General features: G+C 36.9%; 7 protein-coding genes and 1 non-coding gene across 15 annotated transcripts; 5 read left to right on the plus strand and 3 right to left on the minus strand.

Moving 5' to 3' along the window:
• Positions 1 to 32,066: 32,066 nt before the first annotated feature.
• On the plus strand, positions 32,067 to 64,865 carry LOC140810641 (uncharacterized). Of its 7 annotated transcripts, none has more exons than XM_073168496.1 (30): positions 32,067 to 32,251; positions 32,397 to 32,744; positions 33,013 to 33,282; positions 33,560 to 33,720; positions 35,406 to 35,471; positions 35,858 to 35,975; positions 36,073 to 36,182; positions 36,290 to 36,385; positions 37,001 to 37,124; positions 38,001 to 38,068; positions 42,520 to 42,606; positions 42,765 to 42,917; positions 42,987 to 43,082; positions 43,195 to 43,254; positions 43,359 to 43,477; positions 43,580 to 43,667; positions 44,264 to 44,368; positions 44,444 to 44,548; positions 44,629 to 44,681; positions 44,775 to 44,838; positions 44,962 to 45,096; positions 51,909 to 52,021; positions 52,110 to 52,203; positions 53,215 to 53,434; positions 54,103 to 54,233; positions 54,771 to 54,917; positions 56,284 to 56,412; positions 62,047 to 62,145; positions 62,616 to 62,654; positions 64,317 to 64,865. In XM_073168496.1, exons 3-30 carry the CDS (start codon positions 33,042 to 33,044, stop codon positions 64,452 to 64,454), a joined length of 3,159 nt encoding a protein of 1,052 aa, XP_073024597.1. In that variant the 5' UTR covers positions 32,067 to 32,251; positions 32,397 to 32,744; positions 33,013 to 33,041; the 3' UTR covers positions 64,455 to 64,865. The 7 variants fall into 7 exon arrangements, with proteins under 7 accessions (XP_073024597.1, XP_073024600.1, XP_073024599.1 ...); XM_073168499.1 differs by having other exon boundaries at positions 32,397 to 32,455; positions 32,962 to 33,282; XM_073168498.1 differs by having other exon boundaries at positions 32,397 to 32,455.
• A 3,195-nt stretch (positions 64,866 to 68,060) lies between these two features.
• On the plus strand, positions 68,061 to 72,088 carry LOC140810947 (uncharacterized). 2 transcript variants are annotated; one of them, XR_012113362.1, is made up of 5 exons: positions 68,061 to 69,090; positions 69,338 to 70,607; positions 70,828 to 70,906; positions 71,190 to 71,300; positions 71,627 to 72,088. XR_012113362.1 is itself a non-coding variant. In XM_073168874.1 (4 exons), exons 1-4 carry the CDS (start codon positions 69,057 to 69,059, stop codon positions 69,915 to 69,917), a joined length of 423 nt encoding a protein of 140 aa, XP_073024975.1. In that variant the 5' UTR covers positions 68,061 to 69,056; the 3' UTR covers positions 69,918 to 70,259. The 2 variants fall into 2 exon arrangements, 1 of the variants encoding a protein (XP_073024975.1); XM_073168874.1 differs by lacking the exons at positions 70,828 to 70,906; positions 71,190 to 71,300; positions 71,627 to 72,088 and having other exon boundaries at positions 69,338 to 69,400; positions 69,497 to 69,556; positions 69,652 to 70,259.
• Positions 72,089 to 72,708: 620 nt separating this feature from the next.
• On the minus strand, positions 72,709 to 74,372 carry LOC140809517 (uncharacterized). The gene is made up of 6 exons (XM_073167174.1): positions 74,219 to 74,372; positions 73,925 to 74,099; positions 73,727 to 73,831; positions 73,483 to 73,617; positions 73,117 to 73,308; positions 72,709 to 73,029 (listed from the first exon to the last, which is right to left on the minus strand). Exons 1-6 carry the CDS (start codon positions 74,290 to 74,292, stop codon positions 72,832 to 72,834), a joined length of 879 nt encoding a protein of 292 aa, XP_073023275.1. The 5' UTR covers positions 74,293 to 74,372; the 3' UTR covers positions 72,709 to 72,831.
• An 11-nt stretch (positions 74,373 to 74,383) lies between these two features.
• LOC140809518 (uncharacterized) lies at positions 74,384 to 76,044 on the plus strand. The gene is made up of 6 exons (XM_073167175.1): positions 74,384 to 74,536; positions 74,656 to 74,830; positions 74,924 to 75,028; positions 75,138 to 75,272; positions 75,445 to 75,636; positions 75,724 to 76,044. The coding sequence occupies exons 2-6, from the start codon at positions 74,660 to 74,662 to the stop codon at positions 75,919 to 75,921; spliced, it is 801 nt and encodes a 266-aa protein (XP_073023276.1). The 5' UTR covers positions 74,384 to 74,536; positions 74,656 to 74,659; the 3' UTR covers positions 75,922 to 76,044.
• A 4,924-nt stretch (positions 76,045 to 80,968) lies between these two features.
• LOC140810287 (protein FAR1-RELATED SEQUENCE 5-like) lies at positions 80,969 to 82,563 on the minus strand. The gene is made up of 2 exons (XM_073168159.1): positions 81,384 to 82,563; positions 80,969 to 81,163 (listed from the first exon to the last, which is right to left on the minus strand). Exons 1-2 carry the CDS (start codon positions 82,002 to 82,004, stop codon positions 80,969 to 80,971), a joined length of 816 nt encoding a protein of 271 aa, XP_073024260.1. The 5' UTR covers positions 82,005 to 82,563.
• On the minus strand, positions 81,732 to 83,929 carry LOC140809648 (uncharacterized). The gene is made up of 6 exons (XM_073167347.1): positions 83,757 to 83,929; positions 83,531 to 83,583; positions 82,901 to 82,984; positions 82,591 to 82,653; positions 82,435 to 82,494; positions 81,732 to 82,339 (listed from the first exon to the last, which is right to left on the minus strand). The coding sequence occupies exons 3-6, from the start codon at positions 82,932 to 82,934 to the stop codon at positions 82,074 to 82,076; spliced, it is 423 nt and encodes a 140-aa protein (XP_073023448.1). The 5' UTR covers positions 82,935 to 82,984; positions 83,531 to 83,583; positions 83,757 to 83,929; the 3' UTR covers positions 81,732 to 82,073.
• Positions 83,930 to 90,082: 6,153 nt separating this feature from the next.
• Positions 90,083 to 90,856, plus strand: LOC140810288 (secreted RxLR effector protein 161-like). The gene has a single exon (XM_073168160.1). The coding sequence runs from the start codon at positions 90,083 to 90,085 to the stop codon at positions 90,854 to 90,856; it is 774 nt and encodes a 257-aa protein (XP_073024261.1).
• A 36,389-nt stretch (positions 90,857 to 127,245) lies between these two features.
• On the plus strand, positions 127,246 to 127,351 carry LOC140810990 (small nucleolar RNA R71). The gene has a single exon (XR_012113385.1). It is a non-coding gene; the product is annotated as a small nucleolar RNA R71 (small nucleolar RNA).
• The last annotated feature ends 16,828 nt before the right edge of the window (positions 127,352 to 144,179 follow it).

The raw sequence follows: 144,179 nt of genomic DNA on the forward strand, positions 1-144,179 counted from the left end.
CCAGGCACTCAAGGCTGCATTTAGGCATGAATTATAGTGTGTTAGGGTGTTATTTTTCCATTGGTTTCAGTCCATACATTCCAAATAAAAGCATGACAACAAGATTTCCAAAACATTACAGAAGTGACTCACGATCTTGTTGTTGGTTGCCTAAGGGGTGGGTTCAAAACCTGGCTGTCCTAGGGGCTGTAGCCACGGTTATAACCCTTCCTTATCATGTTTAGGACGTGACCAAATCCTCTTTTCAAAGCTTGTTTCATAGATCCCTCAGATTTTTACATAAACATGACAAGTGCTCATCGGTTTTAAAATTCTGATTTTTGGTATGAGTATGGTTTTGGTTTTGGTTGTGTTGTATGGATTATGGTTGGCTTATAGCCCATAGCCATGGTTCCTACAACACTTCATCATGTCTAGATTGAGCCATGGTCGATTATAGGACCACTGGAAATGATACAAGACAGCAAGTTAGTGCAAAACATCACAGTACAGAATTTTGTGTTCTTGGGTTGGAGCTGTGATTTGTCCTAGGTATTTGCTTGGGTTGTGGTTGGCTTTTAGCCCTTAGCCATGGTCCAAGACATGCCTTAGGATGTTGGTAAGAGTCTCTGGTTGGTGGTGCAAGCCACCATGGTCATTAGTTTCATAAATTGATCAAAACAAACACCATAGTTGCTACTGTAATTTCTGGTTTTTTTGACAGCAACTTGAGCTTCGGTTTTGGAGGTGGTTTGAGTTCTTTGTTGGCTTTTAGCATATGGCCTTGACTGTACAGTACCTCAATGAGTTAGGAAGGTCATGTTTTTGGCCGTTCATGATTTGGTCGAGTTTAGAGGTCGTACGAGAATTTACGGTGAAAGGTGCCAAAATGACTCTCGAAAGAGCGTTTTATGTTTTTGTGTTCCATTCACCTATCTTCGTGTTTGACAGTCCTTGTGCATATTTTTCAGTATGTTTGGGGTATTTTTAATCATGGTTAAACGTCGGTTTAATGTTGGTTCGGGTTGGTACGATACCATGATTAAAAATCAAGTGGTTAGTCCTAATAGTCACATTTTTGGTTCTATTGTTGAGTTTTGGTTCTATTGTCAAGTTTAAGTCAAGATAATATTATTTGCATGTGTCACATATTAGAATTAAGTCGCAGCAAGCCTGGGAGCGATTAAACTCATCCAGTAAAAATAAGATTATAATTATAGTACGTGCATAAAAATATAAAATGTTTAGTTTTGAGATATATGTTATATGTCTTGTGGCCACCTTATGTTATGGGTTTGGAAGTCGGTAGGCGCAACCGAGGACCTCTCCACTGAGTGACTTACGACCGGTTTATGATTATGTATGGGTACAGACATCCAGTCCAAGGGCTGTGATTGATCTCTACCGCCCAGTATACTGTGGTTTAGTCTGATCAGGCGCTTACGCTATGTTATGGGCCACTTGCTTAGAAACATTATCTCTACCAGAAAATTATGATATGACATGACAGAGCTCTATTGAGCAAAGCTTTTACGTATGATTTTCAGAGATGCACGTAGTTATAATTATTCATGATACAATTTTCACCATGCGCTTTACGATACTATATTTTTACGTTACATGCGATTTTATGATATATTTACTTGTTATTCACGATATATACATGTTAAGTCTTTAGACTCACTAGACTTGATTGTTGTAGGTACTGATGAGGTCGAGACGGAGGGCGTAGACCAGTGAGCAATCTTGTGGCAGCAGTAGTAAACCCGAGGACCTCATGTTTTAATTTATGCACCTTTTATTATTCAAACTCAGTTTTAATACGTTGGATTATTTTTAAATTGTTGTTCACGTTGGATTATTTTTAAATTGTTGTTTGAAAACAATATTTGTTTCTGCTGTTATTTTAAAGTTAAAATTATTTACATGTTTATTTTATAAATTAGGCAAGTTATTTTTTATTTAGAAAAATTTTAATAATTCTGCAAAATTATGAATACGAAATACGGGCCTTTACAAAAGTTTTGTGGGTTTTGAGAGAAAATCAACAAGGGTCCATCTCTGCCAACGTCCTGTGCATCGCAAGCCATTTTTCATGCGTATTAAATGCAAAGGCACACCATTTTCTTTCCTTTACTCATCCATCATACCATAATATGTATTTGAATATGTTTTGTATGAAAAAAAAGTTACACTTCTTATTATATTCGTAATTATTCATATACATGTGATAAAATCATGATTTTTGTTCCAAAGCATGATTAATATGTTCATGAAAGGGTTGCCATGATTATAGAAGGATCAAGGGTTGTTTTTACACAGGTTAGGGAGTCCTAAAACACATGAAACACTCTGCACACTTGAATAACAAAAGCTGGAATCGAAAACCTGTGTTTGAGTCCTGGGTGATCGGGTTCAAGGGAAAGCTTAGAATGGCTTGGCACAGCTGGACCAGGGCTGGGCTAGGGTCGTGCTTGAGTCAGGGAAGGAGTCTTAGCCATGCTAGGACTCGGGAGTCATGGCTGGGGAGGAGTCCTAGCAAGCTAGAACTCCACCCGAGAAGCATCGCGCGTGCGCACAAGGGTGCAGTCGTGCAGAGAAGGAAGGGCTCAGCCAGGGGGCTTTAGACTGGGCTCGGTTAGTTCCTTAGGGTCCTAATAAGGTGCACAAGGGTCTGGTTCAGGGGCTGGTCCAGTGGTTAGGGTCCTAGCATCGCAAACAGAGAGTCCTAGTCTATGATAGGTTCTCGACCGATGGCATGTTCTGAGTTGTGGCTTCGGTTTTGGGGCTAGGGTCAAGTCATAAAGGTCCAGGAGGGTTCCTAAAGGGGCTGGGTAGGGATCAGCTCAGGGTGGTTTGGGCTTGGCTTGGTGAAAATCGAACATGGCTCGAACGGTCTTAGATTGGTTCGAGAATTATGGTTTCCTTTGGTTTAGAAGTTGAAACATGGCTCAAAGGGGGTTGAGTCGTGGTTCACGAGGGCTAAATAATTATTGAAATTCTAAGTTTTTAATTTGGGAATTTTATATTGAAGATTGATTTAATCCGGGATTAAAACGCATTAATATGTTATAATTAAAGAATAAATTAAAAACCATCAATTTAAGATAAATAAAATAAAAGAAAATTAATGTAAGCTTAAATAATTATTTGGGATGGTCTAGAATCAATGGAATTAAGAAAATGTCAAAACGTGAAATTTTACGTATAGGGGTAAAATGATAATTTTAATCTAAAAATTAGTAAATATCATGGCAGTGCTGTGAATGCTGTTTTATATGTTAATATGATTATTTTACATGTTTATGGAAATTTTATGATGAAACGATAATGTTAAAAGACATGTTGCATGCTTGGTTTAAAAGAAAAACGTTATATGCATGTTTAATTTTTCTAAGTGATGAAAATACGAAATGTTAAAGAAAGTGAAGTAATTGTGACTAATACGATAATATGATTGGAGATATCGTGAGGGAAAAGGCCACAGAGGGAGCACGTTTACTGGAGAAGGCCCAGAGGGAGCCCGACGATCGTATTTCCATTGACATGATATGTTAATATGTAAGGCCAAGACTCAGTTGACGAGTGAGAGTGTCGCTGATGTCCCCGCCGCCCAATAATGTGGTTATATATAGATGGATCCATCGCCCCAATACGAATACGAATACGAAAGTCACAATTAACGATTTGAATTCAACGAAAATGAATACATATATGAATATGATAAATACAAATATGTTTATGATGAATACGAATAAATTTATGATAATATGAAAATGTTTATGAAAAATATTTATGATTAAGTTTATGCATCATTATGAAAATGTTTATTTTACGTAAAATATTTTCACTATTGCATGTAATCTGTATATGTATTACTTGTTATCAAGATTATGGTTTGCTGAGTCTTTAGACTCACCAGGTGTGATTGATGCAGGTGATTATGATAATAATGATAATGGAGGTCTTGAGGGTTGATATGACTGGATTGAAGGTGCACATAACCTGAGGACCAGCGCTAGTTTTCCACACTAGTTTATGATTTATGATTATGTTAAAGATATTTTATGACTTTGATCATGATTTTGAGTGGTTTTTGAGAGGTTGATAGTTTTAGCAATTTTGCTAAGTTAGGATTTGAAAACGATTGACGATTTTATGATTTAAACTATTTCTTTTGATTTTCAAATATAGTTGGATGTTTAATTTTTAAAAAGGGTGTCAAAAATATTTTAAGTGTATGTGTTTCCATTCGGCCGAAATAGTTATGAGGGAAAAAAATCTAGTACTTTTAAAAAAAACGAGTAGTGGATGTTTCAATTATCTTAGAGATTGACATCGTTTGTTATCCGAAACCTTGTGGGTCTATCGAACTTCAAAACGAAGTGCTAATGGTTTAAGCCCTTTAACATTGACATATGGGCATGATGAAGTGCTGCCTATGGAAGTGGTGATCCCTTCTCTAATAGTGATAAAACAAAAAGAGGAGGAGCCAAAACTTTATACACATGAAATGATCATGGAACTGGAGGGTTTGGATGAGCTGAGAATGCAAACGTATAATACGTTGATACTTTATAAATAAAAATTAGTTATAAGTCACAATAAACATGTAAATAAGAAAGTCTTAGAAGAGGGGGATGTAGCTTGGAAGATGATTATTCCCTTGGGTCAAAAGACAGAGAATTTGGCAAATTTTCGCCCAACTGGAAGAACGCGTATTGGTTGGAGAGTCTTGATCGAGACTTACACCGAAGGTTCATAAATGGTAAATTCTTGAAAATTATTACCCAAGTAATTTTGTAAGGTTAAAAGAACAAGATAATTAATGAAGTTTGAATAGTTGAAAAAATAGTGTATAAAATAATATATGTAGCCACTTTTGTTAATTTTGTTATATTGTCTTGTGAACATTTGTTATGAATACTGTGGATATGTGGGGAATAGGCTTGTAATTCATTCATTTCCGAACTTATTTGTAAATAATGGGGGAGAGCTTGTAAATAAATAAAATAATTGCTCTTGAAATTTTCGGTAGCTACTATATTTTGGGGGAAATCTTTGTTATTCTTATTAGTCAAGTTGATGATAAAGTGAGGTTTATTTTTTGCACACCTTGAGGCATTGAGAAATATTGTTTGGAATATGTTGTATAATTGTTGGTTTGATAAAAAAAATCAGTTGGTCCGTAACAAGTTGTATTGGTTGGTATATTCGTATATAATTTTAAAAAGGATTTTTAGTTGTTTTTTTTAAGAAAATTTAGGCAGAGTTTCCTCAGTAAATGTAACATGTCAAAATTACAAACACCTGCAAATAAATCCTAAGCAACAAGAACATGATTTTATAGAAAAAAAAAAAGCTCTGGCTTTCAAGCCAATTTCCTAAATTTTCAAATCAAGAAGGTCGGCTAAACCATGGCCACCAACAAAAATAAAAAGCAATGGAAACCAAAAATATCAAGCTCTAGTCTAAAACATAGATCGACAAATGCCAAAATGAATAATTTTTTAAAGTGTAAGGAGGAAAAATACTCAAGAAAGGTCTACACTCTGCAAATATTTCCATCTAGAGTGACAATCAGCTCTAACTGCTTCAGTTGTCTTCAATATGTCCTCCCATTGTTGATATTCTTACTTTCGGTTCACAAGCTCATCACCAACACATTGGATATTTTTTTTGAGGCTATTCGAGGTAACTTTTCACCGTCTTGAAGAATTTTTATCATGTCTGCTTTATGTTGGCCCATCTCCGCTTCCAATTTCCTCAGAAGTATTTCCTTAGCATCGAAGTCCCTATTCTTCTATTGTAAAATGACCAAAAAGGTCTCCCAGTCAGAAAACAAATCATCTAATTTTTCCTTTTTGGACTTGAAGTTCCCAAGTTGAATCAAAGTTTCTCAGCATGTTGAGCTCGAATCTTGGAAAGTCATGAACATGGAAGGCAAAGTATCAAGGATTCCAAACACAAAAGTATGAGAGAACTCTATATCAGTCTTCAATTTGGACACAACAGACAAAATTGCGTTTTTTTCCATGGCCACTAGATTCATGTTCAAAAAAATGTTGTAGTGAAGTTTTAGCTGTGGCCAGCTCCAAGCCGGAGGGAAGATGAGAAGAGGAAATTGATCAAGATTGTCTTCAGCCTAAGAAGCTGAAATCAAAATATAGATCTTCCTCGACTAAAGAAACCATAGCTCTCTTGTTGTTAAGTCTTGGATAAATCAATAAACCCTAAAATATTTCTAAAGTAAGAAAACTTAGCCTTTGACAGTGGCGTGATGAAAATATTTACTTTTTGTTGATCAGTTGAGACATGTTCTAACTTGTGTCTTTCTTCAATGTATGATCTCTGATGAAGTGAAGTATGACATCAATGTTTTTGGCCATGGAGTGTATAATTGGATTCTAAGTGATTTCTATGGTGCTTGTATTGTCACAAAAGATTAGTGACTCACGTGCAATGATTCCATAATCTCTCAACTATTGTTTAATCGAGAGAAGTTTGGCATAACAACTCCTAGCAACTAAGTACTTTGCTTCAGTTGTGAATGTTGTAATGGAAAGCTGCTTCTTGATAAACAAAGAGATCAGTTCGTCTCCTAAAAATTGACATGATCCACTGGTACTCTTTCTATCAAGCTTTAACCATGCATAATCTGCATCTGAATAAAAAAACTAAATTGAAAGAAGAGTCTTTAGCTTAACATATACCCAGATTTGTGTGCATTTAAGATATTTAATAATTCATTACTTGGAAATTAAGTTGGCATATTTTTGAAGTAATACATGAGTAATATTATGAATTCAAATGTTTTCTATTGATTATTGTTATATTGAAAGGATCGGTTAGTAGGTGATAAGTGTTTAGAAGGGGGGTTGAAGAAACACTCATGAATTATATATTCTTTTCGAAGAATGGGTTCAGTTTAGTGACAAACTGACACTCGGTATATCCTCAGTCGATAACAATCAGTTTAACTGAAAAACAGTTGCGGAAGTAAACTGATAGTAACTTAAATAAAAAGCAGACGATTTGTTTCTGGATGTTCGGAGAATAGAATAACTCCTACGTCATCCCTTCTATCACGAAGATAAGATTTTCACTAAAATACTTTGATCGAATACACACGTTGTACTGACCCACTTCAGTTTGGACTTAACACTGCCAAACTGAAACTCTTAGTTCACAAAAACTTTTACAGTGCGTGACTGAATATAACACAACTGAATGAATCTAAACAAAGATTTCAAAGTGCTAACAAGCTCGTAAATATAGCCTTGATTGCTACTGATAAATCTGATAAGAGTGAGCTCTTGATATTCGAATACGAGTGGTGATTTTAGCAGAGTAACAGCAAGCTTGAATAGAATAGTAGTTCGTGTTCTGTTTCTCAGCTACCTTTTTCACCTATTTATAGGCTTCTCTCTCAACGGTAATATTAAATAACATTTGAATCTTTATAGCTGTTGATTGCCACGTCAATATTATCTGACATTCGTACACTGCAATATCTGAAATATGGCGTTCCACTACTAGTTTCAGTCTGTTGTACTATTTGTCGGTTGTCGTTCTCAACTGATGACGTGTACAGCTGAGAGATCAGCTGAAGGAAACTCTGCTAGAAAACTCATAACTGATGTTTCAACTGATCAGTTCCCAGCTGATCAGTCAGTTAGATTTCGCTTCAACTGATCAGTTCGACGTGGATAAGATTTTAGATGGTATGCATTAATCTTCAGCTAAATGACAACTAATAGTTGTAAGATTTTAGTCAGTTAAGCTCGTTTTCCTTTGATAAGTTATTCCAATAACTTCGAAGCTTAGTTTGTCAAATCACTGAAATTTAGTTTCCAACAATTTCCCCTTTTTTGGTGATTAACAAAACTCAGAATTTAATAAACTGATCAGCTGAAGTAAAAGAATGCTTTGAACCATTGTAGATAAATTAATTTTTCTAGTGTACAGATTTGTACAAAAACAAATAATCTTCATATAATAACTGACAAAAATGTCTCTTCAGTTGAATCCTCTCTTATTCTTTCATTAATCTAGCTGATTCCCCCTTTTTGTCAAGCACATCGACTTTGAGAGATAGAATCCTAACATCAGCTGTAATATCTTTGACAGCAGTCAATACAGTAGTTTGCAGCAAGTTGATTTTCTTTGAGACAGATGTCTCCATGGATTCAACTCTCTTGCTGATTGAGTCTTGAGTTAGGGAGAGACTCTCAGCTAATCCTCTGTTCTTTTTAAGCTCGTCGATTACAAAGGAGATGGAGGTCACAACTGTTTGAATTGATTTCAGTTTGCCTGAATTAGATTCACTGAAGGAGTTCAGCTTCAGAGAGTGATCAAGCTGAGTGCTTTGAATCTCCTTTATTTCTCTCATTATTTTGGACATGTTGAATTGAATGTCCTGAATTTCTTCAAGGACCAAATCCATGTCTGATGATGGATGAGAAGATACTGGTCCAGACGGCCCTGGTTCTTGTTCATTGGTAGATTGATCAAATATCACCAAAGTCCGGTCAGAAACCTCTATTTCAGCATGTGTCAGTTCTTGAACATCTTGCACTTTGACTTCTTCTTGAATAGGAGGAGAAGAAGATTGATTTGGAGCAGCAGATGGACTGTCCTGATGATTCAGTTGTTGATCCATGGTAGTTTCAGTTGGAGGGTCAGTGACTGATTGTTCTGATTGTTGGTCAACTGAAACTCGCTGTGGTTCGTCAACATGCAACTGAGCCTCCTCAGTGACAACATTTTCTACAATTGGCTCAACGGTTGAAGGAATTAGCACATCAGCTTGAACATCTGTAGCTTCTTTTTCAGTTGAGAGATCAACTGATTCAATTGACGACACATTTGATTGAAGGGCGACTGACTGAATGATCTCATCGATATTAGCAAGTGTCAAGTCAGCGTCCGAGTAAAGTTGAGGATCAGCAGAAGAAGATGGTGGCACATCCTGAATTGGCTCTACTGATGTAGCAGCAGCTTGTTTTGGGGATGACTCTTTGTGCTGAGATGACGATTCATTATCTTCTTCTTCTGAAGTGCCTTCATGATTGATTAGCTCCTGATCCATTTCCCAAAACTTTATCTGTGATTGCAAAGCAAGAAGATCTGTGTCCAATTGAGTGAGCACAGCTCGATCATTATAAGCAGTTGGACTTGTGGGAATGTAGTTGCTTTTGAGCTTTTCAATCAGTTGTCCCAACTTCTTGGCTCTTATTTGATCAAAGAAATAATTCTTTCTCCCCAATGCCTGAACAATTGTAGCAGCTTTGACCATTTTGAGAACAGTTGCTTCCAATTTGATGAATGTATTCAGTTTGAACTTCTTTTTCAACTGTTTGGAAAAGGCGTGGGTTCTGAACCTCGTCCAATAAACTTTCAATTTGGATTCAGCAAAAGCATTGACATGTTCCCAGATGAGGTCAATGTGAGTCTGAATAGCATTTGAAGGCCTGGGCTCTTCGATCAACTTGCCCTTTCCTTTCTCATCAGAAAGAATATGTGGAATATTCAGTCCAGAGTGAGTAGTGTCCACTCGTTCCTGAATTTTGATTCCCTTGGGTCGAGCAGGAGCAAGGATTGTAGGTCGATTGACATTGATCAAAGGAGCTGAACCTCTTGCTGATTCCTTCTTTTTACCAGCAGCAGTGACGACCTTCTTGGATGGATCAGTTGGTGGAGGTAACTGATCTTTAGCTGAAACCTCAGCTGGAATAGCTTTCAAAGGTATAGCCTGAATAGGCTGTTGAACATCTGGTTGCTTCAATCTATCAGCTTGGAAAGATGCAATCATGGCTACTTGCTTTGTTTTCTGCGTCCTTTGTTTCTTTGTAATCAACTGAAAAGATGTTTCCTCAGAATCTGATCCACTGACAATTAGTTTTCTCTTGATGGTTTTCAGTTGAGCCAAAGTTCTTCCCTTCTTAACTGACTTGGCAACATCCTGTTGCGTCCAAATCTCCTTTTTTATCTTCACAAACTGATCAGGAGAGATGTCTAGTTTAGTCTTTGGTGGCTGAACATTCTTGGCAGTGAAAACTTTGAATTTTGATGATCTCTCTGAATCATCAGCCACCAGTCCTTTGACTTTCATCAAGTAACTCAGCAGAACTACAAATCCTTTGGACTGCTTGGTGGACTGAAACATATTCGTCAAGATATTGAAGATAAGGTGCTTCCGGTTCAGTCTTCGTCCAGCCATGATAACAGTAATGGCTTGAAATTTCTCCAAGGTAAGTGCAACAAATGATCCTGCCTTTGCCAATAGCCCCTTGGCTACAATATCAGCTAGCAACTGAACTCTGTGCTTCAGTTCCTTCTTTGGTCGGTCACGTCACTAAATTTGGAGTAAAAAAATTGTTAATTTGTTAACGTATGTGAGAAGATTAGTGAAATAATCAGTTGAACGATCAGTTGTAAAATTGTGTCTTTTCAGTTGAAGATTTACTAACTGCTGTCTTCTCAGTTAACCTTTTAAACCAATATCCCCCCTTACTAAATGCATATAAAGATTACGAGAATTTAAGCAAGACAAATCAAATTAAATCTTATGCTTAGAAGGTTAATCGTCTTCTATAATGACATTGTTTCAATCATATCAGCAAATAACAATAAAAACTATAATGGCAGGTGCAGGTAGCTCGAAGACTCCAGATATGGCTGAAGCTTTCATGAACTCAGCTCTAGAGAAAAGAAAAACTGATATGGAAGATGAAGTCTACCACAAAATCCTTCGATACTGGGAGGAGCTTCAGGGACTCCAGTTCCTCCAGGAGTGTGGAATGGCTACCACTCCCAAACTGGTGGCAAAACTGGAGAAATATTGAGAACGCTTGCACGTTGATGATACGGTGGACATATGTGCTTGGTCCTCGAGTGAAGAACTGGATTGTAGGTAATAGCAATCGTGGTTGTATTGTCACAAAGTATGGGCGATTCTTTAGCGTCAACTCCATAATATCTCAGTTGTTGCTGAACCCAAAGCATTTGAGCACAACAGCTTCCAGCAGCAAGGTATTTTGCTTCAGTTGTGGAAGTTGCTATGGATTTTTGCTTCTTGCTGAACCAAGAGATCAGTTTGTCTCCCAGAAACTGACATGATCCACTTGTAATCTGAATATCCAACTAAATTGAAAGAGGAGTCTTTAGATTACCATAACCCAACATTTTGTGTGCCCTTAAGATATTTTAAAATACGTTTGGCAGCTGAAAAATGTTATTGCTTAGTGTTTGCCTGAAATCTAGCATACATACACACAACAAATACAATATCAAGACGACTGGCAGTTAGGTACAATAATAAACCTATTAAACCTTTGTAAAGTGTCGCATCAACTATTATTCCCCCTTGATCAGTGTCCAGTTTTACTGATGAGCTCATGAGAGTACTTGCAGCTGAACACGATTCCATGCCAAATTTCTTCAGCAACTCCTTCGTGTATTTAGTCTGACTTATAAAAGTGTCTGTCTCCAGTTGCTTCACTTGTAGTCCAAGAAAGAATGTCAGTTCACCCATCATGCTCATTTCAAATTTCTCTTGCATCAAATTAGCAAATTTTTCGCATAATTTGGGTTAGTTGACCCAATATGATGTCATCAACATAAATTTGAACGAGTAAAATGTGATCATTCTTTGAAAATTTGAACAATGTCTTATCAACTGATCCAACAAAAAAATCGTGATAAGTTAAAAATTTTGAAAGAGTTTCATACCAAGCTCTTGGATCTTGTTTAAGACCATATAAGGCTTTGTTCAAATGGTAGACATGATCAAGAAAATGATGATTGATAAAACCTAGAAGTTGTTCAACATAGACTTCCTCTTGCAACTGGCCATTCAGGAATGCACTCTTTACATCCATCTGGTAGACTTTGAAGTTCTTGAATGATGCATGGGTAAGGGATTTTCTGATAGCTTCCAGTCTTGCAACTGGTGTGTATGTTTCATCATAATCAATTCTTTCTTCTTTCCTATATACTTGTGCTACCAGTCTCGCCTTGTTGCGCACAACTGAACCAACTACGTTCAGTTTATTCCTGTACACCCATTTTGTACCTATGACAGTTTTGAAACTGGTCTTGGAACTAGGTTCCAGACATTGTTATGGGTAAACTGATTCAGCTTTTCTTGCATTGCATTTTTCCAGTTTGGATCAGCAAGAGCTTCATCAGTTTTTTTCGGTTCCAATTGCGATACCAAAGCTGAATGAATAAATAAATTGAGCATTTGATTTCTTGTTCTTACCGGGTCAGATGGATTACCTATCACCAATTCTGGAGGATGTGATTTCTTCCACCTGAGTTCAGCGTTTGTTTCTTTTGTATCAGTAATTACTTCTGTAGACAACTTAATGTTTTCAGTTTCAGTTGGAGCTGTTTCAGTTGGAAACTGAATATCATTTCTTTGCTCTCCCAACTAACTTTCAGGAACTACTTCCTGTTCAACTGATTGATCCACAATTTCAGGTTCAGGTGTTTGAATGTTTCGATTGATATGATTTTCTTCTTCATGATCATCCTCCAAACTGATATCTGTAAATCGATCAACTAGCTCAACTGGATCAGTTGGCTTATCAGTTAGTACAGTTTCATCAAAAACATGTATAGACTATTCAACATTTAATGCGCTCTTGTTAAAGACCATATAAGCTTTGCTAACTGAAGAATATCCCAAAAATATTCCCTCTACAGATTTAGCATCAAAGGATTTTAAATTATTTTTGCCATTGTCAAGAATAAAACATCTACAGCAGAATATTTTAAAGTAAGAAACCACACTTTTTCGTCCATGCCAGATCTCATAAGGTGTTTTCAAATGATTTTTATTAATCATCGATCTGTTCTGAGTATAACATGCAGTGTTTACTGCCTCTGCCCAAAACTTTTGAGAAATACCAGAATCGGCAAGCATTGTTCTAGCAGCTTCTTTAAGTGTTCGATTTCTCCTCTCATCTACACCATTTTGCTGAGGAGTTCCAGCTGCTGAGAGCTCATGCTTAATTCCAGCATTTTCTAAAAATTTTGACATGACGTCCATATATTTCGGACGATCCAATAATCCAAGCAATAGTTAAATTCATATAATGTATCACAACTTACTTATATAAACATAAACGCGTCTACATCAACATTATCACAAGACAAATATTTCGTCCACAATATTTTTCCATCCATTCTATATACGAACACACACATTCACAGTTATACATATACATAGATAACGTAAAACTTGATTCAAACCCTAATGTAAAATCATCTATAATACATATATGCGGAAGCGATGACAATAGCATGTCCAGGTTCTTGTCGAGGTAAGAAACTTCACAAGCATCCATTGGTGAACCGGCATCCTACTTATTTTCAATACCTGATCCTGTAATACATGAGCTACGTGGATTCATAAAACTCAATAATTTGGCACTTATACATATCTATGTGTAGAAGGAACATACATATCAAATTCGTGATCAACAATGCATTCTTATATCATTTCGTATCATATATTCATTCATAACATGTAAACATGTTCCTTTTGTAACGTCCCGAAAATTTAAAGGTCCACGCGAACCACATGCATACAAGTTATTAAATTCCTTGTGTATTTTAATTTATTGTTTTAATTGCATAAATTAATTATGTTGTGCATATTTACATGTTTAAAATATATGTGTCTACATGGTTGCATTAAAATATATTTTTAAAGGTTATTTAAGTTGCGATCGAGGAACGGAGACCGAAGGCTGAAAAATAGAAAATATTTGTTTTTAATTATTTAAAATATGGGTGATGCTTTTTATTATTTTGAAAATAAGGAGTTTTGAGGTGATTTTATACGCCGGGACGTAATTTTTATCAATGTGAGATTTTCAACAAAAATACAAACTTGTGGGCAACCCGAGTAATAAATTCACAAATTTATTTAAGCAAAATAGTTTTCAATATTCTAATTAAGCACTGATGGGCTTAATTACCCTCCTTAGTGGGCCTAAGCCTTGTTAGTGATTTAATTAATATATAATATATTAAATCCCACCCCAAACCCTTATTGTTACACGCTCCACTCCCATTCACAATTAAAATTCTCCCCCCCACCAGCAACACGGCACACACATTACAATTAGAAAGGAAAATCTTCGGTCTTTTGAAAAAAAAATCAGCCTGGGTGTCTATGTCGCCGTTCTTAGCATCGTCGCTTTGTTTTCATGCATAAAATACGCAAAGGCACGTCATATTCTTTCTTTCAAACATCTATCACACCATAGTATATATTTAATTGTGTTTTACATGAAAAATAAGGGAAACTTGGTTATATTTTCGTTTTTGCATCAAGAAGGGTTTTTAAATCATGTATGTTGATCCAAAATTTATGTTTAACATGATCCTAAGGGGCTACCATGATTAGGTAAGGTTTAAGGGTGGTTTTACAAGTTTTAAAGGGTCCTAAATCACACCAAAAACGCTGCACACGTTCTTGAAACAAGCTGGAATAACCTTACTGTTATGGCAATTGAGGGTCACGGTTTAAGGGAATTAAAGGTTTGGCTTGGCGTATGTTGGGACGAGGGCTTGGCTAGGGTCGTGAGGGGTCAAGGGAAGAGTCCTAGCCACACTAAGACTCGAGAACCCGAGAGCATGCCAAAGAGGGACGCAGATGTGCAACAACTTGTGCAAGGTCTGTGGCTCGGCCTGGGGCTTTGAGGCTGGGCTAGGTTAGGTCCTTAGGGTCCTAAGAAGGGGCACAAGAGGATGGTTCAAGGACTGGGTCGATGGCTAGAGTCCTAGCAGCAAAAACACAGAGTCCATGCTAAGGAGGTTTTCTCGGCCATAGTTATGTCTGATGTAGGTCTTTGGTTCTAAGCTTAGGGTCAAGTCCTATGGGTTCTAAGGGTCTAGGAGGGTGCCTGGAGGGGCTGGTCATGTGCATAAACGTGAGGGAAGCACTGGATGCAGCATGTGCACAGGTTTTAGCCTTCTTTAGGTGGCTTGTGCGCTGGTCCAGGGGCTTGGTCTGGTCTGGGCTGGGTCTGGGCATAGTCCAGGGAAGGTTAGGATCGTGTGGGCTCAGTGGTGGCTCGGATGGAAGGGGCCTAGACTAGATAGGAGTCCTATTGCACCAAAAGGAGACTCACGCGCACACACACACACATGCAACTGGGTCAACTTTCTGAAGGTTTTTGAGCAGGCCAGGGATGGTTCTTTGGGCTGGGCTTGGTCAGAAGGGTTCCTAGATGGGTTGGCTAGGGTTTGTCTCAAGGTTGCTCGGGCGCGGCTCGAGTATTTTGGGAGATGGCTCGGGGTGTCCTTAGATGTGTCGAAAATTAAAAGACTAAAATTGAATCCATGGGTCAACGGGTGTGGCTCATGACTTAGAATGGTAGAATAAATGATAAAATATTATGTTTAAATTTGGAGTCAAAATAACGAGTTTTAGATTTATCCGAGATTTTATCGCCGCACGAAACGATAATTAAAAAATTTATTGAAAAGCCTAGTTTTAAGCTTTATAAAATTATGTAAAATTATATTTAAGCTCAAATAATTATTAAAAGTCAAAGTTTTTAATTTGAGCATTTTATATTAAGGTTTGGTTTAATTCGGGATTAAAACGCATTAATACGTCACATTTAAAGATTAATTTAAAAGTCTTCATTTTAAGCGAAATAAAAATATGTTTATGGAATTTTACATGTTTAGGGATTTTTATGTCAAAATGTTTATTTTAAATATTTATGATTTAACATGTCAAGATGTTATTTTAAAGGTTTAAGATGTTAAAATATTATTTTAAATGTTATGGATTTTTAATATGTTCAAATGTTTATTTTAAACGATTATGGATTTTTATGATAAAACGATAACGTTAAAAGATATGCTGCATGCTTGTTTTTAAAATGAAAAAAGATATTAAATGCATGATTTTATAAAGTGATGAAAAAATAAAAGTTGAAAGAAGTGAAATAATTGTGACTATTGAGGATATGAGGATAAGAATGGGGATGTCGTGAGGGAAAAAGCCCCAGAGGAAGCCCGATGATCGTATTTCCATTCGATGATGATATGTCAAGGCTCAGTTGACGAGAGATCTTCGCTGATGTCCCCACCGCCCAATACTGTGGTTTTTTTTTCCGCCCAGTACTGTGGTTACATGTAGATGGTTCCATCGACTTTTGAGGATGGGAAAAGTCACAATTAACGATTTGAATTCAATAAAAAGGAAATGTTTATGATTATGATGAAAGGATACATGTTATGAACGAGGAAAAGAAAAATATTGAGGTTTAAAGTATGCATGTTCATATGAATATGTTGATGGTGATATTAAAATGTTTACGAAAATATTTACGAAAATGTTTATGAAAAGGTTTACGAAAATGTTTATGAAAAGCTTATGAAAATATTTATGTTTAAAGTCGATGCATCATTATGAAAATGTTTTTATTTAAAGTTTATGCATTTTGAATTTTTTTAAGAAAATGTTATGGTTTAAAGTTTATGCATCTTCATGAAAACGATATTTTAAGTACAAGTATTTTCACTGTTACATGTGATCTGTATATGTATTACTTGTTATCAAGATTATGGTGTGTTGAGTCTTTAGACTCACTATGTATGTGTAATAGCCGAGCCTGGTGAACGGTACGGTTTAAGTTTTCGTATGTTATGGATTTATTGATTAAGTTTAAGTTTAGTTGATGTTAAGAGTTTTGATTATGGGCCATAGTATTGTTGGTTATTATTGTCTTAAGGTGTTGTTGATATTGTTAGTTGATGGTAGTTGCATCGTTTCAGTGTTTTGGTTTGATTTTGGTTGTGTAAGGATTTGTCTTGGCCGTGACAAGACCGCACCCGCGCTCTTGGTAAGGACCGCACCCGCGGTCTTAATTGTTGGATTTTGGTGGTTTGGCCGAAACCACACCGCACCCGCGGTGATTGTAGGACCGCACCCGCGGTCGTCGAGTTCAGGATTTTGTTGTGATGCCGAGAGCAGAGCGCACCCGCGGTAGAGTTAGGACCGCACCCGCGGTCGCGCATTTCAGTTACTGTTCGAGATTTTTAAGTGATGTTTTGACTCACTTTACTCATTTCTTTCCTCTCTCATTTTCGTTTCTTCTCTCAAGGAGACCTTGGGTTTCTCATTTCTTCACTTCATATCTTTGATTCAAGCTTTTAGTTGGTGATTGGAGTTGAGATTGAAGTTCTTCTTGGTTCTAAGAAGCTAAGGTAAGATTTTGGTATCGTTATTTCATGGTTTTGGAGGTGAGAGATGATGTGGGTGTTTTGAATGTGTTGGATTTATGGATTAATTGGCATGGGTTCTTGGTTATTGAGATGTTGATGGTTCTTTTTATGGATTATTGTTGTAGGATTTCAACCAAGAGATTAGTGAAGGTGTTCTAGTGGTTTGTAAGTGGAATTTCATCCCTTGTGCTCACATGATTATATATGTATTGTGTTTAAAAGGTTTTATTGTGTTACTCCCTTCATTTGATTCACTATTATGTATTGATACCTTTGTTGTATATTGTGGAGGCAATTGATGTCTCAACTATGAGAAGGGAATACAAAAGAGAAAGAATATCATAGTGTTTGATGAAATGTTCCAAAGAAAGAGTTTAAATGTTTTATGGATTGATAGATACATAGTCAGAGATTGCATGCAATTAGTTGATCAACGACCATAGGCTTATATCCCTCAGAGTTGTCGATATATATCGATGGGATACGAGCACCACAGACAGAGTTACTATTGATATCAATCCACCATAGTAAAGAGAAATACCATCTCATTGTTATGCTATTGCTATGATATTCATGTTTCAGAGTTGATGGTATTTAATGTTTTCAAAGCCATGTTTTACATAGTATACTATGTATCATTGTTATGTAAGAGTTCCACTTGCTGAGTTTTATACTCATTTCAGTTATTTCATGTGATGCAGATAAGAGCGACGGACCAGGACGTTGATTGTGGCCCGGAGTCATCTGCATACGAAGTTGGAAGGAAGATGTTATTTTGCAAGCATTTTTGGAACATGATCATAGGAATGATATTTTGTATTTTTGTTATATCATTTGAATGATCATGTATTTACCTTTAAACATTTTATGGTAATGTATTTTGAAACTCCTTCCATTTGAAAGAAAATTTTAAATTCCGCTTTTATTGTAAACGGGTCGAGGTGTCACAGTATGATTGATGCAGGTGATATTGATTATGTATATGATAATGGATGTCTTAATGGTTGACTTTGCTAGACTGAAGGTGCACATAACCCAAGGACCTACGCTAATTTTCCACACTAGTTATGATTTATGATTTTAAGTGATGTTAAAGAGATTTTATGACTTTGGTTAGGTTATGAGTGGTTTTGGAGAGGTTATAGTATGGGCTATACTTTTCACATATTATTTTAGGTTTGGTAATGTTGGAGGATTGTATGCATTTAAACTATTTTTCTTTTATTTTTAAATGGTAGTTGGTTGATTTATTTTTAAATGCTACAAGTTATTTTTAAAGAGTGTGTGTGTGTGTGTGTGTGTATATTCGGCCGATTTAGTAAGAGGGAGAAAAAAAATTCTAATACTTTTTAAGAAAATGATTAGCAGACGTTTCACCTTTCGTACTTGAGCCCCATTTGTTAACATTTACTAATGTGCTTGATTTATTATATAGCTACTAGTGTGATGACCGTCAGAGTGCTCTATGACAGCCCCACGATCCATAAACATATATTGACCAATAGGTTGGTGGGCTTAAAACCACCCATGATATCAACGAGCTCGTACATCATATAATAACTTGTTACATTCATTTAGTACCATTTTCATGTTCATGACTTAGCACATCTCTTGAACATTCATGATCTTTCATATCTAATACATAACAATGGTATATGTGTTATGTTTTCATCAATAAACATACTAACAAAATACATATATGTTGGAAACTAAATTTCAGTGATTTGACAAACTAAACTTCGAACTTATTTGAATAACTGATCAAAGGCAAACGAGCTTAACTGACTAAAATCTTACAACTGTTAGTTGTCATTTAGCTGAAGATTAATGCGTACCAGCTAAAATCTTATCCACGTCGAACTGATCAGTTGAAGTGAAATCTAACTGACTGATCAGTTGGGAACTGATCAGTTGAAACAATCAGTTATGAGTTTTCTAGCAGAGTTTCCTTCAGCTGATCTCTCAGTTGTACACATCATCAGTTGAGAACGACAACCGACAAATAGTACAACAGACTCCAACTAGTAGTGGAACGCCGCATTTCAGAGATTGCAGCGTACGAATGTCAGAGAATATTGACGTGGCAATCAACGGATATAAAGATTCAAATGCTATTTAATATTACCGTTGAGAGAGAAGCCTATAAATAGGTGAAAAGGGCAGCTGAGAAACAGAACACGAACTACTATTCTATTGAAGCTTGCTGTTACTCTGCTAAAATCACCACTCGTATTTGAATATCAAGAGCTCACTCTTATCAGATTTATCAGTAGCAATCAAGGCTATATTTACGAGCTTGTTAGAACTTTGAAATCTTTGTTTAGATTCATACAGTTGCGTTATATTCAGTCACACACTGTAAAAGTTTTTGTGAACTAAGAGTTTCAGTTTGGCAGTGTTAAGTCCAAACTGAAGTGGGTCAGTACAACGTGTGTATTCAATCAAAATCTTTTAGTGAAAATCTTATCTTCGTGATAGAAGGGATGACGTAGGAGTTATTCTATTCTCAGAACATCCAAAAACAAATCATGTGCTTTTTATTTCAGTTACTATCAGTTATTTTATCTTTCAGTCAGTTTAGTTCCGCAACTGTTTTTCAGTTAAACTGATTGTTATCGATTGACGAGATACCGAGTGTCATTTGTCTCTAAACTGAACCCATTCTTCGAAAAGAATATATAATTCGTGAGTGTTTATTCAACCCTCCTTCTAAACACTTATCACCTACTAACCGATCCTTTCAAGTGTTATTACAGCTGTTGTATCTCGTCTCAGAATATTTCTACTCAAACTATTCATTATGTCTTCCTTCAAAAAGAACCCAATGTTTTCCAGAGAAGTCTTCGATGATTGGAAAATCAGGATGCAGGCTCACTTAGCTGCACAAAACGATGAATGTGGTACGTCATCACTGATGGACCAATGAAGATTCTGAAAGCCAACACAGCAGTTGCAATCACCGATGAGGCACCTCATAGAATTGAAAAGCCCAGAGATGAATGGACAGCTGAAGTGTGGGGACCCGGACGCTAATCATCGTTGGGATTTAATTATCATTTCTGATAAACAGGGTCTAAAAATTTTTCTTTTTAAATATAAATGCGGAAGGTAATGGAATTTAAATAATATACATATCTGTATAAACCTACATTCCAGTATAAATGTACAACACTGTACAACCTGAATCTAAGGTTCAAATACTTATTCCAAGTATTAAAATCAAATCTACAATAAGTCCGGAATCACCACGCTAACTCGTCTTCTCTCGTCGTCTTCTCGACCCTGATCCTGCCCCACCTGTTGTCATGCACACATACAAAACAAGACAACAGCCGGATAACTCCGGTGAGAATAAATCCCAGTATAAAACATGGTAAACATGCATATACACATAATGATTCATGGAACATGCTGTCATGAATAAAAGCAAAGGAAATAGTAATAGATTTCATCATCTATGAACTCTAATCTAACTAAACATGCAATTCAAATCAGATAAACATGCATGTAAATAGTCTAAATCATGAAACATGCTGTCATGACTGAAAGTAATAACAATAGGTTCCATAGTCTATGAAACCAATTCATCTACGCATGCTGTTCTAATCAAATCATGTCTAGACTTGACTCAACTATAACTCTAAGGATCCCGGGGTGAATAAGACGTCACTGGCTGTCACCTACCCAACCACTCAGGGTGACTGTACGTCTTATTCCTAGACTTCGGTCCGAGCTGTATCGACGGCTGGCAATAGGAGTAATGGCTACTCCTAAGTTGAGATACACCGAACGTCTAGAAGTCTGACAATGGCTGTCAAGACTTTCCTATCTTAAATGCAATGAATAACAATCTGTAAACAAAGCATAATCATATTCATAACTGGATATCACAATTATCTTACATGCTTGAATACAATTTTATAATCAAAGCATAATCAGGTAACAATATAAACAATAATCTAGTATGTTTTATTGGGAAACTCAAATTAATCTAATTTGAGTTATGCTTCCCGAATATCACATGAATTATACCTTTATCGTCCCGATCTGACGATGACGAAGACCTGTATTCAAATCTGTCCATCTCGAATCTGAAATGACAATATCGAATACACTGTGTCAATGAATAACTCAATACACAATCTGTTCTGATCAATACTCAACTCAGTACATATTCTGATCAATATCTGAACAAGATACAATCTGATTCATATCAACGAATATCACGATTAAATCTAAATCATAACTGAATCTGATTAATTTAAATCAACTGATGTTTCGACGGCATAACAATACTGTCTCGACAATCCCGTCAGTCTAAACATCACAGATATAATATCAGACTTCGTAATCAATAACAATACCAGTCATAATCTCAATAAAAATACAATTCTGCTATGAAATATCAGTCAAATCGACTCCAAAAATCATAACAAATACATAACCAGTCTATTCTGAAATCTGACTTCAATTCTATAATGTCTACGGTAGCAGAAACGCCATATCTGAATCATATTCAATTCTGAAAATATCATAAATTCAAATCTTGTCTAAATGTAACAAAACTTACGTCCAGTTGTAGCCTGCGTTGATAGGAACACAGTACCGAAGTCGGATTCAAAATCTGACGGACGGATCGTTCGCAAATTTCCAAATTCCCACGTCAAAACCTTTTCTTCAATTTCCTTTCTTCCTTTCTGAAGAATTTTGCATGATTTGTATATATATGTATATATATATATATATATACACGTTGCACAATAAGACCAAATGGCATGATTTCCTTTTGCATGCCTCGCGATCGAGCGGTTAAAAATTACCGCTCAGGCGCGACAGTTTCTACTGAGATGTTCAGCCGACCATCTCCTGGCGCTCGGGCGGTAATATTCTACCGCTCGGGCGCCAAACATTCTGTCCAAAAAAATAACATTGGCGCTCGGGCGGTTCTTTTCTACCGCTCGGGCGCGAGATGTTCGGTCCAACATCTTGGTGTAAAATGCACCAACGCCCGGCTTCGTCCTTGAGCTCCTATAACCTCAATTCTGTCAATTAATCACTGTCTGATTGTATCAATTAAATCTCGGGCATTACATTTCTCCCCCTCTTAAATCTGAGTTCGTCCTCGAACTCATAAGTAATCAATTCAAATATAAGAGAAGAAATGTATAATAGAGTTTAACATCCAAACTCCTCTCTTAATGAATCCATTCTGAAATCTCTTTCTTGTATCAATCTATGATTTCAATTCTAGAATAAAACTTCATAAAGTATACTATTCTAATACTTCTTAAACTAATTCTGACATAATCAATCTTGCCATGTTGGTTATACAACATCCGTATAAACCAATCACAGTTCATAACAAAACAATACTAGCAGTTGTTATCAAACCTGTTAATCCAATCAAGGACATATGAAATCTTCAGTTTCAAATACCAAGCATCATCATCCGATGTTGGTTTCTTTAATCTGTCCATTCTGAAGTCTTGATAACTATTGTCATGCAATAAGTCATATAGTGACAATAAATCATAACAACTAGTGCTAACATCCAGCACTAAAGCTGTACCAAAATCTTCCAATATCTGGATAACACATTCTGACTATCTGTCAATTTGTAAAACAATCTAAGAGAAAACTCATGATATACTCTGTCACAAGTACACAATCAATCAAAATCACAATATGACATAATATACTGTGGCATTCTGATTTTTCTGACCACTTCTCTGACATCAATCTGTGTCATTTGGTTATGTTTGTACGTTATCTGGTACAAACTATTAGATATAGATTGAACAATCTGTCAATCTTAATCATATCATATCACAATCTGTAGAAAATGGCAGTAATGTCATTACGAAAGTCATATAAATGTACTCCCATTTCTATTTAGAAATGTACAATTATGTAATAATCTTCTGATTTCTATCTTTCTGCTTATTCTGTTAGCGATTCAGACCTATCAGTATGATTTCTGCCAACATTTCAGTATAAATTCTGCCATAACTGATCTAATCTGTCTATACCAAAACTGTCTGTTCGAATATCATACATTCACAATCATCAGAATGAAAACTGAACCCACTACTGTGCATTTCTGACACTATCTGTGCTTCCAGATTCGAAATATTCTGTATAAACAATCAGTTAATAATATGAAATAAAGAAGAAATACCTACCTGGTATTCGGCTCTGACTACAGATATCAAATTCTGTTATATAATTCTGAAATATTCTGATATCACATTTCTGAACTGTTGCAACTCTCAACTGTTTACAATATTCTGTATCAAACATACATGCAAACCACAGTACTATCCATCAGATTCGAAATAAAAACAACCTATACAGATCTAGTGAGTTTAAGAAAACTCATAAAACAGCGATTTCTGGCAATACTGATAATTCTGACTACTGATCAATCTTCACAGTGCCCAAATCATCTGCCATATCTCATCTGCAAATAGAATATGCTCCCAAAAAATATAAGATGTCTCAAATACTGATTTAGAACAATAACAATACGCAAGTAGATATAACATAATAAGAGAATAAGAAAATCTGCAAAACTCAGCAATTCTGACTTTCTGACATTTCTGTTAATCCTGATATATCTGACTTTTCTGAAATTTCTGATCATTCTGACATCGATATCATGCTCTGTCACTGATCCTAATCTCAACTGTAACAAAATCAATCTGTATACAACTTCAGATAACACATATTCTGAATACAATCTGTTTCAAGCAAGATTCTTATTTGAACAATTTCTGTATACAATCATCACAGTTCTCAGAATATTCAATACAATCTTCAGATATTCTATTCAATTAATCAGATACTGCAACTATATCAGAATCTCATAGATATAACAAGTATAGAATAATCATAACATCTCTGAATATACTGACACATATCAAAGAGTATCACTAAATCAGATGTACTCCTGGTCGATACTCTTCTACTAATCTTTCAATTCATTCTGTATCATTCTGTACATTCAATGTTATTCTGTGCTTAATTCTAAAACAGCACTCAATATCTGATCTGAAATCAATTCTGAAATCTATCTTTCTGATATTAAGTAAATCTGAAATCTTGTCTAGGCAAACATCAGCCAATTCATACATCATTAGCACATCTGCCAATGCTATGCTCGATTTCAGTAGGTCTACTGAATACATAGGGATGCAATCTGCTCCCTTCTGTATTAATCGAGTCATATACAATACAGATATCCAAGGAATTCCAAATCTAGAATCCTTATCGTGGTATCTCCACTGATTAGTCATCTCTGGTCTGACTCTTACCATTTCTGGACAAATTCTACAATCTGTCTGTACTTGTTCAGCATATACATACCAATAATGCGTTCAAATCAGAAACACAAGTACATCATAATCTATCTCAATATTATTCTCATCTTACTGTAATATACAATATATACAGAAATCTCTTATATCAACATTTCCTTCACAAGCAAGGACATCATTACTACAGTACATACAAACCCCACAGATACATCATATGTCAATGCAATTAATTCAAGGATAATCTTAAGGAATGCATTAGTATATAACAATACATATGCAATCTAATCATAAAAAATAGTACCTGTTGTGGATTCTGGGTCTGTTTCTCAATTAAATGTTGTTCCCTAAGATCTTCGGGACCATCTCTGGGGACAAACTTTAGCAAAATGCCCCAGCTGTTTACATCTATTGCATCTACCAAGCACTCCTTTGCATTGCTCTGAGGAATGTCTCCCTCCGCAAGTCCTACAATAGACATCAGTATGAATAGGACTGGAACAACTTGAGCTAGAGGAACCACTTCCCATCTTCTTGAATGGCTTCTTTTGAGCTTTCAGCAAATCTTGCTTTCCACTCGTGCTGCCACGCTCAATTCGAAGAGGGGATTGCTGTGTCTGAGGTGGCTTCACACACAACCTTGTCAATTGTCTAATCAGACTCGCCTCCGCTCTTTTTGCTCTACTCAGGATGTCAGAAAAATGGTAAGGTCGTTGCAAATTCATGAATGCAACTACCTCCGAATTCAACCCTCTGATGAACTGATTCACTACAGCTTCATCATTTCCAGCTATCTGAGGAGCAAAATGCAATAGAGTAGAGAATTTAGCAATATATTCATCAATATTCAACTGACCTTGGCTCAAATTCTCAAACTCTGATTTCTTGTCCTCTCGGTACGAAGCTGAGAAAAATCTTCGATAGAATTCAGTTCTAAATATTTCCCACGACACTACTGTACCTCTCTGTGCCCACATTCTTCTACTGGTAATCCACCAACTCCTGGCGGTTTCTCGTAACTGATAAGGCACCATTTTAACTCTCTGTTCATCTGTACAATCGAGTAAATCGAACAAAATTTCTATGTCATCAAACCAATTCTGACAATATTTAGATGTCTCGGTACCACTCAGAATCGGCGGCTGTAATAATTCAAATTCTTTCATCCTTTCTTCTAGCTGAACTTCTGATGCATCTAGCTGTTCAGACGAAGTATTACCCCTTTCTGGAAATCTCCGAGACGGTATATCTGAATGTCAAACAAATCAATATACAGTCTGTATAATCTGTCTCAGCCCTCCTCTGATCATATACCTCTGATTCAGACTCGGTTCTGATTCAGTCTTGGTACTTACATGCTGTAATCAACTCAGATAACAAACAACATGTAGTAGGGAAAGCAATAAATCATGCTAGCACACACAATGTAAGTCAACATTGAAATAAATCTCATGCTAGCAATCACATGCAAGGAAATAAAATTCAATCTACCCCGCTCATTCTCTTCTATCTCAATCTAAAGGATCTATCGCTCTGATACCACCTGTTGTGGATTCTGGACGCTAATCATCTTCTTAATCATCGTTGGGATTTAATTATCATTTCTGATAAACAGGGTCTAAAAATTTTTCTTTTTAAATATAAATGCGGAAGGTAATGGAATCTAAATAATATACATATCTGTATAAACCTACATTCCAGTATAAATGTACAACACTGTACAACCTGAATCTAAGGTTCAAATACTTATTCCAAGTATTAAAATCAAATCTACAATAAGTCCGGAATCACCACGCTAACTCGTCTTCTCTCGTCGTCTTCTCGACCCTGATCCTGCCCCACCTGTTGTCATGCACACATACAAAACAAGACAACAGCCGGATAACTCCGGTGAGAATAAATCCCAGTATAAAACATGGTAAACATGCATATACACATAATGATTCATGGAACATGCTGTCATGAATAAAAGCAAAGGAAATAGTAATAGATTTCATCATCTATGAACTCTAATCTAACTAAACATGCAATTCAAATCAGATAAACATGCATGTAAATAGTCTAAATCATGAAACATGTTGTCATGACTGAAAGTAATAACAATAGGTTCCATAGTCTATGAAACCAATTCATCTACGCATGATGTTCTAATCAAATCATGTCTAGACTTGACTCAACTATAACTCTAGGGATCCTGGGGTGAATAAGACGTCACTGGCTGTCACCTACCCAACAACTCGGGGTGATTGTACGTCTTATTCCTAGACTTCGGTCCGAGCTGTATCGACGGCTGGCAATAGGAGTAATGGCTACTCCTAAGTTGAGATACACCGAACGTCTAGAAGTCTGACAATGGCTGTCAAGACTTTCCTATCTTAAATGCAATGAATAACAATCTGTAAACAAAGCATAATCATATTTATAACTGGATATCACAATTATCTTACATGCTCGAATACAATTTTATAATCAAAGCATAATCAGGTAACAATATAAACAATAAGCTAGTATGTTTTATTGGGAAACTCAAATTAATCTAATTTGAGTTATGCTTCCCGAATATCACATGAATTATACCTTTATCGTCCCGATCTGACGATGACGAAGACCTGTATTCAAATCTGTCCATCTCGAATCTGAAATGACAATATCGAATACACTGTGTCAATGAATAACTCAATACACAATCTGTTCTGATCAATACTCAACTCAGTACATAATCTGATCAATATCTGAACAAGATACAATCTGATTCATATCAACGAATATCACGATTAAATCTAAATCATAACTGAATCTGATTAATTTAAATCAACTGATGTTTCGACGGCATAAAAATACTGTCTCGACAACCCCGTCAGTCTAAACATCACATATATAATATCAGACTTCGTAATCAATAACAATACCAGTCATAATCTCAATAAAAATACAATTCTGCTATGAAATATCAGTCAAATCGACTCCAAAAATCATAACAAATACATAATCAGTCTATTCTGAAATTTGACTTCAATTCTATAATGTCTACGGTAGCAGAAACATCATATCTGAATCATATTCAATTCTGACAATATCATAAATTCAAATCTTGTCTAAACGTAACAAAACTTACGTCCAGTTGTAGCCTGCGTTGATAGGAACACAGTACCGAAGTCGGATTCAAAATCTGACGGACGGATCGTTCGCAAATTTCCAAATTCCCACGTCAAAACCTTTTCTTCAATTTCCTTTCTTCCTTTCTGAAGAATTTTGCATGATTTGTATATATATGTATATATATATATATACACGTTGCACAATAAGACCAAATGGCACGATTTACTTTTGCATGCCTCGCGCTCGAGCGGTTAAAAATTACCGCTCGGGCGCGACAGTTTCTACTGAGATGTTCAGCCGACCATCTCCTGGCGCTCGGGCGGTAATATTCTACCGCTCGGGCGCCAAACATTCTGTCCAAAAAAATAACATAGGCGCTCGGGCGGTTCTTTTCTACCGCTCGGGCGCGAGATGTTCGGTCCAACATCTTGGTGTAAAATGCACCAACGCCCGGCTTCGTCCTTGAGCTCCTATAACCTCAATTCTGTCAATTAATCACTGTCTGATTGTATCAATTAAATCTCGGGCATTACATGAAGACAAAATAAAAGCAAATTTGGATAATGTGGCAAAGGATATACTGTGCAAAACGCTGGATAAAATAACTTTCAGCAAGATCAAAATGTGTAAGACATCCAAAGAAATTTGGGAAAAGCTGATCCAGCTTTGTGAAGGAAATGAACAAACCAAAGAGAATAAAGTTTTTGTTTCTGTTCAGAAGTTTGACAATATCAAGATGAGAACTGGAGAATCGATGCATGAGTATGATGAAAGAGTCAGCTGTATCATCAATGAACTAAATGCACTTAGAAAAGTGTATACCAACAAAGAAGTTGCATTAAAATAGATCAGAGGTATTCCCAAGGAGTGGGATGTTAAGACCATGGCAATGAGGGAGTCCAAGGATCTAAATAAGGTTGAGCTTCATGACCTATTTACTGATCTAAAAGCCTATGAGTTTGAGCTGCAAACTCGAGAAGAGAACCCTCTACTCCAGCAGTCACAACTGCCTTAGCTGCTGTAAGAACAGAACCAACTGGTTCATCGAGAAGGTTGCTGATCAACTGAACAATGACGCTATGTCATTGTTCATCAAAAAATTTGGAAGATTTATGGGGAAAAATCAAGGGAACTTCCAAAAGCATTATCAGAGAAACAATTCTAAAGAGGAATCAAACGCGTGCTACAACTGTGGAAAACCCGGTCACTTCATTGCTGACTGTCCCAAACCTAAGAAGGACAGTCAAGGCTCGACTAAAAAAAATAAGAAGTCATATGAGCACAAGAGGAGACCCAAGGATAATAAGAAGTCTTTCAGGAAGAAGCATGAGGTGCTCTTAGCTGAAGAGAGTAAATCAAAATGAGCAGAAACAGACAGAGAAGAGTCAGAGCCAGAAACCTCATGCAGTTCCAGTGATGGTGAAGAGGAAGTGAATTGTCTAATGGCTGGTGATACAGAAATGGAGTCAAGCAGTCAACAGGTATTTGACTTTAGCTCAACTGATTTCACTAGAGAAGAACTCATTTCAACTCTTCATGACATGGTTAGTGAGTACCACAAGCTTGTCTTATCTTTTGAAAAGGCCAGAGCAAAGAAAAATTATCCCATAGACAATAAAACTAAAACTGATGAATCAGTTGATGTGTTGAGTCTAAAAAGGGAGATTGCTGAGCTCAATGCTGAAAGAAGCAGGAATCAAATCAATGATTCAGAAGTTGATGCTTGAAAATTCAAAGCAAACTGAGCTTATTCAGGCTTGGAACAAATCATCTGCTGCATTAACTGATATACAGAACTCACAGAAATCAATTACTGATAAAACTGGTTTAGGGTTCAGTAACCAAGATGAAATTTCTTCCGATGATACTCGACCAAAACTGAATATGGATAAAGGGAAATACATTCACCTTGTCAAATCAGTTGTGGTACAAGAACAAAATGAGCCAAGTAAACTGATTGAACAGCCTACTGAAAGTACGAACAAGGCTAGAAGATATGGTATTGGTTATAGCCCAAAATTTTTAACTGACTCACGTAGTCAGTCGAAAAAAAGATTCAGCAGGAATTATTCAAATGGCTACTCCAATTAATATAACAACAAGCCAGTTCAGAAAAAAATATCGGCTGAACAATCAGTTGAACAAAGCAAAATCACATGTTGTCTCATCTGCACACCATACACCAAGCACACACAAATCGAGAAAGACCATCTGGAATACAGCAACTGGACAGTCAGTTAGACTGATCCAACTCTGGATTCCTAAAAGACTAATCAATTTTGGACCCAAATAGAAAAGGGTACCAAAATTATATCTTGTGTGTGATTGCAAGTAACATGTACAAGCAAAAAATCAATATGGTAATTGGATAGTGGATAGTGGATGCTCACGACACATGACGGGAGATGCAAACTTGTTATCTCAACTGATCAAGTACACTGGACCAAACATCAGTTTCAGAGATAATTTCAAAGGTAAAACTGTGGGTAAGGGTAAGTTTATCCATGATAACTTTATCATTAATGATGTTTTACTAGTTGAGAATCTCAAGTATAATCTGATTAGCATCAGTCAGTTATGCAATAATGGATTCTCAGTTCAGTTTGACAAACATCCTTGTTCAGTCAGAGACGCAACTAATGAGGTCATACTAACTGCAAACGGTGTGGAAGCACTTACAAAGTCAGTTGAAATGATCAACCTTATGCACCAGTATGTTTTATTGCTTCAAAATCTTTTAAAAACTGGTTGTGGCATAAGAGATTAAACCACCTGAACTTTAAATCTATTGCATATCTGAGTAATCACGATCTTGTCACTGGTTTGCCCAAAATAGATTTTACCAAAGATAAAATTTGCTCAGCATGTCAGTTTGGTAAACAAGTTAAATCTTCTTTTAAAAACAAGGGTCGTAAATCTTCTTCTCGATGCTTAGAGATGTTACATATGGATCTATTTGGTCTAATACCAGTCATGAGCTTAGGGGGAATGAAATACACCTTGGTGATTGTAAATGATTTTTCAAGATTTACTTGGGTTATTTTTCTCAAATCCAAAGACCAAACTGCTGCACAACTGATCAAGCTTTTCAAAAGATTATTAAACGATAAGTCAGTTGGAATTGATAGAATCAGATCCGATCGAGGAACTGAATTCATCAATCAAATTCTTTCAATTTTTTTATAAACTATCACACTAGTGTCCATAGGTTGGATTATTCCATGATATAGTATACCTATCAAACTCTATTTTAATTATGAGCATAATTATCATTAGTCACGTTAAGCATAAAAGAAAGGTGCTACAGTTGTCCAGTTGAACAACTTGGTTTTTCCCACTTCAACCATGTCCACCTGTTGGACTCTTTCCTGTATCAATAGATGACAGATTTGAACTGCAAGTCCTTGAGATATATTCTCTTTTTATGGCTTGTATATAACCGGAGGGAAGCGTCACTTTCTCGAAATGTTTGGTGAAAAATCGGATGTCGGGCGAGGCACTGCTCGAGTTTTATTTTTAGATATCATCAGATCGCTCACACTTTCTTGAATTTGATAATGACATATTTGTCGAGCCTCTTGTTCACGTTCTTGATGTTGCTCATCGGAAAAATTAAGATCGTAGCCTTCGACATTGATTGAAAGAAAATTGTAATGCTTAAACTCGGGGTGGCATGATGATCTCACACTTTTCTTTGCCACATGTACGACTTGATCCGACTCTAATTATTTGCATAAATATGGAATTGAAGTAATTATGAAAATAAATCAACAATTATCTTTGGCCTTCGCTCATTTCTGGGATGCATCGAACAATACTCTGAAACCATTTTGAGGGAATTCTTCGACTATGCTTTAATAGAAAATGGGGAAATCCTCTGCACTGTTCAGGGAAAGAACCTTCGTGTTACCCAGAAGATATTCGCTGATTTGTTTAAGCTATCAGTCGCTGGAATCACCGACTTTACTAATCTGCCAAATGGCAACGCTGAGCTTTGAAGAAGTAACTTCATACTCTTTGACTCTCCTATTTCTTCTCCAACTTGTCAGAAACGATATCTGAAGATTGATTTCAAACTGATGGCTGATACAGTGACAAAGAGAATTCTAGCCAATACTGACGCGTTTAACAAAAGTATAAGAATCTAACTAGAAGAGAGGACAAAAAAATCGAGACATGAGTCCAAATAAAGTAAAATAATATCAGAAATTTTAGTTGAATTGAAAAAAAAAAAAAATTCTTCATCTAAGTTGGAACTGAGTTGAGTTGTGACTTGTGAGTCAAAATTTAGTTATTAATGACAAAAACCATTTACAATTAAAAATGTCGATAAAAATCGGATTAAATGTAAAAAAATTAATTTTATCAAATTATTTCGGGTTAAATTGTATAACCTACGCTGTGCGTGTAATCTGCACAACGTGTCTCTTTCTCACCCTCTCTCTCTTACAGCAATTCCATTTTCTTTACTGTCGTTTGCTTTCTGAAAAACTAAAATAAAATAGAAATTTAATTGAACCATCCCACAGTTCGAAGAATCCCACCGCATCGATCGCAAATCGATTTCCTACTTTGCTGTCGGTTCTGGGGACAATTTTGAGGTTATAATCGATTTCTTCACAAATTGATTCGATTTATTGGCTTTTGACTCTGTGTGCGCCTGCGAATCTGAGTAAAAAAATTATAATTTTATTTAATAAAACGCGGATTAATTTTATTGTTTTTTTTCCTTGGTTTTGTTGTCAGGATTTGATGCTGAACAGGGTTCATTTATCTGGAGCTCTTTTGCATTACATGAAATAGTTGTATTTTTTTTCTATTTTTATTTTTTCAATTTTTGTTGAGATGTTTTTGGGGAGGAGAACAATACCACTGCTTTTGTATCTTTTTACAGATAATGAATGTAATATTTGCAGCTTGTATTATTTATGTGGGCGTGATTTTTATTTTTCCTCGAACTTAGCATGCAAAGGGGCAATCATTCAGAAGTGGTACACAAATTGATGCAAAGTGTACACAATTCCACTGTTGCTGTCCTTCCTTCGGGCTGTATGAGAGCATTGTTGCTCTATCGTTTTATCTGACTTAATGTTTGTGCGTGCATGGTTTTTTTTTGGTTCCTTGTATCTACTAGTATTTTGAGCATTTGAAACGTTTTATTGATATGCTGCCACTCGTTAGTTGCACTCACCCACTTTACTAATGATGGATGTGTATTCAGTTCGACTCATTTCTTTTTATATTTATTTATGGCATGTATGTTTGACTTTCTATCTGAATTTGTAACTGCAAAATGTGGGAAATTTTGTAGACTAAGGTTGGATTGGGTGAGTTCGGGTCCTTGATCATCTGGCATTTGCAGGAGGGCGTTTTGGTGTGGCTTAAGTATTTATGGAGAGCTTAGCACAGTTGGAGGTGTTGTGTGAAAGGCTCTACAATTCACAAGACTCAACAGAGCGAATTCATGCTGAGAATACACTGAAATGCTTTTCTACGAATGTTGATTACATTTCACAATGTCAGTATATTCTGGACAATGCTTTGACGCCTTATGCATTGATGTTGGCTAGTTCAAGCTTGTTGAAACAAGTGACTGAGCACAGTCTCTCCTTGCAGCTACGCCTTGATATCCGTAATACACTATTTATCTTACAGTTTGTCTTATCGAGCCAAGAAACTTGTTGCACTTTTGCGCTACCCACGATTCTTAATTGAGTCTAATTGAAGTTCATTAGCATGTTTTCATGAACGAAATTGCGTATCTGTGAGTTTCGTTAGTTTCATTATACTTGACACCCAATTAGTTCAAAGCATAACCTTGTTATCATTGAAGTTTTAAGTTGTGTTTGTTGTTTGGTTTTTATAATCTTTGTTGCATCTGAATTCACTGGATTTTTACTTCTCTGAAGGAAATTACCTAATAAGCTACCTAGCAAACAGAGGTCCTGAGCTGCAGTCCTTTGTGGTCGGATCTTTAGTGCAGCTTTTATGTCGTCTCACCAAATTTGGATGGTTTGATGAAGATAGATTTAGAGATGTAGCAAAAGAATCAATCAACTTTTTAAGCCAGGTAGTTTGTTTCCTCATATTATGTAGCTATCTTATATTCAACTAAGATTTCTTTTTGCATGTCATTACTTTTTTAAGCATCTTGATATCTATAACTTAGTGTTGATATGTACCGTCCTAATAGTTGAAGTAAACTCATAAATCATGTTGTTGACGAGATTCCTTAATCTATCAATTTACTCTTTCGAGCTATATTAATCTAATTAAAAAAATGCAATAATCAAATGTTCTTGCAGTATTTAACAATTGCAATCACACTAACGAACAGTGAAATTTTCTAGCTTTCGATTTTCGGTCTATGACTATCAACATGTATGAAACCTTATATGTCTATGCAAGTTGTAGATCCATGAATTATGTTATTCTATCATGTTATAATACAAGAAAAGAAAGAATGAGTTTAGGGGTTAGGACCCCCCCCCCCCCAAAAAAAAAAAAAAAAATCCTGTGACGAAATAAAATTCAATCATGACATAGATGTCTAAGAGGTAGGTTCCCCTCAATTCTAACTAAACCCCCCCCCCCCCCCCCAAAAAAAAAAAAAAAATCCTGTGACGAAATAAAATTCAATCATGACATAGATGTCTAAGAGGTAGGTTCCCCTCAATTCTAACTAAAAGAAAGAAAATAATCATAAAAGATAAAAACGAGTGTGCGGTTTTTGTTCCCTCTTCACTTCACGACTCGTCCCTTCTTTCACATTCCCAAATTTCGTTCCTTTGCGGCTGATGATTGTGGCGGATCCTTCTTACTCCTACTGCTGGTTGTACCTTCTTCTTCTAGGTTTTCCCCCTCTTTTTATACGCACATTAGAGTCCACAACTTTCGTCCTTCCACCCAAAAAGATCCGTGGAGATTTTGTCCATCTTCGCCTCGCGCTGGGCGGTTAAAAAATTGAACTCCCTAGCGCTACTTGTTTTAGTCTATCCCTGTCCTTTCTTTTGTTTTGCAGGCGGTATTTTTTGACCGCCTTAGCGTGACATGTTCTATCCCAGGCTTAGGACTTACGTCAATTCGTGCTGGGGCCGTATTTTTCTGTGGTTCTAGCACAACCTCTGCTGCCCAGTTTTCACTCCACCTTGAGTTTGTCTTTTTGCCACTTTTACCTATAAAACAATCAATTCAAGTAAGTAGTGTCCCATATACACAATGAAATGAATGAACAAAATATGGACTTGACACGACAAAACCATGCAACGGACTCAAAACGACGTACTCAGACACGTAAAATCGACATCTATCGGGAATACCCATTCCTTTCCCATCTCGTCATCACACACCAGTATATGGCTTACTTCCAATTTCCAAACTAACTCTTTCTCCCCATTTTTCGCAGATTTTGGTGTACCCATTTCAATAAGAGTTTCCAAATATATATATTATTGCAACATGTACACCAAAAGCTGCCAAAAATGGAGGGAAAAAGTTAGTTTTGAAATTGGAACTAAGCCCTAGATTTGTATGTGATGACAAATATATATATATATATATATATATATATATATATATATATATATATGCTTGTAACATAAACAGTTGCTATCCTGTTTGCGTTTCTTAGATCAGATCTAGTTGTTTTGGTTAAGAATGTACATCTTAACTTGATAATGCTTTCATTTGTTTATTTCTTAACTATTTTTTCTAGTTGTTTGAGCATGACTTCTTATGAAATTTTCTATTTGTCAGGCAACGCCAGACCACTATGCTATTGGTTTAAAGATATTAAATCAGCTTGTTTGTGAGATGAATCAGGTCGGCTTTTACACTTACGTTTTGTTCAAGTTCATTCTTATTGTAAGAGAGTAGAGATTTAAAACAGAACCATGAAATAAAATTGGCAAAACAATTTTTTCTGTTTGCTTCCGTTAGACATCATGATGTCATTGTTTTTTTGCTTTTGCGTGCATATCATTCAGTAACTTGATATTGCTTCCCTTCTCTTTGTTTTGGTTTGTGAAAACTTCATTATCTCTCTCTGTTTCTGTGAAACTTGCATATCATTCAGTAACTTGATACTGCTTCCCTTCTCTTTGTTTTGGTTTGTGGAAACTTCATTATCTCTCTCTCTCTCTCTCTGTTTCTGTGAAACTTGTAGTTGCCTGAATCTTGTTTTGTGCTTCATGACATTTTTGTTTCAGCCCAACCCAGGAATGCCGTCATCACATCATCGGAGGGTTGCCTGTTCCTTCAGAGATCAGAGTCTTTTTCAAATTTTCCAGATATCTCTAACTTCATTACATCAGCTTAAAAATGATGGTATTGTGCTCTATGCTTATGCATCTCGGAATAATGTGATACATTTTTTGTTGATATCATGTGTAATATGAACAACTGTTATTATCGACACATGCAGTCGTCAGCCGCTTGCAAGAATTGGCACTATCATTGTCACTTAAATGTTTATCTTTTGATTTTGTTGGGACATCAATTGACGAAAGCTCTGAGGAATTTGGGACTGTCCAGGTATATTTTAGGTTTCAGTAAGGGTTCAAATTATATTTGATTTGTTTTCTGGTAGATAAATGTTATGTTTGGTCGAGGATGCTACTCAGCCGACGTTAATTATGCAGATTCCATCTTCTTGGAAGTCTTTGCTAGAAGATTTTTCCACCATACAAATATTTTTTGACTATTATGCACTTACAAAGCCGCCAATTGCAAAAGAGGTTGGTTCATATCCTCTTATTGTTTTGTGATGTAATAATCTGATAATTATTGATTTATTCATTTGCTTGTATAATATTCCTCGGCCTCTTCGAATTGTATAATGATTGTGAATAGCTTTCTCAAGTAAAGTTAAAATATATCAGCTACTTGAATTTCAATTTGGTGTGGGTCAATCACGAGTTGATAAAAGAAACTCAAGCTGTTACCTTTTGTCCCTTTAAAATCTAGTTTACTTTGTGAAAACCACATTTTTGTAAAAGTTACTATAAAAATGTGATTTGATTTTCTGATGATTTAGTTGGTGTAACTTTCTGCATCAATTGATATTTGAAGATTCTTACTATGGCAATGGTTGTTTTCATATTAATTGAGAAATAAAGATGTGTACCCTTCGGTGGCATTTGTCCATGCACGTAGTCAAAGCCGAATCACTTGGTTTCTTTATGTTCCTTTCCCCCTTCGCTATTTTACGTGCCATTTCAAATTCTACGCTGATTCTCTGTTTTTGCTGTTAATTACCTGATTATTAAATTGATCACCTTAAAAAAAATCATGTGCCTTTTAAAGTTCTAATCTAATATACTTGAGACTTTAACTTTTTCTTTTATTTTTAGTCACTGGAGTGCTTGGTGCGATTGGCTTCTGTTAGGCGCTCTCTTTTCACCAATGATGCTGCACGTTCCAAGTTCTTGGACCATCTGATGTCGGGAACCAAAGAAATTTTACGAACAGGGCAAGGTATGTGATCTGCTTGCCTTCAATGTTACTATTTTGATCTATTTCCTAATCTTCTGTAATAGTATTCTTTTTTTTATGCATTCAGTTGAATATAATGGCTGTAATTATAATTTCCGACAGCTGTACTGGCTCTGTAGTTTTTTTTGCATCGCTTCTGCTCCTTTCGAAGTGGTAGTCTTTGTTCTGCATTTTTAGTGACGTGCCTAAAGGAATGCAGATTGATAGTTCCTTGGAGATGTCCATCCAACTCTTTTTTCCTTTCTTGTTCTCCATGGGCTTTTGTGAGTTCTTTGTACGGCATGGAATTATTTTTTCCCCCTAAGTGGTTTATAGGACTTTGAAATCTTATTGGACATAAATTGAAAAATTTATCTACTGATTGATTGTATCTCATTTAATCTTTTTACTGGCCTGATTTTTGGTGACTGCTTTATTGTGGAGCTTGTGTTTATGTTCCACCCTCATGTCCTATTCGCATAGGAGAATCTTCAAAGTGGACACTCTTTACGCAATGTATTGACTGGATGGTTTCTAATAGAATAGATACCAGCTATTTTCTCATCCTGGTGCATGCAGTGAGTACCGATTTTTAAATAAACCAGTTCTTACCTTGTCTTTGTTTAAGACAGGTGGTAGGAAAGTAGAGCAGTCTTAAAAATTTTAAACACCGGATTCTCCATGTAATTAAAGTCTTCGCAAGATGATCTAAGTTTGTGTTTGTTTGGGTCTAATTTAGTGATTTGGCAGGAAATTATGAGAATACCTTTTGAGATTAGTTGCTTGTGCTGACTCTAAGCTCCATGCTGGGATGGTCTTTGTTCATTATTCTTTGTGTGTTACTGTTTCATGGATGGATATTTTGCTTATCGGAGCCAGGTCTTGCTGATCATGATAACTACCATGAGTTTTGCCGTCTTCTTGGACGATTCAGAATTAATTATCAGGTAACTATTTTTATGCTTTACATGCTGTAAACAATTACAATATTTTTTCCACTTATGGTTCTCTTCATAATTTGTTTGTTTTGATGTAAATTGGAGGTTTGTTTCTAAATTTTAAAACTTATAGTTTAGTAAGTGAAGACACCAGCTGAAGTTAGTTTCAGAAGTATAAAGATACTCACTTCTGCTCTTTGATTTACTGATGGTGCACCATGTTATGTGCTCGCGCTTAGGATCTAGTCACGGGTCAATTTATGCCACCGTTCTCTATGATTGTTCAATTGTTTTTCTGAGATTCTCTTCCGTTTCGGCCTATGTTTGATTAGGATTGTCGAGGCTCGTTTAAATCTGAGAATCTCTTTTTTTTTTTTGATAGGAAACAAAATTTTATAAATGAGGATTTAAAAATGATTACATCAGTGGACTAGATATTCACTGTCATCAATTACAGAAGATGACAATCCTACTTTAGCATCCTACATCATTATAATTTACTGATACACATAATCCCACTGTCTAGTCAAATAAAAAACTGAGACATTTTTGAAATCTTTATGGATTCCAATCCACATTGCAACGGTAATCTTGATTTTCTCCCAGCATTTGTCGATATCCGTCTGTCTTTCTTCGAAGATTCTTTGATTTCTTTCCAACCATACCGTCCAGCAAATGCAATGAACCACGACTTGCCAAAATTTTCTTCCTCTCTTACCCGTGATCTGTCCCAAATCCATGCTGAATAAATCTTTGGTTGATTTAGGTGTAATCCAAACCAACCGCAACTCCTGCAAAGCTTTAACCCATAATGAAAATGAGAACGGACAATGGATTAGAATGTGGTCCTGAGTCTCCGAATCATTTCTGCATAGAACACACCAATTGGGGCACAATGCAAGCCCAGGGCATCTTTTTTGAATCGTCTCTGATGTTGGTAGCTTACCCAAAGATGATGTCCAAGAAAAAAGTTGAATCTTACTAGGAACAGGGACCTTCCATATAGCATCGAAAAGTAGAAATTTTGGATGAAAGTTATCTGAGAAAAAAGACTCGTAGAAAGAACCAACAGAAAACAAACCCGACGAATCCCCGCTCCACTGAATAAAATCGTCCACCCCCTCAATTAATCTAACCGGCTCTAAAACTTCTAATGACCCCATCAACTCACCAATCTCCACATCTCTCACCCCCCTTCTGAAATGAAAATCCCATAAATGATCGCCAGTTGCACTATCATAATGAGCACAATTTGAAATAGTCAAATTGTGAAAAGTTGAAACTGAAATAAAGCTGGAAAACAAACCTTAAAAGAACAGTCCCCCAACCAATTATCCTCCCAAAATCTAATCTTATTCCCTCCTCTCATCTTGAACTTCCCATGTGTGTGGCTCTTGCACTATTGTCCTTGGTTGGTGTAGCGACGTCTCACCTAGGCTCGGAGAAGGTTGGGCTGAGTCCATGATTCATCATATCCTATAGAACATAAGCATTTTGTGTCCTGCCATTAACTTTTCTGCATCACATCCAACCACCTCTTTTCCGCATTTTTATCTCGTCTTCCCAATTCACGTTAACTTTCTGCTGAAACATCATCAGATGTTATGAGTTATGATATTGATTTTTAGACGCTACCGTTTATCTGAGACCCTAAGGAAACACTTGGCTTCCTTTTTCTTAACCTTTTTTTATTTGTAAAAAGTTGTTTTGAAGGTAATCTGTAATCTACTCTTTCCCGCAATTCTCGCCCCTTCCCAATAATTATGAATGCTTTAAATTGCCTACACGATGTCTCTCCCATTAATTCTGTTTGTCCAAATTAATTGATAAGAAAAGTGTTCATAATTGTAAATGAAGTTCAAGATGAGTTGATATTGTAGGTCTTATGTGGGAAAAAGTTAATTCACGGCAGCCACCAGTTTGATTAACACTCAAAGATAAAATTTAGAAATGAATTGATGGATGAATGATCTGATATGGCACCATGTGGAAAATCTGAGGGAGGGCAGTAATATTTTTTGCCATACATACTTACTATTAGGCTGCCACGATCTCTCTTCTTCGACATTTCTTTTCAGAAGATTGTCGAAAAATTAATTTAATCACGAATTTCAGTGGTTAAATATTGATTTTAAGACTAAAATCTTATCCTTGTAGCCTAGATATTATTAGTGATATATGCAGATAGTTTCTTTGGTGTCTCCTAGTTTTGTGGAAGATATATGCCTGTAAATTATGCCATTCTTCATTAATGAATAATTAATGAAAAGGATTGTGTTTCACATTTTTTCGCCGGTATCATAGTCATAATGTTCTGAGAGAAAAAAATGAAAGCCAAATCTAATCCGCTGTTGCAGCTACTCAATACTATGGCAGTTGCAGATAAAAGTATCCAGCTAAACTTTTATTCTTTCAACCACCAAGCCGATAATCTACTGTTCAACGAAATCTTTCTTTTTCATTAAAAAAAATTAATACGAAATAAACAGCCATTGAAATATACTACTTCAGCCACACACTGTTGTGGCATTGTCTTTCGGTCATCACCACTGCACTACCAGTTTGCTACTTGTGAAATAATTATCCCAATAAAAGTAGAAAAAATACATTCGTTCTTTCCTTTTTTTCTCTCTATCCAAAGAAAGGAAATTTTATTTTAAAGAAACAAATATTTGTTTAATATGTTGGAGCATGTAGGCCTCTTGCACCATCATATTCCAATAACATGCATCTCACTTGCTTGTGTTTTATCACCATTTTGTCACCTGCAATTCACTTTACTGTTTAACATGAAAATGCCGATTTATAATGTGAAAGAGCAATTACCCAATGAAACAAGTAGCATGAACATAGTTGTCACTGCCACGTCCAAGGCACGAAGCACACCAGGTATTGGTCCGTGTGCTTGAGGATATCTTTGGCGCATTAGCCTTGCATAGGTGTGCGCATAAAGGAATAGGTGTGCAGACCTCAGAGCAAGCCTTGGTAGATGCCCAATCACGCCTGGGTCTAGGCACACCAGGTATTGGTCCGTGTGCTTGAGGATATCTTTGGCGCATTAGCCTTACATAGGTGTGCGCATAAAGGAATAGGTGTGCAGACCTCAGAGCAAGCCTTGGTAGATGCCCAATCACGCCTGGGTCTAGACTTTTTTTCCCTACCTAAAGGGTGTTATTTTACATATAATGAACTCAGCAGCCCAGCCTAAAGGCTTCAACCAAGACCAAATTTGGTGTCGACAGACGGTTCTGATTATTTTATTTTGTAGCACTTTGGGGTCATTCACACTTCGATTTTATCTTTTTTATACGTTTTACATATAATAATATTATTATTAATAATAATAATAATAAATGCAGCAGCCCAATCTACAGGTTGAACCAAAACCCACTTTGGCGTCCGTGGCAGTAACTCGGTCGATTTGTATATTTTATTTTTGTAGCAGTTTCGGATGATTTTTGTACTTATATTTAATATTTTTTTTACTTTTAAGTAAATCATTAAATTTAAGTCTCTAATAGTTTTAGTCGCTGGTCAGACTTTTGAAGCTTTCTACAGTTAAAGATGTTCGGTGTTGAATTTGTTTTAGGGCGAAGGTTAAGATTTTTGTGGTGCAATTAGAAGTTGTGCAGTAACCACATGAAGGTGGTGCTTGGGAGAATCTGAATGAAGTATGCTTATTTGACGGAGTGATTGTATGGAAGAAAAAATAGTCGTTTGAGTTTCGATCTTTGTCCAAGATGAGGCATATGATGTTTTAACTTGAGGGGGAGTGTTGAAAATGAAGTTGATCCAAATTTCAGTCAACTGAGTCTTCGATTTAAGGAATCAAATCCAGTTGTAGCCTAAATATTATTGGTGATAAAATCTGGAGATTTGTTTCCTTCTTCGTGGTATATTCTCCTAATTTATTGGATGATATATGGCTGGATATATAGCAATTCTCTATTGGAAATAATCTGTGAAAAAGGTTGTCTCTCACATTTTTTCACAAAAATAAGTCGTTAATGCTATTCCCTGACAAAGAATGGGATAGCAGTTATTTTTAAGTATCAAGCTAATGAGTTTTCAGTTATTTGTAAGTATTACACTAATGAGTTTGAAAATAACTAATTAATTTTTCACATCCTGTCTGCAACAGGAAGGGTAAAATGCATATTATTTAAGATTTTGGTGTCCTTTTTTTCTCCCATTAATATTGACATGTAAAATGGTTTTTTTTTGAAATAGTGCTTTTTACTTATTTATTTTTTTGACAAATTTTCTGGTGCTTGTTGCCTCTCCTGTTCATTCAAATATATGTTTTTTCCATTTGTTTGGGTTTTGTCTACTACTGGAACAATGAATTTCTTTTCATTTACTTGTAAATTGAGATTTCTTGATTTTCATTATGTGCATTTACTTTCCATCAAATGTTTTCTTACGAATCATGAGTTTTTGTGATTGTCATACTATTTCAGTTGTCTGAACTTGTGACCATGGAAGGATATGGTGATTGGATACGATTAGTTGCCGAGTTCACATCGAAATCTCTGCAGTCCTGGCAGGTGATTTGTTTCAAAATTGATTTATCATAAATTTTATCAAAATTGGCATGATTCTGTTCTTAGTAAATAATTTCTGCCCTGACGTAATGGACACAGCGTTGTGCTTCTATCGCTAAAATTATGCCAATAAAATTAATGGAGTCTCCACCTTCTTGCAGTGGGCCAGTAGCAGTGTGTATTATCTTTTAGGGCTCTGGTCTAGGTTGGTGAGTTCTGTACCCTACCTGAAGGGTGATGCACCTAGCTTGCTTGATGAATTTGTGCCTAAAATCACTGAAGGATTTATCACTTCAAGATTGGATTCTGCACAGGTAACAATTTTTTTCTTTTGCATCACAGTTTCTGGTACCAATATATTTGTCGTTTCTCTTTGTTTGTAGGGTGGCCTGCCAGATGATGTATCAGAGCATCCACTGGACAATGTTGACCTTCTTCAAGATCAGCTGGATTGCTTTCCTAACCTCTGCAGATTTCAGGTTGTACATAAACTTGATTTGTTGATTTCGATTCCACCTCACCCCCCCCCCCCCAACAACACTTGACTTGATTGATTTTCTAATCTGTGTTATTTCTCTCTACTTGTTTCAGTATGGAAGCAGTAGCTTGTTTATTATCAACATCCTTGAGCCTATTTTACAATTGTACATGGTATACATATTTTTGTTCAAGATAAAATTTCTTTACACTGGATTTTAGCGTGGGATTCTGATTAGACATTCTTTATATTTCAAAATATTTTGTTCCTTTGATAGGAAAGAGCGCAGCTTCAGACTGGAGATAATAGTGAACTTTCTGTAGTTGAAGCCAAGCTTGCTTGGATTGTACATATAATTGCTGCTATTTTAAAAATAAAGCAGAGTGTTGGGTGCAGGTGACATTCATCTTTTCTAATCTTGATATCCTATCATCTTGTCAGCTTATTGCTTCTTTTGAGTGTAATTTTAATATTTTTTGTTTGATTTTCCAAATACAGTGCTGAATCACAGGAGGTACTGGACGCCGAACTTTCAGCTCGTGTTTTGCGGCTTGTAAATGTTGCTGATAGTGGATTACACAGCCAGGTTACCCATGAAACATAATAATCTTGTTGACTGTTGTATTTCCTTAGAGTTTACACTGAGTATGAGTTACAAGAAAGTTTCTTGAGTTTAAGCCTAAATACACTTGCTCTTTGGTTTGGATAGTAACAAGCACACCCTAAGTCAGATAAAAGTTACATTTACAACCCTAGTGGAACGTTACTAATGGTTCATGATTGACATCATCCAATATCTGTTTCCAACTAATTATTTTAAGGGGTAGTTCTTTGAAACATCAAGATGTAACTGTGTTGTTATTCTGATACCCTATGTATTGCTCCTGTGATGACCTTCTGAGGTTAATCTTAGTGACATAACTTTCTTGTGGTTTTAGTTTGAATAAGAACAAGAATATCCCATATGTTTAAGTGAGGTTTTCAGTTTCATATTGCTTTACAATTCACATATTTTGGAAAACCAGTGGTGCGATGTGTTATTTAAATCTCAATAACTTGCGATTTAAATTATTATTTTTACTGAATTTTTAAAACTTCTTTGGGACATTACCTGGGTATTATGAAACCAATACCATCTTTCCCTCTAAGCTGAAGCATTCTTGTCATTTTCGCATTTGACAGAGATATGGTGAATTAAGCAAGCAAAGACTTGATCGAGCAATACTTACCTTTTTCCAGAGTTTCAGGAAATCTTATGTGGGCGACCATGCTATGCATTCATCAAAGGTTAACCTTTTCACTTAATGAATATCAGTTATTTACCATGGCTGCATGTAAAGAATGCTTTTGTGTTTGATGCAGCAGTTGTATGCCCAATTATCTGACCTTATTGGACTTAATGATCATCTATTGCTGTTGGATTTTTTTATTCGCAAAGTTGCAACGAACCTCAAGTGTTATACAGAGGTGAATATGTTCTATATTTGTCTTTCTTTTGATCTTGTTCCATGAATTTTGCTTTGTATCTCAAATTTGTTTTACTGCAGTGTGAGGAGGTTATTGATCACACATTGAGTTTGTTTTTGGAGCTGGCATCCGGGTTTGATTTTTTTTTTTCAATCTTTATAAAAATATTAAATTTTGTCTTCTTCAGTGTACTTTTTTTAATACTCAGCCATTAAATTTCTTGCAGTTATATGACTGGAAAACTACTTCTCAAGTTGGATACAGTAAAGTTCATAATTGCACATCACACTGTAAGAGACCCCTTATTGATTTTTTCCTGTTTAATTATTGATCTGATAATTTAAAGTTTTCGGACGTGGCCACCTATCCTTTTTATATTTACTTACCATATCTCTCTGGATTCCTATATTCAGAGGGAACATTTTCCATTTCTGGAGGAAAATAGATGTTCTCGTAGCAGAACAACATTCTATTACACTATTGGCTGGTTAATATTCCTGGAGGATAGCGCTCTGGTCTTTAAGTCTTCAATGGATCCTCTGCTGCAGGTACTGCTAGTCCATTCCCTTCCTCCTTTTTCCTTCTTTTATCCTTCTTTATGGGCATCTATTTTAATGTTAACATCTGAATGCATTTAGTTCTGTAAACGCGTGTCTGCATGTCCTTAACTTATCTCCGGTTTAATCTGAAGTTCTTCTCTCTCATTGGATCACGACAATGCGTAATTATATCTTAAATGGGATTAGATGGTTAATTAGGCAGGAGATGATAGTGTACACTTGCAGTTCAATTGAACCAAATCTGCCATGCTATTGCGGAACTTTGTTTGAGATTTTTTTTTATAAGAAACAATATTATATTTATTAATAAAATTAGTGACACAAAGCGAACCAGAGGTCCACATAAGACGAAATGATATCCATAGTCAAAATAGATTAACATAATACTAGATTCCAATTCCTGTACAAATCTGAGATCGAGAACGATTTGAGCTCTACAATCCTCGAGCTCCATTATGAAACACTGAATTTAATCTTGTCTCAGCACTCCCCAATCGTATCTTCTTGATCTTCAAAGATATTCACATTCCTCTCCATCCACATTCCACACGGACCAGATCAAACAGTGAACAACCAAATTCCAAAAAAATTGTTCCACCCTAAATTCCGTCCGACGTTTGCCTTGCATAAATCCCAAGTTGATCTCGAAGATACCCAAATCAAACCGAACTTTGCCAAAGCTTTAAACAAAAGACAACGTGCAAAAAGACAATGGATGATCAAATGGTCCCGAGTTTCCACTTCTTGTCAACATAAATACACACCAATTTGGACAAAGAACAAAAAGTTACCTTTTTTGCAACATCTCAGTCTGGTCATTTTTCAAGCATTGCAATCCACGAGAATATTGCACCTTGGGATGAAATAGGCGCTTTCCAAATTGATTGATAAAGAGAAAGAAGAATAACTAGAATCTCAAAAGACAGATACTGAAAACTGCCCTGAAGAATCCTTAACTCATTCCCTTGTATCTTCTGCACCCTCGATCAATATGACCGTCTCTAGTGTCTTGATCAAAGAACGAATTCAATTGCCTCCTTATCCTTGGGATCCAAAAATTCCAAGAAAGAGTAAAAGGGTTGGATGAAGAATTGAATATGCAGAGTAAGAAATAGTATGATTATGTATTGTCAAAATCTGGAATAAAGACGGGTAAAGATCCTGAAAATAGGAATTCCCACACCATCTCTCTTCCCAAAACCTAATCTTATCTCCCCCATTCATAGTTATTTGGGGCGCAAGGCGCACTAAGGCGCTAGGGTGCCTTGGAGCCTGAGGCGCGAGGCGCGAGGCGAAGCGCACGCTTTATCGAAGTAAAGCGCATTTGATACAAATTTTAAAATTCAACATATATAAAGTATTTTATACTATTTAAATTCAATACTTTTCACAAAATAACAAATAATATAAATAAAAATCAATTAATTCTAGTTCATTCATAATTCTGATAATAATGTATTAAAAAATAAAATACAAACCAACTCCAAAAGAATAGAAAGTAACCCTGATATTTATAATTCACTACAAAATTTTTTTCTGCAACATGCTTTCTAAAATTTTATCGTTGTTACTTGTTAGTATGTAAATAAGTATTGTAAACTCACAGTTTTTGATGAAGCACACTAGCAGTCTAAGTGTCTAACACAGGTTTATGAAGCACATTAGCACATGCAGAGAGAGACGCACAGATGACAGAATTTCCAAAAGTTTGAGAGAGGCCGCTGCACGTCGCACACACAGAGAGAAACTGAGAGGTCGCTGGAGAAAAACGGCACATGCATGGCTTTGTAAAAAATAAAATAGGGATCCTATTTGTTATTGGGCTTAAAACTTATTGGGCTTTAATTAATTAATATGTATCGTTGGCTTTATTGGCACAGGCGCACAAGCGCGCGCCTTTCAGCAGAGGCGCGCCTGGGCTGAGGCGCGCCTAAGGCGCGCGCTTGATTGATGTATTGACCACCCAGGCGCAAAAGGTGCGCCTGGCTGCGCCTGTCGCCTAGGCGCAGCCAAGCGCTCGCCTTTTATAACTATGCCCCCATTGACCACCACTCCTACTGATTGAATAAAAGTCGGATAGATCTGAATATAAATTTTCTTGGACTTCTGAAGGTAACACTTCTTGCATTAACCGCGTCCTACCTGTTATTTGTGTCTCATACTTTCTAACTACAATCTTCCTCCTTAAAGGCTCCTCTTCAGTAGAAAATATCCACCAACATTTCCCTGGTAAAGCCTTGTTTCTCATACAAATATTACTAATACCCAAACCCCTTTGTTCTTTTGTTCTACAAACTTGATCCCTAGCCACCCAATGGTCCCCATCTGCTCCATAGGAACCCCTAAGTATATTATTGACCTATATTCCTTCCCACAACCAATTTCAAATGTCAACCTGTCCACATCATGTGCTTCGCAATTGATACCCAATAAATAATTGATCTTTAACCCGACATCTCTCAAAAAGAGTGTAAAATCTAAGTTAGAAATCGCACATGACTCGTTTTTCACAAAAAAATAGCGTATCATTCCATCCTCTCTATGTCTGCTTCCCAACCCCTAAAAGGTCTCCTTTGCCTTGTCAACCAATCTGCCAAACACATCTACCACCAAATTAAAGAAGAAAGATGATAGTGGGTCGTCTTGCCTAAGTCTTTTTTCACCCTTGAATTTGCCCTCAAGCCCGCCATTAATAATAATCGAAAAAGATACACTTGATAGGCATCCCTTAATCCATTTCCATCATCTCTATCCCAGAGCCTTTCTTGAGCAAAATGAAATCCAACTCAAAATCGACCTTAAAGACCCATCCAGTCGTGTCCTTCAACATATGTTTCTCCAACAACTCATTTGCAATTAGACAACAATCTAGAATTTGTCTACCTTCAATAAAGACATTATGAGAATCTGCGACTGCAAGAGGTATTGCCTTATTTAATCTTAGTGATAAAACTTTAGCAATGATCTAATAAAGACTAGACCAAACTGATGAGCTGAAAGTCCTTAATTTGAACCAATTCTTGTTTTTATGGCATCAAACATATGTCGGTTTATTGGTTATTCCATTGATAATCCCCCTTCAAAAAATTAATTAATCACCTTCATCAGGTCCCCTTTAATTGTATCCCAGCATTGTTGGTAAACTGCCATCGTGAATCCACTATCATGTCAAGTCCAGAATCACTTAATATGCTTCAAATTTCTTCCTAATGTTTTTAAATCACTATTTAAGGCTTTAGGATTATACATGCGTCCGTGGTCAGCCAGCTGATGTCTCCCGATTCGCCATTGACACTATTTCCGAAGCTTCCCGACACTAAACTGTCCTAGAAACTAGCTAAAACCCTAAGGCATATGGCTAAAACTAGAGAGAGAAGCCGAGGGAAAGATGTGAAAGAAACAAATGAAATCAACTTCTATTTATAGGTTGCATCTATACTAGTTCAAAAGATCCGAAATCAATCTTGTATGTCACGTGTCATATTCTCATTCGTGTAGTTGAATTTCTCGTGATAATGTAATCTGAATTAGATTGAGTGGTCCATTTTAAATTCGGTGGATCTCAACGTATTGATACTCAATTAATCAATTGCTTAATAATACTTAATTAAAATCTCTTTAATCATGTCTTAATTGGTAATTCTTTCAAATAAGGATTCAGGTCATTATAGAATCAAAGCAAAGCATTCTGCCAGTCAAGGAGTTACTAATCAATTTGTCACTAAGAGATCAAACCACGGTGAAATCCTCCCTACGCCAACACACAAATCACTCTCGATCCAGCCAATTCATTCCAAAAAGATTGTATGTCCCTCGGTTTGCACCACCCATAAACAGCTGAAAACCATAACTTGGTGGCATCATCCTTTTCAACTTATGTAGACACAGAAAACTCGCCTAGCAAACTATCAAGTATCCTTGACTGACACCAATATAGCATCTCAGACAACCAAAATACCATCCGATCTCCCAACAACTGGTAATACTAACCATTCCACAAATCTCGACTTCCAAATGTCTGCTCTAAAGCTCCTATCTACCTCTTCTTTTTTAATCTCTTGTACAACTAAGATATCTGGCCTTTGCTTGTGCACAACCATTTTATCAATCCCCTATGTCTACTCGAACCCCTTCCCTTTATATTCCAAGATAATATCTTCATTTAACCACTTCGGAGCCCCTTTGAATCATCCATTTCTCATAATTTATCTCAAAAACCAGTCGATTTAACTCTCTATTTTTAAAGGTAGTCGATCTGTTCCCTCCTTAATTTACTAGCAGCACTTTCTCCACCTCCAACTGAGATGGACATTGATCATAGACAATTGATCGCTGCCTCCGAACATGTTGATCCACTTCCACCTCTAAATTCAAACCCACACTAGCTTCTTCTAGAAATTTATTACCCGAATCTTCCGGCCTTTCAAACTTCAGTGATTTTGCTAAAGTACTCTCCTCACCCTTTGATGAACCAAAGAAAGATAAAGGCGAAGGAAGACTGGAATTGACAGAAAAAGAACTTATCTTATCCACCTTGGTGTCAAGAAAATTGGGCTCATTCAAAGTAAAATCAAGGGAAGGGGCTCTTTCTTTGTGACTGATGGATTCTAAACCTGAGGCAACAGTTTTTGCTATAGGTGTGATCTTCAGCAGTAGCGGCTTTGATGAACCAAAGAAAGATAAAGACGAAGGAAGAATTAAATTGAGAGAAAAAGATTGTTTAAGAGGTCAAGGTTAAGGCAAGAACTTACCTTATCCACCCTGGTGTCAAGAAAATCCTCGTGGATGAGCCTATCATTTTGCTGAAGACTAGGAAATAATGCAAAAAGTCCCTTATGTTCTCCAATCCTCGTGGAGTGGATGTTGTATTATCTAAGCTTAAGAATTGGATACCGTCCAGAGTCCTCGAGAGAACTAACTTCGGCCGGAGCATTATAAAGCTAGTCCTCGTCGATCCCTAAATCCTCATTGGTTAATACCTGAACCTCCTCACTCGAAGGACTACCCCTAGCATGAGCCTCTTGGAAAGGTGAAAGTGATTTGCGTCTAACGTAGACTTTCTCATAATTATGTATCAAATGCTTTCTTGTATTTTCTGAATTGATCTTTATTCTATCAGAATATTTCTTGAATGGATACATCGATAATATTGTCGATTATATGAATCAGTGATGTTTCTTCTCGATTGGTTAGCAAGACATTTCATGTGAAATAGCAGGCCTATGTTTATGTTTTTGAGGTTACAAAGAGTATTTTTTGGAGGACGCAAGATTAGTTTTGTTCGATATTGATCTTAATATCTCATCTCTGTAATGGCTTAAACTTTGTAACGAGTTGATTTAGTGAAAATGTCGTCTACCTATCTCTCATATCTCCTTAGTAGCTTTGCAAAATAATAAGTCCGCTCAATGCTTCTCTAAATTGAATGAACGTGGTGGCATGGTAGCCAAAAATACAATTGCTGAACATGATGGAGGGTCAATATGCTTGATAAACCCACTTTTACCTTTTATTTTCAGTATCTAAAAGGCTGATGATGTATATGTTCTACCAACTTCAGTTGATACAATATATGATATGCCTATAACACCGTGTCTTCTCACCTTTCGGGCCCTTTGTGGACATATTGGTGATGCTTCTTGACGGCATTGAAAATTTAAGATGCACAATAAGATGCTTCATCCTATAAACTCCTCCTTTAAGAGTTGAGAGTGAAACCAAAAAATAAAAAAAGAAAGTGAGGTGTGTTAGGGTTTTAATATTTAAAATTAGTTGACTTTGACTAGGTTTTTAAAATTGTTGACTAGGTTTTTAAATTGTTGACTAGGTTTTAAAATTGTTGACTACAATTTAAAAATCTTGACTATCTGCCTCGTCCGCCTGCTTGCCGCCTTGCCCCGCCTCGACCCGCCTGCTCGCTGCCTCGACCCGCCTCCCCAACGCCGTATAGCTTGGGCCGCCTAAAACACCTGCCTCATGCATAGGTGGTGCGGTCGAGGGCCGCCTAGGCGGCCGCCTCGACCGCCATTTAGAACACTGATTCTGAATGGTGATTCGCATTTTGTCCTGATTGCTAATTTATGTAGTTAAATTTTTTTTTATAGGAAACAATATTATATCCATTAATTAAAAGCAATTAATTGTAGTGGCAGACAAGTGATAGTGTGATACACATAACTTTATGTAGTTAAAACTTAATTGTGAACATGGTGATATTTGTTTGACTGTGTTTTTAAGATTAAAAGGTGACTGATATACTGAATTGAATTATGTTTAATGGTGTTCATGACATGTCATTGAATTTCATGCTATTGTGTTATAAATGCGTACAGTTTATCAATAAATTTCATATGTAATGCTTTGAGAATGAATTGCATTATAACACTTGAAGATATGTCAGAGACATTTTTCTCCTATTTACAACTTGATTTTAAGAGATGATTTTTTTTTCAATGGAAGAGTTTTTCATATTGCATCTGCTGAGTTAGGTAAATTAATTTTCGTAAGGTGGTATTAGGGATATCAAATCAGAGAGAAATCTTTAACAAACAAATGCAACTATTGGGATTTACTTGGTCAACTCTCACCTGGTTTGTGGTTTCTTAATGAAAATAAATAAGAAAAGAAAATCGATGTCGTCTCTGCACTCCAAACAAGAGAAAATTTGTGAGAAGGAGAGAAGGTTTTGTATTTTTATGTATTCTTGCTCACTTGTCATTACTCATTGTCATCATCAATTTGATGTGATTCATTTTTCCTTTGATGTTGGAATCAACAAAAGTTCATTGTGTATAATACAGCTTTTCATCAATTTGGAATCAACTCCCGACTCTTTGTTTCGAACTGACTCTGTGAAATATGTACTAATTGGGTTGATGAGAGATCTAAGGGGGATTGCAATGGCCACCAATAGGTTAGTGCTTACTGTTATGTACTACATGTTCTGATAGCACGTTCAGTAGCTTTAATGCATCACCTACTATTGTCTTCTTTATTTTCAGTCGCAGAACTTATGGGCTTCTCTTTGATTGGATTTATCCTGCTCACATGCCTATTCTGCTAAGGGGAATTTCACATTGGTCTGATACACCAGAAGTTAGCTCTCTTTCTCAATCCCTTCTTAACTAGTACATTTCTTACATATTTATTTTTTATTTTCTTCCTTCTATTAATTTGAAATAAAAAATCAAAGTGGTTGTATAAGACTTAATTATTTGTTGTTAAGGACCAGCATATCTTGGCATAGAATGCAGGACCTCGGAAGTATTATTGAATGGACCGAAAATACTGTAACTACTTGTATTCATTCTGCCATAGGATTGATCACTGAAAGGCCTTGCATTAATAGATATTAATTACTAAAGGGTAAGCATCTGTAATCATGGGAAGAATGATCAGAAAGTCCATCTGCCACCATAGTGCACTGTTGAAGGGGCGGGTCTATCATGACAGAGAGATTGGGATTTTGTCTTTATTCAATACCCTAGATTGGAGCCGCTATTTCAGTATAATTCTTAGGTGGCAGCAGTTTGCTCCGGAAACCAGCTAGATCAGAGATGAAAATTGAGGATGGAGTCTGAGCAGTAGAGTATGTTTTCATGGCTTGGAGGTTGTCAAATGTTGGGTGAAGATGGGTTTTTCATTTGGTTGTTGCGGAAACCTTCACTATTGGTTGTTGGAAATAATGATTAATGACCCTAAAAATGGACAAGTATACGAAAAATGAAGAAATCGTGAAAGGTCTATAAATTAGATGTTTGGGAATAGTTTATTTTGAACTTTCTGGTTTCAAACCCAATTCAGTTAAGCCTATTGGGCCAAAGTGTTCTTTCAATCGGGTAGACCTGGTGAGGTAAAAATTGTGTAATGGCTGTGTATATTCTCTCTTCTTTTAGCTGTAGTTGAACTACTAAATCATTTTGCTCTAGCTACTGGCTTTTTTACGGCCATTGCCTAGGGAGGCATATGTCACTTTTAGTCTTATGAGGAGAGTTCCTGTATGTGGGATTAACCTCATTTTTTTTATATATGTGTTAGCAACTATTGCATTATTTTAATCCTTTACTCTATAATACGAGATTATAACATCACTTCTGTTCCGCATAGGTGACAACTCCATTGCTGAAATTCATGGCCGAGTTTGTTTTAAACAAAGCACAACGTTTGACTTTTGATATTTCATCTCCGAATGGCATACTTCTTTTCAGAGAAGTTAGCAAGTTGCTAGTCGCGTATGGCTCAAGGATTTTAACAATTCCAAATGTTACTGACGTATATGCATTCAAATACAAAGGAATATGGATTTGTTTAACTATTCTTTCAAGAGGTAAAGGTCCATGGCCTCGAGATTTGAAATAAATCGAGGTTGTTTTCTTGGTGACTTATGGTCTTTGTTGATGAAATATTGTTTCATTTCATATCCGTCTAAGTTCATTAGTTTGTCTTCCATTTTTAAGATTTCTTGGACGTATGCATATACGATCAGATAGGACATGAGAGTTGTGCTTTAGTAATCTTTATTGAAGTTTCATTAGTCATGCAGGTGATCAGTTCTCTTTCTTATTTCTAGATTTCTAAGAACATCACCTCATATAGCAGTTTCAATTTGTTTTACAATCCAGTTTGTGCATTGAGGTTATGACACATTCATGTGCACATGACTCTTATCTAGCTCTTAGGTAGATCTCTGTGCACCAATTCTATTGATTAGATCTTTCATTTTTCCTCACGGTGCAGTCAAATGTTAGCCATATCTTGGAATGGAAGATAGTTCCTAATTAACACAACTAGATAAAAACTAAAAAGAAAGGATAGTTCCTAATCAATGTTCCTCTCCAAATGTTTTGTTATTCCAAATTTTCTAAAAGCATAGAATCAGGACAAGTGATTGCATACTTAGCTGGATAGCCAGCTGGGAGATCTAGCGTTTTTTTGGATATCCTGTGTTATTTATTCTTGACTTCTAAAATATATGTTCTTTCCATGGAATGACAGCACTTGCAGGAAATTATGTGAATTTTGGTGTGTTTGAACTCTACGGAGATAGAGCACTCGCTGATGTACTTGAAATTGCCCTTAAAATGACTCTATCAATTCCACTGTCTGACATTTTGGCTTACAGAAAGGTTTGTCTGTGTTTCTGATATTTTTGTTGAAGATTTCATGGTTGTTGATTGAAGCACATTAGCCTCTGCTACTCTGTCCACGCTAGACTGTGCATTTGTGACCAACTTAGTCAGACTTGTGTTCTGATCTGCTCATGCAATGGCCCAGTAGCTAGATTAGTGTGTTTTCCTTTCAGTTTTGAATCTGGTGTGCTTCAGGGAAAACTATTGAAAATTAAGGAAAATTGCTTCCAACAATATTATTGTATTTTTCATTTGATAGCAGCCATATTTCCACTGATTCTTGAAAGGATAGCTAGAAATGCAAATGAATCTAGGAGAGTCGGAGTTCTTGGAAAGCACATTTGAGACCAAATAAGAAGCATATTTTGAACGAAGTAGTTATTGTAAAATCTATCCTTCTGGTTCTGCAGAGTGACAAAAATATCAAAACGTTAATAATTTTGACATCCATTTTTCTTCTTCTTTTATGAACTGTAATTGCTTAGTCCGATTCCTGTCCATGAAGTTTTCTCATAATGTTCTTATTCTCTGCAGTTAACGAAGGCTTACTTTGCCTTTGTGGAGGTTCTGTTTAACAGCCATCTTGTTTTTGTGTTGAGCCTTGATATACACACCTTCATGCATATTGTCGGTTCACTTGAGTCTGGTCTCAAAGGTCTCGATGCTGGTATCTCCTCTCAGGTTTGTTAGATGAATCTATTCCTAGCACACTGTATTATTAATATCGTTACACATCTAACCCCTATTTTAGCTTTTTTCATGAGTCTTCAATATGTATTCTTCCTCTGTTTTGCGTCTTTTTGTTTTGTTCATGTTGTTCATTTATGCACGCATGTTAAGTGGACTCGGATACATGCATGGTTGTATAGAAATTCATAAATAGATGCTGGCTGTTCGTAGTATCATTTTTATTTTTCTCATTGTGGTCACCATGCCTGCTGTGTATGTTATATTACAACAAGGCTTGTAGAAGGTCCTTTGTTATTAGTTAATGATTATAATTCGTGATCAAAAAGCCCAATAAATGGGTTTAAATGAGTGGGTGTAACTAGTTCACCCAAGATGTATTTTAATGAAATTCCAAACAAATCCTTTCAATCATTTCACAATTCAAATCAATCATTTAAAACTATTATTACAAGATGATTTTTTCTCTCTACGTTTTCCTGTCAACCCTTTTCTCATTTTAGCTTTTTCATACCCATTATATATTTCTTCTACATACCACTTCCATTTTGAAATGCATATTCGAACACTATCTTAAAATCATTTTAAATGTTGCTGTTGTAATTTCTGAGTCGAGTAGACCAAATGTTGGGATAATGGGTTTATCAAAACCATTTGTAATGGGTAAATTAGGGAGAAGACATATTCCTTTAACTCTTAAAAAATTTGGTGATAAAGAAAACCACCTTTATTTTTGTCATTTCACTGTGAAAATTAATTTTTTGGCAGAATCACTTATATTCAGTGCATCTGACATGTAAACTTAAAAGGGGGCCACAATTTGTTGTGATTACAGTTACTGCAATCTGATATAGAGCCTACAGATATTTTCCCATGAGAACTGGACCTCATTTACATTATTTATATATGCTAGGCTGCTTGGTTCAGTTTGCTAGTCATCTTGAGAATTCTTCTATTTCCCGTGATTGACACGTTGGGAAGAAGGGTGAAGGCTTGTGCAAATATTTGCTTTATTGTTGCCACCACCACCACCAATATATCTGGCTTTAAAATGACCTGGCTGCACGTGTTCGTGATGATTCGTTATGATTCTTAGCTTTCTGCATGATAATCTGCAAATGTTATGATGTGAATGAATTATAATAATTTACCGGGATGGTATCAGTTTAGACAACATTGTTGTTCGAATTCTATCTGCTATAGTTTCATGCGTTCTTTCTAACTTTTCAAATTCTTGAGTTATTGTTGTTGATGTGTATGTCACAATTTTTTGTCATCGCATCTTTCTGAAATTTTAGAAAACAAATGTTTATGTCTAGAATTATTCACTTAATGTTTATATTTCTATTTTATGGGGCAGTGTGCATCCGCTATTGATAATTTGGCCGCTTTCTATTTCAACAACATTACCATGGGGGAGGCTCCATCATCACCAGCTGCTATTAATCTTGTGAGGCACATAACAGAATGCTCAGCACTACTACCTGAAGTAAGTTGTGTTTTCTACTTTTATCTAAACTTTTTGGATATTCTCTCCATTAATTTGAGCCATTTTGAATGTGTACTTGACAAAATCTTTGCTCGTAGTTTTCTCAACTTGGATTGTTTTATTCTAATATTTGACCTTACCTAAACTGGTAATTTTTACTGAGTTTTCTTCCTGAAAGGCTTGGGATTGCTTGCATTGTTTTGTTACTTTTTTGGGGTGAGACCAAGTAGAAATTGAGTTCCCTTAAAATCTCAATAAAAAATGATGTATCATAACTACGAGAGAAAATATGATCTCTAGTTTGTTGTCATTTATATATAGCATATAACGGATATATATTTATGATAACTCAAATATAGTTCTTTTTTCTTTATATTACATCGTGGGTATCTGATTAATTTAGCAATGAAACCTAATAAATACTTGGCATGACCTAAGATAATTGTTAGCTGGTTCAATGAAATTGTAGTGATAATTGAAATAATATAAGTGAAATAAATGAACAGAATGAAGAAAATAAGAATGAGCACTGGAAATGTGATGTATTGATTAATGTTTTCCCTGGAAAGACCCTATCAGAGCTAGTAACAAACTCAAAAATGATTTTCTGAATAACTAACTTACTAACGCCTCTCTCTCTTAATTTTCCTCCCCATGCATAGCTCGAACATTTCTTTTTGGGCCTTCTATAACACACAATCATAATATTGGGCCTTTCCTTTTCACCTATTTTCCTAGAAATAACTATCTATCAAAGAGTGAGAAACCGGTCTATTTAAGAAATACGACCTGAAAGAAAACTTTCCCTACCCACTCCTCCCTTTCATCCCCTAAAATCTTCTTCTATGCCAACATTCCTCTTTCCCTTTGACACCCGTGAATGTATCTTATAAAGCATTGTTGTCTTGTCAAGACTCGAGAAAGCAATTCTTTGAAAACTTCTAGATGACCAGCCCTCCAAAAGAATGCCGACATTCCAGCCTTGCTAATCTTGAAGAGGTTCATGTCTTGTCATATCAGACATGCACCTCAAGAGAATGTCCACCTCAGGCATGCATTGAACAATAATTACTTCCTTTAGCAGCTCACAATTGATCACCACTCTCCAATCCAAACCATCTTCCGACAACTCTATGGGTCGATCATACAAGACGAAGAACAAATTGAGTTTCACCTATTAGATTTTAGATTTCTTCCAAAATCTGCAAGGGAAATCAGACAGAGGAGGTTGGGGTATAGAAGGTGTGGAATGGAGCACTATTGATAGTGAATCTAGGAGAGAATTTGAGAGTCCTTTTTCCGAGACATGTCTGGTTTGAAAATCAATTGGGAAAAGAGTGCTTTCTTGGGAATCATTCGTGAACAAGTAGAAGTTGAGAGGTTAGCACGACAATTGGGATGTGGTAAAGAGACTTGGCCTATTACTTACTTGGGTGTACCGTTGGGAGTCAATCCACTGAAAGCATCATTCTGGCAGCCAGTGGGGAAGAAAGCATTCTTGTCTAGAGGGGGAAGATTAACATTTATCGGTCTTGAATTCCATCCCGATATATTATATGTCTTTATTCAGAGTACCCAAAAGTGTAGAGGATTCGATGGATAAGATCTCAAGGAATTTTTTATGGGACGGGGCGGATGGTGATGGCCACATGCATTTGGTCGCATGGAATCAAGTTTGTAAACCGAAGGATAGAGGGGGGTTGGGAATTGCGAAAATTAAATTCAGAAATACGGCCTTGTTTGGGAAGTGGTGGTGGAGATTTTCCAAGAAGATGGGACATTATGGAAAAGGATAATTGTTAGTAAATATGGGTTACAAGAAAATGGGTGGGATGCGGGGTTGACAAGAAATGTCACGTTTAGATGCTCTTGGAAGTTTATTTCCCGAATATACCCTACTTTCAAACATAAGATCTCTGTTAAGGTGAGAGGAGGGAATAAGGTTAGATTTTGGGAGGATAATTGGTTGGGGGACTCTTCGTTCAAAGGTTGCTTCCCAGCTTTATTTCAGCTATCATCATTTCACAATTTGCCTATATCATATTTTGTTCAATTTGATAATGTCACGTTCAACCACTATTGGGAATTTCATTTCAGAAGGGGGGTGAGAGATGAGGAGTTTGACGAGTTGTCAGAGCTATTAGAAGTCTTATAATCGGTTAGATTAGTTGAGGGGGTAGATGATTTTATTCAGTGGAGTGGGGATTCTTCGGGTATTTTTTCAGTTAGCTCATTCTACGACTCTTTCTTCCCAAATCATCTTTTCCCACAGTTCCTATTTTTCAATGCTATTTGGAAAATCCCGGTCCCAAACAAGATACAGCTTTTTTCTTGGACAGCCACTCTGGGTAAGCTACCTACCTCGGAGATGATCCAAAAAAGATGCCTCGGAATTGCTTTGTACCCCAATTGGTGTGTCCTATGCAGAAATGAACTAGAGACTCAGGACCATATGCTCATCCATTGTCCATTCTCGTTAGCATTGTGGGCTAGAGCGTTGCAAGAGCTGCGGTTGGTTTGGGTGATACCTAAGTCAACAAAAGAGCTATTTAATATGGATTTGGGACAAAGCACAGGTAATAGAGGAAGAATATTTTGGCAAGTCGTGGTTCATTGCATATGTTGGACGGTTTGGTTGGAGAGAAACATAAGAATATTCGAACGAAAAGAGGCAAAAACAGACAACTGCTTGGAGAAGATCAAGATTGACATTGCTATGTGGATTGGAACTCACAAAGAATTCAAGAATGTTTCAATTTTCGATTTGATAAAACATTGGGAATATGTGTATCACTAAGTTGGTACTAATATTGTGTGATAAATCATGACAGTGAACTTCTAGTCCACTGATGTAATCCATTTTACTATATTATCAATAAAATATTGTTTCCTATAAAAAAAATGGCATCACCAATGAAACATACATATGTCTAATACCAAGAAAACAAGAATATGTTCAAATTAAGGATTTTCGCGCTGTCAGTCTGTTTACAAGTCTTTACAAGATTATTTCCATAGTGTCGTCCCTAAGATTAAAAAAGGTAATTCTTATCACAATAGCTGACTCTCTGGGTGCTTTCATCGAAGGTAGACAGATCCTAGACTGTTGCCTAATAACAAATGAGGGCGTGGAGAAAGTTGGAATAAAGAGTAATGGTTGGGTCTTCAAGGTTGATTTTGAGAAAGCCTATGACAATGTCGATTGGAGTTTTTTGGATTTTGTGTTACTTAAGAAAGGTTTTGGAGAGCATTGGAGATGATGGATCAAAGGATGTCTGACGAGTGTCTCTTTCTCGATACTTATTAATTGTAGGCACTAGGGTAATTGTAGGAGGGAATTCACTAAAAGCCTCTATTTGAGAGTCGGTCTTTTTCAAGATGTCTAAGAAGTTAGCGAGTTGGAAGAAAGCTTTCTTCAAGATGGGGTAGATTAACTTTGATTTCAACGATATTGAACGCTTTACCAATGTTTTTTCCAATGTTTTTTTTTTCTATTCAGGTGCCTCGGGGAAACAATGGAGAAGATTATGAGAGATTTCTTGTGTGATGGCCCCGTGTGACCCAACGGGGACCACCATTGTCATTTGCTTGGGACCAAGTTTGTAGACCAAAGGAGCGAGGAGGCTTGGGTACCGGTAAGTCTAAGGAGGAGTAGGGCCCTATTAGGGAAATGGTGGTGGAGATTTTCCTGTGAGGGGGATTCGTTTGGGAAGAAAATTGTTGTCAGTAAATACGAGTTACAGGATAATGGGTGGGATGCGGGCATTGCAAGTAGTTTTACATTTAGGAGTCCCTAGAAATTTGTTTCCGAGATTAACTGGCTTTTCTTCTGTTAGCAAGGGTTCTGGTTAGGGGGGAATAAGATTAGATTTTGGGAGGACAGATGGTTGGTGATATTTTCCCGTCTCTATTTCAGACATTGATGCTTTGTGCATTTCGATTCATCATTCAACCATTCCAATCTATCTTGGGACTTTCACTTTCGGCGGGTTCTCAGGGCTGAGGAGGTTAACGATTTTAAATTTATTGTTAGGATCATCGGAGAGGGTAAGTTTGATCGAAATTAACGATTTTAAGCTTATTGTTAGGATCATCGGAGAGGTTAAGTTTGATCGATGGTACCGAAGGCACTAGGAAGTGGGTTTGAGATTCATCAGTGCATTTTTCGGTGAAGTTATTGCAGTGTCTGGTAAATTACCAATGTGTGAGAAGATTCAAAAACGGTGGACTAGTTGTTTTCTTTGCCTAAGTTGGTGGTTGTTGAGGTGGAGACTCTGGATCACTTGCTAATTCATTGTCTTTTTATGAGCCATCTTTGGTTCAAAGCATTGGTGGAGTTGGGCTCAGCTGGGTATCCCTAAGATCATCTGGATTTGTTCGCAGCAGATCTAGGACATGATCTAGGTAGGAGGGGTTGAATCTTTTGGGTTGTGGTGGTTCACTGTCATGTTGGTCCGTTTGGTTGGGAGATGAATAGAAGGATTTTTGACAATTTTGAAGACTCGTTTGAAGAATGCTTGGACAAAATTAAATTTGAGGTCTCATGTTGGAGTTCGAAGAGCGCGGAGTTTAAATTGTTCTCGGTTTCAGATTTGTGTAGGTTTGGAGTCTAATATTATGTTAATATGACAGTTGTAATCTTTACCAATATTATAATAAAAATAGTATTCTATCAAAAAAAAAAAATGACAGTGTGTCTCATTAACTATGCATGGACCGCAGGTTTGCTTTTTGTAATTATTATTTTTCAATTCAAATGATATCGTTTCCTTTGTATAAAAAAAGGCTGCTGGGTATAAAATGACTAGTTTTGCCTTTATATTTCTTAGATATTAGGAAAGTGTAAAAAAGGCTGCTGGGTATAAAATGACTAGTTTTGCCTTTATATTTCTTAGATATTAGGAAAGTGTAAAACTATCAGCCGTATTTGATAAACCATTAAATTGAAATTCGTTAATTTCCTCTAGAACGTCCTGTTTCATCACATCCGAGTGTTCTTGGAAGACATTGTCAAGAAGCCATGTGGGCCTGGGGCCTTATTCCTTTCTCAACCAAGATTCAACAGTTTTTAAAATTCTCGTGCTTGTGCTTTATTCATTCGCTGCTTTTTCTAGATGTACAGTAAGTAGTATTGAACATTACACTTTATGAAACACTCCATATTTGATAATAATCAATTGACTTAACTCCATATCATGCCCATTTTGTATCATTTGCTACCTCTACTGTTTATCGTGTGATGCCCAGCCGCCTAAGAAGATATTTGAGATCAATCTAAGAGGCATTTCCTTTGTCCAAAAAATTCCTTTGGAAATGTAAATTAGGACTGCTGCTGATCACAGAAAATAGCATGCTTTGGATATGGAAGGTGCAAAGTAACTTCTCATGGCTACTTTGTGACCCATGGTTGCTTTACATAAAAGTGGATAAAAATGAGCTAGCAAGCTTGTTGTATATCCTTAGATTTTGCCATTAGAAACAGTTACTCCAGCAAGCGTCAAGCTTTTTCAAATGTCTGTTGATGAACTTATTTTTCTTCATCTCAGATCACGTACTGAATGTCGTCGTCACTATTTGTTTATTGATTTTTTGCTTTCTTATTTTAATCTAACTTCCATGTTTTCTTTTGTTCAGATACTTAAAACCCTCTTTGAGATTGTTTTATTCGAGGACTGCAGCAACCAATGGAGTCTTAGTAGACCAATGTTGAGCTTGATGCTGATAAATGAACAGGTTTTTCTTATCGGCCTTCACTCTCTGCTTTTAATTCAAATTATTTGTCGAATTTGTCCAGATGTTTATGTTCGAGATGGCAAATTATATTTGATTATCGAGCCAACATCATATCATATAGTTGTGATGTTTCCTTGCGTTTACTAATTCGTCAATCATTCCTCCCCAACTTTTTCAGTTTCTTTCATTTTTTGACATATTCCATCAGTTAAGTTATTCTCTGAAATCTGAATCTGTGGACACGCTAAAGAATCAGAAATTTGTGTAGCATTACTGGCATGGTTGGTCTGATCAAATGTTGACATCAGTTAATTATATGAGTATTGCATGAAAAAGCTTTCATGTTCGTTGTCAGAGTCTTGGAGAATATTTTTATTGTGGATTCCACCCGTGGTTTTAAAATTTCATGTCACTTGCTTCAAGTATTGGCAATATGTGGATACTTAATTGAATCTAACTATTTCATGCAGATGTTTACAGACTTGAAAACTCAAATTTTGGCCTCGCAGGTGACCTTTATGCTGTTTTACTTAAAGTTCCTATGTTGGTGGAATGTTTTGTTATTCGTTCTACTCTCTTATATCTCAAATTGCAAAAACTATGAGGATTTTGCTCAAGATTGATGAATCTTTTCAGTTAAGGAACTAATAAACCACTTTTAGAATTTCTGTTTGTCGTTTTAGTAGCTCTGAATTGTCATGGAGAATGAACCAAGAGGATAAAACAAGGAGACTTAATGTGAGGGTGAAATGGGATAGATGCTAATACTTAAAAGTTATTATTCAAATGACAATTCAAGGAAATTGACCTTTCTCCTCCCCTCTCTATTCAAATAAATTGGGAGAGGCAGTGTGGATATGGGGGAGAGCAGAATGAGGGGATTTCTTTCTCTATATTAGGAATTTAGGATCGTTTCTTGTCTCTATCGGTATACATACCTATGAGCACTTTATATTTTCTACGTCTTGAACATACTCTTTATGACAAGGAAGTGCTGAAAAATTCGGGGCTTCCTAAAATGCCCTGTTCATACTTGACGCCATTTCTTTCTATTCTCTTCATGTTCTCGTTTATGACACTTTATGAACAATGTAAAGGTTAAAAAAATCTAGATTAGGGTTTCCTTGTCAAATTCCATGTTTAAATCCTGAAAAGCAATGATAGGAAGACAAATGTGACATAACATAGAACTCATAAAATCTTCACAGAATGTCACTACCCACAAGATGAATGTCGTAATGGATAAATCTCTTGGTTCTTTTGTTAGTTATTAAGTGCGTTCATTTTAAATAATTATCGTAGTGTAACTACATGTTTCATAATCTTGAGAGTAACAAATTTGTTAGAATATCATCTTTGATTGTTAGCAGTTAGCATAAAGATATGGAACCATTGTTGGATAAGATGCTGGAAATTTTTTATGCTTGATCTTTTTCAAGGCCAGATCAGCCCAAGCTAAAGTTAGGATTCACCATATACTCTGCAAACTCACTAACAAGAGTATTCATGCGATGTATTAGACACTTTCTCCTCTCTTTATTTGTTTGATTGCTGGTGGTTGCATATCGATGTCTGTGCTTCTTGACGTTGGTGTGTAATTTAAGATATATATATATATATATATTTTTTTTTTTCTGGGGGGGGGGGGGGCGGGGGTGTATGGGGGCTACTGTGGTGGCTTGGTAGGTTCCTAAGAGAGTGTGACATCGTCCTTTGAGTATTATGGGATGGAGTTATTGCGGGTGTGGAGATGGAGACCGAGAGTATTGGAACTATTTAGTTTTCTTCTGCAGTTTGACAAACACTCTAGTTGTTTCGTGTCTGGACGTTGTATGTACATTTGAGAGGAAAAGAATTACTTGTTCTTTCTGTTGACTCATGAATATCCTCAAGTTGGCAGGATATTATTTTTTAATTCCTGAATATAATTAGACAATTCCTAATTTTCGTGTTTTACCCAATGCTGAACTGTTACACTTGGGAGAGAGATTTCCCAGATTTTCTACAACCCAACATGTACTATGTTCTCTGTTGTAACCGATAGGCCTTTGAAGTTCATGGCATGATATGTATATACTTGAGTATCACGCACGGATTTTCTCTTTAACTTGAGAAACTTCATGTTGAAATGTCTTTCCAGTATGATCATTGTATTTTATGCCATATTGCAGGCTGTTGACCAGCATCAACGTCTTGCCTCTTGCTTTGACAAATTGATGGTTGATATCACCCGAAGCTTGGATTCAAAGAACAGAGACAAGTTTACCCAAAATCTTAACGTATTTAGGCATGATTTTCGTGTCAAGTAGCTCCCACCCTTCTCTAATAATTGTTGAGATGATTCTCCTGCAGCATTATGACGGTTTTGGTTTTCTTGGTAAACAAATCGCCTGAAGTTATACTAGACTCATATACGGGATTGTGTGGGGAATAGTGGCGACATTTATTTCTTGACATATGGCTTCAAAGGTTACTTGTGACATAGACTATTGGTTTATCTTGACAGAACTTGTGGCCATGAGTAAATTGCTGGCTGTTGTTATTTGGCATTGTATAGTAGGTGTACATTATATCCCAAAGATTTTGGTTCCGTAGGAGAATTAGTTTCAAGGGTATTTTGCACTTGTGCATTTCATTCTTTCATTAGTCAATTACAGAAATTATGAACAATATTGGATCGGTTATACAAAATGTTGAATTTGGTGCAATAGCTTTACAGATCCCATTGTGCGGAATAACTTTATTTTTGGAAATCTACCATTCGGATATGCATTGGTGGTCCAAGCCAAATCTCTCTTTTTTTTCTTTGTATTTTATAACCACCCTTTGGATAGAGATCCCGTGCTCGAAGGTGTCCCAGCAAAATTTATCTTACTCTGAAATCAAAACTATGGATATGGATGTTTGTGTAAATATTGATGTACCATTTATGAGTTTTACCTTATTTATAATTATTGTCTCAACTGTCCCGAGTTACTGATTTATTTTTACCCTAAAAAATATGGGGCCAGGTTATTGATTTGTTAAAATTAAGGGTATGTTCTTTTGATAATGATTCTGTCCTGATTAAGAAAATAATATTGGAATGTTCTTTTGATTTGTTAAAATTAAGGGTATATAAACTAATTATTTAATTTAATCGAGTTTTAATAAGAAAAATTATTTTTGTGAATAATTAGACTGAATAAAATCAGTGTTATAAAAAACGGTAGCCGGGCGGTAGAGCCTATGTGACTAGAGGGGTTTAGGTGGTTGTCTAAGCGGTTTTTTTAAAGTTTAAATTAATTAAGTGGTTCATGAGTATTATGTTTGTATATAAAATATATATTATTATAAAATTTAAAATTGTAATAATAAATGAATCATCCACATCATTTTACTACTTTACTACAATCGTTGTACAATGAAAATTAAATTTATTCCATATTTTTTTCAACATAATATATTGATATTAAACATAACATCTAACTCACTAAGTTCATCTCCATATTTTTTCAATACTTCTTCTGTATCGGATTCAAACTCAAAATCAATGGCTTCTTTCTCCTCTTCATCCGATACAAATTCTTCTTCGTGAAGTTCCCTTACATCTTCAACATTTGTCTCAACATCTTCATCTCCACCATCAACAATTCATCCTTGTGCCATAGTTGCTTCACTATAATTAAGAATATCATAATTTGTTTTTTTATGTGTAAACCGCCTAGGCGGATTTTTAATTGTAAAATCGCCTAGGCGACTTTCGCGGCCGATTAATATGGTGGCGCCTAGAAGTTTTGACTAGCCTAAAATCGGGGGGGTTTTGGGCGGCCCGTCGCCTAGGTGGGGATTTTTAGAACACTGAATAAAATAAATTAAATTATTTTAAAACAAATAGCACTATTTAATTAAACAACAAATTAAGCTTTAGGAGAAATTTAAATTGAACCAGAGACCAATGGTATGAAACATCAATTATTTTCATGTATTGGATTTGATAAAACAAGAATTATTCTAAAGTCGAGATGTGTAGGATCGATGTTTACCACTTTACCAAAAACTATACAATTGGTATCAAAATCAATGTCATGTGTTTGATTTTCATTGATTGCAAGGAGTGCAATTATTGAGATGTAGATTGTTGGGTGCAATAATTATTCCTGCTTGGTAGAGCGATCGAACCGTTGTGCTTGTGTTGCTGTGCGGTTTAAAAGATTTGAGTTGCACCATTCCACCAGCTACAACTTTTGGTAAAGCTGTGAGCACTCGATCCTACAAGATGCATTTCTATAATAATTATTGATTTATTTCTAGATTTAATAATCTTGTTTTTATTTAACAGTTCAATTATTTATAATTGAATTGAATTAAATAAAAATACATTCAACAACAATGGAATTTCTGAGCTTTGTTTAAAATCGTACACTGAAACCGAATACTATTTTTAGTCGGCTTAACTATGTGATGATCAATATTTTTGAAGTTATATTCAATCTATTATCTTTCGAGTCAATATCAAAAAACATGCAATTAATTGTTCAGATTAACGGTTAGAGATCTACGCATATATCAATCAATAACATAAAATAAATCACAATATTAATCAATCCAATATGCAAACAATTATCACAAGTTAGGTCCTATTGAGGTCCTAGTCATAAGATGGATACTCCATGAATCAAAACTAGACAAAAATCTAATATTTGAATTCATGAAGATAAATAAATAAGAATAAAGAGAAGAAATCTAGCTGAATATTGCTTGTCAAGTGCCTCTGCTCCACCCCTGGTCGTCGTCTTCAAAGACAAATCTAATTTTGTACGTTATTAAGAAAAAATCATCTACCTACCTCTTGTTCTTCACATTATCATGATATTGTAGTCTTTCACGAGTAAATAGGAGAGAGAAGACAGAGAAAATATAAATTACAAAAATAAAACATAATCCTCCTATGATAGGATGAAGTCTATCAATGAGGAAAATTGAGTTTTTATTCCATAAAAAAACTATCAAATCTATATTTATCTCAATGTTTTCCTTTCTTCAAAATATACAATGAATCAAATATCACCATGGTATTTTTATCATCAATTTTGAGCTTCTTTACGCGATCACAAGGCAGTCACAAAGCATTTACAAAGCATGGTCTTGCTTTGTTTCAGGACTTCTCTTGTTTTATTCTTTTTTTTTCCAATTCTTCATCTTAACAACTTTAAATATGATAAAAATCATTTTTCTAGCTCAAATTTATTTTAATACCCAGAAAAATTCTTCGATCTTATCATAAATCTTATTGAAAGATAGGAAAAACTCTTTTTATTAATTATTTCTTTCATTATCGGCAATCATTCATACTAGACGTTAAATTCTTTGATGTATTGTGAAGGAAATTTTGGATTGGACAAAAATATTGAGAGTAAGAATGTTCATAATTTTTTTTATTTATTTATCAAAATATCACAATTATTTTTGAAAACTCAGAATCATCGTAGGACCAGCTTTCTAATTTGAATTAAATTAAACAAAATAAAAAATTAGGGTTAATAAATACAAAAAACTGATTTTTTTTAGTAGAAAATAGAGTAGGGTTCATTTCATCCTACCTTGTGTGGCACTGTCCCCATGAGGTGATCAAAGGCCCAGATTTACACACACATACACCCCATGAAGTGATCAAAGGCCCAGATTTAATCATCATATAAAATCAATGGCTGAGATCATGTGAGGGCACTACCCCCACAGGTAGCATCTACTCTACCATAGAGTAGGTCTCTTGTGAGACCGTCTCACGGATCTTAATCCGTGAGATGGGTCAATCCATCTCTCACAATTGACCCGGTTTGTTTAAATTAGGATCTTTCTCAATTTTGCCCTCAATTTATATAGCAGTGCCCGGTTTGCTTAAATTTCTCAATTAAATATTAATCAAACCAGGATCTTTCTCTCCACTCTCCACTATTGTGACTGACGTCTCTCCTTCTCGCTTCCGATTGAAAAATCCCACAAGATTTAGCAATTGGTTTCCAACGGTTCTCGATATATTCTGGGCAATTGTACATGGAATCAACGTTTCTATCCCCTCAAAGTGTCGTTGAAATCTTCGCATTGCCGGTTATTTTTTTCCTTTAATTTGATTCTGGATTTTTTCTTCAAATTTGTTTGTGTGTTTTGGGAATTTTTTTCATTTATTGTTTTCTGGGTTTCATGGACTACTCAACAACTGGGATGAGGATTCTTGTATCTATTCTATTAAATTCTGTAATTGAGAATGAATTTTGTACAGGGGAGCTCCTAGCCAGGGTTCTTTATCAAGGGAGTAGCAAACCTAAAAAAAGTGTAAGCAAATTGTTGAAAAATATTCATAATAAAGCTGCTGCAAAAGAGATTTTTGAATATATTTCTTACAATTCCCATGCCACATTCATATTTCGCTTGCATAAGTTGAGCCAGCGCACTTGGCCAAGGTAAGTAATCTTTGAATACATTGCTTCTTTTTTATGTTTATTTTTTAAATTACAGTTAAAAAATATTGTTATTGAAGTATCCATCAATAAGTTGGTATAACTGTAATGGAGAATAACAGCATAGAGCTAGTTTCTTGCAAGGTAAATTACTGGGAAAAAAAGATTAAAAAATAACATTGCATAATTCTATCTAATGTATTTTTGCATTGTGGTTAAACTTGTAATTGTGTATAGTATCAATTAATCCCAATATATTTCAGCAGCTTTAATGAAATTTTTCTGTAAATTCTGATATCTGTTCTCCTTGATAGTGTACTGCTTCCAGAATGCAGTTGGTATAATTATATTTAGCATTTGTTTCAACATGTTCATCATATGAGGTTGAGAATTTGTTGAATTTGTCGTGCAACAATCTTAGGGTTGTCCTATATTTCCTTGTTTCGACCAATTTGACGACTACAATCTACAATGGAGATTGAAGCTCAAACTGGTATTCAGGAAGGTAATTATTTTTTTTAAGTTAACGATACTACGACTTATCTATGTAAACATATTACTTTATATTGAGAAGGTGGTAATTTACTTGTTAATTTCTAAATGACATAACCAAAATGTTTGAAATTATTACTTTTCATTAAAAAGTGTAATTTCTCCATACCAACTTCTATAAATTTCTATACCTACTGTATAGATTATATGACATTTTATTTTCTATTTTGATGTAATTTAATTTTAATCTGTTTTTGTAGGTCAAAATTTAAATTCAATTGTCATTGTTTGTATCGATGAAGATGATATAAAAATTAATCAAGGTAAGATTAATATGATTTGTTTACCTACATTTTAATAATTTTGAAATTTTTGTGATCTTTATTTGTTTGCATATGAACTTTTTTAATTTCTTATAGATAAAACACCGGATGCAGTAGCTATCATTGAACAAAATGTACCTGTACCAGCCAATGAGGGTAAAGTTTCTAAATATCGTGAAAAGTATTAGTTTTTGCTCCAAAGGGTTAGGTTTTTACCCAAAAAGTATTACTTGTTTCTGAAATATTTGCAGAAGGCACTATTGATTGTGTTGATGTATCTGGTTTTCTTGTTGGTATGACAAGAGAAACAATTGATGATATGCATCAGTTGTACTGTAAACATGCTCGTGCACTAGGTTTTAGTGTCCGTAAATCAACCACTAGATGCTATAGCAATGAAGTTGTGGTAGAGAAATATTTTGTATGTTCTTGTGCTGGAGTAAAGAACTCAGGAAATGCAGATATCTTCAGTGATGCATCATCAACTAGAAAAAGATCAAATTCTTGTCTTACATGAACAGGATGTAAGGCTTCTTTGAGGGTGAAACTGAATGACGACGGTGTTTATGAAGTCCTAAGTCACGTGATGGAACACAATCATCCATTCACTAGGACAGAGTGGGGCCACCTTCACCGTTCAGAAAGAACAATTACAAAGGAGAAGGGTAAAGCTATTGAGGATATGATCACTTCTGGTATGAGATCAAGTGATTCTTTCCGTTATATGGTACAAGATGCAAGGGGGGAAGAAAATGTTGGTCATACCATGAAAGACCACATGAATTTTGTGAACCGTATGAAGATGAATGCGATAGAAGGTGGTGATGCACAGACGGTAATTGAAATGTTGCAAGAAGAAGATACTGAAGAGGAGGACTTTTATTTCAAAGTCAAATTAGATGATGAAGGAAGATTGTGTAATGTGTATTGGAGGGATTCGATGATGAAAGAAGATTATAGGATATATGGTGATGTCATGGTCTTTGACACGACATATCGCACTAATAAGTATAATCTGATATGTGCTCCATTCATTGGTATCAATAATCATTGGAATAATGCGATGTTTGGTTGTGCATTCTTAGCTAATGAGAAAGTTGAATCGTTTCAATGGTTGTTTGAAGTTTTTAAGAAAACAATGGGAGGAAAATGTCCAATCACTTTGTTCACTGACCAAGATCAAGCAATTGCAACTGCAATAGAGAAGGTATATAAATATTGAAATGTAGTTTACTGTTTTTTTTAGAAAATTGTCATAGTTTCTTTCTTATTTTGCATGTGAAACTTTTAAGAGATAATTTAAAACCTTGAAAGAGTTTATTTGTTGCTTCTGTGTTGGTGCAGATTATTGGCTGCCCTTTGTTGTTATACATAATCCAATATTTAGTAAGTACTGAAATTATGTACATTATCAATGTTTGATGCAGGTATTCCCACAAACAAGGCATAGGCTGTGCTTATGGCACCTTCAACAAAATGCTGTCAGTAGATTTGCACAACTGAAAAGTGAGAATTCCTTTAAAGTGGCCTTTAAGAAATGCTTGTCAGGTTGTGCTAATGAAAATGAATTTGAAAGCTGCTGGAAATCCATGATTTCAGAATATAATTTAGAAGATCATTCTTGGTTTTGTCTCTTGTATGAATTGAGGGAAAAATGGTGTACTGCTCTAAGCAAGGATTTTTTTCTGCTGGTATTCTTTCTTCACAAAGAAGTGAAAGCACAAATCATGCCATTGGATTTAATGCAAAGAAAAGCACCAGTTTAGCTGAATTTTATGGTATTTTGAAGGCAACAATAAAGCATTGGAGGATCAAAGAACAAAATAATGAATTCCAATGCTCAAAGTCGGTTCCCGAATCCGTCCTACCAATTACTGGGATGTTGAAGCATGCTTCTGAGGTATATACACTAACACTTTTCAGAGAAATTGAGTCTGAATTTCTGAAATCAATTTCTACTTGTTCTACTATTGTTTTGGTTGAAGATAGTATGATGGTTTATGACGTTTCATCTCATGATGCCAATGCATGTACCCATCGTGTTGTGTTTGATTGTTTTAGAAATATGATCACGTGCTCTTGCAAGAAATTTGAGGAGTGTGGTTTCCTATGCTATCATTGTTTAAGGGTCCTGCACATAAATTCTGTTGTTAGTATACCAGAATTTTATATTCAAAAAAGATGGACCAAGTTTGCCAAATCTGAAATATGGGATAGGTTAAACAGTAGAATTGAGAGATCAGAGAAGGCTGAGGACTGCATTCCTTGGCGTCATGAAATGGCAGGCAAGTATTATAATTTGGTGTTGAAATCCCAAGGAAATGAGGAAGCAAGAAGAATTGTTGAGGAAGGATACAACAGAGATACATTATATGTCGATCCTTTGATGACTTCATTGTCTTCCACCGAGCAATCAGAGACTTCTGTTCATTCATATTCATCTAATGTTGTTCGAGATCCTGCTCGTTCTATTACAAAAGGAAGAAGTCAAAGGATAAAAGGACATTTCCATAAAAGAAGAAGAAGAGAACTGTTGAATCAAATTTAATTCCAGCAAAGGAATTTGGTTCCAAAACTCCAAATGTTCATTTATTTTAGTGTATTTTTATTATTTGAATTCTGAAATTTGGATATTGTTTAATTTTGGGATATAAACTACTTCATTTTTAGATTGTAATTCTTGATATTTTATTAGTTCTTAAAGATATGCTTGTTCCAGTAATGGTACAACGAAAATAACTTATTGATTATGGTCCCTCATGCAAAGTCTGACTTTTCCAGACATTTAGTCAATTATTGGAATGAATTGAGTTTAATTACTGCTCTTTTGTTAATGTAATAGTGCATTTGTTTTTATTTTAAGCTATGTCTTCTTTCGAGTTTTCAATAGCAGGGTCGTGTCTCATCCAATATGGACCTCTTTGAACTTCAGATATAGCCCAAATAACGAATCTGGTATGTTTTTGTGGAACCAAATGAGAAGGTATGTACGTATTTATTTGTCTACAAATCAAACAAGATCAATCCCGATTCAGAAACACAAGTAAATTAACGATTCTCCCCTCTCAAACTACCATCAAATGACAAAACTACAAATTCTACATCACGTTTGAAAAACGGTCATTCTAAAATTTCAATTCTAGAGATATGTTAATTTATATATACATCTGACATAGTGTTTTACATAGAAGACGAGAAATGTAGAAGCAAAGAGGGTAAGCAACTCGGCATAACTTCTATTTTTATGTTTGCACATTAGGAAGGAGTTGTAAACTGGGGATAATAGGATCTACAGAAAACACAAACTGCAGCAAAATAAAATGTATTTGCAGCACATTCACAAATCAGTTTTCCTTAGAAGGTTGATTTTGTTCACCAAACAACTCAAAATTCAGAATGTCACCTCTTAAATGGCTAAAAAGTTAAAAATATCACAACCCAATATGTTGCAAAATGTTTTGTTTCTTTTTCTTCTTGATCTCTGCTTCATCTCTCTTTAAGGCCATTTTTTCAGCGTTCTTCTTGTAGAAATCAAACACTTTACTCAAAACATCGAATCTCAATTCATTTACCTCACTAAGCACAATGGTTGTACATATTTCAGCTCTAATACCACGTCTTATATCAGCCTACAATAAGTCAAACAAAAAATCAATTATAACTTTAAGATTAAAAGAAGAAAGTTAGTAAATACACTATAAGTCAAATTACCATACCTTGAACAAATTTGGAGATGAGTATACTAAACTTTCAAAATACTTCATGTGATGCATCAGGTATACACCACTATCAACGTCCCTCTTTTTTGTTTGACAATTGAAGGCCACATTTTCAATCTCATATTTCAAAATTCCATCAGCTCCTTTAACATGATTGTTTGCTTTCAAGAACATAACCATTTCATTATACTACAAATTGAAAAACAGAAAATAAGACTGCATCATTTTAAAAAAAATAATAATAATACTGCATCACACCCAATTGACTGTATCCATCCACCAAATTAAGAAACAATTGTTATAGTGTTGTACTTTTCAAACACATGTCAAAATAATGAAATTCAAGTATGTTAGGCAGTATACCACTATGTGTGCAGCCTGAAAGAAGGAATTTTCAGATTCATCATACTTCCAATTGTCTAGATACTGAATTTTTTGTTCACGAAAGTTGATAACAACTGCAGCGACATGGTTATTGAAACGAAATGGCAGGAAAATCTACATTTTCAAAATAAAGATAATTGTTAGTGAAATATTATTATTTAATAGTAATAAATTTCGAATAAAATCTAAAACAAGATTAATAAATATTTCCACGGTTTCTTACCATCTCAACCAAGCTCAAATAATAACTATTTTGGCTCAACCAATCATTCCAACAACTCCTCATACCAATTTTAGCAATGTCGACATCATGATCCACATAAACAAGCTTTTCCAAAGAATCAAAAACAATTCAGATTTCAACAACACTAATAAAAAATCTAAAAAAAAAAGAAACACATGATAAAATTTTGAATCTTACACTTTGGGTGAGGTTGAAGCAAAAACGTTTGTGTTTCTTTTCAATTGCTTCTTCATCATTGATTGATAGAGACCATGCATCAATGACAGAAAAAAATATTTCGTTCAATGGACTCAATGATAAGATGTTCTCTTTTGAAACAGTACAAATACTTCCACAACGAAACAGCATCTCCCTGAAAATTGAAAATATAAAAGAAAATCAGAATACTTTTTGCACAAAAAATGATACGTTTTTCACAAAAAGTAATACTTTGCATAAAATACTCGAATTATAGATTCATTAATAACTTACTCTTTACTCAATGTCTCGTCAACAAATAGACAATAATCAACCAATTCTTTCTGTTGTCGATCAAAACCAGACATGACATTTTTGTTGCTATTTATGAATTTTGAAAGATATCCAATCTCTTCATTATTAAGCCAAAAATCATCTGATCCAACATCAGATATCCAATTTTGGATCAGATGATTTTTGGCTTAATAATGAAGAGATTGGATATCTTTCAAAATTCATAAATAGCAACAAAAATGTCCTGTCTGGTTTTGATCGACAACAGAAAGAATTGGTTGATTATTGTCTATTTGTTGACGAGACATTGAGTAAAGAGTAAGTTATTAATGAATCTATAATTCGAGTATTTTATGCAAAGTATTACTTTTTGTGAAAAACGTATCATTTTTTGTGCAAAAAGTATTCTGATTTTCTTTTATATTTTCAATTTTCAGGGAGATGCTGTTTCGTTGTGGAAGTATTTGTACTGTTTCAAAAGAGAACATCTTATCATTGAGTCCATTGAACGAAATATTTTTTTCTGTCATTGATGCATGGTCTCTATCAATCAATGATGAAGAAGCAATTGAAAAGAAACACAAACGTTTTTGCTTCAACCTCACCCAAAGTGTAAGATTTAAAATTTTATCATGTGTTTCTTTTTTTTTTAGATTTTTTATTAGTGTTGTTGAAATCTGAATTGTTTTTGATTCTTTGGAAAAGCTTGTTTATGTGGATCATGATGTCGACATTGCTAAAATTGGTATGAGGAGTTGTTGGAATGATTGGTTGAGCCAAAATAGTTATTATTTGAGCTTGGTTGAGATGGTAAGAAACCGTGGAAATATTTATTAATCTTGTTTTAGATTTTATTCGAAATTTATTACTATTAAATAATAATATTTCACTAACAATTATCTTTATTTTGAAAATGTAGATTTTCCTGCCATTTCGTTTCAATAACCATGTCGCTGCAGTTGTTATCAACTTTCGTGAACAAAAAATTCAGTATCTAGACAATTGGAAGTATGATGAATCTGAAAATTCCTTCTTTCAGGCTGCACACATAGTGGTATACTGCCTAACATACTTGAATTTCATTATTTTGACATGTGTTTGAAAAGTACAACACTATAACAATTGTTTCTTAATTTGGTGGATGGATACAGTCAATTGGGTGTGATGCAGTATTATTATTATTTTTTTAAATGATGCAGTCTTATTTCCTGTTTTTCAATTTGTAGTATAAAGAAATGGTTATGTTCTTGAAAGCAAACAATCATGTTAAAGGAGCTGATGGAATTTTGAAATATGAGATTGAAAATGTGGCCTTCAATTGGCAAACAAAAAAGAGGGACGTTGATAGTGGTGTATACCTGATGCATCACATGAAGTATTTTGAACGTGTAGTATACTCATCTCCAAATTTGTTCAAGGTATGGTAATTTGACTTATAGTGTATTAACTAACTTTCTTCTTTTAATCTTAAAGTTATAATTGATTTTTTGTTTGACTTATTGTAGGCTGATATAAGACGTGGTATTAGAGCTGAAATATGTACAACCATTGTGCTTAGTGAGGTAAATGAATTGAGATTCGATGTTTTGAGTAAAGTGTTTGATTTCTACAAGAAGAAAGCTGAAAAAATGACCTTAAAGAGAGATGAAGCAGAGATCAAGAAGAAAAAGAAACAAAACATTTTGCAACATATTGAGTTGTGATATTTTTAACTTTTTAGCCATTTAAGAGGTGACATTCTGAATTTTGAGTTGTTTGGTGAACAAAATCAACCTTCTAAGGAAAACTGATTTGTGAATGTGCTGCAAATACATTTTATTTTGCTGCAGTTTGTGTTTTCTGTAGATCCTATTATCCCCAGTTTACAACTCCTTCCTAATGTGCAAACATAAAAATAGAAGTTATGCCGAGTTGCTTACCCTCTTTGCTTCTACATTTCTCGTCTTCTATGTAAAACACTATGTCAGATGTATATATAAATTAACATATCTCTAGAATTGAAATTTTAGAATGACCGTTTTTCAAACGTGATGTAGAATTTGTAGTTTTGTCATTTGATGGTAGTTTGAGAGGGGAGAATCGTTAATTTACTTGTGTTTCTGAATCGGGATTGATCTTGTTTGATTTGTAGACAAATAAATACGTACATACCTTCTCATTTGGTTCCACAAAAACATACCAGATTCGTTATTTGGGCTATATCTGAAGTTCAAAGAGGTCCATATTGGATGAGACACGACCCTGCTATTGAAAACTCGAAAGAAGACATAGCTTAAAATAAAAACAAATGCACTATTACATTAACAAAAGAGCAGTAATTAAACTCAATTCATTCCAATAATTGACTAAATGTCTGGAAAAGTCAGACTTTGCATGAGGGACCATAATCAATAAGTTATTTTCGTTGTACCATTACTGGAACAAGCATATCTTTAAGAACTAATAAAATATCAAGAATTACAATCTAAAAATGAAGTAGTTTATATCCCAAAATTAAACAATATCCAAATTTCAGAATTCAAATAATAAAAATACACTAAAATAAATGAACATTTGGAGTTTTGGAACCAAATTCCTTTGCTGGAATTAAATTTGATTCAACAGTTCTCTTCTTCTTCTTTTATGGAAATGTCCTTTTATCCTTTGACTTCTTCCTTTTGTAATAGAACGAGCAGGATCTCGAACAACATTAGATGAATATGAATGAACAGAAGTCTCTGATTGCTCGGTGGAAGACAATGAAGTCATCAAAGGATCGACATATAATGTATCTCTGTTGTATCCTTCCTCAACAATTCTTCTTGCTTCCTCATTTCCTTGGGATTTCAACACCAAATTATAATACTTGCCTGCCATTTCATGACGCCAAGGAATGCAGTCCTCAGCCTTCTCTGATCTCTCAATTCTACTGTTTAACCTATCCCATATTTCAGATTTGGCAAACTTGGTCCATCTTTTTTGAATATAAAATTCTGGTATACTAACAACAGAATTTATGTGCAGGACCCTTAAACAATGATAGCATAGGAAACCACACTCCTCAAATTTCTTGCAAGAGCACGTGATCATATTTCTAAGACAATCAAACACAACACGATGGGTACATGCATTGGCATCATGAGATGAAACGTCATAAACCATCATACTATCTTCAACCAAAACAATAGTAGAACAAGTAGAAATTGATTTCAGAAATTCAGACTCAATTTCTCTGAAAAGTGTTAGTGTATATACCTCAGAAGCATGCTTCAACATCCCAGTAATTGGTAGGACGGATTCGGGAACCGACTTTGAGCATTGGAATTCATTATTTTGTTCTTTGATCCTCCAATGCTTTATTGTTGCCTTCAAAATACCATAAAATTCAGCTAAACTGGTGCTTTTCTTTGCATTAAATCCAATGGCATGATTTGTGCTTTCACTTCTTTGTGAAGAAAGAATACCAGCAGAAAAAAAATCCTTGCTTAGAGCAGTACACCATTTTTCCCTCAATCCATACAAGAGACAAAACCAAGAATGATCTTGTGGGGACCCGGACGCTAATCAAGTTCTTAATCATAATTGGGACTAATTAATCAATTAAAAACAGGGTCTAAAAATTTTTTATTAAAATGCGGAACGTAGTGAAATCAAACTATATATACATATCAGTATATAAAATACAAGTCCTGTATTACAACACATTTATTCAAACTAGGGTTTGACAACTACTATCAAGTGTTCAACCCTATCTCTAGTCCAAGTCCGGTGCCACCACGCTAATCACAATCTCTCTCTTCATCTCCTGGACCCTGATCCTGTCCCACCTGTTGTCAAGTACACATACAGACAAGACAACAGCCGGATATACCGGTGAGAATATAATCCCCAGTATAAATCAATGAAACATGCAATCATATAAACAATATAAAGCATGTAATCAGGTAACATGGATATGTAACAAAGTCTGAAACATAAGCAATACAAATCAAACTGTCGACATCAATCATAATTCAGACTAGACTCAATCCTAGTCTAGGGATCCCGGTTTCCAGAAGTTGGCATGTGTATATCGACTAACAGTGATAGAAAAGACTCCAGTTCTATCCACGCCGATATGGTATCGATCAACAGTAATAGAAAAGACTCCAGTTCTATTCACATCGATACGGTATCGATTACCAGTAATAGAGGAAGCTATGATTCTATCCAAATCAATATAGTACCGATCAACAGTAATAGAAGCAACTCTAATTCTATCCACATCGATATGACATCGATTAACAGTAATAGAAGAGCTACTAATCTATCCACATCGATACACTATTGATTAACAGTAATAGAAAAAGCCACCATCCTATCCACATCGATAGCCAAACATCCAGTGACAAACTTTGGCACATCCGCCAATACACCATCTTATGACATCGTGCAATGTGCCCGTGGTGATCCCACCACTAACGGCACTTCTGTCATAAGATGACTCCTCTAATACCTGCTGTCTAAACTCCAGAGAACAAGTATATAATCAATCAATGCAAATATCAATGCAATAAAGTAGAGTATGTGATTTAGGGAAACCCAAGTCTAAACCGACTCAAGTCCATTTCCCAATACCACATTGACTTATACCTTTCGTTTGCAGTCTCGGTTTCCCGCTCAGTCAAAGTCCTGAACTCACAATCTGTCTGGTACTGACAATATCAATATACCAGTCAATTCCATAACAATCTGATCAATCTGGATTTAATTCAAAATCAACGGTATAACGGTACAATTTCAATATCCCCGTCTATACCAATTCATCAGATAACCGTTACAATCCATAACTCATATCCAGTACAATCTATAATCAATCCATAATCCAACTCTGTCCAATATCAACTGATATAATCACAAATTTATAACAATTCCATAATCAGTCTATTTCTTAATCTGACTTCGATTCTATGATGTCTACTATGTCAAGAACAACATATATGAGTTCCATTCAATTCTGAGCATAGCATAATTTCAAAGCATGTCAAAACGTAGCAAAACTTACGTCAAAGTGTAGCCTACGTTGCTAGGAACTCGGTACCGAAGTCAGAATCAAAATCAGACGGACGGATTGATCGCACGTTGGATTCTAAAATCAAATATCAAAGATTTCCTCTGAATTCTCCTTTTTCTGAAGCTTATAACGTTTTGTATATATATATATATATATATACACACGAACATGCGCAAAGCCAAGTGTCAATTTGCCCTTCTGCATGTCTCGCGCATATGCGCGACACTACCGGCGCATATGCGCGAGACCTACTGGTCATCGCACATCACTCCTCGGCAGGCTCGCGCATGTGCGCGAATTACTCGGCGCATATGCGCCGAGTCCTCTGGACCCTGCGCGCATGTGCGTGGGTTCTATGCGCGCATGTGCGCTGCCCCTTCTGAAAATCTCGCGCATGTGCGCGTCCACCTATCGCGCATGTGCGCGGGGCTCCTCACATTCACACACACTTTTCACACGTACTTGTATTTCGTGTCCCGATTAATCCCTTCGTAATCATTAAATCAATAATTACGGATTAACATAATTAAATTTCCGGGCATTACATTTCTCCCCCTCTAAGATACGATTTCGTCCTCGAAATCATCGATAATCAAATCATATCATTAAGAAGGACTGTAATTACAGAACTGTATCAAAATTTACATCAGTGAAACAATGCTGGGAATTCCTGTCTCATACACCATCTTATGACATCGTGCAATGTGCCCGTGGTGATCCCACCACTAACGGCACTTCTGTCATAAGATGACTCCTCTAATACCTGCTGTCTAAACTTCAGAGAACAAGTATATAATCAATCAATGCAAATATCAATGCAATAAAGTAGAGTATGTGATTTAGGGAAACCCAAGTCTAAACCGACTCAAGTCCATTTCCCAATACCACATTGACTTATACCTTTCGTTTGCAGTCTCGGTTTCCCGCTCAGTCAAAGTCCTGAACTCACAATCTGTCTGGTACTGACAATCTATAATCAATCCATAATCCAACTCTGTCCAATATCAACTGATATAATCACAAATTTATAACAATTCCATAATCAGTCTATTTCTTAATCTGACTTCGATTCTATGATGTCTACTATGTCAAGAACAACATATATGAGTTCCATTCAATTCTGAGCATAGCATAATTTCAAAGCATGTCAAAACGTAGCAAAACTTACGTCAAAGTGTAGCCTACGTTGCTAGGAACTCGGTACCGAAGTCAGAATCAAAATCAGATGGACGGATTGATCGCACGTTGGATTCTAAAATCAAATATCAAAGATTTCCTCTGAATTCTCCTTTTTCTGAAGCTTATAACGTTTTGTATATATATATATATATATATACACACGAACATGCGCAAAGCCAAGTGTCAATTTGCCCTTCCGCATGTCTCGCGCATATGCGCGACACTACCGGCGCATATGCGCGAGACCTACTGGTCATCGCACATCACTCCTCGGCAGGCTCGCGCATGTGCGCGAATTACTCGGCGCATATGCGCCGAGTCCTCTGGACCCTGCGCGCATGTGCGCGGGTTCTATGCGCGCATGTGCGCTGCCCCTTCTGAAAATCTCGCGCATGTGCGCGTCCACCTATCGCGCATGTGCGCGGGGCTCCTCACATTCACACACACTTTTCACACGTACTTGTATTTCGTGTCCCGATTAATCCCTTCGTAATCATTAAATCAATAATTACGGATTAACATAATTAAATTTCCGGGCATTACAGATCTTCTAAATTATATTCTGAAATCATGGATTTCCAGCAGCTTTCAAATTCATTTTCATTAGCACAACCTGACAAGCATTTCTTAAAGGCCACTTTAAAGGAATTCTCACTTTTCAGTTGTGCAAATCTACTGACAGCATTTTGTTGAAGGTGCCATAAGCACAGCCTATGCCTTGTTTGTGGGAATACCTGCATCAAACATTGATAATGTACATAATTTCAGTACTTACTAAATATTGGATTATGTATAACAACAAAGGGCAGCCAATAATCTGCACCAACACAGAAGCAACAAATAAACTCTTTCAAGGTTTTATATTATCTCTTAAAAGTTTCACATGCAAAATAAGAAAGAAACTATGACAATTTTCTAAAAAAAACAGTAAACTACATTTCAATATTTATATACCTTCTCTATTGCAGTTGCAATTGCTTGATCTTGGTCAGTGAACAAAGTGATTGGACATTTTCCTCCCATTGTTTTCTTAAAAACTTCAAACAACCATTGAAACGATTCAACTTTCTCATTAGCTAAGAATGCACAACCAAACATCGCATTATTCCAATGATTATTGATACCAATGAATGGAGCACATATCAGATTATACTTATTAGTGCGATATGTCGTGTCAAAGACCATGACATCACCATATATCCTATAATCTTCTTTCATCATCGAATCCCTCCAATACACATTACACAATCTTCCTTCATCATCTAATTTGACTTTGAAATAAAAGTCCTCCTCTTCAGTATCTTCTTCTTGCAACATTTCAATTACCGTCTGTGCATCACCACCTTCTATCGCATTCATCTTCATACGGTTCACAAAATTCATGTGGTCTTTCATGGTATGACCAACATTTTCTTCCCCCCTTGCATCTTGTACCATATAACGGAAAGAATCACTTGATCTCATACCAGAAGTGATCATATCCTCAATAGCTTTACCCTTCTCCTTTGTAATTGTTCTTTCTGAACGGTGAAGGTGGCCCCACTCTGTCCTAGTGAATGGATGATTGTGTTCCATCACGTGACTTAGGACTTCATAAACACCGTCGTCATTCAGTTTCACCCTCAAAGAAGCCTTACATCCTGTTCATGTAAGACAAGAATTTGATCTTTTTCTAGTTGATGATGCATCACTGAAGATATCTGCATTTCCTGAGTTCTTTACTCCAGCACAAGAACATACAAAATATTTCTCTACCACAACTTCATTGCTATAGCATCTAGTGGTTGATTTACGGACACTAAAACCTAGTGCACGAGCATGTTTACAGTACAACTGATGCATATCATCAATTGTTTCTCTTGTCATACCAACAAGAAAACCAGATACATCAACACAATCAATAGTGCCTTCTGCAAATATTTCAGAAACAAGTAATACTTTTTGGGTAAAAACCTAACCCTTTGGAGCAAAAACTAATACTTTTCACGATATTTAGAAACTTTACCCTCATTGGCTGGTACAGGTACATTTTGTTCAATGATAGCTACTGCATCCGGTGTTTTATCTATAAGAAATTAAAAAAGTTCATATGCAAACAAATAAAGATCACAAAAATTTCAAAATTATTAAAATGTAGGTAAAAAAATCATATTAATCTTACCTTGATTAATTTCTATATCATCTTCATCGATACAAACAATGACAATTGAATTTAAATTTTGACCTACAAAAACAGATTAAAATTAAATTACATCAAAATAGAAAATAAAATGTCATATAATCTATACAGTAGGTATAGAAATTTATAGAAGTTGGTATGGAGAAATTACACTTTTTAATGAAAAGTAATAATTTCAAACATTTTGGTTATGTCATTTAGAAATTAAAAAGTAAATTACCACCTTCTCAATATAAAGTAATATGTTTACATAGATAAGTCGTAGTATCGTTAACTTAAAAAAAATAATTACCTTCCTGAATACCAGTTTGAGCTTCAATCTCCATTGTAGATTGTAGTCGTCAAATTGGTCGAAACAAGGAAATATAGGACAACCCTAAGATTGTTGCACGACAAATTCAACAAATTCTCAACCTCATATGATGAACATGTTGAAACAAATGCTAAATATAATGATACCAACTGCATTCTGGAAGCAGTACACTATCAAGGAGAACAGATATCAGAATTTACAGAAAAATTTCATTAAAGCTGCTGAAATATATTGGGATTAATTGATACTATACACAATTACAAGTTTAACCACAATGCAAAAATACATTAGATGGAATTATGCAATGTTATTTTTTAATCTTTTTTTCCCAGTAATTTACCTTGCAAGAAACTAGCTCTATGCTGTTATTCTCCATTACAGTTTTACCAACTTATTGATGGATACTTCAATAACAATATTTTTTAACTGTAATTTAAAAAATAAACATAAAAAAGAAGCAATGTATTCAAAGATTACTTACCTTGGCCAAGTGCGCTGGCTCAACTTATGCAAGCGAAATATGAATGTGGCATGGGAATTGTAAGAAATATATTCAAAAATCTCTTTTGCAGCAGCTTTATTATGAATATTTTTCAACAATTTGCTTACACTTTTTTTAGGTTTGCTACTCCCTTGATAAAGAACCCTGGCTAGGAGCTCCCCTGTACAAAATTCATTCTCAATTACAGAATTTAATAGAATAGATACAAGAATCCTGATCCCAGTTGTTGAGTAGTCCATGAAACCCAGAAAACAATAAATGAAAAAAAATTCCCGAAACACACAAACAAATTTGAAGAAAAAATCCAGAATCAAATTAAAGGAAAAAAATAACCGGCAATGCGAAGATTTCAACGACACTTTGAGGGGATAGAAATGTTGATTCCATGTACAATCGCCCAGAATATATCGAGAACCGTTGGAAACCAACTGCTAAATCTTGTGGGATTTTTCAATCGGGGGCGAGAAGGAGAGACGTCAGTCACAATAGTGGAGAGTGGAGAGAAAGATCCCGGTTTGATTAATATTTAATTGAGAAATTTAAGCAAACCGGGCACTGCTATATAAATTGAGGGCAAAATTGAGAAAGATCCTAATTTAAAAAAACCGGGTCAATTGTGAGAGATGGATTGACCCGTCTCACGGATTAAGATCCGTGAGACGGTCTCACAAGAGACCTACTCATTTTATAAAGAGTAGATATCTTGTAAGAGAGTCTCACGAATATTTATCTGTGAGATGAGTCAACCCTATCGATATTCACAATAAAAAGTAATACTCTTAGCATAAAAGATAATATTTTTCATGAATAACTCAAATAAGAGATTTATCTCATAAAATATGACCGTGAGACCGTCTCATACAAATTTTTGTTTTTTATAATTAGTGATTTTATGGGATCCACTATTTGAATCATTTGGGCCCACCATTAATAGTTGATAAAAGATTTGTTTGTCAAATATTTTGTTTATTAAGTAGTTAGATATACTATTTAATGCATAATTTAAACTTTGTTCTAACAAGTCATATTTATTTGAATGATTAAAGACTAGATGCACCAAACACTATTTATAAACAAAATATATATGAAAAACATTCGATACGTATATTTTTAAATAAAAAAATCAACAATTAACTTTTTTAACCGTTTGTCGTTGCTTAATATGTTCTTTTTCAAAATGAAAGACAAATCGTTTTTGTATGTGATTTATTGTATTTTGTCTATACATGAAATTTGCTGCATTTAATTTCTAATGATTCTTGCAAACATGGCTTGTTCGAGCAAAATATAAAATTAAATAAAGTAAAAACAAACAAAAAGCCCTTTCTAAAGTAAAAATAAATTCTCTCAATTAACGAAAAGATTTCAATCTCTCTAATTCTTCTATATCCCTAGCTGAATGATAGAACAACTGATTAAGACAAGAGTCAAAAACGTGTCTCACTACTGGTGATAGGTTTGTAAATAAATTGAACAAGTTTGAAAAGCTGATTCAATAAATATATTATTTTTATTCGAAGTTATCGAACTCGAATCGAGCATTTCGAACTTTTTTCGAATCAAACTCGAGTCAAAATTATTTTGTTCGATAGTTTGAAGCCGCTATCGAACCTTATTATTTTATTAAAATAATATGATTATATAAAAATAAATACATTCCGAGTTTTTGGACCTTTTTTTACCTTAATGTTCGAGTAATAGTTCTAATAACTGGAAAATATGTTTGAACATTTCGGGCCGAACTCGAAATATATTCAATTCGAGCCAAAAAAATTTAAAATTTTCGAGTTTCAAGTCGATCTCGAACCCGAATATATTCAATTCGAGTCTTAAATTTTTTCTAATATTCAACTTAATTCGACTAGTTTATAGCCTAAATAAATTTGTATCTTACATTTTAGAACCCTCATGTTCCCGAATTATTTCAGATTCCTGACATTTTTATTTGATTTCCTATTTCAATTGACTGCTGGTTTGCTTCATTATTTACGTACATCCATGTCGTATATACGATTATTAATATGGAAATTAAAGTAATTTGAAAAATATCTACACTATGTATATAATTATTATTTGAAACATATCTATACTATTTATATAATTAATTTTATATATATTATTAAAAATGAAATTAAATTATTATATAATTTTATATATTATTAATAATGAAATTAAATTAATTTGAAAATAATATAATGTATGTTATGTAAATTTCATTCCACATATGTTTCAGTACTTTCAACAGTTTAACAAGTTGATGTCCATTTATTTCAACTAAACCCAACGACATTTTAAATTATTTATACATACATACATATATATATATATAACTTTTAGTGCAAAAATTCATAACTAAATAAAATATTTGAACATATTTTTTTGTAAAGATTCATTAATAAAATAATTAGAAGAAAAATATATTATAAAAATACCACACATAATATATATAGATTATAAATGAAAATATGTAAAAGTATGGAGGGCATATTATATAAACATGGCGAGCTGCTATTTTTCTTAAATCTCGAAACTACCTATGTCAGCAATTGCTTCAATCTAGTCTTTACTAAATTTGGAAAAGAGTGATTCAATAATAAAATAAAAAATTGTTCTCTTGGTGAAAAAGAAAATAGAAAACAAATTAAAATACAATTGTTGCGCACGTAAGATACAACTCTTATCCACCAATATATATTGACAAAAAAATATCAAGTTGGAGTATTGTATATATATATATATATATATATATATATATATATATATATATATATATATATATATATATATATATATATACTTGTTTCGAGTTTAATTCAGAACCACCGAACTTAATATTCGTTCATCAAATGTTGAACGAACTTAAAACGAGTAGTCGGAACATGTAAGGGACGAAAATCGGGAAAAAAAAACTCGGCATGAACAGTAGCCCGCGCGCGGAGCTGCGCGCTGGTGTGGCAGGCGTGCCCCTGCGCAAGGGCAGGCGCGCATGCGCGCGCACATGCCGAGAGCGCTCGACAGCGTGCGAGCGGGTGTGTCCAGCTTCGTGTCTCTTCGATTTTTTCTGATGTTTTTTCATTTCCTTGACATTGTTTGATGATTGTGATCAGTTACAATGGCCAAGGGACACTCCCTATGAATGAAATATCATGTCTTTTGCATGAAAAATATGAAATGCTTGATATTTTGAAAATCAAACATAACATACACATCATATCATCTTTTTGTATCTCTTCTTCTTCCTTCTTCTTCAAGAGAGAGTTCCATTCATTTTTTTGTGATAAAACTTGAATATTTGAGTGCTCATTATTCAAGAGTTGTAGTTGTATCTTGGGAGAAGATTGCCACCAACATCTAGCACATTGTGAGGGGCAAATTCTGGTTAAGGACAAAGTGTTCAACACTTGCCTCTACAAGACATATTCTTTGTTTTCTTCTTGCTTTCCTATCATATTTAAATACCACAAACAACAATCTTAAGAAAGAATTTTGTATTTTGATCATTTACAAGAAGAATATCAATGGCATCATCTTCTATAACACCACATGCAACCATTGCACAAGGAGAGAAACCAGAAAATTTTTCTGGTGCAGATTTCAAGAGATGACAACAAAAGATGCTCTTCTATCTCACAACCTTGAGTTTGTCAAGGTTCTTAAAAGAGGATCCTCCCACCGTTGCTGAAAACGAGACATATACCAACATGATGGCCGCTTTGGATGCTTGGAACCAAAGTGATTTCTTGTGCAAGAACTACATCCTCAATGGACTTGACAATGCATTGTACAATGTGTATTGTCAAGTCAAGACCGCCAAGGAACTTTGGGATATGCTTGATAAGAAATACAAGGCGGAGGATGCGGGCTTGAAGAAGTTTATTGTTGGAAAATTTCTGGACTTCAAGATGATAGACTCAAAATCTGTGATGACTCAAGTGCAAGAACTATAACTTCTCTTGCACGAGATTCATGCGGAAGGAATGAGTCTAAGCGAATCTTTCCAAGTTGCTGCGTTGATAGAGAAACTCCCTCCATTGTGGAAGGATTTCAAGAATTACTTGAAGCACAAAAGAAAGGAGATGGGATTGGAGGATCTCATTGTGAGATTGAAGATAGAAGAGGACAACAAGAGCACCGAGGCCAAGGCAAGTGGAATGGCAGCAAGGGTGAACGTTGTTGAAACAAGTTTCAAAGGGAAGAAAAGAAAGTTTGAAAAGCAACCACAACAAGGCCAACAACCACCAAACAAGAAGAAGTTCAAAGGCACTTGTTATAAATGCGGAAAACCGAATCACATGGCTAAGGAATGTAGGAATCCAAAGAAGGGAAATCCTCAAGCCAATGTAGTTCAAGAAAGGTCGGTACCATTTGATTTTTGTGAACTTAATTTGTCTGCAGTTATTTTGGAAGCCAATTTGGTGGAAAACTCCAATGAGTGGTGGGTTGATACGGGAGCAACTCGACACATATGTTCCAACAAGGGGATGTTCTCCACATACACTCCATCGACCGGGAGAAAACTATATATGGGAAACTCCGCTACATTTGAGGTGGTGGGCACCGGAAATGTGGTACTGAAGATGACATCGGGTTTATAAGTAACCCTTGTTGATGCACTTCATGTACCGGACATAAGGAAGAACCTCGTGTCGGGGTCTCTGTTGGTCAAACACGGGTTTAGACTGAATCTAACAAGGTTGTATTGACAAAGAATGGTCATTTTATTGGAAACGGGTATCTCGATGAGAACCTTTTCAAGTTGAATGTAATGGTTATAAGCCAAAATGTTGTTGAAAGTAATAAAGACAAGAGTTCTATTTACTTGCTTGAGTGTTCTCGTTTATGGCATGTTCTTTTAGGACACATATATTTTAATACCTTGCAACGTTTAACGAAACTTGAATTATTGCCTAAACACAACGTCGATCCAACACACAAATGCGATATATGTGTTAAAGCAAAAATGACCAAAGCGCCTTACCACTTGATTGAAAGATGTACAACTCCTCTAGAACTAATACACACCGATCTTGGTGATTTAAAGTTTGTACGAACTAGAGGAGGGAAAAGACAACTACGTGACATTCATTGATGATAATACAAGATACTGTTACGTATATCTTTTGAGGTCAAAATATGAAGCTCTTGAAGCATTCAAATGTTATAAGACCGAAGTTGAGAATCAACTAGGAAAAAAAATAAAGAGAGTTCGAAGCGATAGAGGGGGCGAATACGGAACACCGTTTGATGAATTCTGCACATCTGTGGGTATAATTCATGAAACGACTGCTCCTTATTCACCACAATCGAATGGAATTGCCGAAAGAAAGAATCGAGCTCTGAAAGATATGATGAATGCTATGTTAATAAGTTCAGGACTACCCCAAAACTTGTGGGGGGAAGCAATACTATCGGCTAATCACATCCCACAAGAAAAATGACAAGTCACCTTATGAATTGTGGAAAGGTCACAAACCTTCCTACAAGTACCTCAAAGTGTGGGGGTGTCTAGCTAAGGTTGAAATACCAAAGCCTAAACAAGATCGAATTGGACCAAAGACGATCGACTGCATATTCATCGGATATGGACATAATAGTAGTGCCTATAAGTTTATAGTGCACAAATATGAAAATGCAGAAATGAATACGGGCATGACAATTGAGTCAAGAAATGCAGTATTTTTTGAAAATATATTTCCTTGTAAAGAGAGGAAAGAAAATGGTTCTAGCAAGAGAAAACTTGAGACGGAACATGAAGGTCAAGTACCTACACATGTTCCAACTCTAAATAAAAATGCTATACCATTGGAAAGCTCTTCAAAGGAGCAAGTGCCAAGAAGAAGCAAAAGGGCTAGAATCTCAAAGTCCTTTGGTCCAAACTTCCATACTTTTATGTTGGAGAATGAACCAAAGAACATACAAGATGCTCTGGATAGCCCTGAAGCTCCTTATTGGAAAGAAGCCATCAACTCAGAAATGAAATCTATTTTGCAAAACCATACTTGGGAACTAGTGGATCTTCCACCAGATACCAAGCCATTGGGATGCAAATGGATATTGAAAAAGAAAATGAGAGTTGATGGAAATATTGAAAAATACAAAGCTAGGATTGTGGCCAACGGCTATAGACAAAGAGAAGGTCATGATTTCTTCGACACGTATTCATCAGTTTCAAGAATAAAATCCATTCGTGTGCTCATTGCTATTGCAGCTTTGCATAACCTTGAGATACATCAAATGGATGTCAAAACGGCATTCTTAAATGGTGAACTTGAAGAAAAAATATAGGAGCAACCTGAAGGCTTCATAGTTAAAGGACAAGAAAGAAAGGTCTGTCGTTTAATTAAGTCACTATACGGACTTAAACAAGCGCCCAAGCAGTGGCACGAAAAATTTGATAAGGTAGTATTGTCAAATGGATTTAAGATTAGTGCGTGTGACAAATGTGTTTACATTAAAGGCACTCGAGAATCTTATGTGATGGTATGTCTATATGTGGATGACATGCTAATAATGGGGAATAACCAAGAGTTAGTTAAGGGTACAAAGAATATGTTGACAAAACATTTTGATATGAAAGATATGGGTATGTAATTCTAGGGATTAAAATCTTTAGAACTCCAGAAGCAATAGTCTTATCTCAGTCTCATTATGTAGAAACAATGTTAAAGAAGTTTAACGCTTATGACTCTAACCCAGTAAAAACGCCTTTAGACGTAAATGTCCATTTGGCGAAGAATCGTGGAGAACCAGTTTCCCAACTGGAATACTCCAGAATAATTGGAAACCTTATGTACATCACTAATTGTACTAGACTTGACATCGCTTGTGCGGTTAACAAGTTAAGTCGATTTACTAGTAATCCTAGTGATGCACACTGGAAGGCGTTGACAAGGATGCTTAGATATTTAAAGCACACCTCAGAATATAGACTAAATTACACAAGGTATCCTGCAGTACTTGAAGGATACTGTGATGCAAATTGGATTTCTGACACCAATGACTCCAAATCCACCAGCGGCTATGTATTTAGCATTGGTGGAGGAGCAGTATCTTGGATGTCATCGAAACAAACTTGCATTGCGAGATCTACTATGGAATCGGAGTTCATAGCGCTAGATAAAGCTGCAGAAGAAGCTGAATGGCTTCGCAACATTCTAGAGGACATTCCATGTTGGACAAGTCCAGTGCCAGCAATCTTGATACATTGCGATAGTCAGTCGGCAATTGCAAGGGCACAAAACAGTATGTACAATGGCAAGTCTCGACACATTCGTCGAAGAAATAATACTGTGCGACAGTTGATCTCTAATGGAGTTATATCTGTTGATTATATTAAATCAAAGGATAACTTAGCAGACCCGCTTACAAAAGCACTAAATAGAGATCAAATGTACTGTCTGTCAAGAGGAATGAGATTAAAACAAACCAAATAAAGTTTTCATAGTGGCAACCCAACCTTGTAGATTGGAGATCCCAAGATCTTGGTTCAATGGGACAACTAAATTATGAAAACTTGAGGAATCACTCCTGATTCCTAAGATGATGAGTGAAGTTGCCTACAAAGGTAGTGAGTTTAAGTATTGTACTTTTAATGATTCCGTAGCTTGCATTAGCGGGGTAAGTAGGATACCTTTTTACAAGGAGATCACCTATGTACGTGTGAGCACGGGCCGCCTCGATGAAACACGTATGAAGCCAATATGTGTTCCATGGCCAAAATGGACACAACCGATAACACAAAATAGAAATGGAAGAAAGGTTATCATGTGGGTACAGTTGTCTGGGTTTACATGAACCGCCAAGAAGTTCAAGACATCACGTTCACTTCGTGGCCTAGTAAATCCGATTGTATTCTACTAGGGCAGATTCAAAGCCAAAAGCTACCTCTCCTGATATGATAATTTTTCGTATATACACTCTCTTATGCATCACGAGCATTCATGCATTAATTTCATTCATGTGGGGGATTGTTGGAAAATTTGATGCTTAATGAATGAAAATTAAGCAAGTAAATCAATACGTTTGATTGGAAAAATTCGAAACGCAAAACGAAACTTAATGAACGAATATTAAGTTCGGTGGTTCTGAATTAAACTGGAAACAAGTTCATCAAATGTTAAACGAACTTAAAACGAGTAGTCGGAACATATAAGGGACGAAATTGGTAAAAAAAAACTCGGCATGAACAATAGCCGAGCGCGCGGGTCTGCGCGCAGGTGCGCGCGCCTGTCATTGGCAGGCACGCACTTGCGCGAGGGCCGGTGCAAGGGAGCAGGCGCGCACATGCGCGCAGCGCGCGCATGCCGAGTGCTCTCGGCAGGCGCTGCCGAGCGCTGTCGAGAGCGCTCGGCAGCGTGCGAGCGGGTGCTTCCAACTTCGTGTCCCTTCGACTATTTCTGATGTTTTTTCATTTCCTTGGCATTGTTTGATGATTGTGATCAGTTACAATGGCCAAGGGACATTTCCTATGAATGAAAGATCATGTCTTTTGCATGAAAAATAGTAAATGCTTGATATTTTGAAAATCAAACATAACATACACATCAAATCATCTTTTTGCATCTCTTCTTCTTCCTTCTTCTTCAAGAGAGAGTTCCAATCATTTTCTTTTGATAGAACTTGAATATTTGAGTGCTCATTATTCAAGAGTTGTAGTTGTATCTTGGGAGAAGATTGCCACCAACCTCTAGTACATTGTGAGTGACAATTTCTTCTTAAGGACAAAGTGTTCAACACTTGCCTCTACAAGCCATATTCTTTGTTTTCTTCTTTCTTTCCTATCATATTTGAATACCACAAACAACATATGTATGTATATATGTATATATATGTGTGTGTGTTTATCACAAAAAATTGTGAACATGTCAAACATGGAATCGTGCAAATGTTTTGACTAATCCGATTTCTACGCTTAAACGATGTTGATTCTGATTCGATCATTAGTTCAACTTCCTTGGTAAGCTACAAAACTAAAAAATTGAATGAAGAATTTAAGAAATTATAGAAATAAATTCATGAACAACAGCAAAATTAATTGCGCTATTATGAATTTCATTCATCATCTTGTACAAGTAAAAATGAAAATAAAACCTAAAAGTATGCTAAAAACTAAGGGAATTATGTTACTAATAACATAAAAAAGGAGCTAAGATGAACTTTGATTGATGAAATTTTGCGGAGAACATTTTGCTGCAATCTGTAGAAGTTGATTTGTTGTGTAGCAATCTGATGATTTCTTTAACGCCTCGAAAATTTAAAAGTCCACGCGAACCATATGCACGCAAGTTCTTAAATTCATTGTTTATTTCAATTAATTGTTTTAATTGTATTAATTAATTATTATGTGCATATTTACATGTTTAAAATATATTTTTCTACATGGTTGCATTAAAATGTATTTTTAAGGGTTATTCAAGTTGCGATCGAGGAACGGAGACCGATGGTTGAAAAATACAAAATATTGTTATTAAATAATTGTTTTTAATTATTTAAAATATGATTGATGTTTTTTTATTATTTTTGAATATAAAGAGTTTTGAGGTGATTTTATACGCAGTGACGTAAATTTTATCGACGTTGATTTTTCAACAAAAATACGAACGTGTTGACAACCCGACTAATAAAGTCGCAAACTTATTCAAGCAAAATTATTTTAAATATTTTAATTAAGCAATAATGGGCTTAATTAACCTCCTAATGAGCCTAAGCTTGTCAGTGTTTTTAATTAAATATATAATATTCTAAAACCCCACCCAAACCCTTCAAACCACACGACCATCTTCCCCAATTCTCCCCAAATTCTCCCTCAAAAATACACGGCACACACATCATCAAATTAAGAGAAAATTTTGAAGGTTCTTCAAGGAAAAATCAAGCCATCGTCTTTGTGCTGTAACTAGGTAGGAGTTCAAGGTAGGAGTTCTCGACTGTTTCTGCAGCTTGTTTTGTAACTTAGGTTTTTGGAGCTTGGGCTTGGTCTAGGCGTGGTCTAGGGTGGTTAGGGTCATGAGGGGTCGAGTGGTTAACAGCTGGTTGAGTCCTAGTCCAATTAGGAGTCCTAGATAAGCTAGGATACACACCTACACATATGCATGCGATCGAGGGTTGAGGGGTAGAAGGTTTTTGAGCAGGCCAGTGATGGTTATTCGGGCCAGAGCTGGCCCGTAGGGTCCATAAACATGTTGGCTAGGTTTTGGCTTGAGGTGGATCGACTATGGCTCGAGTATTTTGGGAGATGGCTCGGTGGATTCGTATATGTGTCAAAAACGAAAATTAAAGAACTAAAATTGGAACCATGGGTCCACGGGTACGGTTCTCACAAGGATAGAATAAATAATAAAAATGTTATGTTAAAATTTTGGGATCTAAATATGGAGTTTTGGATTTACTCGGGATTTAATCACCTCACGAAACGTTAAATAAAGAATTAAAGAAAAGCCTAGTTTTAAGCTTTATAAAATTATGGAAATTATATTTAAGCTCAAATAATTTTTAAAAGTCTAAGTTTGTAATTTGGGAATTTTATACTAAGGCTTGGTTTAATTCGGGATTAAAACACATTAATACATTATAGTTAAAGATTAATTTAAAAGTCATCGATTTAAGCTAAATAAAAATATGAGAAAATTTGTGTAAGCTTAAATAATTATTTGGGACATGTTAGAGTCAATAAAATTAGAAAAAACGTGAAATTTTATGAAATAATCGGGTAGGGGGATCATCGTTGAGCTAAAATAGCTCGATTCTTGAAATATTGAACACCGATGAATTAAATCGAGTTTGGTGTTCAAACCAAACGGAAAATACTCGAAATAATCCTTCGTAGAAATCGACAATTTATTTTGTAAAACATTTAAAATATATGCAAGTTGAATGAGTAAAAAATATTTTAGTTGAAGCATTTTATCAAACACTTGGTATCCAATATTTTGGTATTTGAAGAACACATAAAATACTTCAACAATGCATCTTTTAGACTATGAAAATGATAAGTAAATGCAATAAACAAATAGACACGAATTTGTTTATGGATGTTCAGAGATTTAAATATTCCTACGTCACCCCTTCTTCCCCTTGGGAAGGATTCACTAGAAGACTTTGATTTATACAACTACTTGTACAAACCCATTCAGCTAGGACTTACCCACTGCCTAAACTGAACTCCTAGCACTCAAAATTGTAGGCAGCACCTCATAATCAACATATTGTTTAATGTCTCATATGCAAAGACCACATATACAAGTTTTACGTCTTTGTGCAAGACTCACTCAACTAATCTTTGAAATTCAACTCTCTTGTATAAGTGTGAGTGATTGTGAGTGTGAGAATTTATCCTTTACAATGTACATCTCAAATGTATCCTCACACAAAGACTTGTGCTCTCAATTAGTTGATTTCTTCATACTAACTGCCCATGTTTTGAATCCTCTTCAAAAGCTCTTGTTTGATCTACAATATGTTGTATTTATAAGCCCCAACAATGATATATACGTTAGAAACAAGAATATGACCGTTTGGAAAGTTTTTGTACTGTTTCTGAAATTGCAACACTCAAATTCGTCTTGTTGGGCATTTTCTCGACTGGTCAACTCTGGTCAACTCAACTGCTCGTTCAGTTCAACTGGTCAGCAGCTGGTTCAGTTCAGTTGTTCAGCTGCTGGTTCGGTTCAGTTCAGCTGGTTCAGTTGGTCTGGTTCAGTTCAACTGGTTCGGTTCAGTTCAACTGATCTGGTTCAACTGGTCTAGTTCAGTTCTGTTGGTTCAGTTCAACTGATCTGGTTCAACTGGTTTTCAGCTGGTATGGTTCAGTTCAACTATTCATTTCAGTTCAATTTCAGCTCGTGTGCTGAAATCACCCTAACTGATTTCAGTTTGTGCAGAACCAGTAGCTTCATCGTCATTTATCATCATCTTAAGCTTCGATTTAGACTTTGACTTCTGAAGATGATTTGTATATCTTCGTCTTATTTTTCCAATGCATACTGAATCGCTTCATTTCAATAACCGATCTGAGAGATATGAACAAAATACCGCAGCTGCTCAAACCCAACTGATTGATATTTTCGTGTGATCAGTTCGGTAATTGAGCGATCAGTTAGACCATGATAACATCCGATTTTTCCCAACCGACGTGAAATACAACTTGATCCAAATTGAGTTCTCTGATCAGTCCAAATGGATGATTGTCATTTGGATTGTCCAACTGAGAGATATCTTCCAAACACCAAAGCTCGCCAGAAATTCAGTTTGTGCAGAATTCAGTTTCAGCTTACTTCTTGTGTTAAGTGTTAACAACTTCACAATTGAGTAAATATGTTAGAAACACAATACCAAGTTTTATTAACATCAAAATCAAGATTGCGAACTTGAAATGTTCCAACAATCTCCCCCTTTTTTATGATCACAAAACTTGGATAAACAATCAACTCAACTAACATATTTCTCCCCCTTTTTTTGTGAATCAAAAAGTCATATTTTCAAAACATTTTAAACAAAATTTTCTCCCCCACAATATTTAAAAATAACAACTCCATTAAAATTTTAATGAGTACTCCCCCTATATTTTTGAAATTTTGAAAAATGTAAAAGAAGAGGGATAACTAACCAATTTTTTTCATTGTTCATTTTCTGCTGCAGCACATATGCTCTTCCTTCAACGAACAAACTATATTTTCTCGTGCATAATTAGGCTGAAAATTTTATACCGCTGTAAACCTCTACGAGTCTAGTTTGCAAGGCAAAAAGTGGTTTGTCATTTGGACACTCGAGTAAGGAGATATGCCATTTTTCCCATGGTCGCTGCAAGCTACGCGAAAATTCAGTTTATGCAGAATTCAGTTTCAGCTTATTTCTTGTGTTAACAACTTCACACTTGAGTAAATATGTTGGAAACACAATAACAAGTTTTGTTAACATCAAAATCAAGATTTCAAATTTGAAAAGTTCCAACATTTTACATTTAGGGGCAAAACATAATTTTACACCCGAAAATTAGTAAACGTCATGGAAGTGCTCTGATTGATGTTTTATGTGTTAATATGATTATTTTAAATGTTAATGGTTATGTATATGTTAAAATGTTATTTTTAAAATGTTTATGGTTTTTATGATTTAACGTGTATATTTAAAAGACATGTTGCATGCTTGGTTTAGAAGAAAAACGTTAAATGCATGTTTAAATTTTTATAAAGTGATGATAATATGAAACGTTGAAGGAAATGAAGTAACTGTGACTAATACGATGATATGTTTGAAATATCGTGAGGGTTATGGTCCCAGTAGGAGCTCGACGATCGTGTTTCCTTGGATATGGATATGTATACGATGATATGTTAATACATAAGGCCAATGCTCAGTTGACCGGTGAGAGTGTTGTTGATGTCCCCAATGTCCAATACTGTGGTTACATGTAGATGAATCAATCGCCCAACACGTAGATGTAGATGAACATGAAGGTCACAATTAACGATCTGAATTCAACGAAAAGAAAAAAAGAATATGTATATGAATATGTTGAAGATGATATGAAAATATTTATGTTTAAAGTTTATGCATGTCATGAAAATGATATTTTACGTAAATTATTTTTCACTGTTGCTTGTGGTTTTATACGTATTATTTGGTATCAAGAATATGATGTGTTGAGTCTTTAGACTCACTAAGTGTGATTGATGCAGGTGAGTATGATAATAATGTTGAGGGAGGCTTGGATGCCTGATATGACTGAACTGGAGGTGCACATAACCCGAGGACCAGCGCTTCTATTTTCCGCACTTATGATTTATGTTTATGATTTATGTTAAAGATTTTTAAGACTTTTATTTATGCTTTGAGAGGTTTAGTATGGGCTATGATTTTCAAATTTATTGCTTTTTAGGTTTGGTAAAATGTTTGACGATTTGACTATTTCCTTTGATTTCAAATACTAGTTGGTGGTTTTATTTTTAAAATGGCGTCAATTTATTTTATATAATTTGTTTAAGGGTTCGGCCGAATTATGAGAGTTAATAATAATTAAAATTCTAGTACTTTTCAAGCAAAACGAATAGCAGATGTTTCAGTTGGTATCAGAGCAAAGGTCCTGTAAAGGGTTGTGCCACCATCAGTGTCGGGAAGCTCAGTCGTCATGTCTCAATCTGTAAATTTACATGATTTATGTGTTGTTACCTGCATGACTACATGAATTATATGTTTACGTCACATGTTTAATAGCTTTATGATAATATATGATTTATATGCTTTAGAATATTTATATGTGATTCGATATGAAACAAGAAATTATTTGATTTCAACACATGTTGGCTTTGTGGTGGAATTGGACTATGTTGATTTTTGGGTTTTATTATTGACGTTCTACTGTTTAGGTAATAAGATAATCGTGAATATTATGAATGCTTTTAGAACACGTAGATTTTTTAAGAAAATATTTATGATTTGTGGTTACTAGTTGAATTAGTTTTTGGGAATTACTCATAAATGATAATGATTCGAAGACTGCGATTATCTTTGGAAGTAAGAAAAATTATAAATTGGGATTTTAAGTTTGATGTAAGGTAAGATTGGTTATAGCACTTGATTTTGGGTAAATAAGTTTACAATTCTTGAATTTATGTTATGGGAAACCTGTAGAAAGAAATTAAGAATACCAAAAATTTCTAGGTTAATTGTAGGATTTTCGAAAATTAAGGAGCAATTGGATAATTTTGAGGAAATTAAGAATTTATCTTACAATTTTTAAGGAATTTGGGGACTAGTTTAACAATAAGTGAGAATGGAATGTGTTAAATGATACAGAATTTTTGCTGATTTAGACTTTTAAGAATATTTGGAACTTTGGAATATCTTGGTTATAATGTTATAAAGGTTATAATGTTATAATGAATGTTAATCAAGGGTTGTTAAGGATGAAACAATATTAGGCTTGAAAAATCTAAGCGTTAGCGGATGCGTTTGTGATTTTAATATTGAAATATAATAAGTTGATGAACATTTTGGGTATAAAATAAAGAAAATAATATACGATAAGTAAGGACATCCATCTTTTAATGTCGGTAATTGTAAAAAAAATTGAAATTCACGGTTATAATAGTAACATGACTAAGTCATTATGAGTCTTTTTAAGTTGCAATTCGCAAACAGGGATTTAGAAGGAAAATTTAATTGGGCAAAGAGACGTAAGGACATTCTAGAACTTAAGTTTTCTTAGAAGCGTAGATTTTTGGGATACTAGAACTGAGTCTAAACTTTTGATTATCAAGTATAAGCGAATTTCGAAGACGAAATTCAATTTAAGGGGAGAAGATTGTAACTCTCCGAAAATTTAAAAGTCCACGCGAACTACATGCACACATGTTATTAAATTCCTTGTGTATTTCAATTAATTGTTTTAATTGCATTAATAAATTATGATGTGCATATTTACATGTTTAAAATATATTTTTCTACATGGTTGCATTAAAATATATTTTTAAGGGTTATTCAAGGTGCGATCAAGGAACGGAGACCGAGGGCTGAAAAATAGAAAATGTTTTTATTAAATAATTATTTTTAATTATTTAAAATACGATAGAAAATAAGGAGTTTTGAGGTGATTTTATACGCCGGAACATAAATTTTATCGTTGTTGGTTTTTCAACAAAAATACGAACGTGTTGACAACTCGGCTGATAAATTCACAAACTTATTCAAGCAAAATTATTTTAAATATTTTAATTAAGCTATAATGGGCCTAATTAACCTCTAATGGTCCTAAGCTTGATTAGTGTTTTTAATTAACTATATAATATTCTAAAACCCCACCCCAAACCCTTCAAACCACACGGCCACCTTCCCCAATTCTCCCCAAACTCTGCCTAAAAAATACACGGCACACGCATCATCAAATTAAGAGAAAAGTTTGAAGGTTCTTCAAGGAAAAATCAAGCCATCATCTTCGTGCCATCGTTCTTCGATTCGTCAACGATAATCCGTGCGTTAAATACGCAAAGGCACACCATATTCTTCTTTTACTCATCATCACACCATATTATGTAATTTTTTTATGAATTTGCATGAAAACAAGTCATACAATGTTCTAAATTCTTGCTTTTTGGTTCAAAAATATGTTTTTATGTGTTAGAAGGGGCTGTCATGATTAGGAAAATTATGGTTTTACATGAAATATAGAGTCTTAGAACACAACCAAAACGTTGCAAATCAGGAAAAAACGAAGCTGGAACCATTAATATGTCAAGGAGTATCTAAGTCACGGATTTGGGGACTTGGTTGCTTGGATTCTGTTCGGTTGGACCAGGGATGGGCTAGAGTCACGTGAAGGGTCGAGGGAAGTGTAATGCCCCGAAAATTTAAAGGTCCACGCGAACCACATGCATTTGAATTATTAAATTCTCCTGTATTTTAATTAAATGTTTTAATGATATGAATTAATTATGTTGTGCATATTTACATGTTTAAAATATATTTTTATACATGATTGCATTAAAATATATTTTAAAAGTTATTCGAGTTGCGATCGAGAAACGGAGACCGAGGGCTGAAAAACGTAAAATGTTTTTATTAAATAATTATTTTTATTTATTTAAAATATGGTTGATGGTTTTTCATATTTTTAAAATAAGGGGTTTTGAGGTGATTTTATACGTCGGGACTTAAATTTTATTGGTGTTGGTTTTCCAACTAAAATACGAGCTTTTTGGCAACTCCGCTAATAAATTCACAAATTTAGTTTAACAAAAACCTTGTTGATAGTTTATTAAACTAAGGGGCTTAATTTAGAGGCTTAATAGGCCTAAAAGCCTTGATGTTAATTAATTAGTATTTAAAGTGTTAAATAAACAAAACCCTTCACTTTTTGTATCAAAGAAATCGGCCACTCTCTTTTAAATTCTGAAAACTCTCTCCCAACCACTCTAATCCCACGGCACACACACACACACTCACAATTTCAAGAGGAAAACTCGAAGGGTTCAAGGAGATTCAAGCCTAGGTTGCGTCCCGTTCTTCGTCGTCAACGTTATTTCGTGCGTTTATAACGCAAAGGCACGCCATACATCTCCTTTTCTCATCCATCATGTCATAATATAGTTTTAAAAGTTGCTTGTATGAAAACATGAAGTCCAGAATTACTGTTTTTGCTTTTCTCATGTGCATGATCCTTATACCATCTGTTTGATGCCATGATTCACGTTTTTTATATATTAAGGGGCTGCCATGATGTTAGGACTTGATAGAGTGATGATCTTACACGTTGAAAAGGGTTCTAGACACACACTGAAACCACACAACAAGGAACAAAAAGTTGGGTTCGTGTTGGTTGAGAAAAACTAGAAATCTTGATTTTGATGATAACAAAACTTGTTATTGTGTTTCTAACATATTTAATCTAGTGTGAAGTTGATACATCAACTTGGAAGCTGGAACATCAATTTTGCAACAGGTTGAATTCTGGCGAGGTGCGGTATTTTGAGCATATCTTACAAACCATATATCAAAATGACCTAAGGCCAAAATGGTTGGAAAGCCAACTCAATTATCTACAGGTCATATCTCATGCCGGTCGGACCAGTTCGAAGGTTATCTAGCTCAAACCGCTGGTTGAATTTCAGACAAGACATTTCGGACTCTGCAAACGGTTCAAAACGAGCAGTGTTAGTATTTTTCCCTTATCTCTCAGCTGGTTGATTCAAATGACAATCCGACAATTTCCCTGATTAGAAAACACAATTTGGAACAAGTCGTATTCACGTCATTTGGGCAAAATCGAATGGTATCTAGTCCAAACCGGTTGTTGAATGACCAATCTGATTGCACAAAAACATCAATCAGTTGGGTATGAGCAGTTGCTGTATTTTGGCCATATCTCTCAGCTCGCTTATTAGAATGAAGCGATTCAGTATGATTTGGAAAGATAAGATGATGATCTACAAATCATTTTCATAAGTCAAAGTCTGAATCGAAGCTTAAGATGCTGATAAATGGTGATGAAGCTACTAGTTCTGCACATCACACCAGTTGAGCTGCGATTGAGATGCTGACCAGTTTGAACCGCTGACTAGTTTTCAACAGCTGACCAGTTCAACCACTGACCAGTTTCAACCGCTGATCAGCTGACCAGTTTCAACCATTGACCAACCGTTGACCAACCAGTTTAAGCTCAGGAAAAGGTCCAGCAAGGCAAATTTGACCGTTGCAATTTCAGAATCAGTACAGAAACTTTCTAAACGGTCATATTCTTGTATCTAACGTATATATCATTGTCGGAGCCTATAAATACAACATGTTGATTATTAAACAAGAGCTTTTGAAGGGGATTCAAATCATGAATAGTTAGCATGAAGAAATATACTATTTGAGAGCACAAGCCCTTGTGTGAGGATACATTTGAGATGTACACTTTAAATGATAAATTCCTCACACACAATCACTCACACATATACAAGAGAGTTGAACTTCAAAGTTTAGTTGAGTGGGTCTTCACACAAAGACATTAAAGATTGTGTTTGTAGTATTGGCATAAGAGACGTTAAACATTGTGCAGATTGTGAGGTTGCGGCCTACAATCGAGAGTGTGCTAGGAGTTTCAATTAGGCAAGACTTAATTCCTAAGTTAAAATGGGTTTGTACAAGGTGTTGTATAAATCAAAGTCTTCTAGTGGATTTTTCCCAAGAAGAAGAAGGGGTGACGTAGGAGTTGTTAATCTCCGAACATCCATAAACAAATTTGTGTCTATTTGTTTATTGCATTATTGTTCTTTCCACTGTTTTTAAAGAAGCATTTTATGTGTTCTTCAAATACCAAAATATCGCATACCAAGTGTTTGATAAAATGCTTCAACCAAAATATTTGTACTCATTCAACTTGCATATATTTTAAATAATTTACTAAATGTTTAATTGGTTTCTACGAAGGATTATTTCGAGTGTCTTCCGCTTGTTTGAAAACCAAACTCGATTTAATTCATCGGTGTTCAAATTTTCAAGAACGAGCTATTGTAGCTTTTAAAAACAACTATTTTTTGAAGAGTTTATTCACCCTCTCTCTAAACTCTTTTTTGATCCTAACAGTTCGTTTTGCTGTCATGAGGGTCAAGGGTTGCGGGTTTGGTACCCCACCACGGCTGGGCGAGGGTTGGCTTCTATCTAGGGGCTAGCCAGGGTCATGGGGGAGTCTAGGGGAGAGTCCTAACCATGCTAGGACTCGAGTTAGGGGCTGGGGAAAGAGTCCTAGCCATGCTAGGACTCCACCCGAGAACCTGCACAGATTGGTGCAGGGTTTGCGCAAGTGTCCAGGGGTTGAGGGGCTTATTTTGGGGTCACAGGCTGGGTTAGAAGGAGTCTCTATGGTCCTAAACAAGTGTACATGGGTTTGGTTCAAGGATCGGGGCGTTGGCTAGAGCCACATGCACCAAAACTTAGAGTCCTAGCAAAGTTAATCTCTCGGCCAACATATGGGTGAGGGAGGGGTTCACGTTTTTGGGTTTTGGTTTGGTTTCTTAGTGAACTTAGGGTCTAGTAGGGTACTCTAGGATGTTGGTCAAGTTTTGGATCGACATGGTTCGAGGGTAACTCGTGAAAATTGAAAGTTGGCTCGGGGTCGAAGTTTAGGTGTCAAAATAGGGTTTTTAACTAAGAAAAATTGAAAAAAGGGTTCAGGGGGGTCGAGTCGTGGTTCATAATGACTAAAATAATATAAAAAGACTAAATTTTGAATTTAAGAATTTTATATTAAAGTTTGGGATTTTTCGAGATTAAAACACCGTCAAAATAATTAATTAAAGATAAATAAAAAGGTCTGATAGTTAAACTAAATAAAATTATGGAAAAATTCATGTAAGCTTAAATAATTATTTGGGACATGTTAGAGTCAAGAAATCAAGAAAAAAAAGTCAAAAGCGTAAAATGTCAAGTCCATGGGTAAAACTATCTTTTTACACAAAAAATTAGTAAACGTCATGAAAGTGCTCTAAATGTTATTTTTATGATATTATGATTATTTTTAAATGTTTATGAAATGTTCATGATTAAAATATGATTTTTAAATGTCTAAAGATTTTTACGATTTAAGGAAGACATTTAAAAGACATGTTGCATGCTTGGTTTCAAAAAAAAAAAAAAAATGTTACGCATGATTTTTATATAATGATGAGAATGTAAACGTTGAAAGAAGTGAAGTTGTAACGTCCCGAAAATTTGAAAGTCCACGTGAAACACGTACATGCAAGTTATTAAATTTTTTTGGTATTTTATTAAATTCTTTTAAAGCATAAAATGCATATTTATTTTATTAATTAGTGCTTAATTATTTTTATGCATTACTATTGCATGATAGAATCTATTTCACGAAATTTTAAAGGTATATGCATTAAAGATTTTTAAGTTTCATTTCGCGATCGAGCGAGGATCGGAGACCAGAGAATTTTCAGGAAAATTATTTTAATTACATGATTTGTTTTTAAATATTAATTTAAGATGCTTTAAAGGTATTTTTCAAGAAATAGATTTTTATTGGGTATTTTTACTCGCAAGATTTTAATTTTTACCGGTACGCAAATTCTAGCGAATCGGGGGACTTTTTAAGGGTTCGGTTAATATTTTCAAAACTTTTTCAACACAAAATATTTTTCGGGAGTGTATTTGAATTTAACGAGCCAACTTTTGAACTCATTAGACTTAAATATTATTTTAAACCTTTAATTATCAACCTCATTAAGCCTAATTAAATCCCTTAACCTCCCGTATCCCCCCACAGCTGATACACGTCCCTCTCAATTCAGATTCTCTCCCCATTCAGCATTCCCCACCCTCGGTTTCAGAGCTCCACGATTGAAGGCGTCGGTTCTCTCTTGTTTTGCAAAAGAAAAGCTTCAACCGGGTCTCCCTTTGCATTGTTCTTGTTTTTCAATCTTCAAGGCACGCTCCGTACCCTTATTTCTGCATCATTTACGTCTTATACATACTGTGATGTGTTATATGCGTGTGTATATCTCGATCCAGCCATACCAGGGAAGGTTTCCGTTTGTTCTTGTCAAATACATGTATTCTTTGTTTCCACTCACGTTTGAATGTACCGTGCAATGGGCTGCTGGTGGTATCAAGTAGTTGGTTGGGTGTCAGGGGCGGATCTAGGATTTGGAAACTGGGGGGCCACTGGGCGTATTTTGCGACGGATTTCTTGACAACCGTCGCTATATAGCGACGGTTTTAATAAACCGTCGCGGATTTTGCGACGGTTTTAGTCACAACCGTCGCTAAAAAATTTTTTTTGAATTTTTTGGGGGCCGCTTAGTTTATTTTGCGACGGTTTTATCAATAACCGTCGCTATTTAGCGACGGTTTTCTCAACAACCGTCGCTAAAATTTTTTTTTAAAATTTTACGGCCCCCCCTCGTCCTACACTAAATCCGCCCCTGTTGGGTGTTATTTTAATTGTGGGATGCTGCAAGGAAAAAGGGTCGTGTCGATGGTTTCCTTGAGGAGTGGGTTCGGTTATTTCTTATCGGGAGGGAAGGGGTTAGTGCATGGAAATTCGAGCATGGGTTATTTGAGTCCAGAAGAGCCTAGAGTTGCCAAGATATGATTGGTTGAGGATGTTTTCGGTGGAGAAGGGCCATCACAAATATTTAGAGGGGTGATTGATGGTGTACGTGTCTTGTTGGGGGGAATTAGAGTCCAACGACTTGCTGGTTATCAGCCGTTAGTTTTAGGGGCTGAGGTGGAAGTTTTAGGAGCTTTATAGTGTGTGTAAGATGTGTTAAAAAGTTGGGAAAAATTTGGTTGTGTTTTGAGTCGATTCGGATTAAAACCGGGACCCCGGTCCAAGTTTTAAAATGAATCGATTAAGTTTTGTTTTAGGCTCGAATTTACATCTAGGGAAGCTTTTAATAATGTTTTGGGATATTTTAAGGAGTTTGGTAAGCTTCAGGTCAATTTTAGAGATCCAGAGTTGAAACGATAATTTTCGGGTTTCTAGGGGCAAAATGGTCATTTTGCACCCGAGGTGAGATTTTGGTCCTGGCAGTGCCCTGAGCACAAATATATGATATTTTAAATGTTTATGCATCATTTTTATGATTTTTACGCAATTACGATAAATACGTTGCATGCTTGTTTTAAAAGAAAAGTTACGCATATGCATGTTTTTATTAAGTGATGAAAATGATGATATTTTTGAAGGATGAGAATTGGTTGTGACTGACGATGTATATGTATATGATGACATGAGATATGATGAGCTGAGGCCCGGGCTCAGTGGGCGGGTAATGCTGTCGCTGATGTCCCCCGCCGCCGGGTACCACGGTTTTTATAGATGGATCCATCGATAGAGCTGATACAAAAGTCACAACTAATGAACTAAATTCAATTAAAAGAAAATGTATAAGTTTATGATGACATGATGAGCTGTTTTGACACGTATATGATGATATGAGATGACATGATATGAGACGACATGAGTTGACACACATGTTTTTATACGACACGTTTACGTTATGCTTTTAAGTTCATGAAATATATGTTGAGTATGATATTTTTCACTGCTGTGTGCTATGTATATGTATTTGTTATTAACGGTACAGGTGTGTTGAGTCTTTAGACTCACTAGGCGTGTGTGATGCAGGTGAGCTTGTTATTGTGAGGACTAGAGGTGCTGAATACTGAGTAGACAGACCTGGTGGGGACACGACCCGAGGACCACATGTTTTCCGCATTTTGTTTTTATGAGATTTGAGATGATATGAACATTTTTATACGCTGGTTTTGATACGCTGCTGATTTTCACAATTTTTACTCGTTTATATTTACGCACTATTTTTATTGTCAAATACTTAAGATCATTTTCAAATGTTATTTCGAAAATGCGAGCTTTTATTTAAAAAAAATATTTCCGCGCTTTTAAAATTAGAAGATGTTTCAGAAGTAATTGTGACTAATTCGATAATGTTGGAGATATCGTGAGGGTGATGGTCCCAGTGGGAGCCCGACGATCGTATTTTCATCATTACGAATATGTGGTAACGGTAAAAATGAGAATATCGTGAGGGGAAAAAGCTCCCGAGGGAGCCCATTTATGAGAAAAGGCCCCAGAGGGAACCCCGACGATCATATTTCTATTCGAAAGAGGATAGGCCAGGGCCCAGTTGACCGGTGAGAGTGTTGTTGGTGTCCCCCGCCGCCCAGTACTGCGGTTTCATGTAGAAGGATCCATCGATTTTTAAAGTTTGAGGAAAGTTACAATTAACGATCTTAATTCAACGAAAAGGAAAAGTTAAAGGAAAAAGGAAAAGGAAAAATGTTTATGATCATGAAAAATGTTTTATGTCATGTCATGTTGAGGAAAAAGGAAAGTAAAGTTCATGTTTGCATGTCATGAACTGCTATGTTTACATAAAAGTATTTTCACTGTTGCATGTGGTTTTATATGTATTATTTGCTATAAAGATTATGGTGTGTTGAGTCTTTAGACTCACTAGGTGTGATGGATGCAGATGAGATTGAGGGAGGTCTTGACTGATGATTTGACTGGACTGAAGGCGTACACAATCCGAGGATCAGCGCTTCTACTTTTTCCGTGTTTACGACTTATGACTCATGATTTGTAATAGCCGAGCCCGGTGTACGGTACGATTTAAGTTTCGTATGTTATTTGGGTTATGTGATTAGATGTTTAGAGTTGTGTTTTGGGCCATAGTATTATTGGTTATTATTGTTTTGAGGTATTAGTTGTTATTGGTGGTTCGTTTCAGAGTTTCGGATCGATTTTAGTTGCTTGGATGTTGTTCATTGCCGTGACCAGAGTGCACCGCGCTCTTAGAGGAGTGCCCCCGCGGTGTACTATTCATGATTTTGGAGTTGGGAGACCGTAGCAGGACCGCACCCGCGGTGGTTGCAGCGCCGCACCCGCGGTGTTGGTGTTCCAGAATTATTGTGTTGTGCCGTGAGCTAGGCGCACCCGCGGTGCTTGTAGCAGCGCACCCGCGGTCTAGGTATGGGCGAGATTTTAAGTTACTTTTTGGGAGTTGTTGGCCATACCTTATCTCTTTCCTTTCCTCCATTCTCGATTTTCTCTCTAAAGAATAGGGTTTTCTTCCATTTCATTTGCTTCCTATCTTCGATTCGTGGATCTAGTTCGATTTTCGACTTGAGATTGAGGTTATCCGTGGTGCTAGGAAGCTAAGGTAAGTTTTTGGTTGAGTTCTATCATGGTTTTGGAGATGTGATGCTATAGGTTGATGTTTTTGATGGTTTAATGGATTATTTGACTTGTATTTTTGGATATAGAGTTGATATTGGTGTTGTTTATGGATTATTGTTGTAGGTGGTATACAAGAGTTTGATTCAAGGTGTTATTGTGGGTTGTAAGTGGAATTTCATCCTTTTGCTCACATGATGATATATGTATGGTGTTTTAATGATTTCAAAGTGTTATTCCCTTCATTTGATTCATAGTTATGTATTGATTCGATTGTATATCTATTGAAGACATTGTATGTCTCATTTATAAAAAGAGAATACAAAGAAAAGAAAGAGTTTACAAAGTGATGGTTTAAATGCTATTGAGAGTTCAAATGTTTTATTGGATTGATAGAAACATAGTCAGAGAATTGCATGCAATTAGTTGATCAACGCCCGTAGGCTTATATCCCTCAGAGTTATCGGTTTATATCGATTTGGGATACGAGCACCACAGTCAGAGATACTATTGATATCAATCCAACCAGAGTAAAGAGAAATAGCATCGTATTGATATGTTATTGCTACAGTTATTACTACAGTATTCATGTTTCAGAGTTGATGGTATTTATGATTTCAAAGTCATGTTTTACAGAGTATACTATGTATCATTGCTATGTAGAGTTCCACTTGCTGAGATTTATTCTCATTTCAGTTATTTCATGTGATGCAGATCAAAGTGGAGGCCCGGGACGTTGACTGTGGACAGGGGGTCATATGCATACACCGTTGGAAGGAAGATTTTGGCATGATCATAGGAATGATGTTTTGTATTTTGTTATGTCATTTTAAATGATTATGTATTGCTATTTTGTAAAGATGTTTAAAGAAATGTATTTTGAAACTCCTTCCATATTTTAAAGAAAATTTTAATTTCCGCTGTGTATTTTATTTAAAGAGGTCAGAGGTGTCACATTTAGTGGTATCAGAGCGGTGTTTTTCGGACCAATGCATATTACTTCGTCTACTTTCAACTGTCCGGGTATGTTTTCTTGCATCTATCCATTGTTATATATTGATATGTCTTTTGTGAGTCCATTGTAGAGTAGAGGATGCCACCTAAGAGGAAAGCAGTAGAGGGTGAGGATAGTTCTTCCTCTAGAGTTGTCGACGAGTTCGGCAAGTTGCTTAAGGAGCAGGCCAAAGTTCATAGTGAGCAGATCCAGCAGTTGCTCCGATTGCAAGGAGCAGGTCAGGGCAGAGGTCAAGGTAGAGTTCCAGTTGCTCAGGCTGTTGGCACTGATGCCGTCTTTTTTGATTTCAAGAGGATGGATCCGCCAGAATTTTCAGGGGGCACCGATCCTTTAGTTGCTGTCGAGTGGATCAAGGCTTTAGAGGCGATCTTTGATCATCTCCACTACGAGGATAGAGACCGTATCAGTTGTGCTGTTTTCATGATGGTTAAAGCTGCTCGCATATGGTGGAATGCGACCCAGGTTGGAGTTGATGTCTCGACACTTAAGTGGTCAGAGTTTACAGATTTGTTCTATGACAAGTATTTTCCCGACGCACTTCGAGCGAGGAAGGTTACGGAGTTCTTGGAGCTTCGACAGGGGAGCTTGGATGTTGGTGAGTATATCCTGAAGTTTGAGGAGGGTTGCTTGTTTGCTCCGTACATTGCTTCCAACGACAGAGATAAAGGCGCTCATTTCATTCGAGGCCTTAGAGCGGAGATTAGACGGGATATCAACATGTCCAAGGCCGTGACTTTCAAGGAGATTGTGTCCAAGGCATTTTTGGCCGAGCAGGATGAGAAGGACATCACCAGGGAGAGGCCGGAGAGGCACCAGGCTGTTGTTCAGAGAGGCCAGGGCTCGAATCAGAGGGGCAGGGATCGTTTCAAAGGGAAAGGCAAGATAGAGTCGAGTCCTAGACCACCGCCAGTTCAAGTTGATCCCGAGAAGCCGCTGTGTCCGAAGTGTGGCAAGCATCATCGAGGAGAGTGTAGATTTGGCACTCATTCTTGTTACCGTTGTGGCACTGCAGGCCACATTGCCAGAGATTGTCCAAAGGGAGCTAGCCAAGGGAAGGTACAGGGTCGTATCTTTACGATGACTAAGGAAGGTATTAATCATGATTCTTTTGTGATCTCTAGTACTATTTTGATTTCAGGCAGAGTAGCTACGACTTTGATAGATACTGGTGCTACTCATTCTTTTATGTCTGAATTGTTTTTGAGATCTTTGGGTATAGTTCCTTCTGTTATTCCCCTCCAGTTCAATGTTGTTTTGCCTTCGGGAGATGTCTTGTGCCCGACGTCTATTGTGTTTGCATGCCCTGTTCGTATTGTTGATAGAGAGGTCTTTGCTGATTTGATTGTGATCCCGATGGTTGCCTTTGATGTTATTCTTGGTATGGATTGGCTATCGACTTACCGTGCTGTTATTGATTGCGTTGCTAAGACGGTGACCTTTGCAGATGATAGCTTTAAGGGAGGAGTGCTCGCCAGTGCAGGTACTTCGCTGGTCCTTCCTTTTATTTCTTGTCTTGAGGCTGAGAGATTGCTGTGTAGAGGTTGCGATGGGTTTCTTGCTTCTATTGTAGATGTGGATGGTTTGGTTAAGTTGAATGTAGATGATATTGATGTGGTGAGGGAGTTTGCCGATGTGTTTGAGGATGATGTTCCGGGTTTGCCGCCGGACAGAGATGTTGAGTTCGTTATTGATTTAGCTCCAGGTACGGTTCCTATTTCTAAGGCTCCGTATAGGATGGCCCCTACCGAGATGAAAGAGTTGAAGACGCAGTTGCAAGATCTTCTTGACAAGGGTTTTATTCGTCCGAGTTCTTCGCCTTGGGGAGCTCCGGTTCTGTTTGTTAAGAAGAAAGATGGGTCGTTGCGGCTGTGTATCGACTACAGGGAGCTCAACAAAGTGACTATCAAGAATAAGTATCCGTTGCCACAGATTGATGATTTGTTTGACCAATTGCATGGTGCTACTGTCTTTTCGAAGATTGATATTCGGTCTGGCTACTATCAGTTGAAGGTTAGGGAGTCTGATATCCCTAAGACGGCGTTCAGGACCAGGTATGGTCACTATGAGTTTCTCGTGATGTCTTTTGGTTTGACCAATGCCCCTTCAGTTTTCATGGACCTGATGAACTGTGTGTTCAAGCCGTTCTTGGATAGCTTCGTCATTGTCTTCATCGACGATATTCTGATCTATTCCAAGACCAGAGAGCTTCATTCAGAGCATCTCAGAGTTGTGCTTCAGTTGTTGAGAGAGAGGAGGCTGTATGCCAAGTTGAAGAAGTGCGAGTTTTGGTTGGATCAGATTTCTTTTCTATTCCATGTCGTTTCGAAGGATGGCATTGCTGTTGATCCGTTGAAGATAGAGGCGATTCAGAAGTGGCCTATTCCTTCTACTGTTTCTGTAGTATCCCGATGCCTAATTTGAGTTAATTATTGGATTAATTATATTTCGGTGGGATCGGAAGGACCGAACAGAGTTCGGAACGTCCGATCAGGGTTCGGAGCGTCCGAACAGGATTCGGATCGTCCGAGCCAGGTGGCTGGACCCGTGGAAGACATGCAGGATTCGGATCGTCCGATTAGAGTTCGGATCGTCCGATCAGGGTTCGGATCGTCCGATCAGAGTTCGGATCGTCCGAGACAGGTGGCTGGACACGTAGAAGACATGCAAGGTTCGGATCGTCCGAAGTGGGTTCGGATCGTCCGAAGTGTACTGGTTCGGATCTTCCGAAGTGGATCGGATCGTCCGAACGTAGGCTATAAATAGAGGCGCGAGGCTTCATTTCTTACTCGCCAATTCCGAGCGTTCCAGAGCGTTTTAGTCGTTTCCGATTGGTTTCTAGTCTTTTTCCGAGGTTCAGACACTAGCGGGGAGCTACTGGTTTTGTAGCGGAGCTGTGCTCTTGTTGGGAGCTAGCAGCATCAGTAGGCTGACTGCGGACGCAGGCGTGAGTCTAGGGCTGATTGTTAGGATCTGCTGGTTTGAGGTACGAAAGTACTATCCGAGATATCCTGGTCGAGTATACATTCTTATATGTGTTGCATGATTATTTGGTGCATTGATATATGTCATATAATGCATGCTATTATGTCACGTTTATTACTGCATGTTACATTTCATCTTGAGCCGTATCTCTTTCGAGATAGCCTTTATTGTTGAGCTGTATCTCTTTCGAGATAAGCTATATCTTGTGGGGCCGCTCAGCCCTGTCTTGTGGACGCATGGACACCGAGAGTACACAGTGGCCGACGGGTCCGGAGGGCTTCGGTGATCCGGGACATTTTAGGTCCACGTCTGATCTTGTAGTGGATGCAGTGACCCAGAGGAGTACCGCGCGGCACTATCCACTTGGCGCCTCTAGACTGAGCATATTGAGATCTTTTGTGACTCCTGTTTCTTGACTACCCTGGTATCATATCATAGCATGTGCATTTCATATAGGCTTGTATACTCATACTTTTGTACTGAGCGTTCTTATCGCTCACGTCCTCGGTTTTGTTTATCTTGGACACCCCATTCCCACGGGGCAGGCCTCAGGTTGGATGGCTCAGGAGGAGGAGGAGGAGGACGTTGAGTAGCCGGTGGAGTTATTTATTCAGTACTCTTTGTTTCGATATGGTTGTACAGCCCTTCGCCAGGCAAAGACGATTGAACTGCTGAATCTTAAGCAGGGTAGTATGTCTGTTGATGAATATCAGCAGAAGTTCTTCGAGTTGTTACCCTTTGCTCCTCATATCAGTGGCAGTTCTGAGGCCAAGTATGACCATTTCCTTCAGGGTCTTAACCAGGAGATCTTTGATCGAGTCACTGTCTGCGATAATCCTACTTCTTACGATGGGTTAGTGAACCGGTGTCGCCAGGCAGAGATCAGCCTCCAGCGTGGTAGGTCTATTCTTTCTTCCAGACCTCCGAGTACTTTGAGCCCTCGATCTCAGTCTTTCAAGAAGTCAGGTTCTTCTTCTTCTGGATCTGGATCACGGTCTAGCGGTGTTTTTCGCTTTGGCAAGAAGAAGGCTTCTTGTGTGCATTGTGGGAAGAACCATCCATCGGAGCAGTGCCGATCAGCCGCGGGAGCTTGTTTTCAGTGCGGAGAGATGGGTCATCTTAAGAAGAATTGTCCTCAGTTGCGAGGTGGAGCAGGATCTGGTTCCGGATCTCAGACGACTGTTCAGCAGAGGAGGCAGGGTCAGGCAGTGGGTAGTTCAAATCTTCGACCTCGTGCCCAAGGTCAGGTATTTGCGCTGAACCAGGATCAGGATGCAGATGAGACAGAGAGAGTCATAGCAGGTACTTTTTGTTTATGCGGTATTCCTGCTTTTGTTCTTATTGATACCGGAGCATCACATTCATTCATTTCTGCACGATTTGTTAAGCGTCATAAGTTACCGTATGTTTCTCTAGACGTCATTCTTTCCGTTTCTACTCCGATGGGTCATTCGGTGTTAGGAAAGCGTCTAGTGATGGGTTGTCCCTTAGATTTTGAGGGTAACAAGTTGATTGCGAATCTTATGATCCTAGAGATGGAAGATTTTGATTGTATTTTGGGTATAGACCTTTTGACTACCTACCGAGCTACTGTGGATTGTTACCAGAAGCTTGTTCAGTTTCGTACGACTGAGAGCTCTAGTTGGTTTTTCTATGGTGAGGGAGCGCGACCTCCGATGCCAGTGGTATCTGCTCTGAAAGCCTGTCGTGCTTTGGAGTCGGGCGGGGAAGGCTACCTCATCTATGCGATTGATTCGTCCACAGGTAGTGTTGGTATAGATGATATTCCAGTGGTTTGTGAGTTTCCTGATGTTTCCCCGATGAAATTCCTGGTTTTCCTCCGATTAGAGAGGTGGAATTTGGCATTGAGTTAATGCCAGGGACTGCACCGATTTCTCGTGCCCCCTATCGTCTTGCTCCGTCGGAGATGAGAGAACTGAAGCAGCAATTGCAGGATCTTCTTGATAAAGGTTATATTCGCCCGAGTGTTTCACCTTGGGGAGCTCCAGTCTTGTTTGTCAAGAAAAAGGATGGATCGATGCGATTGTGTATTGATTATCGCCACCTGAATCGTGTGACGATCAAAAACAAGTATCCATTACCTCGTATTGATGACTTGTTCGATCAGCTTCAGGGTACCTCTGTTTACTCCAAGATTGATTTGCGATCGGGTTATCATCAGATGAGAGTTAGAGATGATGATATTTCCAAGACTGCATTTCGTACTCGATATGGGCATTACGAGTTTCTAGTTATGCCATTCGGATTGACAAATGCGCCAGCGGTGTTCATGGATCTGATGAACCGAGTCTTTCGGGATTTTCTAGATCAGTTTGTTGTAGTTTTTATCGACGATATTTTGATTTATTCTCATAGTGTGGAAGAGCATATCCATCACTTGAGGATTGTGTTGCAGATTCTTCGCGAGAAGCAATTGTATGCTAAGCTGAGTAAGTGCGAGTTCTGGATTGATCGTGTAGTATTCCTTGGTCATGTGATTTCCAAGGAAGGAATTTCTGTGGATCCTAGCAAGATTGATGCAGTGCTGAATTGGTCACGTCCGACGACGGTGGCTGAGATCCGTAGTTTTCTAGGTCTGGCAGGGTATTATCGTCGCTTCATCGTAAATTTCTCTCAGGTAGCTAGACCATTGACGCAGCTTACTCGGAAGGATGTTCCATTTGAGTGGTCATCTGAGTGCGAAGATAGTTTCAGAGAGCTTCGTCGACTTCTGACTTCTGCACCTGTTTTGGCGTTACCGTCAGGATCTGATGGTTTCAGTGTTTACACCGATGCCTCTTTTCAAGGCTTAGGGTGTGTGTTGACGCAGAATGGCCATGTGATCGCTTACGCTTCCAGGCAGTTAAAATCTCACGAGGAGAAGTACGTTATTCATGATCTAGAATTAGCTGCTATTGTGTTTGCGCTAAAGATCTGGCGTCATTATTTGTACGGTGTTCAGTTTGAAATCTTTACTGATCATAAGAGTCTGAAGTATCTGTTCACTCAGGCTGAGTTGAACATGAGGCAACGTCGTTGGATGGATCTACTTAAAGATTATGACTGTGAGATCAAGTACCATCCAGGTTCTGCAAATCTCACAGCCGATGCTCTTAGTCGCAAGGTGAGAGCCTCTGCACTTCAGACCAGTGCTATGTCTAGTACTGTCCAGGATTGTTGCTCGTTGGGGTTTAAGTTCAAACATCGGAAAGGTATGGAGAGCATTCGTGTTGCTACCATTTTATCTGAGCCAACTTTGTTCGCTCGGATTCGAGATGCTCAGATGTCTGATCTCAAGACTCAGAGATTAGCTCGGTTGGTTGGTGGAGATAGTAATTTCCATTATCAGTCTAATGGTCTTCTGTGTTTGTCTAATCGGGTTGTAGTACCAGAGGATGATACTTTGAGGGAAGAGATCTTGTCTCAGGCTCATCGAAGCAAGTTGAGTATTCATCCAGGAAGCAACAAGATGTATAAAGATTTGAGGACACGATTTTGGTGGAAAGGGATGAAGCGCAGCATTTATCAGTTTGTCTCCAAGTGTCTAGTTTGTCAGCAGGTTAAGGCAGAGCACCGTCGACCGGGAGGATTATTGTTGAACTTACCTATTCCTGAATGGAAGTGGGAGCATATCACGATAGATTTCGTTACTCACTTGCCATTGTCTTCGAGAAACAGTGATGCTATTTGGGTAGTGGTGGATCGACTCACCAAGTCTGCTCATTTTCTGCCATATAACCGTGATTTCACTTTCGATCGTATGGCTCGCTTGTATATTCAAGAGATTTTACGTTTGCATGGAGTGCCAGTCAGTATTGTTAGTGACAGAGATCCTCGTTTTACCTCACGATTTTGGGGTAGTTTCCAGTCAGCATTGGGTACGTCACTAAGTTTGAGTACGGCTTATCATCCAGAGACCGACGGTCAGACAGAGAGGACTATCCGTACACTTGAGGATATGTTGCGAGTTTGTGTTATGGATTTCGGAACCGCTTGGCATGATCATTTGCCTTTGATTGAGTTCGCGTACAACAACAGCTATCATCGTAGTATTGGTATGGCACCATTTGAGGCGTTGTATGGGCGACGTTGTCGTACTCCATTATTCTGGGACGAAGTTAGGGAACGACATGTTGAGGGACCGGAGTTAGTCCAGCAGGCTATTGATAAGGTTGCAGTAATCAAGAAACGGATTAAGATTGCTCAGGATCGACAGGCTAGTTATGCGAACACCAAGCGTCGACCTCTTCAATTTCAGCCAGGTGAGAAAATGTTTCTCCGAGTTTCGCCTTTTCGCAGGATTTTGAGATTTGGTCTCAAAGGTAAGCTGTCTCCGAGATTTATTGGTCCATTTGAAATATTGGAAAGCGTGGGAGATTTGGCTTACATACTTGCATTGCCGCCGTACCTATCAGGTATTCATGATGTGTTCCACGTATCTTTGTTGAGACGATATGTAGCAGATGAGTCTCACATCTTGCATCCCTCTGAAGTTCAACTTGATTCGGATTTGTCTTATGTGGAACGACCAGTTCGGATTCTAGATCGCAAAGACAAGGTGTTGCGGAATAAGATCATTCCTCTTGTTTTAGTGCAGTGGCAGCGCCGAGGTACTGAAGAAGCCACTTGGGAACTAAAGAGTCGTATGCGGTCAGAGCATCCAGAGTTGTTCTAGTTGTAGTATTTTCAGTTATGATTGTAATTTCAGTTGTACTTTCGGTTGTAATTCACTCTTAAGTTGAATGTATTGTTGTTCAGAATTGTAATTCTTCAGTCACGATTTCGCGGACGAAATTCTTTTTAGGGGGGGAGAATGTAGTATCCCGATGCCTAATTTGAGTTAATTATTGGATTAATTATATTTCGGTGGGATCGGAAGGACCGAACAGAGTTCGGAACGTCCGATCAGGGTTCGGAGCGTCCGAACAGGATTCGGATCGTCCGAGCCAGGTGGCTGGACCCGTGGAAGACATGCAGGATTCGGATCGTCCGATCAGAGTTCGGATCGTCCGATCAGGGTTCGGATCGTCCGATCAGAGTTCGGATCGTCCGAGACAGGTGGCTGGACACGTAGAAGACATGCAAGGTTCGGATCGTCCGAAGTGGGTTCGGATCGTCCGAAGTGTACTGGTTCGGATCTTCCGAAGTGGATCGGATCGTCCGAACGTAGGCTATAAATAGAGGCGCGAGGCTTCATTTCTTACTCGCCAATTCCGAGCGTTCCAGAGCGTTTTAGTCGTTTCCGATTGGTTTCTAGTCTTTTTCCGTGGTTCAGACACTAGCGGGGAGCTACTGGTTTTGTAGCGGAGCTGTGCTCTTGTTGGGAGCTAGCAGCATCAGTAGGCTGACTGCGGACGCAGGCGTGAGTCTAGGGCTGATTGTTAGGATCTGCTGGTTTGAGGTACGAAAGTACTATCCGAGATATCCTGGTCGAGTATACATTCTTATATGTGTTGCATGATTATTTGGTGCATTGATATATGTCATATAATGCATGCTATTATGTCACGTTTATTACTGCATGTTACATTTCATCTTGAGCCGTATCTCTTTCGAGATAGCCTTTATTGTTGAGCTGTATCTCTTTCGAGATAAGCTATATCTTGTGGGGCCGCTCAGCCCTGTCTTGTGGACGCATGGACACCGAGAGTACACAGTGGCCGACGGGTCCGGAGGGCTTCGGTGATCCGGGACATTTTAGGTCCACGTCTGATCTTGTAGTGGATGCAGTGACCCAGAGGAGTACCGCGCGGCACTATCCACTTGGCGCCTCTAGACTGAGCATATTGAGATTTTTTGTGACTCCTGTTTCTTGACTACCCTGGTATCATATCATAGCATGTGTATTTCATATAGGCTTGTATACTCATACTTTTGTACTGGGCGTTCTTATCGCTCACGTCCTCGGTTTTGTTTATCTTGGACACCCCATTCCCACGGGGCAGGCCTCAGGTTGGATGGCTCAGGAGGAGGAGGAGGAGGACGTTGAGTAGCCGGTGGAGTTATTTATTCAGTACTCTTTGTTTCGATATGGTTGTACCGCATACTTTCATTTTAGTTTGAGTTGTTCTGGATTTTCGATTGGGTTGTATAACTATCGTTGGTTGATCATTTTCCGCATTTATCTCTGATTGTTTTTAATTAAGTTAATTGCATGCTTAGTTCTTGATTAGTAGGTGATTCTGGAACGGGTCACTACAGTTTCTGAGGTACGCAGTTTCCTTGGTTTGGCGGGTTATTATCGTCGTTTCATTTCAGATTTTTCCAAGATTGCCCTGCCATTGTCTAATCTTACGAGGAAGACTGTGAAGTTAGAGTGGTCCATTGATTGCCAGAGTTCATTTCAAGAGTTGAAGGATAGATTGACGACAGCTCCCGTTCTTTCTTTGCCTAGTGGTTCAGAGGATTTTGTTGTCTTTACCGATGCGTCGAAGAAAGGCCTTGGTGCAATGCTGATGCAGCGAGGTAAGGTCATTGCTTATGCTTCTCGCCAGTTGAAGGATTACGATAGGAATTATCCGACGCATGATTTAGAGCTGGCAGCTGTGGTTTTCGCCTTGAAAATATGGAGACATTATTTGTATGGAAAAAAATGTGAGATCTTCACAGACCACAAGAGTTTGAAGTATTTGTTTTCTCAGAGAGAGCTCAATATGCGGCAGAGGAGGTGGTTAGAACTTGTCAAAGATTATGATGTGACTATCAGTTATCACCTAGGGAAGGCAAACGTTGTGGCTGATGCTACGATGTTCAGTTGACAGAGTTGAGAGCTAGAGCAGAGGAGAGAGGTAACTCAGAGTTTGCGTTGAATGGTGATGGTTTGGTGACTTTCAGAGGCTGTAATTGTGTTCCTATTGGCGATGATATTCGACGAGACATTCTGACAGAGGCTCATACCGCGCCATATTCGATTCATCCAGGCAGTACGAAGATGTATCAGGATCTTCGTCGACTTTATTGGTGGCCAGGTGATCGAGCAAAACTTGCACTATGAATTCCCCAAGAAAATATGATTTTGTATGCTCAAAATGTAATCGCAAGTGCACGATGTCAAGTAATAGTATAGTGTATATGAATACGAGTATCGTTCCACTGGAGACTGTATTTAACAAGTATTATTTTAGTTATTAAAACTTTAGCGACGAAATTTGATTGTTTGTTTTATGACTAATAAAATTCAAGAAAATTTAAATAAACAAGCTCAAAGATTAAATGATGAAATATGAATGCTAAATCAATGGATTAAATTTCAAATGATAAAAGAATTTGTTGGGAATTCTGGTTCACCTACCCCGTATTAATTAATCAATTCGTTCGATTGTGTTCTACGCTTCCGACAGGATTTCCTATTCAATTGAACACACTCTCTCGAGCTATGCCAAACTAATTCACTCAATGAAGTAATTAAATGTCTTCAATTATTTATCAAGAATGAACCGCATTTCGATTGATGAAATCCCCTAGTTTTCGACCCTAAGGACTATGACTATCGGCACGTATCCAATTTCATATGTCTATGCAAATTGTAGATCCGGAGATTATACTACTCGATCCTATCACTAGTTATTCTCTCGAACTCACTCGTGATATAAAATTGTCGTAAAAGTTAGCTACGCTCAAACGACACAATAAAAATCGTAGTACAATCAAGAATAAAGCACAACTCAAAATATAAATTAATCAACTAAAAGTTTGGGGTAGGATCCCCTTTAATCCCAACAAATATGAAAGTTAGCTACTAGAATTCATGATGAAAATCAGCAAAACAATATTTAAATGACGGAAAATAAACTAGAAATACGAGACGTGACGAATTCTGCGAAGAACGATGCCCGGAAACAGTCGAATCTTCAATCCAAGTGCAAAAAGCTCTTCTAAAACTCCTTGGCTCTCCAAAATATGTCTGAATCCTCCTCAAAAGTCGACCAATCGCCTTACCATATCAACCACCCTCCCAAAATTAAGGTAAGAAATCGCGCACAATAATCTTCCAAAAATAGGCGGCGCTCGGGCGGTAGAAAACTAACCTTTTGCTCGCCCTCGAGTAAAATAGGTTAAAGCACGAGATATTAAACAAACTCAACAACCACAAAATGACTCAAACAAGAAATAACTAACACGAGTAAATGTCAATGGTGAGTTAACAATGTTTATGTTCATGCCTCAGTTTACTTTTCCACTACCAATCAAGTCAAATCGCAACCGAATACTCATTCTCATCTATACATAAATTTCGACACTAATTTGAACGTGTGTGTGTGTCATGATGGGTCTAGTCATTCGTATTTTAAATAGATCAATTATCAAATCATGCGAGTCACTCAATTAACACTTCAATACAAGTCTCACTAGCATGCATCCCCGTGTCCATTCATCACTAGCCACAAATTGAACTTTATCCAGCTTTTAAGTACAGATAAGGGTGTCGAAAAGAAGGAAAATAAGCTCAAGTGACTAAAAGTTGGGAGTACACCGATCATTTTCATTGTGCATTCGTCAAGACTTTTCGTCTGACTTTCCTCGTCTCCTTACATCTCCAACTTTTAGCCTAGGAATAGAATTTCATTCCTTTTATTTCGGCTCCCCCTCACCTTACATCTCCTTCTTTTGTACTTTTTTCCTTTTTTGTTTTTTTTTGAATGCAAAATTTTCACACATGTACTCCCTAGACTAAGAATATAATATAACTTTGGATTACAGCCGGTTGGGAGTGTGATCATTTAATGAGTGCATTGGAACGGAGGTAAATGTAAAGTTCAAGGCAAATCAAATTTTCTCATTCAAGGTCCCACATAGCGACTTCCTTCCACGGGTTTGCATGCTAAATCAACTCATAAATGGTGCCTTTCAAGTTAACCACATAAAACTTTCAAATTTCACCATTATTCCTACAAACTTCTAGCCCCCACACATATGTGCTCAACAAGTTCAAAATTTGTACCATAATTCATGCTTTAACAATCACGAGTATCATTCACGACTTGACCCAATCAATATTTTTGTAAACTATCAATTCACCATCATCATTTGCTCATAAACATGTCTTCTCACCATAAACGACTTTAAACAACATAAATGCAATGACTTAAAAACCAATTAACTAAACACGCAAAACAACCTAACAAAACAATCTACCCCCCTCATACTAGAGTTGTGCAATGCCCTCATTGCACAAAACGAAACAAAAACTAAGAACAAAAAGAACCATGAATGCAAATGCAAAAGAGAATATGCAAAATAAAAAGAAAGGGGAAACAGTAAACTCCCCTGATCAAGGCTCATCCTCGTCATGTTCCGGCGGCACCCCCGTGCTGGTAATAATCATACTGGAACTGGAATGGGGGAGGAGGTAGCGGAGACGGCGGCACGGTCCTTGGTTCAGTGCCTCCTTGCACAAGTAGCGAGCGCATCATGGAGTCAATGTGTGATAGATGGTCGGTGACATATGAGTTGAATTGACCCTGATACGTTTGGAAGGCGAGATTCTCAGCCATCATATCGGTTTGAGTTCTCCGGCGGGGTGGTGGTGGACGGGGACGTGCAGCGGCGGTGCTAGAACCACCTACATCTTCCTCGGGAGAGGGGAGGTCGATTTGGCGTTTGGCATTCTTCCTTTTCCAGTAGTCGATACAGATCGGCTTCATGGGTTGAATCCATTCCTCGTCGTCCCGGAATAGAACTCCCGCACGGGCACACAACTCGGATATAATCGTCGGGAAGAACAGACCGACGTGACTGTTGCGAGCACACAACATGATTTGAGAGTTGATCAGTGTGCCCACATTAACGTCGTAGCCGTGAGTTAACGCAAAAAGGAGAACCGCTCGTTCCTTTTGGACCTCGCTCTTATGCGAGACCGGCATCATCCGTCGGGCCACAAATAAGTACCACATGGCAACGTCAGCGGTTAAGAATTTCTCGTCGAAGCAGCTCGGCGGTCCGCCCAATGGTTTCCACATAGCACCCGCACCCGGATGGCATAGCGCTGTGATGATCAAGTCATAGTTCGGGTCAGCGGCGAAAGCCTCAAAATGAGAATTGTCGACCTCCGCCGTTTCCAAAAGTGCATTGATAGTTGCCGAGTCACACGGTACATGAACACCCCGAACAAACACCGTCCCATTTCTCCCCTCCATAGCATTTGCGTAAAATTCACGCACCACCGAAACTACCGCCGCCTTAGGATGATTGGAAAAAGTTTCCCATCCACTCCGTTCCAATTCTATCCGAGTTCCTACGTGCCTATCTTCAAGTTGTTTTCGGAATCCCCTCTCCACTATCGGATTTCTATTTATCTTAGCATGCTCATACCTAGCCCGAGCTTCCTCACTAACAAAGCGATGCCTATCAAAAGTCGAAGAAGCGGAAGTACCTCTTTGTTTCTTCTTTGGAGCCATAGGAGTGGATGAGAGAGATTGTGGGGGAATCGGAGAAGATGACGCTTGAATCCCACAGGAGGCGCTTGCCCACGATGCTTGAATCTTGATAGTTGGAGTGATTCCCTGCAAGAAGATGAGAGGAGAGTGTAGGGGGGTTAGGGTTTGAGAGAAAAATTTGGGAAATTTTGTGCAGAATGAGGGAGAGGGGAAGGGGATTCGCGTTTAAAAAGGCATCGCGCTCGAGCGGTAGAAAGTTACCGCTCGAGCGCCGGGGCCTCGGGAAAAAATTTTAAAGGCAAATGTTCGCGCTCGGGCGGTAGAATATTACCGCCCGAGCGCCAAGCTCTCTGGAAATTGTGCCTCTGCTTCACGCCCGAGCGGTAAAAATTTACCGCCCGGGCGCCGAGTTCTCGGGAAAAATTCACATTTCACTTCTTTTTTTTTTAAAAAAAAAGAAATTAACACAACTGGAAAATAAGCTGGCACGAAAGAAAAAGGAAAATTAAATTAAATGCAAGAGAAGGGAAAAGAAGTAAGTTCTCAATTTATCGTCGAGAGCTAGAATGTCGGTCTGTCTCAGTTCATAGTGTCTTGGAACCGGGTGATTCCAAGTTGCGGCTCAACTGTGCCACCCATGTAGTGCTTCAGTCGCTGGGCATTGACCGTAAATGTCCCATCCTTCCCATCTTTCAATTCTACAGCTCCCGATGGGTAAACTTTTGCGATCACGAATGGACCAGACCATCGTGACTTCAATTTTCCGAGAAACAGTCGCAACCGGGAGTTGTAGAGTAGGACACTTTCGCCTTCTTTGAATTCTCTCTCGATGATCCTCTTGTCATGAGCCTTCTTTGTTTTCTCTTTGTATGACAATGCAAGATCATATGCCTGATTCCGGAACTCCTCCAATTGGTCCAATTGAAGCAAACGCTGTTCACCTGCATCAGTAAAATTAAAGTTCAGCGCTTTTGTTGCTCAATATGCCCGATGCTCCAACTCGACAGGTAAATGACATGCTTTACCAAATAACAACCTATACGGTGTAGTGCCTATAGGTGTTTTAAAAGCAGTCCTATATGCCCATAGAGCATCATCCAACCTCACCGACCAGTCTTTCCTACTGACGCCTACTACTTTCTCCAGAATTCTCTTTATCTCTCGGTTCGACACTTCCACTTGACCACTCGTCTGGGGGTGATAAGGGGTAGAGATCTTATGTGTGACACCATATTTGCTTAAAAGTTTTCCAAAGAGTTCGTTGCAAAAATGAGTGCCACCATCACTAATGATTGCTCGTGGTGTTCCAAAGCGGTTAAAAATGTTTTTCTTCAAAAATTTTAGAACCACTTGAGCATCATTGGTTGCGTATGCTTCTGCCTCTACCCACTTAGACACATAATCCACCGCCACCAAAATGTATTTTTTCGTGAACGAACTAGGAAATGGTCCCATAAAGTCTATTCCCACACATTAAAAACCTCACACTCAATGATATTATTTAACGGCATTTCGTGACGGTTAGAGATGTTACCTGACCGCTGGCATTTATCACAGTGTAGCACATAAGAACGTGCATCTTTGAAAAGAGTTGGCCAATAAAAGCCACATTCAAGTACCTTGGATGCCGTCCTTGTTGGTCCGAAGTGACCACCTACCTCACGGTCATGGCAATGGTTGAGAATTTGATCAAACTCTTCTTCCGCAACACACCGTCTTATCATGGCATCTGCACAAATTTTGAACAAGAAAGGTTCCTCCCAAAAATAATACTTCACGTCCGAAAAGAATTTCTTTCTTTGGTGAAATGTTAAATTTGGGGGGGGGGGGGGGTGAGCCTGTAACAAGAAAATTTGCAAAATTTGCATACCATGGACAATTTTTCAACTCAAACAACTGTTCATCTGGGAACCAATCATTAATCGCATCAGTCACACACTCATTACTGATAAATTCTAATCTAGACAAATGATCTGCAACCACATTCTCAACACCCTTCTTATCTTTTATCTCCAAATCAAATTCTTGCAATAATAAAATCCACCGAAGTAAGCGTGGCTTTGCATCTTTCTTTGCAAGTAAATATTTAAGGGCAGAGTGATCAGTAAACACAATTACTTTCGACAAAACAAGATAAGAATGAAACTTGTCAAGTGCAAACACTACTGCAAGCAACTCTTTTTCGGTGGTGGCATAATTCAATTGTGCTTCATCTAGAGTCCTACTTGCATAGTATATGGTGTGAAATACTTTGGTCTGTCTTTGTCCGAGGACAGCACCTACCGCAGTATCACTAGCATCGCACATGATTTCGAAGGGTAGATCCCAGTCCGGTGCTACCAAGACAGGAGCCGTCACCAAGCGCTCCTTCAACTTCTCGTATGCCTGCAAACAATCAGAATTAAAGTCAAAAGGTACATCTTTCATGAGTAAAGAAGATAGAGGTTTGGCAACTTTAGAAAAATCTTTGATAAAACGCCGGTAAAAACCGGCGTGGCCTAGAAAACTTCTAACTCCCTTTATGGACGCCGGAGGTGGTAAGTTCTTAATCACTTCAACTTTCGCCTTGTCCACCTCGATTCCGTCCCCCGAAACCTTGTGCCCTAGGACAATTCTCTCTTGTACCATGAAGTGGCATTTTTCCCAATTAAGCACCAAGTTTGTCTCCTCACATCTCCTCAACTCTACCGTCAGATTCTGCAAACAATCATCAAAAGAAGAGCCAAATATCGAGAAATCATCCATAAAAATTTCAAGAAAAGTTTCTATCATATCATGGAATATAGCGGTCATGCAACGTTGAAATGTGGCAGGGGCATTACATAGACCAAACGGCATGCGGCGAAAAGCAAAAGTGCCGTAAGGACAAGTGAAAGTGGTTTTCTCTTGGTCCTCCGGCGCAATCATAATTTGGTTGTACCCCGAATACCCATCCAAGAAGCAATAAAACTCATGACCCGCTAACCTCTCAAGCATCTGATCAATAAAGGGAAGGGGAAAGTGGTCTTTACGGGTGGCATCATTCAATTTTCTATAATCAATGCACACACGCCATCCCGTAACAGTCCTAGTGGGTATTAATTCATTATTTTCATTTGTGATAACAGTAATCCCACATTTCTTTGGCACACATTGAACAGGACTTACCCATGCACTATCAGATATAGGATAGATAATACCTGCATCGAGAAGCTTAATCGTTTCAGCTTTCACTACCTCTTGCATCTTAGGATTCAATCTTGCACAAGAGGCGAGTACTTCTCTTCCATCAAGATCTTGTGCATGCAGACTGATGGATTGATCCCTTTGATATCTGCCACCTTCCACGCAAATGCACCCTTGTGTGCTTTCAATACTTCCAACAGTTTGTCCTCCATCACATCTGTCAAAGCAGCAGAAATAATGACAGGTAAAGTGTTATTCTCACCTAAATACACGTACTTGAGTTGTGGAGGCAACGGCTTCAGCTCAAGTGTTGGGGGATCCTCGATGCTTGACCTTTGAGGGGTCAAATCTCTTCTTTCTCCTAGATCCTCTAGTCGCATCCTCATTGGCCTTCTCCATGGTTGGTTGGCATTAAAGTGTGCCACAATTTCGGCTCTTTCCTCATCCAATTCCTCTTCTCCCAATTCAGTATCGATAGTGGCCTCCAAAAGGTCCCTAAGAGCATCCTGCACATAGTCAGACGCAAGAGAGTCAAACGCATCAATTCTAAAACAACTATCAGAATGCAGTGTGTGTTTAAGTGCATTAAACACATCAAAAGTAATCTCTTCGTCGCCCACTCTCAATCGCAACTTCCCTTCTTGCACATCAATCAGTGCCTTGCCAGTCGCAAGGAACGGTCTACCCAAAATCAGAGGCATCTCGGTATCCTCCTCCATGTCGAGCACCACGAAATCGGCAGGAAAAATGAATTTGTCCACTTTCACTAGCACATCCTCAATCACTCCGCGGGGGTACTTGACAGATCTGTCAGCCAGTTGCAAAGACATCCTCGTCGGCTTAGGCTCGCCCAACCCAAGTTTCCTAAACACAGAAAATGGCATCAGGTTAATACTTGCACCAAGATCACATAATGCTTTATGAAAAACAATATCACCAATCATGCAAGGAATAGAGAAACTCCCTGGGTCTTTTAGCTTCGGTGGGATTTTGTTTTGCACCAAAGCGGAGTAATTTTCAGTTAAGTTGACTGTCATATGATCCTCCAACTTCCTCTTATTTGCTAGGATATCCTTCAAAAATTTAGCATAGCTAGGCATTTGCATTAGAGCATCGGCAAAGGGAATATTAATATGCAATTTTTTAAATACCTCAAGAAACTTACCGAATTGTGCATCTAGTTTTGATTTTTTAAGTGCTGCAAGGAAAGGAGGAGGTATAACGATTTTTGGTTGTGCAGTGGGTGCTAGTGTGGAGTTATAAGACTTACCTTTAGATGTCGCGGTTTGCTCATCCACTGTTTGAGTTTTCTCTTTTTCCCTTGACTCCAAAATCTTTCCACTCTTCAACTCAATGGCCTTCACTTGCTCTTTTGGATTAGTTTCGGTGTTGCTTGGCAAGGTGCCCGGCTCTCGATTTGCTATCATCTTGGCCAATTGTCCAATTTGATTCTCAAGTCCCTTAATCGACGCATCCTGATTTTGAAGTCTAGTTTCAGTGGATGAGATAAACTTAGACATCATTTGTTCCAAGTTGGACTTTTCTTCTCTAGGAGGATCGGATCTGTACATCGGTTGTTTCCCATATTGTTGTCCTCCTTGCGGCCTATTATGACTGTTTTGACCGCCCCATGAGAAGTTGGGATGTTGCCTCCACCCAGGATTATATGTGTTCGAGTAAGGGTCATTCCTTGGGCGGTTTTGGACTCCCACTTGATTCACCGGTGCCTCATCTTGCACATAGAAGGGATTTCCATCTTGACAGTCTTTCACATAGTGTTCCCCTCCACACTTCTCACAGAATATCTCTTGAAGGCGCATCGCCGTGCCACCCACATTCAAGCTATCAAGTTTCCTGTTTAAAGCATCAAGTTGCGCAGTAATAGCAGAAAACTCAGTTACCTGGTGAACTCCTGCACTTCTCCGCTGGTTGTTTCTGTCAGATTGGGGATGATAACTGCTAGCAGCCATCTCCTCCAACAACTCATATCCTTCTTCCGCAGTCTTCCTCAACAGGTTCCCACACGCAACAGCATCTATCATAGTACGGTTAGGAGTAAGCAAACCGTAATAAAAAGTTTGAACAACTAACCCAAGTGGTAACTCGTGATGTGGGCATCTTCGTAGTAGGTCCTTGAAGCGTTCCCATGCCTCATATAAAGATTCTTGATCGAATTGAGCAAATGTTGTAATGTCTGCTCGCAACTTCATGGTTTTTGATGGAGGAAAGTATTTGATAAGAAACGCCTTCGCCATGTCCTCCCATGTAGTGATTGAACCTACAGGTAAACAATTCAACCAAGCTTTAGCTTTATCACGCAAAGAGAAGGGAAATAAACGCAGTCTAACAGCATCATCAGAAACTCCATTAAATTTAAAAGTATCGCAAATCTCAAGAAAATCCGCGATGTGTGTGTTTGGATCGTCCACAGCAGTTCCTCCAAATTGGACGGTGTTCTGAATCATCTGGATAATGGCTGGTTTGATTTCGAATTGGTTTGCTCGCACAATCGGCCTCACAATGCTGGGGCGTGCACCGTCCAAAGAAGGCTGGGCATACTCTAACATAGGTACGCGGCGTGGCATCTCAATTCGTCTCTCGTTTTGGCGCTCCGCTTCCTGCTCTTGTTCGTGCCTCTCCATCAGTTCCTTAAGTCTTTGCTGTTGTCTTCGCCTGCGGAAAGTCCTTTCAATTTCAGGGTCACGCTCAAGCTCCAAGTCAAGTGACTTTGGCATGCACCGGAAGAGATATCTAAAATAAAATATGGAGTGTTAATTCAATAAAGATAAAATACACTAAAGAAAATAACTAAAAATATAATTGTAGATTAACAGTCCCCGGCAACGGCGCCAAAAACTTGATCGAGCAAAACTTGCACTATGAATTCCCCAAGAAAATATGATTTTGTATGCTCAAAATGTAATCGCAAGTGCACGATGTCAAGTAATAATATAGTGTATATGAATACGAGTATCGTTCCACTGGAGACTGTATTTAACAAGTATTATTTTAGTTATTAAAACTTTAGCGACGAAATTTGATTGTTTGTTTTATGACTAATAAAATTCAAGAAAATTTAAATAAACAAGCTCAAAGATTAAATGATGAAATATGAATGCTAAATCAATGGATTAAATTTCAAATGATAAAAGAATTTGTTGGGAATTCTGGTTCACCTACCCCGTATTAATTAATCAATTCGTTCGATTGTGTTCTACGCTTCCGACAAGATTTCCTATTCAATTGAACACACTCTCTCGAGCTATGCCAAACTAATTCACTCAATGAAGTAATTAAATGTCTTTAATTATTTATCAAGAATGAACCGCATTTCGATTGATGAAATCCCCTAGTTTTCGACCCTAAGGACTATGACTATCGGCACGTATCCAATTTCATATGTCTATGCAAATTGTAGATCCGCAGATTATACTACTCGATCATATCACTAGTTATTCTCTCGAACTCACTCGTGATATAAAATTGTTGTAAAAGTTAGCTACGCTCAAACGACACAATAAAAATCGTAGTACAATCAAGAATAAAGCACAACTCAAAATATAAATTAATCAACTAAAAGTTTGGGGTAGGATCCCCTTTAATCCCAACAAATATGAAAGTTAGCTACTAGAATTCATGATGAAAATCAGCAAAAAAATATTTAAATGACGGAAAATAAACTAGAAATACGAGACGTGACGAATTCTGCGAAGAACGATGCATGGAAACAGTCGAATCTTCAATCCAAGTGCAAAAAGCTCTTCTAAAACTCCTTGGCTCTCCAAAATATGTCTGAATCCTCCTCAAAAGTCGACCAATCGCCTTACCATATCAGCCACCCTCCCAAAATTAAGGTAAGAAATCGCGCACAATAATCTTCCAAAAATAGGCGGCGCTCGGGCGGTAGAAAAGTACCGCTCGAGCGCCACACTCTCTGTGAGTTGCTGGACTTGTGCGGCATTCGCGCTCGGGCGGTAGAAAAGTACCGCCCGAGCGCCACATGTTCTGTCTCGGCACTTCAACTTCTCGCGCCCGGGCGGTAGAAATGTACCGCTCGGGCGCCGCTTGTTCTGTCCAATATTCTTGAGCTTTCCACCTTTCGCTCTGATTTTCGTTCTCCGATCATTTTTCCTGCAGATCCATCACACACAAGTGAGACATAATCAAAAGCAATTAATTACTATAAAATGAACAAAAAGTAAATGAAATGCATGCATGCGCAATGTAAACACAATTTAAACTAATGCAATAAACACGTAAAAACACCCCTATCACCAGGTATGAAGAAAGATGTTGCTTTGTTCATTTCTCAGTGCCTTACTTGTCAGCAGGTGAAGATTGAGCATCAGAGACCTGCTGGGACATTGCTATCATTGTCGATTCCTCAGTGGAAGTGGGAGCATATTACGATGGATTTAGTGACTGGTCTTCCCAGAGTGCAGAGAGGTTTCAATTCTATTTGGATTATTGTTGATCGATTGACCAAGTCAGCGCACTTTCTTCCAGTCAAGACGACGTACTCCATGAACCAGTATGCCGAGGATTACATTGCAGAGATTGTTAGAATTCATGGTGTGCCTGTGTCGATTGTGTCTGATCGTGACCCCAGGTTTACTTCAGAGTTTTGGAAGAGTTTGCACAGAGCTATGGGTTCGCGGTTAGCATTCAGTACAGCTTATCACCCTCAGAGCGACGGTCAGTCAGAGAGAGTCATTCAGATTCTAGAGGATATGCTCAGAGCTTGTACTATCGATTATCCAGGTAGCTGGGATTCTAAGTTGCCTTTGGTTGAGTTCACGTACAATAACAGTTACCAGGCGACGATTGGCATGGCACCGTATGAGGCACTTTATGGCAGGAAGTGCAGATCACCCTTGTATTGGGATGAGGTTTGTGAGAGGAAGATGTTGGGACCAGAGTTGGTCCAGCAGACTGCGGATGTTGTTGCGGTGATCCGAGAGAGAATGAAGACAGCGCAGTCGAGACAGAAGAGCTATGCAGATGTTCGTCGTAGGCCGTTGCAGTTCGAGGTTGGCGATCATGTGTTTCTGAAGATAGCACCTCTCAAGGGTGTGATGAGGTTTGGCAAGAAGGGTAAGCTGAGTCCGAGATTCATTGGTCCATTTGAGATCTTGGACAGAGTTGGTGATCGAGCCTACAGATTAGCCCTACCGCCAGATCTTGACAGAGTTCACAATGTGTTTCATGTTTCGATGCTCAGGAAGTATATTGCGAATCCTTCCCATGTTGTTCACCACGAGCCATTGGACTTGACGCCGAATTTGACTTATCAAGAGATTCCGATTCAGATTCTGGATCGCAGAGTTAGAGTTTTGAGAAACAAAGAGATCGGCATTGTTAAAGTCCTTCGTCCTAACCATTTGATCGAAGAGGCTACGTGGGAACCAGAGGATGAGATGAGAGAGAAGTATCCTGAGTTGTTCGTGCAGTGACGTCAATTTCGCGGACGAAATTCCTCTAAGGAGGGGAGATTGTAATAGCCGAGCCCGGTGTACGGTACGATTTAAGTTTCGTATGTTATTTGGGTTATGTGATTAGATGTTTAGAGTTGTGTTTTGGGCCATAGTATTATTGGTTATTATTGTTATGAGGTATTAGTTGTTATTGGTGGTTCGTTTCAGAGTTTCGGATCGATTTTAGTTGCTTGGATGTTGTTCATTGTCGTGACCATAGTGCACCCGCGCTCTTAGAGGAGTGCCCCCGTGGTGTACTATTCATGATTTTGGAGTTGGGAGACCGTAGCAGGACCGCACCCGTGGTAGTGCAAGGACCGCACCCGCGGTGATGACCGCACCTGCGGTGGTTGCAGCACCGCACCCGCGGTGTTGGTGTTCCAAAATTATTGTGTTGTGCCGTGAGCTAGGCGCACCCGCGGTGCTTGTAGCAGCGCACCCGCGGTCTAGGTATGGGCGAGATTTTAAGTTACTTTTTGGGAGTTGTTGGCCATATCTTATCTCTTTCCTTTCCTCCATTCTCGATTTTCTCTCTAAGGAATAGGGTTTTCTTCCATTTCATTTGCTTCCTATCTTCGATTCGTGGATCTAGTTCGATTTTCGACTTGAGATTGAGGTTATCCGTGGTGCTAGGAAGCTAAGGTAAGTTTTTGGTTGAGTTCTATCATGGTTTTGGAGATGTGATGCTATAGGTTGATGTTTTTGATGGTTTAATGGATTATTTGACTTGTATTTTTGGATATAGAGTTGATATTGGTGTTGTTTATGTATTATTGTTGTAGGTGGTATACAAGAGTTTGATTCAAGGTGTTATTGTGGGTTGTAAGTGGAATTTCATCCTTTTGCTCACATGATGATATATGTATGGTGTTTTAATGATTTCAAAGTGTTATTCCCTTCATTTGATTCATAGTTATGTATTGATTCGATTGTATATCTATTGGAGGTATTGTATGTCTCATTTATTAAAAAGAGAATACAAAGAAAAGAAAGAGTTTACAAAGTCATGGTTTAAATTTTATTGAGAGTTCAAATTTTTTATTGGATTGATAGAAACATAGTCAGAGAATTGCATGCAATTAGTTGATCAACGCCCATAGGCTTATATCCCTCAGAGTTATCGGTTTATATCGATTTGGGATACGAGCACCACAGTCAGAGATACTATTGATATCAATCCAACCAGAGTAAAGAGAAATACCATCGTATTGATATGTTATTGCTACAGTTATTACTACAGTATTCATGTTTCAGAGTTGATGGTATTTATGATTTCAAAGTCATGTTTTACAGAGTATACTATGTATCATTGCTATGTAGAGTTCCACTTGCTGAGATTTATTCTCATTTCAGTTATTTCATGTGATGCAGATCAGAGTGGAGGCCCGGGACGTTGACTGTGGACAGGGGGATCATATGCATACACCGTTGGAAGGAAGATTTTGGCATGATCATAGGAATGATGTTTTGTATTTTGTTATGTCATTTTAAATGATCATGTATTGCTATTTTGTAAAGATGTTTAAAGAAATGTATTTTGAAACTCCTTCCATATTTTAAAGAAAATTTTAATTTTCGCTGTGTATTTTATTTAAAGAGGTCAGAGGTGTCACATGATTTATGTTAAATATTTTAAGAATATTTATTTATGCTTTTGAGAGATTTTTGAGAGGTTTAGTATGGGTTACAGTTGACGATTTCATTTTATGACTATTTCATTTTATGACTATTGCACTTGATTTTTAAAAGGCTAATTGGTTGGTGTTTTATTTTAAATGGTAAAATATTTTATAAAAAAAATTTCATGTGGGAAAGGTAAATGGCCGAAAAATTGAGTGTTTATAAAAAATAAAAAAAATTGTAGTACTTTAAAGCAATAAAAAGGATAGACGTTTCCGGAAGAGTCTTAGCCATGCTAGGACTCGAGATAGGAGGCTGGGGAGGAGTCCTAGAAAGCTAGGACTCAACCCGAGAGCATGCCAAGGAGGGGCACAGATGTGCAGCAACTTGTGCAGGGTCTGTGGCTCGGCCAGGGGCTTTGGGGCTGGGCTAGGTTAGGTCCTTAGGGTCCTAAGAAGGGGCACAAGAGGCTGGTTAGAGGGCTGGGTTGATGGCTAGAGTCCTAGGAACAGAAACGTGGAGTCCATGTCAAGGTAGGAGTTCTCGGCTGTTTCTGGAGCTTATGTTGTAACTTTGGTTTTTGAAGCTTGGGGTTGGTATGGGCTGGGTCTGGGCATGGTCCAAGGTGATTAAGGTCATGATGGGTCGAGTGGTTAATAGTTGGTTGAGTCCTAGTCCAATTAAGAGTCCTAGATAAGCTAGGATACTCACCAACACACATGCATGAAATCGAGGGTTGAGGGGCAGAAGGTTTTTGAGCAGACCAGGGCTGGTTATTCAGGCTAGGGCTGGTCAATAGGGTCAATAAACTTGTTGGATAGGTTTTGGCTCGAGATGGCTCGACCATGGCCCGAGTATTTTGTGAGATGGCTCGGTGGGTTCGTATATGTGTCAAAAACAAAAATTAAAGAACTAAAATTGGAACCATGAGTACACGGGTTCGGTTCATGGCTAACAAGGGTAGAAGAAATAATAAAAATGTTATATTTAAAATTTGAGATCAAAATATTGAGTTTTGGATTTATTTGGGATTTAATCGCCTCACGAAACATTAATTAAAAAATTAATAGAAAGCCTAGTTTTAGGCTTTATAAAACTATGGAAAATTTTATTTAAGCTCAAATAATTATTAAAAGTCTAATTTTTTAATTTAGGAATTTTATACTAAGGCTTGGTTTAATTCGAGATTAAAACGCATTAATATGTTATAATTAAAGATTAATTTAAAAGTCATCGATTTATGCTAAATAAAAATATGAGAAAATTCAGGTATTTTTAAATAATTATTTGGGACTTGTTAGAGTCAATAGAATTAAGAAAATGTCAAAAACGTGAAATTTTACGTCTAAGGGCAAAACGGTAATTTTACACCCGAAATTTGTAAACGTCATGGTTGTATTCTGATTACTGTTTTATATGTTAATATTATTATTTTAAATGTTCATGGTTATGTATATGTTAAATGTTATTTTTAAAATGTTTATGGATTTTATGATTTAACATGGACATTTAAAAGAATGTTGTATGCTTGATTTAAAAGAAAAACGTTATATGCATGTTTAAGTTTTTATAAAGTGATGATAATATGAAACTTTGAAGGAAGTGAAGTAATTGTGACTAATACGATGATATGTTAGAAATATCGTGAGGGTTATGGTCCCAGTGAGAGCCCGACGATCGTGTTTCCTTGGATACATATATGTATACGATGATATGTTAATACGTAAGGCCAAGGCTCAGTTGACCAGTGAGAGTGTTGTTGATGTCCCCGCCGCCCAGCACGGTGGTTACATGTAGATGGATCCATCGTCCAACACATAGACGTAGATGAACATGAAAGTCATAATTAACGATCTGAATTCAACGAAGAAGAAAAAGGAATACGTATATGTTGATGATAGTATGTATATGAATATGTTGAAGATGATATGAAAATATTTATATAAATGCTTATGTTTGAAGTTTATTCATACTGTTGAAAACCAAACTCTAAATTCTGGAGTTTGACAAATTGATCAACCAACTGATACGCGCAATTATATTCAGCAACTGGACTTAACAACTGAAATCAGCAAATCTAATAAAGAAAACAGATCAGTTGGAAACCGATCAGTTGATATATTCAGCTGTATGCTTTAAGCTAAGAATTCTTCAACTAAACATGTCTCGGGAAAGAACATTCAACCGACAAAGAGACATAGCAGACTGCAACTGAATATGAAACGCCGCACCTCAATCAATACAGCTTAGAACAACGCATTTCGGCTAAAGCAGTTAAGACGCCGCATTACAATAAATGAAGCAAACAATGACCAAGGAATAATGAAGTGGCAATCAACGAATACAAAGATTCAAATATATCTCAAGCTACCGTTGGAAGGGAAGCTTATAAATATGACAGAAGAACAGCTGAATAATAAAAAAAGATCACTCTATTCAAAGCTTGATGATACTCTGCCAAAATCTTAGCTCACTCTTACTTGGTTTATTCGTAGCAGTCAAGGCTACAATTTGAGCTCACTAGCACTTTGTAATAATCGTTAAATTCGATAGTGCTAAGATCAGTTACGCACTGAGAACATTTTGTAGTACTAAGAGTTTCAGCTTTTGGCAGTGATAACTCCAAACTGAAGTGGGTCAGTACAAATCTTGTATTTGATCAAAGTCTTTTAGTGGAAATCTTATCCTTGAGATAGAAGGGGTGACGTAGGAGTAATTGAAATCTCTGAACATCCAGAAACAATCTTTGTGTATTTTATTTCAGTTTTGTATTCTATCTTTCAGTTAGTTACTTTCCGCAACTACTTTAGTTTAACTAATTGTCATTGACCAGCAAGAATCCGAAAATCAGTTTGTCACCAAACTGAACTCAAAATTCGAAAAGATCAGTTTTAATTGTGAGTGTTTATTCAACCCCCCCTTCTAAACACTCTTGTTACATTAATCGATCCTATCAAGTGGTATCAGAGCGGTTGAATCTTGTTCTTGAATACTTTTGATCTATAAACTTGCTAGCATGACTTCATTCAACAAAATTCCTATGTTCTCCAGAGAAGAATTTGATGATTGGAAAATCAGAATGCAGGCTCATTTAGCTGCACAAGATGATGACATGTGGTATGTCATAACTGATGGACCCATGAAGATTCTAAAAACAAATACAACAGTTACCATAACAGAAGGGGCACCACAAAGAATAGAAAAGCCGAGAGATGAATGGACAACTGAAGATAAAAGAAAAGCAAAACTTGATAATGTGGCTAAAGACATTCTGTACAAAATGCTGGACAAAGTAACCTTCGGCAAAATAAAGATGTGTAAGTCAGCCAAAGAAATTTGGCAAAAGCTGTTCCAGCTGTGTGAAGGAAATGATCAAACCAAAGAAAATAAACTTTCTGTTGCTATTCAAAAGTTTGATAACATCAAAATGAAAGCAGGAGAATCAATGCACGAGTATGATGAAAGAGTAAGCAGTATCATCAATGAGTTAAATGCACTTGGAAAAGTGTATACTAACAAAGAGATTGCACTGAAGGTAATGAGAGGTCTTCTCAAGGAATGGGATGTCAAGACCATGGCAATGAGGGAGTCCAAAGATCTGAACCATATTGAACTTCATGATCTGTTTGCTGATTTAAAGGCTTATGAATTTGAGCTGCAGACCAGAGAAGGAGAACCATCTACCCCTGCAGCCACAACTGCTCTAGCTGCTGTCAGAACAGAACCAATCAGTTCAGTCGAGAAATCTGCTGATCAGTTGAGCAGTGATGCTATGTCATTGTTCATCAAAAAATTTGGAATGTTCATGAGAAAAAATCAAGGAAACTTCCAGAAGCCATACCAAAGGAACAACTCCAAAGATGAATCAAATGCCTGCTACAACTGTGGCAAATTAGGTAACTTTATTGCTGATTGTACTAAACCCAAGAATGACAGTCAAGGCTCAACTGATAGAAGAAAGAAATCATATAAGCACAAAAGAAGACCTAAGGAAGATAAGAAGCCCTTCAGAAAGAAACATGAGGTACTCTTAGCTGAAGAAAACAAATCTAAATGGGCAGAAACTGACAGTGAGGAGTCAGAACCAGAAAGCTCATGCAGCTCTAGTGATGATGAGGAAGCCAAGTGCTTGATGACTAATGATGTAGAAGAAGAATCATCTAGACAACAGGTATTTGATTTCAGCTCAACTGATTTCACACGAGAAGAACTCATTCTAACACTACATGACATGGTAAATGAGTATCAAAAGCTTGCATCATCATTTGAAAAAATCAATGCAAAGCAAACTGATCCCACAGACAATAAAACCAAAGCTGATGAATCAGTTGATGGATTGAGTCTAAAAAGGGAAATTGCTGAGTTAAAAGCAGAGAGAAACAAAAATCAGTCATTAATCCAGAAGTTGATTCTTGAAAACTCAAAACAGACTGAGCTCATTCAGTCTTGGAACAAGTCATCTACTTCACTGAATGAGATGCAGAATTCACAAAAATCAGTTTCTGATAAAACTGGTTTAGGGTTCAACACTCAAGGAGAAATGTATCCAAATGATACTCAACCAAAGCTAAAAATAGACAAAGGGAAATACATTCACTTTGTCAGAACAGCAGTGGTACAAGAACAAATTGAGCCCATTAAACTGATTGAGCAACCTACTGAGAATATGAACAAGGCTAGAAGATATGATATTGGTTATAGTAAAAAATTCTCAATTGATTCACAAAGTCGGTCATCAAAGAGGTTTCACAAGAACTATTTGAATAGCTATTTCAATTACTATAACTGTAAGCCAGTTCAGAAGAGATATAGACTGAACAATCAGTTGAATAAAGCTAAACACATGTTGTATCATATGTACACTACACACCAAGCACACAAAAGCCGAGAAAAACCATTTGGAATACAGCTACTGGAAAGTCTGTTAGACTAATCCAAGTGTGGGTTCCTAAGGGACTATGTGTGTGATTGCAGGTAACAAGTACAAACAAGAACTCAATATGGTATTTGGACAGTGGATGTTCGCGACATATGACAGGAGATGCAAGTGCGTTATCTCAACTGATCAAATACAGTGGTCCAAACATCAGTTTCGGGGATAATTCCAAAGATAGAACTGTGGGTAAGGGTAAGCTTCTCCATGGTAACTTTACTTTTAAAGATATTTTATTAGTAAAATACCTGAAGTATAACTTTATTAGCATCAGTCAGTTATGCGACAGTGGATTCTCAGTACAATTTGACAAAAACTCATGTTCAGTCAAAACTTCAACTGATGAAATCATACTAACTGGCAAACATTGTGGAAACACATATAAAGTCAGTTGGAAAGATCAAACTTATGCACCAGCTTGTTTTATTGCTTCCAAATCATCTAAAAACTGGTTGTGGCATAAGAGACTAAATCATTTAAACTTTAAATCCATTGCCTATCTGAGTAAACATGAACTTGTAACTGGTTTGCATAAAATAGACTTTTCAAAAGAAAAACTTTACTCCGCATGTCAGTATGGTAAACAAGTACGATCCTCTTTTAAAAACAAGGGCTGTAAATCTTCATCCCGATGCTTAGAACTGTTGCACATGGATCTCTTTGGTCTTATACCAGTCATGAGCTTAGGAAGAATGAAATACACCTTGGTAGTCGTAGATGATTTTTCAAGATTTACTCGGGTTATTTTTCTCAGATCTAAAGACCATACTGCTTCGCAACTAATAAAGCTCTTCAAAAGATTTTTAAATGAAAAATCAGTTGGAATTTATCGAATCAGGTCTGATCGAGGAACTAAATTCATCAATCAAAATCTTTCAAATTTCTTAGAAAATGCTAGAATTAAGCATGAGCTCTCAGCAGCCAGAACTCCTCAGCAAAATGGTGTAGCTGAGAGAAGAAATCGTACTCTTAAAGAAGCTGCTAGAACAATGTTTGCTGATTCTGGTATTTCTCAAAGATTTTGGGCAGAGGCAGTAAACACTGCGTGTTACACTCAGAACAGATCAATGATTAATAAGAATCATATGAAAACACCATATGAGATCTGGCATGGAAGAAAAAGTATAATTACTTATTTCAAAATATTCGGCTGCAGATGTTTTATTCTTGATAATGGTAAAAATTATTTAAAAGCATTTGATGCAAAATCTGCAGAAGGAATATTTCTTGGATACTCATCAGTTAGTATAGCTTATAGAGTCTTCAACAAGAAAACCCTAAATGTTGAAGAATCCGCTTATGTTGATTTTGATGAAACTGAACTAACTGATAAGCCAACTGATTAAGTTGAGCTAGTTGATCGATTTACAGATATCAGTTTGGAAGATGATGACTAAAATGAAAGTCATGGCAATCAAAACATACTTCAAACACATGAACCAGAAGTACTGGACCAATCAGATGTGCAGGAAGTCGTTGTCAATGATCAGTTAATAGAGCATAATGATAACATTCAAATACCAGTTGACGAAGCACCAACTGAGACTGAAAACCGTGTTCAGTTACCAACTGAAGAAATTGCTGATACAACAAATACTGAGTACAGATGGAGAAAATCACATACACATGAACTGGTAATAGGAAATCCATCTGATCCAGTAAGAACTCGCAATCAAATGCTAAATTTATTTACCTATTCAGCTTTTGTTTCATAACTAGAATCGAAGAAAACTGGTGAAGCTTTTGCTGATCCTAACTGGGTAAATGCAATGCAAGAAAAGCTAAATCAGTTCACTTATAACAATGTCTGGAACTTAGTTCCAAGACAAATTTCAAAAACTATTATAGGTACAAAATGGGTATACAGAAATAAACTGAACGAGGATGGTTCAATTGGACGCAATAAAGCAAGATTAGTGGCACAAGGATATAGGCAAGAAGAAGGAATTGACTATGATGAGACGTATGCTCCAGTTGCAAGACTGGAAGCAATCAAAAATTTTTTTGCTTATGCATCACACAAGAACTTCAAGATCTATCAGATGAATGTAAAGAGTGCATTCCTAAACGGTCAACTACAAGAGGAAGTATATGTTGAACAACCCCCAGGTTTTGTAAATTACAACTTTCCTGATCATGTATATCATTTGAACAAAGCCTTATATGGTCTTAAACAAGCTCCAGAGCTTGGTACGAAACTCTTTCAAAATTTCTAACTGATCATGATTTTTCTGTTGGATCAGTTGATAAGACCTCGTTCAAATTTGCTAAGAATGGTAACATTTTATTAGTACAAATTTATGTTGATGATATCATATTTGGGTCAACTAATCCCAAATTATGCGAAACGTTTTCTAAGCTAATGCATGATAAGTTTGAAATGAGCATGATGGGTGAACTGACATTCTTTCTTGGACTGCAAGTGAATCAACTGGAGACTGGTATATTCATCAGTCAAACTAAATATACAAAGGAGCTGCTGAAGAAATTTGGCATGGAATCATGTTCAGCTGCAAATACTCCCATGAGCTCATCAGTAAAGTTGGACAATGATCAAGGGGGAATATCAGTTGAGGCGACATTATATCGAGGTTTAATAGGTTCATTATTGTATATAACTGCTAGTCGTCCTGATATTGTATTTGATGTCTGTATGTGTACTAGATTTCAAGCAAATCCTAAGCAATCACATTTCGCAGCTGCTAAAAGAATTTTGAAATATCTTAAGGGTACACAAAATGTTGGGTTATGGTATTTTAAAGACTCTACTTTCAATTTAGTTGGATATTCAGATGCAGATTATGCAGGATGTAAGCTTGATCGTAAAAGTACAAGTGGATCTTGTCAGTTTCTAGGAGACAGACTGATCTCTTGGTTCAGAAAAAAGCAGACATCCATAGCTACCTCAACAACTAAAGCAGAATACCTTGCTGCTGGTAGTTGTTGTGCACAACTGATCTGGATCCAGCAACAACTGAGAGATTATGGAGTAATTACAAATGAATCGCCCATATTTTGTGACAATACGAGCACAATTGCCATCACCTATAATCCAGTTCTTCACTCAAGGACAAATCATATAGATGTCAGGCACCACTTCATTAGAGATCATGCTTTGAAAAAGGACATTAGACTGGAGTATATTTCAACTGAGCAACAAGCAGCTGACATCTTCACCAAACCATTACCCGAGACTAAGTTTTCTTACTTTCGCAATATTCTTTGTTTAATTGACTTGTCTTAAAATTATTATTGATGTTGTTTTACTAATAAAATTATTTGCAGAAAATAAGAACACAACAACAAATTGGAAATGATGCTTTATTAAGAATAAAATCGATTCAATCTTACAAAAGATAACTTAGAACCAACTGAATCTTGTCATTCTGTAATAAAATAATTCAACTCATAAATTCGGATTCTAGAAAAGGATTCAGTTGTAGAAATCTTCTCAATCACATGCCATTCCTTCCATAGCATTGCATGTAACAGAGCATTGTCATCAACCAGGTCTGTAACATGCCTGAATTCAAAACGATTAATGTATTTTCTTGCTGTTGCTGCTTGAAAACGAGAAGGAGCAGCACCACTACTACTTATCCTTTGCAAATCATGAATTTTGAACCATGTTGACATCACTTTCGTCAAGACATATTCCTCCATCGTTTTCTTCAACTCTTCTAAATAAAGACTTAATTGTTCAGTAACTTGAATATGCGTACTGCTGCATGCATCAGAATTACTTGAATCCGACATATTGAACTGTTATTGTCTCACATTTTATCTCTATCGTCTTATTTATAGACAAATGACATTAAATGTTGAAGAAAGTAAAGAGTCTCAAGTCAACCGAAGCGTTTTTCTCATTTACCCAGGCTTTTTATTTATCAGTTGTTCATTATCAACTAATATCAGAAATAGAAAAACAAAGTTAAGCTCATATAAATACTTCATTCAACCATAAACGTTTGCACGGATTACATCATCATATTTTTCCTCTACAAAAATTATCCACATTTTCAACCAAGTGGATAAAGGTGCGGTAGATGTCTTGACAAAGCTCTGAGAAACAGCTATGCGCTTAGGGATTTTCAGTTCCTTTCGAAGCATTAGCTGATAGATATGACCATCCTTAAGGATGTCCACCCACACAGCTATGTTCAAGTGCTCCCGCACTTTTTTCAACTCTGCCACCAGTTCGGGAGTGGTAGCCTCTCCAGTATTATACAGGAACTCAAGCTTCTGTAACTTTTCCCAGTAGTGAAAACGCTTATAGAAGACTTCATCTTCTATAACGGTCTTCCTGGTCTCCAGAGCAAACGGCGAAGCACTCGAGCTATTCGTATCTGCCATTCTTTTTGTCTTGAATATTTTCACCAATATGACTGAAACTAATCGTGTTACTTCTATTTATAGCCGAAAATCATGGAAGCTGAAGGGCCGTCAATGTTTCAGCAAACGATAATCTTTCTAACCTTTAAATTTATTTTAAATCGTCACTTTAATTATTCTATGCACCAATTAAGGGGGAATATCAGTTTTGAAGAGGTTAACTGAGAGGACAATTGTTTGTGAATTCTCAACTAAAATGAATCAGTTTCCCAATTGATTGTTCAGCTGGATATTTTACAAATCTTCTCACATAACTTAACAAATTAAAAAACTTATTATATTCCAAATCAACTGACGTGACTGCAGTTTCATAACGTGGACTATTTTAAAACACTCACTTTTTGCAGACAAGCTTACAGCACACGTACACATATTTTTATTCAAATTTTTTCATGGACTGACACGTGTCCCGAATTTGAACAGTCACGTACAAATGTACTATGCCCGCTTCAATTCAGTTTTCTTTCTTACGAATACAATCCGTTCCTAAGAGAGTACTAATTCCAGAGCTTATCTTTTACGAATTTCAGATCATTTTATCTTTCGAAATGGCGAATCAAATCCAGCTCACGTGTTGAATGCTATGGCCATTGATTTTGACTCAGTTTTATCAGTTCAAGAAGCTGAAGTTAAGAACGTCTTTCTGAAGATTGAATCTGCTGGTATCAGGATGTTTTTGGGACAATCTTCGCAGGAGATATACCCCAAGGAAGTAAATGAATTATATCTGAAGGGGTTTGTCACTACTGATGGAAGTATCTCTGTAACTTTCAATGATCAGCTGTTGATCCTATCTGAAGAGACCTTCGGAGAAATTTTCTCTTTGCCAACTGATGGGTACGTCAGCTTCTCTGAAGTCAAAACATCTGACATTGAGGAAATGCAATCTTTGCTATCTGCTGATAGGCGGAAAAACAAAGTTTCCGATCCAAATAAAGAGCTGAAATCAGAAATTCAGTTATTAGCCGACATTGTGGCGCAGGTCATATTGGCTAAGGCCGGCTCTTATGCTGCCCTTACTCTTGAAAATTTCCAAGTGATGACCATCATCATGGGAGAGAAGAAAGCTAACTGAAGGCATATTATTTTCAATATTCTGAGGAATATTCTTCAATCTACCAAACAATCAAGAGGCTTTGCTATTCCAATCAGTTATCTTCTGAAACTAAAGGGATTGGTAGATGACAATGCTGGAAAATCATCAAAGTTCAAGGTATTCACTGCCAAGAACATCTTGCCGCCAAAGACCAAACTGGACATTTCTCACAAACAGTTTTTGAAAACCAAACAGGAGGTTGGGACGCAACCACCTGCTCCAACATCAGTCAAGAAGGCCAAAACTTTGGCCCAACTGAAGACTGCAAAACAAAAACTGATTATCAGTGAATCAGATTCGCAGAAAACTCCTTCTCCTAAGCTTGTCAAGAGACCGAGGACGCAAAGAACTAAACCAATAACAGCGGTGGAATTCATTCCAACTGAGAGATTGACTCAATCAACTGCCCAACAGCCTATTCAGGCTATCCCTTTGCAGGTTGTTCCACCTGATGATTCAGTTACTGAAGAAAAGGCACCCGCTAAAGTAAGAGCTCCCTTGACTCATGTAAATCGCCCTAGCAGTTTGCATCCGGCCAGATCTAAAGGCGTTATATTGAGGGAACCAGTGGTCACCACTCACTCTGGTTTGGATATTCCTCACATTCTCACTACTAAAAAAGGAAAGGGCACGCTAGTTGAAGAGCCAAGGCCATCTAATGCCAGACAAACTCACATTGACCTGGTTTGGGAACAGGTCAATGCATTTGCCACATCGAAACTAAAATCTTTTGATAGTTGGAAGAGTTTTAGGACTGATATTTTTGCCAAAGAGCTGAAGCACAAATTCCAACTGAAAAAGTTTATTAAACTTGAACCGATTGTGTTGAATATAGTCAAAGCTGCTACTATTGCACAGGCATTGGAGAGGCAAAAATATTTCCTTGATCAAATTCGAGCCAAAAAGCTGACTAGAATGGTTGAAAAGCTGAAATCCAACAACAATCCCATAGGTCCAACTACATATCATGATAGAGCTGTGTTCACACAACTGGACTCAGATCTTAGTGGCCTACAAAGGGAAATCGGATTTTGGGAACAAGATTAGGAATTGGTTCTTCCTGAAAAATCCTCCTGTTCAAAAACAGAAGAAGATACATTCTCCTCCCAGCAGAAAGAGCCACCTCCACAACCGATTGTTGAAGAACCTGTTCAGGATATGCCACAATCATCTGCTGATAAACACATGTATTCCGAGGCTGAATTAACTTTTGCCAATATTGATGAAGTCATTCAGACAGTAGCCCTGGAAGCTCAGTTAGAAGGAATAAATTCTAAATCAGTTGCTCCTTCAACTGAGCAACCAGAACAAGAGGTTCAGATATCATCTGAAGAACCAATTGAGCCTCTTGTTGCTGAAGAATTAATTCAGCAAGAAATATCTGTTGAGACTGAAGAACAAACTGAAGTGCCCATACAAACTTCAGAAAAAGAACTAACTGAATCAGAGGAAACTCAATTAATCATTGGAAATTTTCCAACTGAAGAGCAATCCCCAGATTTGGTGCAAGAACAACAAG

The sequence above is a fragment of the Primulina eburnea genome, chromosome 13 (assembly GCF_022965805.1).
Source record: "Primulina eburnea isolate SZY01 chromosome 13, ASM2296580v1, whole genome shotgun sequence".
Lineage (NCBI taxonomy): Eukaryota > Viridiplantae > Streptophyta > Magnoliopsida > Lamiales > Gesneriaceae > Primulina > Primulina eburnea.

Excerpts from the sequence above, each read along its gene's own strand:
- LOC140810287 (XM_073168159.1), bottom strand. The coding sequence starts at position 82,004 with ATGGAACACAATCATCCATTCACTAGGACAGAGTGGGGCCACCTTCAC. Across the intron at positions 81,164-81,383 it reads TTGCAACTGCAATAGAGAAG|GTATTCCCACAAACAAGGCA; the intron begins GTATATAAATAT and ends TGTTTGATGCAG.
- LOC140809517 (XM_073167174.1), bottom strand. The coding sequence starts at position 74,292 with ATGTCTGGTTTTGATCGACAACAGAAAGAATTGGTTGATTATTGTCTA. Across the intron at positions 73,832-73,924 it reads GCTTCAACCTCACCCAAAGT|CTTGTTTATGTGGATCATGA; the intron begins GTAAGATTCAAA and ends TCTTTGGAAAAG. Across the intron at positions 73,309-73,482 it reads TTCAGGCTGCACACATAGTG|TATAATGAAATGGTTATGTT; the intron begins GTATACTGCCTA and ends TTCAATTTGTAG.
- LOC140810947 (XM_073168874.1), top strand. The coding sequence starts at position 69,057 with ATGGAGATTGAAGCTCAAACTGGTATTCAGGAAG. Across the intron at positions 69,091-69,337 it reads TCAAACTGGTATTCAGGAAG|GTCAAAATTTAAATTCAATT; the intron begins GTAATTATTTTT and ends CTGTTTTTGTAG. Across the intron at positions 69,557-69,651 it reads ACCTGTACCAGCCAATGAGG|AAGGCACTATTGATTGTGTT; the intron begins GTAAAGTTTCTA and ends AAATATTTGCAG.
- LOC140809648 (XM_073167347.1), bottom strand. The coding sequence starts at position 82,934 with ATGGAGATTGAAGCTCAAACTGGTATTCAGGAAG. Across the intron at positions 82,654-82,900 it reads TCAAACTGGTATTCAGGAAG|GTCAAAATTTAAATTCAATT; the intron begins GTAATTATTTTT and ends CTGTTTTTGTAG. Across the intron at positions 82,340-82,434 it reads ACCTGTACCAGCCAATGAGG|AAGGCACTATTGATTGTGTT; the intron begins GTAAAGTTTCTA and ends AAATATTTGCAG.
- LOC140810641 (XM_073168496.1), top strand. The coding sequence starts at position 33,042 with ATGGAGAGCTTAGCACAGTTGGAGGTGTTGTGTGAAAGGCTCTACAAT. Across the intron at positions 43,478-43,579 it reads AAGCAGAGTGTTGGGTGCAG|TGCTGAATCACAGGAGGTAC; the intron begins GTGACATTCATC and ends TTCCAAATACAG. Across the intron at positions 54,234-54,770 it reads ACATTTTGGCTTACAGAAAG|TTAACGAAGGCTTACTTTGC; the intron begins GTTTGTCTGTGT and ends TATTCTCTGCAG.
- LOC140810288 (XM_073168160.1), top strand. The coding sequence starts at position 90,083 with ATGTTAAAGAAGTTTAACGCTTATGACTCTAACCCAGTAAAAACGCCT.
- LOC140809518 (XM_073167175.1), top strand. The coding sequence starts at position 74,660 with ATGCTGTTTCGTTGTGGAAGTATTTGTACTGTTTCAAAAGAGAACATC. Across the intron at positions 75,273-75,444 it reads TTCAGGCTGCACACATAGTG|TATAAAGAAATGGTTATGTT; the intron begins GTATACTGCCTA and ends TTCAATTTGTAG. Across the intron at positions 75,637-75,723 it reads CATCTCCAAATTTGTTCAAG|GCTGATATAAGACGTGGTAT; the intron begins GTATGGTAATTT and ends GACTTATTGTAG.